At 36.4% G+C, this 125,886-nt stretch overlaps 1 protein-coding gene and 1 long non-coding RNA gene across 4 annotated transcripts; one reads left to right on the forward strand and one right to left on the reverse strand.

Moving 5' to 3' along the window:
• Positions 1 to 64,500: 64,500 nt before the first annotated feature.
• Positions 64,501 to 120,928, reverse strand: LOC124154474 (sortilin-related receptor-like). Of its 3 annotated transcripts, none has more exons than XM_046528228.1 (17): positions 120,576 to 120,928; positions 120,122 to 120,364; positions 119,674 to 119,835; positions 119,340 to 119,591; positions 118,973 to 119,232; positions 113,753 to 113,960; positions 112,735 to 112,920; positions 112,276 to 112,549; positions 108,273 to 108,465; positions 106,662 to 106,865; positions 104,275 to 104,446; positions 103,955 to 104,193; positions 101,357 to 101,582; positions 99,776 to 99,928; positions 83,052 to 83,241; positions 71,258 to 71,401; positions 64,501 to 64,627 (listed from the first exon to the last, which is right to left on the reverse strand). In XM_046528228.1, exons 1-15 carry the CDS (start codon positions 120,825 to 120,827, stop codon positions 83,080 to 83,082), a joined length of 3,186 nt encoding a protein of 1,061 aa, XP_046384184.1. In that variant the 5' UTR covers positions 120,828 to 120,928; the 3' UTR covers positions 64,501 to 64,627; positions 71,258 to 71,401; positions 83,052 to 83,079. The 3 variants fall into 3 exon arrangements, with proteins under 3 accessions (XP_046384184.1, XP_046384186.1, XP_046384185.1); XM_046528230.1 differs by having other exon boundaries at positions 104,404 to 104,446; positions 120,576 to 120,927; XM_046528229.1 differs by lacking the exon at positions 71,258 to 71,401.
• Positions 91,610 to 98,772, forward strand: LOC124154475. Its single transcript, XR_006863926.1, has 3 exons — positions 91,610 to 91,644; positions 91,732 to 91,831; positions 97,448 to 98,772. It is a non-coding gene; the product is annotated as an uncharacterized LOC124154475 (long non-coding RNA).
• Positions 120,929 to 125,886: the final 4,958 nt, after the last annotated feature.

The raw sequence follows: 125,886 nt of genomic DNA on the forward strand, positions 1-125,886 counted from the left end.
AAATGTTGTCGTTGTCGTTGTTGTTGTTGTTGTTTTACAAAAAGTTGTCGTTGTCGTTGTTGTTGCTGTAAATAAGTGGTCGTTGTTGTTATTGCTGTTGAAAAAGTTGTCGTTGTTGTTGCTGTTGTTGAAAAAGTTGTCTTTGTCGTTGTTGCTGTTGTTGAAAAAGTTTCGTTGTCGTTTTTGTTGTTGAAAAAGTTGTCGTTGTCGTTGTTGAAACATTTGTCGTTGTCGTTGTTGATAAAGTTGTTGTTGTCGTCGTTCGAAAAGTTGTCTTTTTCGTTGTTGAAAAAGTTGTCATTGTTGAAAAGTGTCAAACTCCTTGTTGTAAAAGTTGTCGTTGTCGTTGTTGAAAAAGTTGTTGTTTTTGTTGTTGTTGTTGTGGAAAAAGTTGTCGTTCTCGTTGTTGTTATTGAAAAAGTTTTCGCTGTCGTTGTCGTTGTTGTTGTTGTTGAAAAAGTTGTGGTTGTTGTTGTTGTTGTTGAAAAAGTTGTCGATATCGTTGCTGAAAAATTTGTCGTTGTCGTTGTTGAAAAAGTTGTCATTGTTGTTGTTGAGAAAGCTTTCGTTGTCGTTGTTGAAAAAGTTGTCGTTGTCGTTGTTGGAAATGTTGTCGTTGTCGTTGTTGAAAAAGTTGTCGTTGTTAATAAAGTTGTCATTGTCGTTCTTGAAAAAGTTGTCCTTGTCGTTGATGAAAAAGTTGTCGTTGACGTTGTTGAAAACGTTGTCGTTGTTGAAAAAATGTCTTTGTCGTTGTTGAAAAAATTGTCGTTGTCGTTGTTGAAAAACTTGCCGTAATCGTTGTTGAAAACGTTGTCGTTGTCGTTGACGTTGTAAAAAAAGTTTTTGTTGTCGTTATTGAAAACGTTGACGTTGACGTCGTTGAAATCTTCGTTGTTTAAAACGTTATCGTTGTATTTGATGAAAAAATTGTCGTTATCGTTGTCGTTGTTGAAAACGTTGTCGTTGCCGTTGTTGCAAAAGTTGTCGTTGTCGTTGTTAAAACAGTTGTCGTTGTCATTGTCGTTGTTGAAAAAGTTGTCGTGATCGTTGTTGTTGTTGAAAAAGTTATCGTTGTCGTTGTTGGAAAAGTTTTCGTTGTCGTTGTCGTCGTTGACAAATTTGTCGTTGTCGTTGTTTAAAAGTTGTCGTTGTAGTTGTTGTTGTTGTTGAAAAAGTTGTCCTTGTCATTGTTTTTTTGTTGAAAAAATATTCGTTGTCGTTGTTGTTGTTCTTGAAAAAGTGTTCGTTGTCGTTCTTGTTGTTAATGAAAAATTTGTCTTTGTCGTTGTTGTTGTGTTTGAAAATTTATCGTTTTTCTTGTTGTTTTTGTTGAAAAAGGTTGTTGGTGTCGTTGTTTTTGTTGTTGAAAATGTTGTCGTATTTTTGCTTGTTGAAAAAAATGTCGTTGTTGTTATTGTTGTTGTTGAAAAAGTAGTCGTTGGCATTGTTGTAGTTGTTGAAAAAGTTATCGATGTCGTTGTTGTTGTTGTTGAAAAAGTTGCCGTTGTCGTTTTTTTAGTTGTTGAATAAGTATTCTTTGTCTTTGTAGTTGTTGTTAAAACAGTGTCGTAGTGGTTGTTGTTGTTGTTGTTGAAAAAGTTGTCGTTGTCTTTGTTGTTGTAGTTGAAAAAGTTGTCGTTGTCGTTGTTGTTGTTAATGAAATGTTGTCGTTGTCATTGTTGTTGTTTTTGAAAAAGTTGTCTTTTTTGTTGTTGAAAAAGTTGTCGTTGTTGTTGTTGAAAAAGTTTTCGTAGACGTTGTTGTTGTTGAAAAGGTTGTCTTTGTCGATGTCATTGTGGTAGTTGTTGAAATAGGTGTCCATGTCGTTGTTGTTGTTGTTGTTGTTGTTGAAAAAGTTGTCGTTGTCGTCGTTGTCGTTGTTGAAAAAGTTGTTGTTTTTGTTGTTTTTGTTGTGGAAAAAATTGTCGTATTCGTTGTAGTTGTTGTTGAAAAAGTTGTCGTTCTCGTTGTTGTTGTTGAAAATGTTGTCGTTGTCGTTGTTGTTGTTGTTGTTTTACAAAAAGTTGTCGTTGTCGTTGTTGTTGCTGTAAATAAGTGGTCGTTGTTGTTATTGCTGTTGAAAAAGTTGTCGTTGTTGTTGCTGTTGTTGAAAAAGTTGTCTTTGTCGTTGTTGCTGTTGTTGAAAAAGTTTCGTTGTCGTTTTTGTTGTTGAAAAAGTTGTCGTTGTCGTTGTTGAAACATTTGTCGTTGTCGTTGTTGATAAAGTTGTTGTTGTCGTCGTTCGAAAAGTTGTCTTTTTCGTTGTTGAAAAAGTTGTCATTGTTGAAAAGTGTCAAACTCCTTGTTGTAAAAGTTGTCGTTGTCGTTGTTGAAAAAGTTGTTGTTTTTGTTGTTGTTGTTGTGGAAAAAGTTGTCGTTCTCGTTGTTGTTATTGAAAAAGTTTTCGCTGTCGTTGTCGTTGTTGTTGTTGTTGAAAAAGTTGTGGTTGTTGTTGTTGTTGTTGAAAAAGTTGTCGATATCGTTGCTGAAAAATTTGTCGTTGTCGTTGTTGAAAAAGTTGTCATTGTTGTTGTTGAGAAAGCTTTCGTTGTCGTTGTTGAAAAAGTTGTCGTTGTCGTTGTTGGAAATGTTGTCGTTGTCGTTGTTGAAAAAGTTGTCGTTGTTAATAAAGTTGTCATTGTCGTTCTTGAAAAAGTTGTCCTTGTCGTTGATGAAAAAGTTGTCGTTGACGTTGTTGAAAACGTTGTCGTTGTTGAAAAAATGTCTTTGTCGTTGTTGAAAAAATTGTCGTTGTCGTTGTTGAAAAACTTGCCGTAATCGTTGTTGAAAACGTTGTCGTTGTCGTTGACGTTGTAAAAAAAGTTTTTGTTGTCGTTATTGAAAACGTTGACGTTGACGTCGTTGAAATCTTCGTTGTTTAAAACGTTATCGTTGTATTTGATGAAAAAATTGTCGTTATCGTTGTCGTTGTTGAAAACGTTGTCGTTGCCGTTGTTGCAAAAGTTGTCGTTGTCGTTGTTAAAACAGTTGTCGTTGTCATTGTCGTTGTTGAAAAAGTTGTCGTGATCGTTGTTGTTGTTGAAAAAGTTATCGTTGTCGTTGTTGGAAAAGTTTTCGTTGTCGTTGTCGTCGTTGAAAAATTTGTCGTTGTCGTTGTTTAAAAGTTGTCGTTGTAGTTGTTGTTGTTGTTGAAAAAGTTGTCCTTGTCATTGTTTTTTTGTTGAAAAAATATTCGTTGTCGTTGTTGTTGTTCTTGAAAAAGTGTTCGTTGTCGTTCTTGTTGTTAATGAAAAATTTGTCTTTGTCGTTGTTGTTGTGTTTGAAAATTTATCGTTTTTCTTGTTGTTTTTGTTGAAAAAGGTTGTTGGTGTCGTTGTTTTTGTTGTTGAAAATGTTGTCGTATTTTTGCTTGTTGAAAAAGTTGTCGTTGTTGTTATTGTTGTTGTTGAAAAAGTAGTCGTTGGCATTGTTGTAGTTGTTGAAAAAGTTATCGATGTCGTTGTTGTTGTTGTTGAAAAAGTTGCCGTTGTCGTTTTTTTAGTTGTTGAATAAGTATTCTTTGTCTTTGTAGTTGTTGTTAAAAAAGTGTCGTTGTGGTTGTTGTTGTTGAAAAAGTTGTCGTTGTCTTTGTTGTTGTAGTTGAAAAAGTTGTCGTTGTCGTTATTGTTGTAAATGAAATGTTGTCGTTGTCATTGTTGTTGTTTTTGAAAAAGTTGTCGTTTTTGTTGTTGAAAAAGTTGTCGTTGTTGTTGTTGAAAAAGTTTTCGTAGACGTTGTTGTTGTTGAAAAGGTTGTCTTTGTCGATGTCATTGTGGTAGTTGTTGAAATAGGTGTCCATATCGTTGTTGTTGTTGTTGTTGTTGTTGAAAAAGTTGTCGTTGTCGTTGTTGTTGTTGTTGAAAAAGTTGTCGTATTCGTTTTTGTAGTTGTTGAAAAAGTTTTCTTTGTCGTTGAAGTTGTTGTCGAAAAAGTTGTCGTTTTTGTTGTTGTTGAAAAAGTTATCGTTGTCTTTGTTGTTGTAGTTGAAAAAGTTGTCGTTGTTGTTGTTGTTGTTGAAAAAGTTGTCGTTTTTGTTGTTGAAAATGTTGTCGTTGTTGTTGTTGAAAAAGTTGTCACAGACGTTGTTGTTGTTGAAAAGGTTGTCGTTGTTTTTGTTGAAAAGGTTGTCGTTGTCGTTGTTGAAAAAGTTGTCGTTTTTGTTGTTGAAAAAGTTGTCGTTGTTGTTGTTGAAAAAGTGGTCATAGACGTTGTTGTTGTTGAAAAGGTTGTCGTTGTCGTTGTTGTTGTTGAGGAAGTTGTCGTTGTTGATAAAGTTGTCGTTTTTTTTTTGAAAAAGTTGTCGTTGTCTTTGTTGTTGTAGTTGAAAAAGTTGTCGTTGTCGTTGCTGTTGTTAATGAAAAAGTTGTCGTTGTCGTTGTTGTTGTTGTTGAAAAAGTTGTCGTTGTCGTTTTTGTAGTTGTTGAAAAAGTTTTCTTTGTCGTTGTAGTTGTTCTTGAAAAATTGTTCGCTGTTGTTGTTGTTGAAAAAGTTGTCGTTGTCTTTGTTGTTGTAGTTGAAAAAGTTGTCGTTGTCGTTGTTGTTGTTAATGAAAAAGTTTTCGTTGTCTTTGGGTTTGTTGTTGTTGAAAAAGTTGTCGTTTTTGTTGTTGAAAAAGTTGTCGTTGTCGTTGTTGTTGTTATTGAAAAAGTTTTCGCTGTCGTTGTCGTTGTTGTTGTTGAAAAAGTTGTGGTTGTTGTTGTTGTTGTTGAAAAAGTTGTCGATATCGTTGCTGAAAAATTTGTCGTTGTCGTTGTTGAAAAAGTTGTCATTGTCGTTGTTGAGAAAGCTCTCGTTGTCGTTGTTGAAAAAGTTGTCGTTGTCGTTGTTGGAAATGTTGTCGTGGTCGTTGTTGAAAAAGTTGTCGTTGTTAAAAAAGTTGTCATGGTCGTTCTTGAAAAAGTTGTCCTTGTCGTTGATGAAAAAGTTGTCGTTGACGTTGTTGAAAACGTTGTCGTTGTTGAAAAAATGTCTTTGTCGTTGTTGAAAAAATTGTCGTTGTCGTTGTTGAAAAACTTGCCGTAATCGTTGTTGAAAACGTTGTCGTTGTCGTTGTCGTTGACGTTGTAAAAAAACGTTTATGTTGTCGTTATTGAAAACGTTGACGTTGACGTCGTTGAAATCTTCGTTGTTTAAAACGTTATCGTTGTATTTGATGAAAAAATTGTCGTTATCGTATCGTTGTTGAAAACGTTGTCGTTGCCGTTGTTGCAAAAGTTGTCGTTGTCGTTGTTAAAACAGTTGTCGTTGTCATTGTCGTTGTTGAAAAAGTTGTCGTGATCGTTGTCGTTGTTTAAAAAGTTGTCGTTGTAGTTGTTGTTGTTGTTGAAAAAGTTATCCTTGTCATTGTTTTTTTGTTGGAAAAATATTCGTTGTCGTTGTTGTTGTTCTTGAAAAAGTGTTCGTTGTCGTTCTTGTTGTTAATGAAAAATTTGTCTTTGTCGTTGTTGTTGTGTTTGAAAATTTATCGTTTTCCTTGTTGTTTTTGTTGAAAAAGGTTGTTGGTGTCGTTGTTTTTGTTGTTGAAAATTTTGTCGTATTTTTGCTTGTTGAAAAAGTTGTCGTTGTTGTTATTGTTGTTGTTGAAAAAGTAGTCGTTGTCATTGTTGTAGTTGTTGAAAAAGTTGTCGATGTCGTTGTTGTTGTTGTTGAAAAAGTTGCCGTTGTCGTTTTTTTAGTTGTTGAATAAGTATTCTTTGTCTTTGTAGTTGTTGTTAAAAAAGTTGGCGTTGTTGTTGTTGTTGTTGTTGTTGTTGTTGAAAAAGTTGTCGTTGTCTTTGTTGTTGTAGTTGAAAAAGAGTTCGTTGTCGTTGTTGTTGTTAATGAAATGTTGTCGTTGTCATTGTTGTTGTTTTTGAAAAAGTTGTCGTTTTTGTTGTTGAAAAAGTTGTCGTTGTTGTTGTTGAAAAAGCTTTCGTAGACGTTGTTGTTGTTATAAAGGTTGTCTTTGTCGATGTCATTGTGGTAGTTGTTGAAAAAGGTGTCCATGTCGTTGTTGTTGTTGTTGTTGTTGTTGTTGTTGTTGTTGAAAAAGTTGTCGTTGTCGTTGTTGTTGTTGTTGAAAAAGTTGTCGTTGTCGATTTTGTAGTTGTTGAAAAAGTTTTCTTTGTCGTTGTAGTTGTTGTTGAAAAAGTTGTCGTTGTTGTTGTTGTTGAAAAAGTTATCGTTGTCTTTGTTGTTTTAGTTGAAAAAGTAGTCGTTGTCGTTGTTGTTGTTCATGAAAAACATGTCGTTGTCGTTGTTGTTGTTGAAACAGTTGTCGTTTTTGTTGTTGAAAATTTTGTCGTTGTTGTTGTTGAAAAAGTTGTCATCGACGTTGTTTTTGTTGAAAAGGTTGTCGTTGTTGTTGTTGAAAAGGTTGTCGTTATCGTTGTTGAAAAAGTTGTCGTTTTTGTTGTTGAAAAAGTTGTCGTTGTTGTTGTTGAAAAAGTGGTCGTAGACGTTGTTGTTGTTGAAAAGGTTGTCGTTGTCGTTGTTGTTGTTGAAGAAGTTGTCGTTGTTGATAAAGTTGTCGTTTTTTTTTGTTGAAAAAGTTGTCGTTATCTTTGTTGTTGTAGTTGAAAAAGTTGTCGTTGTCGTTGCTGTTGTTAATGAAAAAGTTGTCGTTGTCGTTGTTGTTGTTGTTGAAAAAGTTGTCGTTGTCGTTTTTGTAGTTGTTGAAAAAGTTTTCTTTGTCGTTGTAGTTGTTCTTGAAAAAGTGTTCGTTGTTGTTGTTGTTGAAAAAGTTGTCGTTGTCTTTGTTGTTGTAGTTGAAAAAGTTGTCGTTGTCGTTGTTGTTAATGAAAAAGTTTTCGTTGTCTTTGGGTTTGTTGTTGTTGAAAAAGTTATCGTTTTTGTTGTTGAAAAAGTTGTCGTTGTTGTTGTTGAAAAAGTTGTCGTAGACGTTGTTGTTGTTGAAAAGGTTGTCGTTGTCGTTGTTGTTGTTGAAATGATTGTCGTTGTCGTTGTTGAAAAATTGTCGTTTTTGTTGTTGATAAAGTTGTCATTGTCGTTGTTGAAACATTTGTCGTTGTCGTTGTTGATAAAGTTGTTGTTGTCGTCGTTGGAAAAGTTGTTGTTTTCGTTGTTGAAAAAGTTGTCGTTGTTGAAAAGTTGTCATTGTCGTTGTTGAAAAAGTTGTCGTTGCCGTTGTTGAAAAAGTTGTTGTTTTTGTTGTTGTTGTTGTGGAAAAAGTTGTCGTATTCGTTGAAGTTGTTGTTGAAAAAGTTGTCGTTCTCGTTGTTTTTGTTGAAAATGTTGTCGTTGTCGTTGTTGTTGTTGTTTTACAAAAAGGTTTCGTTGTCGTTGTTGCTGCTGTAAATAAGTTGTCGTTGTTGTTATTGCTGTTGAAAAAGTTGTCGTTGTTGTTGCTGTTGTTGAAAAAGTTGTCTTTGTCGTTGTTGCTGTTGTTGAAAAAGTTTCGTTGTTGTTTTTGTTGTTGAAAAAGTTGTCGTTGTCGTTGTTGAAACATTTGTCGTTTTCGTTGTTGATAAAGTTGTTGTTGTCGTCGTTGGAAAAGTTGTTGTTTTCGTTGTTGAAAAAGTGGTCGTTTTTGAAAAGTTGTCATTGTCGTTGTTAAAAAAGTTGTCGTTGTCGTTGTTTTTGAAAAAGTTGTTGTTTTTGTTGTTGTTGTTGTGGAAAAAGTTGTTGTTGTCGTTTTAGTTGTTGTTGAAAAAGTTGTCGTTCTCGTTGTTGTTGTTGAAAATGTTGTCGTTGTTGTTGTTGTTTTACAAAAATTTTCGTTGTCGTTGTTGTTGCTGTAAATAAGTTGTCGTTGTTGTTGCTGTTGTTGAAAAAGTTGTCTTTGTCGTTGTTGCTGTTGTTGAAAATAATGTCGTTGTTGTTGTTGTTAAAAAAGTTGTCGTTGTTTTATTTGTTGTTGTTGTTCAAAACGTTGTCGTTGTTGTTGTTGTTTTGAAAAAGTTTTTGTTGTTGTTGTTGTTGTTGAAAAAGTTGTCGTTTTTGTTGTTTAAAAAGTTGTCGTTGTCGTTGCTGTTGTTACTGAAAAAGTTGTCATTGTTGTTGTTGTAAAAAAAGTTGTCGTTGTTGTCATTTCGTTTTTGAAAAAGTTTTCGTTGTTATTGTCGTTGTTGAAAAAGCTTCGTTGTCGTTGTCGTTAATGAAAAAGTTATCGTTGTCGTTGTTGGAAAAGTTTTCGTTGTAGTTGTCGTCGTTGAAAAAGTTGTCTTTTTTGTTGTTGTTGAAAAAGTTGTCGTTGTTGTTGTTGTTGTCGTTATTGAAAACGTTGTCGTTGTTGAAAACGTTGTCGTTGTCGTTGTTGAGAACGTTGTCGTTGTCGTTGTTGAAAACGTTGTCGTGTTCGTAGTCGTTGTTGAAAACATTACCGTTGTATTTGTTGAAAAAGTTGTCGTTGTCGTTGTTGAAAAAGTTGTCATTGTCGTTGTTGAAAAAGTTGTCGTTGTCATCGTCGTTGTGGAAAAAGTTGTCGTTGTCGTTGTTGAAAAAGTTATCGTTGTCGTTGTTGAAAAAGGTAGGTTGAGAAGCAATAGGTTTTACCAAATCCAAATCTGAAGAAATCGGGAAAGCGATATGTTAGAATACGGGAATTTGAAATGAAATGAAATATGAGAAACACAGAATAATGCTTCAACGAACGAATTGAACCACAAAATTTTCCGTGCGCCAATCATATTCTCGACTGTTGTTCTATAACTCCGTTGATATTAACGTTAGAATTTCGTTTGAAATTTCCATTTGGTCAGCAAAAAAAGAAGAATTCATTTCTAGCATTGAATTTCAAAAGTAAGCAACAAATATTTTTTTGGAAAATACACTCCAAATAGGAGTACTTGACCGCGAGGAGAGGATAGGAAAGGGTCAACCTCAGCGGCCGAAGAAGGGACTGGCCTCCGCTAAGAGGGCTCTCGAGGGGCGACCGCGTCCGAGGGTCTATTGTGTCCGCCACGGTCACTTTTTCTCGACCTGTGCCACACATGTGCGGCATTCGTTCATTATGGTAAGAAAGTTCCCGCCGCACAGGTGTGGCATTCGTTGTTCAGGCAAAAAAATCCGCACCACAAATATGCGGGATTCGGCGCGAAAGGGTTAAACTTTTTCCTTCAAACTTTTTTCTTTAAATTTCTTGCATTTCAAATTTTAATCGTCAATCTTGTTTTCTTCAATGTTTTGTTTATAATCTTTTGTATTTCAAACTTTTGCTTTAAAGCTTTTTTTTCAAACTTTTGTTATTTCAAACATTTATATCCCAAATTTTGTTCCACAAACTTTTGTTTCTCAAACGTTTGTGTTTTAAACTTTTGTCTTTCACACTTCTGTCTTTCAAAATTTCGTCTTTCAAACATTTGTCATTCAAACTTTTGTCTTTCAAGATTTTGTCGTCCAAACTTTTCTTTCGAACTTTTGTCTTTCAAACTTTTCTCTTTCATACTTTTTTCTTTCTAATTTTTTTCTTTCAAACTTTACTCTTTCAAACTTTTGCCTTTCAACCTTTGTCTTTCAACCATTTGACTTTTAAACTTTCTTCTTTCAAAATTTTTTCTTTTAACGTCTTGCTCTTCAAAGTTTTGGTCGTCAAAATTTTTTCTTTAATTTTTGTCATTTATCTTTTTTATTTCAAAGATTTGTTTTTAACCTTTTATTTTCAAACTTGTTTTTTCAAACTTATTTTCTCAAACTTTTGCTTCACAAATTTATGTTTATTACCTTTGGTGTCTCAAACTTCTTTTAATCAAACTTTTGTTTCTCAAACGTTTGTCTTTTAAACTTTTGTCTTTCAAACTTTTGTCTTTCAAACTTCCGTGTTTCAAACATTTGTCTTTCAAATTTTATCTTTTAAATTTTTCGTCCAAGCTTTTCTTTCAAACTTTTGTATTTCAAAAGTTTGTCTTCCAATTTTTTTTCTTTCATTCTTTTTTCTTTCTAATTTTTTTTTTCAAACTTTTGTCTTTCAAAATTTTGTCTTACAACCTTTGTCTTTCAAACTTATGACTCAGTTTTCTCTATCAAACTTTTATTTTAATTTCTTGTTTTTCAAATTTTGGTCTTCCAACTTGTTATCGTCAATTTTTTGCTTATAATTTTTGTATTTCAAACTTTTGCTTTTAAACTTTATTTTCAAACTTGTTTTTTCTAACTTTTATTTCTCAAACTTAACATCTCAAACTTTTGTTTCTCAAATGTTTATGTTTTAAACTTTTGTCTTTTACAATTCTGTCTTTCAAACTTTCGTCTTTCAAACATTTGTCTTTCAAACTATCGTCTGTCAAGATTTTATCGTCCAAACTTTTCTTTCAAACTTTTGTATTTCAAACGTTTGTCATTCAAACTTTTGTCTTTCATACTTTTTTCTTTCGAATGTTTTTCTTTCAAACTTTTGTCTTTCAGCCTTTGTCTTTCAAACTTTTGACTTTTAAACTTTTTTCTTTCAAACTTTTTTCTTTCAATTTCTTGCTTTTCAAACTTTTAGTCGACGAACTTTTTTCTTCCATTTTTAGTTTTAAATCTTTTGTATTTCTAACTTTTGTTTTTAAATTTTATTTTTAAACTTTTGTTTCTCAAACTTTTGTTTCTCAAACGTTTGTCATTTAAACTTTCGTCTTTCAAATTTTTTTATTGAAACTTTTGACTTTTAAATTTTTTCTTTGAAATATTTGTCTTTCATATTTTTTCTTTCGAACATTTGTCTTTCAAACTTTTGTTTTTCAAAATTTTCTTTCGAACATTTTTCTGTTTAACTTGTCTTTCAAACTTTTGTCTTTCAAACTTTCGTATTTTAAAACTTTGTCATTGAAACTTTTGTATTTCAAATTTTTGTCTTTAATACTTTCATAAAAAATTTTCTTTCACACTTTTGTATTTCAAACTTTTGTTTTTTAAACGAATTTTTTATAAAATTTTCTTTTTCAAACTTTTGTTTTCCAATTTTTTGTTTTTTTAACTATTGTTTCTCAAGCGCTTGTCTTTCAAACTTTTTTTTTCAAACTTTTGTGAAAAACTTTTTTTTCAAAATTTTGTTTTTCAAACTATTGTTTTTCAAACTTTTGTCTTTTAAACTATAGTTTTTCAATTTTTTGTTTCTCAAACTTTTGTTTCTCAATTTTTTTTCTCAAGCTTTTTTTCCGAAACTTTTGTTTCTCAATTTTTTGTTTTTCAAACTTTTGTCAATCTAATTTTTTCTTTCAAACTTTTGTTTTTCAAATTTTGTCGTTTAACATTTTCTTTCAAACTTTTGCCTTTCAAAGGTTTATGTTTCGAACATTTGCCTTTCAAACTTTTGTATTTCAAAAATTTGACGTCCAAAGTTTTCTTCAAACTTTTGTTTTTCAAACCTTAGTCTTTCAAGCTTTTGTCTTTCAAACTTTCGTCTTTTAAACAATATCATTCAAACTTTTGTCTATCAAACTATTGTCTCTAAAACTTTTGTCTTTCAAAATTTTTTCTTTCATACTTTTTTCATTCGAACTTTTGTATTTCGCAAATTTGTCTTTCAAATTTTTCTTTTAAACTTTTATTTTTCCATTTTTTTTTTTCGAACTTAAGTTTTTGAAAATTTTGTTTTACAAACATTTGTTTCTCAAACATTTGTTTCTCAAACTTTTGTGTTTCAAACTGTTTTTTTTTACATTTGATTCACAAACAGTTGTTATCAAACTTTGGTTTTTCAATTTTTTGTTTCTCAAACTTTTGTTTCTCAAACTTTGTTTTTCAAACTTTGTCTTCAATTTTTTGTTTATGATCTTTTGCATTTCAAACTCTTACTTTTCAACTTTTGTTTTCAAACTTATGTTTCTCAAATTTTTATTTCACAAATTTTTGTTTTAAACTTTTTTCTTTCATACTTCTGACTTTCACACTTTCTTCTTAAAAACATTTGTTTCAAACTTTAGCGTTGCAAGATTTTTTCATCCAAACTATTCTTTTAAACTTTTGCATTTCAAGAGTTTGTCTTTCAAACTTTTGTCTTTCTTACTTTCTTCTTTCTTTTTTTTTCTTTCATACTTTTGTCTTTCAAACTTTTGTCTTCATTCTTTGTCTTTCAAACTTTGGACTTTTAAACTTTTTTTTCCAACTTTTTTCTAATAATTTCTTGCTTTTCAAATTTTTGGTCGGCAAACTTTTTTCTTCAATTTTTTGTTTATAATCTATTGTATTTCAAACTTTTGTTTTTAAACTTTTATTTTCAAACTTTTGTTTCTTCAAACTTTAGTTTTTTAAACTTTTGTTTCTCAAACTTTTGTCTTTCTAACTTTCGTCTTTCTAACTTTTGTATTTCAAAATTTTGTCGTCCAAATTATTCTTTCAAACTTTTGTATTTCAAACTTTAGTCTTTCAAACTTTTGTCTTTCAAACTTTCGTCTTTTAAACAATATCATTCAAACTTTTGTCCATCAAACTATTGTCTTTAAAATTTGTCTTTCATAATTTTTTCTTTTAAACTTTTTTAATTCAAATTTTTGTATTTCGAATATTTGCCTTTCAATTTTTTGTCTTTCAAAATTGTCTTTCAAACTTTTGTCTTACAATTTTTTTTTCAAACTTATGTTTTTTAACATTTTGTATTACAAACATTGGTTTTTCAAACTTTTATTTCTCAAACTTTTGTTTTTTAAACTTTCCTTTTTTAAACATTTGTTTCTCAAACTTTTGTTATCAAACTTTTGTTTTCAACTTCTTGTTTTTCAAATTTTTTTTTCTCAAACTTTGTTTTTCAAACTTTTGCTACTCAAACTTTTGTTTCTCAAACTTTACTTCACAAATATAAATTCTTTAACTTATGTTTCTCATACTTTTTTTCTTAACATTTTGTTTCTCAAACATTTGTCTTTTAAACTTTTGTCATTTATCCTTTGTCTTTCAAGTTTTGGTCTTTCAAACATATGTTTTTAAAACTTTTCTCTTTCAAGATTTTGCCGTCCAAGCTTTTCTTTCAAAATTTTTTATTTCAAACGTTTCTTTATATTTTTTGTATATCATACTTTTTCCTTTCTAATTATTTTCTTTCTAACTTTTGTCTTTCAAACTTTTTTCTTTCAACCTTTGTCTTTCAAACTTTTGTCATTTAAACTTTTTTCATTCAAACTTTTTTCTTTTATTTTTCTTGCTTTTCAAACATTTGTCTTTCAAACTTTTGTCTTTCATACTTTTTTCTTTCTAATTTTTATCTTTCAAACTTTTGTCTTTCATACTTTTTTCTTTCTAATTTTTATCTTTCAAACTTTTGTCTTTCAAGCTTTTGTCATTAAACCTTTTTCTTTCAAACATTTGACTTTTAAACTTTTTTTCTTTCAAATTTTTTTCACTTAATTTCTTACTTTTCAAACTTTTGATCGTCAAACTTTTTTCTTTATTTTTTTCTTTATAACATTTTGTATTTCAAACTTTTGCTTTTAAACTTTATTTTCAAACTTGTTTTTTCTAACTTTTATTTCTCAAACTTAACATCTCAAACTTTTGTTTCTCAAATGTTTATGTTTTAAACTTTTGTCTTTTACAATTCTGTCTTTCAAACTTTCGTCTTTCAAACATTTGTCTTTCAAACTATCGTCTGTCAAGATTTTATCGTCCAAACTTTTCTTTCAAACTTTTGTATTTCAAACGTTTGTCATTCAAACTTTTGTCTTTCATACTTTTTTCTTTCGAATGTTTTTCTTTCAAACTTTTGTCTTTCAGCCTTTGTCTTTCAAACTTTTGACTTTTAAACTTTTTTCTTTCAAACTTTTTTCTTTCAAACTTTTTTCTTTCAATTTCTTGCTTTTCAAACTTTTAGTCGACGAACTTTTTTCTTCCATTTTTTGTTTTAAATCTTTTGTATTTCTAACTTTTGTTTTTAAATTTTATTTTTAAACTTTTGTTTCTCAAACTTTTGTTTCTCAAACGTTTGTCATTTAAACTTTCGTCTTTCAAATTTTTTTATTGAAACTTTTGACTTTTAAATTTTTTCTTTGAAATATTTGTCTTTCATATTTTTTCTTTCGAACATTTGTCTTTCAAACTTTTGTTTTTCAAAATTTTCTTTCGAACATTTTTCTGTTTAACTTGTCTTTCAAACTTTCGTATTTTAAAACTTTGTCATTGAAACTTTTGTATTTCAAATTTTTGTCTTTAATACTTTCATAAAAAATTTTCTTTCACACTTTTGTATTTCAAACTTTTGTTTTTTAAACGAATTTTTTATAAAATTTTCTTTTTCAAACTTTTGTTTTCCAATTTTTTGTTTTTTTAACTATTGTTTCTCAAGCGCTTGTCTTTCAAACTTTTTTTTTCAAACTTTTGTGAAAAACTTTTTTTTCAAAATTTTGTTTTTCAAACTATTGTTTTTCAAACTTTTGTCTTTTAAACTATAGTTTTTCAATTTTTTGTTTCTCAAACTTTTGTTTCTCAATTTTTTTTCTCAAGCTTTTTTTCCGAAACTTTTGTTTCTCAATTTTTTGTTTTTCAAACTTTTGTCATTCTAATTTTTTCTTTCAAACTTTTGTTTTTCAAATTTTGTCGTTTAACATTTTCTTTCAAACTTTTGCCTTTCAAAGGTTTATGTTTCGAACATTTGCCTTTCAAACTTTTGTATTTCAAAAATTTGACGTCCAAAGTTTTCTTCAAACTTTTGTTTTTCAAACCTTAGTCTTTCAAGCTTTTGTCTTTCAAACTTTCGTCTTTTAAACAATATCATTCAAACTTTTGTCTATCAAACTATTGTCTCTAAAACTTTTGTCTTTCAAAATTTTTTCTTTCATACTTTTTTCATTCGAACTTTTGTATTTCGCAAATTTGTCTTTCAAATTTTTCTTTTAAACTTTTATTTTTCCATTTTTTTTTCGAACTTAAGTTTTTGAAAATTTTGTTTTACAAACATTTGTTTCTCAAACATTTGTTTCTCAAACTTTTGTGTTTCAAACTGTTTTTTTTTTACATTTGATTCACAAACAGTTGTTATCAAACTTTGGTTTTTCAATTTTTTGTTTCTCAAACTTTTGTTTCTCAAACTTTGTTTTTCAAACTTTGTCTTCAATTTTTTGTTTATAATCTTTTGCATTTCAAACTCTTACTTTTCAACTTTTGTTTTCAAACTTATGTTTCTCAAATTTTTGTTTCACAAATTTTTGTTTTAAACTTTTTTCTTTCATACTTCTGACTTTCACACTTTCTTCTTAAAAACATTTGTTTCAAACTTTAGCGTTGCAAGATTTTTTCATCCAAACTATTCTTTTAAACTTTTGCATTTCAAGAGTTTGTCTTTCAAACTTTTGTCTTTCTTACTTTCTTCTTTCTTTTTTTTTCTTTCATACTTTTGTCTTTCAAACTTTTGTCTTCATTCTTTGTCTTTCAAACTTTGGACTTTTAAACTTTTTTTTCCAACTTTTTTCTAATAATTTCTTGCTTTTCAAATTTTTGGTCGGCAAACTTTTTTCTTCAATTTTTTGTTTATAATCTATTGTATTTCAAACTTTTGTTTTTAAACTTTTATTTTCAAACTTTTGTTTCTTCAAACTTTAGTTTTTTAAACTTTTGTTTCTCAAACGTTTGTCTTTTAAACTTTAGTCTTTCAAACTTTTGTCTTTCTAACTTTCGTCTTTCTAACTTTTGTATTTCAAAATTTTGTCGTCCAAATTATTCTTTCAAACTTTTGTATTTCAAACTTTAGTCTTTCAAACTTTTGTCTTTCAAACTTTCGTCTTTTAAACAATATCATTCAAACTTTTGTCCATCAAACTATTGTCTTTAAAATTTGTCTTTCATAATTTTTTCTTTTAAACTTTTTTAATTCAAATTTTTGTATTTCGAATATTTGCCTTTCAATTTTTTGTCTTTCAAAATTGTCTTTCAAACTTTTGTCTTACAATTTTTTTTTCAAACTTATGTTTTTTAACATTTTGTATTACAAACATTGGTTTTTCAAACTTTTATTTCTCAAACTTTTGTTTTTTAAACTTTCCTTTTTTAAACATTTGTTTCTCAAACTTTTGTTATCAAACTTTTGTTTTCAACTTCTTGTTTTTCAAATTTTTTTTTCTCAAACTTTGTTTTTCAAACTTTTGCTACTCAAACTTTTGTTTCTCAAATTTTACTTCACAAATATAAATTCTTTAACTTATGTTTCTCATACTTTTTTTCTTAACATTTTGTTTCTCAAACATTTGTCTTTTAAACTTTTGTCATTTATCCTTTGTCTTTCAAGTTTTGGTCTTTCAAACATATGTTTTTAAAACTTTTCTCTTTCAAGATTTTGCCGTCCAAGCTTTTCTTTCAAAATTTTTTATTTCAAACGTTTCTTTATATTTTTTGTATATCATACTTTTTCCTTTCTAATTATTTTCTTTCTAACTTTTGTCTTTCAAACTTTTTTCTTTCAACCTTTGTCTTTCAAACTTTTGTCATTTAAACTTTTTTCTTTCAAACTTTTTTCTTTTATTTTTCTTGCTTTTCAAACATTTGTCTTTCAAACTTTTGTCTTTCATACTTTTTTCTTTCTAATTTTTATCTTTCAAACTTTTGTCTTTCATACTTTTTTCTTTCTAATTTTTATCTTTCAAACTTTTGTCTTTCAAGCTTTTGTCATTCAACCTTTTTCTTTCAAACATTTGACTTTTAAACTTTTTTTCTTTCAAATTTTTTTCACTTTATTTCTTACTTTTCAAACTTTTGATCGTCAAACTTTTTTCTTTATTTTTTTCTTTATAACATTTTGTGTTTCAAACTTTTGTTTTTAAACTATTATTTTCAAACTTTTTCCTTTCAAACATTTTTCTTTAAATTTCTTAATTTTACAAATTTTGGTCGTCAAATTTGTTTTCTTCAATTTTTTGTATATAATCTTTTGTGTTTCAAACTTTTGCTTTTTAATATTTTTTTAAACTTTTGTTTTTTTAAACTTTTGTTTTTCAAACATTTGTTTTTCAAACTTTTGCTTCTCAAACTTTTGTTTCTCAAACTTTTGCTTCACAAAATTATGTGTTTACTTTTGTATCTCAAACTTTTTTTTCTCAAACTTTTGTTTCTCAAACGTTTGTCTTTTAAAGTTTTGTCTTTAAACCTTTTGTCATTTAAACTTTCGTATTTCCAACATTTGTCTTTCAAACTTTTGTCTTTTAAGATTTTGTCGTCCAAGCTTTTCTTTCAAACTTTTGTATTTCAAACGTTTTTCTTTCAATTTTTTCTCTTTCAAACGTTTGTTTTTCAGACTTTTATCTTTCAACCTTTGTCTTTCAATTTTTTGACTTTTAAACTTTTTTCTTTCAAACGTTTTCTTTTAATTTCATGCTTTTCAAATTTTGGTCGTAAAACATTTTTCTTCAATTTTTTGTTTATAATCTTTTGTATATCAAACTTTTGTTTTTAAAGTTTTATTTTCAAACTTTAATCTTTTAAACTTTCGTCTTTCAACCTTTGTTTGTCAAACTTTTGACTTTTAAGATTTTGTCGTCCAAGCTTTTCTTTCACACTTTTGTATTTCAAATGTTTGTCTTTCCAACTTTTGTCTTTCATAATTTTTTCTTTCGAATTTTTTTCTTTCAAACTTTTGTTTTTCAAACTATTGTCGTTCAAACTTTCGTCTTTGAAATTTTGTTATTCAAGCTTTTGTCTTTCAAATATTTGTCTTTAAAATTTTTTCTTTCAAAATTTTCTTACAAACTTTTGTCTTTCAAAATTTGTTTTTCAATTTTTTGTTTTTTAAACAATTGTTTCACAAACGTTTGTCATTCGAACTTCATTTATTCAAACTTTTGTACCAAACTTTTTTTTTAATTTTGTTTTCAAAATATTGATTTTCAAACTTGTCTTTTAAAATATTGTTTTTCAAACCTTTGTCTTTTAAAATATTGTTTTTCAAACTTTTGTTTCTCAAACTTTCGTTCTCAAACTTTTTTTCTCGATTTTTTGTTTCTGAAACTTATGTTTCTTAAACTTCTGTTTCTCAAACTTTTGTCTTTCAAACTTTTGACTTTCAAACTTTTGCTTCGCAAACTTTTGTTTTTAAACTATTGATTTTCAAATTTTGTCTTTCAAACATTTTCTTTCAAACTTTTCTCTTTCAAACATTTATCTTTCAAACATTTGCCTTTCAAAATTTTGTATTTCAAAATTTTATCGTCCAAAATATAATTCAAACTTGTATTTCAAACGTTAGTCTTTCAAACATTTGTCTTTCAAACTTTCGTGTTTTAGAGAATATCATTCAAACTTCTCTTTCAAACTCTTGTCTTTAAATATTTTGTCTTTCATAATTTTCTTTCAAACTTTTGTTTTTCAATTTTTTTTTCAAACTTATGTTTTTGAAAATTTTGTTTTTCAAATATTTGTATTTCAAACTTTTGTTTTTCAAACTTAAGTTTTTCAAACTTTTATTTCTTAAACTTTTGTTTCTCAAACTTTTGTTATCAATTTTTTGCTTTTTCAATTTTTTGTTTCTCAAACTTTTGTTCTCACACTTGTTTTTCAAACTTTTGCTTCTCAAATTTTTGTTGCTCAAACTTTTGCTTCACAAATTTATGTTTATTAACTTTTATTTCTCAAACTTTTGTTTCTCAGATTTTTTTTTCTCAAACGCTTGTCTTTTAAACTTTTTTTTCTCAAAATTTTGTTTCTCAAACGTTTGTCTTTTAAACTTTTTTTTCTCAAACTTTTGTTTCTCAAACGTTTGTCTTTCAAACATTTGTCCTTCAAACTTTTGTGTATCAAGATTTTGTCGTAAAAGCCTTTCTTTCAAACTTTTGTATTTCAAACGTTTGTCTATCAATTTTTTTCTTTCTAATTTTTTTCTTTAAAATATTGTCTTTCACCTATGTTTTTCAACGTTTATCTTTCAAACTTTTGACTTTAAAACTTTTTTCTTTTAATTTTTTTTCTTTTAATTGCTTGCTTATCAAATTCATGTCGTCAAACTTGATTTATTCAATTTTTTTTATAATCTTTTGTATTTCAAATCTTTGCTTTTAAACTTTTTTTTCAATATTGTTTTTTCAAACTTTTGTTTTCAAACTTTTGTTTCTCAAACTTTTGTTCCTCAAACGTTTATAGCTTTCGTCTTTCAAATTTTGTCATTGAAACTTTTGTCTTTTAAACTTTTATCTTTAAAACATTTGTCTTTCATACTGTTCTCTTTCGAACTTTTGTCTTTCAAACTTTTGTCTTTCAAAATTATCTTTCATACATTTGTCTTTTAAACTATAGTCTTTCAAACTCTTGGTTTTCAAACTTTCGTTTTTACACTTTGTCATTCAAACTTTTGTCTATCAAAATTTGGCTTTGAAACTTTTTTCTTTCAAAATAAATTTCAAACTTTTGTCTTTAAAATTTTTGTTTTTTAAACATGTTTTTTAAAATTTGGTTTTTTCAAACATTTGTTTTTCAATTTTTTGTTTCTCAAACTATTGTTTCGTAAACGTTTGTCTTTCAAACTTCAGTTTTTCAACCTTTTGTTTGAAACACCTGTTTTTCAAAATTTTGTTTTTCAAACTATTGTTATTCAAACTTTTGCATTTTAAAGTATTGTTTTTCAAACTTTTCTTCCTCAAACTTTCGTTTCTCAAACTTTTTTTTTCAAGCTTTTGTTTCTAAAACTTTTATTTCACAAACTTTGTTTTTGAAACGTTTGTCTTTTAAACTATTTTCTTTCAAAGTTTTGTTTTTCAAACATTTGTTTTCAAATTTTGTCTTTAAAACATTTTCTTTCAATTTTTTGTCTTTCACACATTTATCTTTCGAACTTTTGCCTTTCAAACTTTTGTATTTCAAAATTTTGTCTTCCAAACTTTTTTTTCAATCTTTTGTATTTCAAACCCTAGTCCTTCAAATATTTGTCTTTCAAACTTTCGTCTTTTAAACAATATTATTCAAACTTTGGTCTTTCAAACTCTTGTCTCTAATGCTTTTGTCTTTCAAAATTTTTTCTTTCAATCATTATTCATTCAAACATTTGTCTTTCAAAATTTTCTTTCAAACTTTTGTTTTTCAAATTTATTTCAAACTTATTTTTTTGAAAATTTTGTTTAACAGTATTTGTTTTTCAAACTTTTGTTTCTCAAACTTTTCTTTTTCAAACATTTCTTTCTTAAAATTTTTTTCTCGAACTTTTGTTAACAAACGTTTGTTCTTCAAACTTTCGCTTCTCAAAATTTTGTGTCTCAAACTTTTTCTTCACAAATTTATGTTTATTAACTTTTGTTTCTCATACTTTTGTTTCTCAAACATTCTTTTCTAAAACTGTTGTTTCTCAAACGTTTGTCTTTTAAAATGTTTTCTTAATCGTTTGTCTTTTAAAATTTGTTTCAAAAACTTTGTCTTTCAAACATTTGTCTTTCAAACTTTTGTCTATCAAGATTTTGTCGTCCAAGTCTTTCTTTCAAACTTTTGTATTTCAAACGTGTCTATCAATTTTTGTCTTTCATACTTTTTTCTTTCTAATTTTTTTCTTTCAAACTTTTGTCTTTCAAACTTTTGTCTTTCAGCGTTTGTCTTTCAAACTTTTGACTTTTAAACTTTTTTCTTTTAAACTTTATTCTTTAATTTTCTTGCTTATCAAATTTAGTTCGTCAAACTTGTTTTATTCAATTTTTTGTTTATAATCTTTTGTATTTCAAACTTTTCCTTTAACCTTTTTTTTTAAATCTTGTTTTTTCAAACTTTTGTTTTTCAAACTTTTGTTTCTCAAACTTTTGTTTCTCAAACGTTGGTTTTTTAAACTAGTCTTTCACACTTCTGTCTTTCAAACTTTCGTCTTTCAAGCATTTATCTTTCAAATTTTTGTCTTTTAAGATTTTGTCGTCCAAACTTTTCTTCCAAACTTTTTTATTTAAAATGTTTGTCTGTCAAACTTTTGTGTTTCATACTTTTTTCTTTCCGACTTTTTTCTTTCAAACATTTGTCTTTCAAACTTTTGTCTTTCAACCTTTGTCTTTTACACTTTTGACTTTATCTTTCAATTTTTTTTTCTTTAATTTCTTGCTTTTCAAACTTTTGGTCGTCAAATTTTTCTTTTGAACGAATTTTTTTAAGCTTACGTCTTCCAAATTTTGTCATTCAAACTTTTTTCTTTTAAATTTTTATCTTTAAAACATGTCTTTCATAATTTTTTCTTTTGAACTATTGTCTTTCAAACATTTGTCTTTCAAAATTTTCTCTCAAACATTTGTCTTTTTAACTTTTGTGTTTCAAACTTTCGTCTTTCACACTTTCGTCTTTCAAACTTTGTCATTGGAGCTTTTGTCTTTCAAATTTTTTCTTTTAAAATTTTCTTTCAAACTTTTCTTTTTAAAATATTTTTAAATTTTGTTTTTCAAACTTTTGTTTTTCAATTTTTTGATTCTCAAACTCACGTTTCTCAAACGTTTGTCTTTCAAACTTCATTTATTCAAACTTTTGTATCAACCTTTTGTTTCTCAAATATTCGTTTCTCAAACTTTTTTTCTCAAGCCTATGTGCCCGAAACTATTGTTTCTCAATATTCTTTTCTCAAACTTATGTCTTACAAACTTTCGTCGTTAAAAATATATCATTCCAACTTTTCTTTCAAACTCTTATCTTTAAAACTTTTGTCTTTCATAATATTTTCTTTAAAACCTTTTCATTCAAACTATTGAATTTCGAATATTTCTTCCAAACTTTTTTATTTAAAATGTTTGTCTGTCAAACTTTTGTGTTTCATACTTTTTTCTTTCCGACTTTTTTCTTTCAAACATTTGTCCTTCAAACTTTTGTCTTTCAAAATTTTCTTTCAAACTTTTGTTTTTCAATTTTTTTTAACTTGTTTTTGATAATTTAGTTTTTCAATTATATGTTTTTCAAATTTTGTTTCTCAAATTTTGTTATCAAACTTTTCTTTTTCAATTTTTTGTTTCTCAAACTTCTGTTCCTCAAACTTTTGTTTCTTAAACTTTTGCTTCACAAGTTTATGTTCATAAACTTCTGTTTCTCAAACCTTTGTTACTCAAACTTTTTTTCTCAAACTTTTGCTTCCCAAACGTTTGTCTTTTAAACTTTTTTTGCTCAAACTTTTGTTTCTCAAACGTTTGTCTTTCAAACTTTCGCCTTTCAAACATTTGTCATTCAAACTTATGTCTTTCAAAATTTTGTCGTCCAAGCTTTTCTTTCCAATTTTTGTATTTCATACTTTTTCTTTCTAATTTTTTTCTTTCAAACTTTTGTCTTTCAACCTTTTGTCTTTTAAACTTTTTTCTTTCAAGCATTTTTCTTTAAATTTCTTGCTTTTCAAATTTTGGTCGTAAAACTTGTTTTCTTGAATTGTTTGTTTATAATCTTTCGTATTTCAAACTTTTGCTTTAAACTTTTTTTTCAATCTTATTTTTTCTAACATTTATTTCCAAAACATTTGTTCCACAAACTTTTGTTTCTCAAACGTTTGTTTTAAACTTTTGTCATTCATACTTCTGTCCTTCAAACTTTCGTATTTCAAACATTTGTCTTTCAAACTTTTGTCTTTCAGGATTTTGTCGTCCAAACTTTTCTTTGAAACTTTTGAATTTCAAACGTTTGTCTTTCAAACTTTTGTCTTTCAACCTTTGTCTTTCAAACTTTTGACTTTAAAACTTTTTTCCTTCAAACTCTTTTCTTTTAATTCCTTGCTTTTCAAATTTCGGTTGTCAAACTTGTTTTCTTCAATTTTCTGTTTTTTTTTTCTTTCGTTTTCTTTAACTAAAAGTTTGAAAAGCAAGAAATTATAAGAAAAAAATTTGAATGAAAAAATTTAAAAGTCAAAAGTCTGAAAGATTAAGGTTGAAATACAAAAGGTTTAAATACAAATGTTTCAAAATAAAAGTTTGAAAACAAAAGTTTGAAGTACAAAGATTATGAACAAAAAATGAATAAATATGTTTCACTACCAAAATATGAAAAGCAAGAAATTAAAAGAAAAAAGTATGAAAGAAAAATGTTTAAAAGTCAAAAGTTTGTAAGACAAAGGTTTAAACACAAAAGTTTCAAAGATAGAAATTTGAAGAAAAAAAAATAGAAAGAAAAAACTATGAAAGACAAAAAATTGAAAGACAAACGTTTGAAATACAAAAGTTTGAAAAAAAAAGTCTTGGACGACAAAATCTTGATAGACAAAAGTTTGAAAGACAATTATTTGAAAAACAAAAGTTTGAAAAAAAGTTTAAATGCAAAAGTTTGAAATGCAAAAAATTATAAACAAAAAAATGAAGGAAACAAATTTGACGACCAAATTTTGAAAAACAAGAAAATGAAAGAAAAACGTTTGAAAGAAAAATACTTAAAAGTCAAAAGTTTGGAAGAAAAAGGTTGAAAGATAAGTTTTGAAAACAAAAGTTTAAAAACAAAAGTTCGAAATACAAAAGATTATAAACAAAAAATTGAAGAAAAAATTTGACGACCAAAAGTTTTAAATGCAAGAAATTAAAAGAAAAAATGTTGAAAGAAAAAGTTTAAAAGTCAAAAGTTTGGAAGACAAAGGTTGAAAGACAAAAGTTAGAAAGACAAAAGTTTGAAAGAAAAAAATTATAAAGAAAAAAGTATAAAAGACAAAAGTTAGAAAGACAAACGTTGGAAATACAAAAGTTTGAAAGAAAAGTTTGGACGACAAAATATTGAAGGACAAAAGTTTGAAAGACAAATGTTTGAAAGACAAAAGTTTGAAAGACAAAAAATTTAAAGACTTAAGTTTAATAGACAAACGTTTGAGAAACAAATGTATGAGTAAAAAAGTTTGAAAAACAAAAGTTTGAGAAACAAAAGGTAATAAACACAAATTTGTGAAGAAAAATTTTGAGAAGCAAAAGTTTGAGAAGCAAAAGTTTGAAAGACAAAAGTTTGAAAAAGCAAGTTAAAAAAAGTTTAAAAGCAAAAGTATGAAATTTGTTGTTTTTAAACTTTTATTTTCAAACTTTTGTCTTTCAACCTTTTTCTCCAATTTTTTTACTTTTAAACTTTTTTCTTTCAAACGTTTTTCTTTCAATTTCTGGTTTTTCAAATTTTGGTCATCAAACTTGTTTTTATCAATTTTCTGTTTTTTTTTCTTTCGTATTTCAAACTTTTGCTTTTAAATTTTTTTTCAAATTTTTGTTTTTTCAAACTTTTATTACCCAAACTTATGTTTCTCGAACGTTTGTGTTTTAAACTTTTGTATTTCACCGTTCTTTCTTTCTTTCAAACTTTCGGCTTTCAAACATTTGTCTTTCAAACTTTTTTCTTTCAGGATTTTTTCGTTCAAACTTTTCTTTCAAACTTTTGTATTTCAAGCGTTTGCCATTCAAACTTTTGTCTTTCATAATTTTTTCTTTCTATTTTTTTTTCTTTCAAACTTTTATCTTTGAAACTTATGTCTTTCAGCCTTGTCTTTCAAACTTTGACTTTTAAACTTTTTTCTTTAAAACCTTTTTCTTTTAATTTCTTGCTTTTCAAATTTTGGTCGTGAAACATTTTTCTTCATTTTTTGTTTATTATATTTGTACTTCAAACTTTTGTTTTTAAACTTTTATTTTAAAACATTTGTATTTCAATACTTTTGTTTCTAAAACGTTTGTCTTTTAAACTTTTGTCTTGCAAACGTTTGTCTTTCATACATTTGTCTTTCAAACATTTGTCTTTCAAACTCTTGTCTATCAAGATTTTGTCGTCCTAGCCTTTCTTTCAAACCTTTGTATTTCAAAAGTTTGTCTTTTAATTTTTTGTCTTTCACACTTTTTTCTTTCTAATTTTTTTCTTTCAAACTTTTTTCTTTAAAACTTTTGTCTTTCAACGTTTGTCTTTCAAACTTTTGACTTTTAAACTTTTTTCTTTCAAACTTTCTTCTTTAAATTTCTTGCTTATCAAATTAAGGTCGTCAAACTTGTTTTCTTCAAATTTTAGTTTATAATCTTTTATATTTCAATCTTTTGCTATTAAACTTTTTTTTCGATCTTTTATTTTTTCAAACATTTATTTCCTAAACATTTGTTCCACAAACTTTGTTTCTCAAACGTTTGTGTTTTAAACTTTTATCATTCATACTTCTGTCCTTCAAACTTTCGTATTTCAAACATTTGTCTTTCAAACTTTTGTATTTCAGGATTTTTCGTCCAAATTTTCTTTCAAACTTTTGAATTTCAAACGTTTGTCTTTCAAACTTTTGTCTTTCATATATTTTTCTTTCTAATTTTTTTCTTTCAAACTTTTGTCTTTTAAACTTTTGTCTTTCAACCTGTCTTTCAAACTTTTGACTTTTAAACATTTTTCTTTCAAACATTTTTCTTTAAATTTCTTGATTTTCAAATTTTGGTCGTGAAACATTTTTCTTCACTTTTTGTTCATAATCTTTTGTACTTGAAACTTTTGTTTTTAAACTTTTGTTTAAAACTTTTTTATTTCAACCTTCTGTCTTTCAACCTTTGTCTTTCAAACTTTTGACTTTTAAACTTTTTTCTTTCAAATTTTTTCTTTTTATTTCTTCCTTTTCAAACTTTTGGTCGTCAAACTTGTTTTCTTCAATTTTTTTTATAATCTTTCGTATTTCAAACTTTTGCTTTTTTTTCAAACTTATATTTCCCAAACTTTTGTTTTTCAAACGTTTGTGTTTTAAACTTTTGTCTTTCTCACTTCTTTCTTTCAAACCTTTGTCTTTCAAACATTTGTCTTTCAAACTTTTGTCTTTCAGAATTTTTCGTCCAAACTTTTTTTTCAAACTTTTGTATTTCAAACGTTTGTCAATTAAACTTTTGTCTTTCATAATTTTTTCTTTCTATTTTTTTCTTTCAAACTTTTATCTTTAAAACTTTTGTCTTTCAACCTTTGTCTTTCAATCTTTTGACTTTTAAACTTTTTTTTTCAAACTTTTTTCTTTTAATTTCCTGCTTTTCAAATTTTGGTCAATGTTTCTTCAACTACATTTATCAATCTCCCTCCAAGCCTTTTTAATTCCTTCCACCTTCCTCCTCTCCAACTTAACCCTTTACTCCTCCAACTCCATCTTTCTCCTTTTTATTGCCACTTTCTCTTCTTACAAGCCCTTCTCTACTGCCAACATCCTTCTCTCCTCGAGCACCATCTTTTCTCTCTCCACCTCTTCAGACTGTCCGCTGCCATCTTCGTTGCTGCTTGCGTTCTTGACTATGGGTTGTAAACAAATAGCAATTACTTCCATAGAATTGATAATTAACAACAGATAACATGGTGCTTAGTATATCAGTTTCTTGTAATGTGAATGTTAATTGCTATTAGTATTTTTCACAGATATTTTGAGTGGGAACACAAGTAAATTAAATCACCACAAAATATATATTATGTATTTCGACCAAAAGTCACATTTGGGGAAGGCAAATTAATGCATCATGGTTTTTAATGATAAATGAAATTGGATACTGCTTAATGCACACTTATTTACAAGCAAGATTTCAAGTTACACAATTGATCTGGAAGGATGATTAAACCAAAATGAATTTCAATTACAATAATTTTAAGGGATCATCCAAATTTTGCTGTTGACTTACATGTTAGAAAGTAGGTAAATATAGTTGAAGAAGAAGAAATAAGAAATTGAAGAAATAAAGACAAAAGGAAAAATAGGAAAAAATAATGTAAGGATAAAAGGAAGAATAAAATAAGGAAAAAGGACGATAAGGAAAAAAGAATATAAGGAAATAAGAAAAGAATAAATAAGGAAAAAAGGAAAAAAGAATTACAGAAAAAGGAAAATAAGGCAAAAAGGAAATATGGAAATAAGGAGAAGAGGAAAAGGGAAAAAAGGAAAAAGGAAAAAAAAATAAGGAAAAAAAGAAAATAGGAAAAAAGGAAGAAAGGAGGAAAGGAAAAATGAAAAATGGAAAAAGGGAATGAAAAAATAAACAAAAAAGGAAAATAAGGAAAAAACGAAGTAAGGGAAAAAGGAAATAATGATAAAGGGAAAAAGGAAAAAAGGAAATAAGGAAAAACGGAAAAATGGAAATAAGGAAAAAAGGAAATAAGGATATAAAGAAAAAGGAAAATAAGGAAAAGAAAAACAACGAAACAAGACAATAAGGAGTAAAGGAAAAAACAATAAAAAAGGAGAATAAGGAAAAAAGGAAAAAAGAAAAAAGGAAAAAAGAATGAGGAAAGAAATAAAAAAGGAAAATAAGGGAATAATGAAAAAAGGAAAAAAGGAAAGAGTTAAAAGAAAAATAGCAAATAAGAAAATAAGGAAAAAGGAAAAAAAAGAAGAAAAAACAGTTGTGAAGCAAGAAATTACGCATAAAAGTTTAAAAGAAAAAAGTTTAACAGTCAAAAGATTGAAAGACAAAGGTTGATAGACAAAAGTTTGAAAGGCAAAAGTTTAAAAAAAAAATTAGAAAGAAAAAGTATGAAAGACAAACGCTTGAACGACAAACATTTGAAATTCAAAAAGTTGAAAGAAAAGTTTAGACGACAAAATCTTGAAAGACCAAATTTTTAAAGGCAAATGCTTGAAAGACGAATGTTTGAAAAACAGAAGAGTGAAAAACAAAAGTTAAAAACACAAATGTTTGAGAAACAAAAGTTTGAGAAACAAAAGTTTGAGAAGCAAATGTTTGAAAAACAAATATTTGAAAAAACAAAAGAAAAAAGTTTAAAAGCACAAGTTTGAAACATAAAAGATAATGAACGAAAAATTGAAGAAAACAAGTTTGACGACCAAAATTTGAAAAGCAAGAAATTTAAAGAAAAAAGTTTGAAAAAAGAGTTTAAAAGCCAAGAGTTTGAATGACAAAGGTTGAAAGACAAATGTTTGAAAGACAAAATTTTGCAAGAAAAAAATTAGATAGGAAAAAGTATGAAAGACAAGTTTGAAATTAAAAGGTTTGAAAGAAAAGTTTAGACGACAAAATCTTGAAAGACAAAAGTTTGAGTGGCAAATGTTTGAAAGACGAAAGTATGGAAGACAGAAGTGTGAAAGACAAAAGTTTAAAACACAAACGTTTGAGAAACAAAAGTTTGAGGAACAAAAGTTTGGGAAATAAATGTTTGAAAAAACAAAAGTTTGAAAAAAAAGTATAAAAGGAAAAGTTTGAAATAAAAAAGATTATAAACAAAAAATTGAAGAAAACAAGTTTGACGACCAAAAAAAGAAAAGCAAGAAATTTAAAGAATAATGTTTGAAAGAAAAAAGTTTGAAAGACAGAAGTTAGAAAGAAAAAAATTAGAAAAAAAAGTATGAAAGACAAAAAATTGAAAGTCAAACGTTTGAAATAGGGAAGTTTTAATGAAAAGCTTTTGAAAGTTTGGGGTTTGGGGAAAAGAAAAAAGTTTTACGACCAAAAGTTTAAAATGCAATAAATTAAAAGAAAATTTTGAAAGAAAAAAGTTTAAAAGTCAAAAGTTTGAAAGACAAAGCTTTAAAGACAAAAGTTTGAAAGACAAAAGTTAGTAAGAAAAAAATTCGAAAGAAAAAAGTATGAAAGACACGTTTGAAAGACAAACGTTCGAAATACAAAAGTTTGAAAGAAAAGTATGGACGACAAAATCTTGAACGACAAAAGTTTGAAACAAATGTTTGAAAGACGAAAATTTGAAAGACAAAATTTTGAAAGACAACAGTATTAAAGAAAAAATTTAGAAAGAAAAAAGTATGAAAAACAAAAAATTGAAAGACACGTTTGAAATACAAAACTTTGAAAGAAAAACCTTGACGACAAAATATTGAAACAAAAGTTTGTAAGACAAATGTTTGAAAGACGAAAGTTTGAAAGACAAAAGTTATAACGACAAACGTTTGAGAAACAAAAGTTTGAGAAAATAAAGTTTAACAGCAAAAGTTAGAAATACAAATGATTATTAACAAAAAATTGAAGAAAACAGGTTTGATGTCCAGAATTTGAAAAGCAAGAAATTTAAAGAAAGACGTCTGAAAGAAAAAGTTTAAAAGTCAAAAGTTTGAGACAAAGGTTTAAAGAAAAAAGTTTGAAATAAAAAAGGTTTGAAATAAAAGTTTAAAAACAAAAGTTTGAAATACATAAGGATAAAAACAAAAAATTAAAGAAAAAAGTTTTACGACCAAAAGTTTGAAATTTGAAAGCTAGAAATTAAAAGAAAAAAATTTGAAAGAAAAAAGGTTAAAAGTCAAAAGTTTGAAAGACAAATGTTGAAAGACAAAAGGTTGAAAGACAAAAGTTTGAAAGAAATAAATTCGAAACAATAAAGTATGAAAGGCAAAAGTTTTAAAGACAAACGTTTGAAATACAAAAGTATTATTATATAAAGAAAATTTTGGAAGACAAAATCTGGAAAGACAAAATTTTGAAAGACAAATGTTTGAAAGACTAAGGTTTGAATGACAGAAGTGTGAAAGACAAAAGTTAAAAACACAAACGTTTGAGAAACAAAAGTTTGAGATACAAAATTTTGGGAAATAACAGTTTGAAAAAACAAAAATTTGAAAAAAAAGTAAAAAACATAAGTTTGAAAGACAAAAGTTGAAAGACAAAAGTTTGAAAGACAAAAGTTTGAAAGAAAAAAATTAGGAAGAAAAAAGTATGAAAGACAAAAAATTGAATGACAAAAGTTTGATATACAAAAGTTTGAAATAAAAGCTTGGACTACAAAATCTTAAAAGACAATGGTTTGAAAGACAAATGTTTGAAAGGCAAAAGTTTGAAAGAAAAAGTTTAAAAGACAAACGTTTGAAAAAAAAAGTTTGATAAAAAAACGTTTGAGAAACAAAAGTTTCATAAACAAATAATTGAAAGACAAAAGTTTGAAATACAAAAGTTTGATTTAAAAGCTTGGATGACAAAATCTTAAAAAACAAAAGTTTAAAAGACATGTTTGAAGACGAAAGTTTGAAAGACAAAATATTGAAAGACAAAAGTTAAAAAGACAAACGTTTAGGAAACAAAAGTTTGAGAAAAAAATGTTTTAGAAACAAAAATTTGAAAAACAAAAGTTTGAAATACAAAAGTTTAAAAAAAATATAATAGCAAATATTTGAAATACAAAAGATTATTAACAAAAAATTAAGGAAAACAAGTTTGACACCCAAAATTTCTAAAGCAATAAATTTAAAGAGAAAGGTTTGAATTAAAAAAATTTAAAAGTCAAAAGTTTGAAAGACAAGTTTGAAAAACAAAAGTTTGAAAGACAAAAGATTATAAACAAAAATTGAAGAAAATTTTGACGACCAAAAATTTGAAAAGCAAGACAGAAAGAGAAAAAAGTTTAAAAGAATAAAGTTTATAAGTCTAAAGTTTGAAAGAATGGTTGGAAGACAAAAGTGTGAAAAACAAAAGTTTTAAAGACAAACGTTGAAATACAAAAGTTTGAAAGAAAAAAATTAGAAAGAAAAAAATATGAAAGAAAAAAAATTGAAAGACAAACATTTGAAATACAAAAGTGAAAGAAAAGATTGGACGACAAAATCTTGAAAGACAAAAGTTTGAAAGATAAATGTTTGAAAGACGAAAGTTTGAAAGACAAAAGTTTAATGACAAAAGTTTGAAAGACAAACGTTTGATTAAAAAAATTAAGAAAAATAGTATGAGAAACAAAGTTTGACAAACAAAAGTTTGAGAAACGAAAATTTGAAAAACCAAAGTTTAATCACAAAAGTTTGAGAAAAAAAAGTTTAAGAAAAAAGGGTTTGAAAACCAAAAGTTAGGGAAAAAAGTTTAAAAAGCAAATGTTAATTTAACAAAATTTTCAAAATCATAAGTTTGAAAAAAATTGAAAAAGAAAATTTTAAAACACAAAAAATTGAAAGACAAATATTCGAATTACAAAAGTTTGAATGAAAAAAGTTTGAAAGAAAAAATTTTGAAACACAAAAGTTTTAAAGACAGGAGTTTGAAAGAAAAAAGTTTGAATGACAAAATTTGAAAGACGAAAGTTAGAAAGACAAAAGTTTGAAAGACAAACGTTTGAAATATAAAAGTCGGAAGAAAATTTGGACGAAAAAATCATAAAGACACAAGTTTGAAAGACAGATGCTTGAAAGACGAAAGTTTTTAAGAGAGAAATGTGAAAGACAAAAGTTTGAAAAAAAAAAAGGTTTGAAAAAAGTTAACAAGCAAAGGTTGAAATACAAAGAATTAAAACAAAAAATTAAAGGAAAAAGTTTTACGACCAAAAGTTTGAAAAGCTAGAAATTAAAAGAAAAAAATTTGAAAGAAAAAAGGTTTAAAGTCAAAAGTTTGAAAGACAAATGTTGAAAGACAAAAGGTTGAAAGACAAAAGTTTGAAAGAAAAAAATTCGAAAGAATAAACTATGAAAGAAAAAAGTTTGAAAGATAAACGTTTGAAATACAAAAGTTTGAAAGAAAAGTTTGGACGTCAAACTCTTGAAAAACAAAAGTTTGAAAGAAAAATGTTTGAAAGACATAAGTTTGAAAGACAGAAGTGTGAAAAACAAAAGTTTAATACACAAACGTTTGAGAAACAAAAGTTTGAGATACAAAAGTTTAGGAAATAAAAGTTTGAAAAAACAAAAGTTTGAAAAAAAAGTTTAAGAGCAAAATATTGAAATACAAAGGTTGAAAGAGAAAAGTTTGAAAGACAAAAGTTTGAAAGAAAAAAATTAGAAAGAAAAAAAGGTATGATACACAAAAATTGAGAGACAAACGTTTGAAATTCAAAAGTTAAAAAAATAGTTTGGATGACAAAATCATGAAAGACAAAAGTTTGGAAGACAAATGTTTGAAATACGCAATTTTGAAAGACAGAAGTGTAAAAGACAAAAGTTTAAAACACAAAAATTTGTGAAACAAAAGTTTGAGGAAAAAAAGATTGGGATATAAATGTTTGAAAAAACCAAAATTAAAAAAAAAAATTTAAAGGAAAAGTTACAAATACAAAAGATTATAAACAAAAAATTGAAGAAAACGAGTTTGACGACCAACATTTGAAAAGCAAGAAATTTAAAGAAAAAAGTTGACAGAAAAAAATTTAAAAGTCAAAAGTTTGAAAGACAAAGGTTGTAAGAAAAAAGTTTGAAAGAAACAAAATACAAACAAACTTATGAAAAACAAAAAATTGAAAGACAAACGTTTGAAATACAAAAGTTTGAAAGAAAAGCTTGGACCATAAAATCTGGAAAGACAATTTTGAAAGACAAATGTTTGAAAGACGAAAGTTTTGTAAGACAAAAGTTTGAAAGACAAAAGTTTAAAAGACACGTTTGAGAAACAAAATTTTGATAAAAAAAGTTTGAGAAACAAAAGTTCGAGAAATAAAAGTTAATAAACACAAATTTGTGATGCAAAAGTTTGAGAAACAAAAGTTTGATAAGCAAAAGTTTGAAAAACAAAAGTGTGAAAAAACAAAAGTGAAAAAAAAAGTTTAATAGCAAAAATTGAAATACAAAAGATTATAAACAAAAAAATGAAGAAAACAAGTTTGACGACTATAATTTATAAGCAAGAAATTTAAAGAAAAAAGTTTGAAAGAAAAAAGTTTAAAAGTCAAAAGTTTGAAAGACAAACGTTGAAAGACAAAAGTTTAAGAGTCAAAAGTTTGAAAGAAAAAAATTAGAAAGAAAAAAGTATGAAAGACAAAAGTTTAAAAGACAAACGTTTGAAATACAAAAGTTTGAAAGAAAAGTTTGGACGACAAAATCTTGAAAGACAAAAGTTTGAAAGACAAATGTTGGAAAGACAAAAGCTTGAAAGAAAGAAGTGTGAAAAACAAAAGTTTAAAACACAAACGTTTGAGAAACAAAAGTTTTAGAAACAAAAGGTTGGGAAATAAAAGTTTGAAAAAACATGTTAAAAAAAAAGTTTAAAAGCAAAAGTTTGAAATACAAAAGATTATAAACAAGAAATTGAAGAAAACAAGTTTGACGACCAAAATTTGAAAAGCAAGATATTTAAAGAAAAACGTTTGAAAGAAAAAAGTTTAAAAGTCAAAAGTTTCAACGACAAAGGTTGAAAGACAAACGTTTGAAATATAAGTTTGAAAAAAATGCTTGGACGACAAAATTTTGAAAGACAAAAGTTTGAAAGACATGTTAGGAAGACGAAAGTTTGAAAGACAGAAGACAGAATGACAAAAGTTTAAAACACAAACGTTTAAGAAACAAAAGTTTGAGAAGCAAAAGTTTGGGAAACAAAAGTTTGAAAAAACAAATTTTCAAAAAAAAGTTTTAAAAAAAAGTACTATTTGGTTTGGAATCCTACGGTACACTTTACAAATGGAGTGAAAAATATCTGCATTCAGGAAGTATTGGCAAGTAAGTAAAATGAAAAAATATTCAAATTTACCAAAAATGTCAAATGCCAAATAGTAACCAGTGGTTCTTTCTCTCCAATGGTCATTTGCTTGTTTTTGATGATTGTTTATCACCGTATGCAAGACGATGTCACACAAGCGACGCCTTTGACCACACACCGATGGAGTTCTAGCCTTTACCCCTTCATTTATCCTCGGCAATAGGAAGAAGGTTGGTCCTGGAGGGGATGGTGAAATATTCAACCAATCACGCTGCGCGAAGTGATTGGAGATAAAAACTCTATTCCTTATGATAAGGTCGTTTTACCCGATTAATGATCAATTCGATTAAATTCATGTGCATTACTCTTATGTATTATTAACGACACGTGTTATCCGTGGGCCTAACGACCTTGTTCGGATACACAGTAATAGATGGCGTTAGTTATCACCGAGAAATTCAAATCGTCGTCACTGTTAATTCCATTTATTGCAATGATAAAAATGGGATGTTTCTTAGGAGCTTTGGTTTATAATAACTCAAGTTACTACAAGTATATCAAATTGGTTAAAGTGAAAATTTCAAAATCAAGGCTCCGTGATAAAAACATACCCTGCAATTAAAAGGTGATGATTAACTATTTAAATATTCTTCATAATATACTTCAATACTGTTATATGCCTTGCAAAATACCTGCATCTAACCGTAATGGAAGTTTGCTTTCTAAGCAATGCTGATAATTTAATTGGAATAAAATACTGTCGCATCCCTACGGCGACCAGGACAGGACCCTGAAAATCAGAATCGCGGACCGTTCGAGCTACAACCGGGAGAGGGGGGGGGGAGCATGGGAGAAATCAGAGTCGAGACGTCAAAACACATAACGGATTTATAACCGTCTGAGATAGTCTCTCTCTCTAGTGCAGTGTGCTCGCCCTTTTATACTTGGAACGCATCAATTGTAATGTAATCTGGTTGGTTGTGGTAAACATGGTTTACCGGTACGGCGTTAACGCGTCTTCGGCGTGAAATATGATGTGAGTCCTGTTCTCTGACGAGCCGCCACGAGCGCGGCTGGACGTCTACGGACACAGCAATATTTACCAAAAAATTCTAATCACTGAGTATTGCAAAGAATTTTGGAGATAATTATTTAAACTGATTGAAGAAATGGAAATCAAACATTGCAAATGTCAACATATGGTTCATGATGATTAAAAATACATAAACTATTAAAAAAAATAAAGTTACCTGTTCATTGATAAGATGAATAAAGTCACTTATGTTTTCAACAGTCAGGATCCCTGATAATTACTCCAATATGTTGATTATTCCAACTCATATGTCTCTAGGGCATGAGCTTCGAACTTCATTGATATTTTTCCTCCAGTTCGGGCCATATTTTGCTGACTATTGGAGAGAAATAAGTGGTATCCATCTGTGACCCCATTACTGAAATAAAGACGACACGTTCTAAATTTTTTTTGTTAGAAGGACGTATTACGCATCCGGATCACATAAAGGTTACATCATGGTAAGCTAAGTAATAAAAGCTTTGGGGGGCCTTGGAGCCCCTCCTGTGGGTAAATTAATCGCTATTAACGAATGTGAAAGAGAATTCTTCCCGTAAATTGACGCCTAAAATACATTTGTATGGGTATGTAGGACCATAAGTCATGTTAGGACCCCTTGTTGACCTGAACTCTAAAATTTCGCATTTTAATGGTAGAAGAAATGAAGCGATTTTAGTAATATTTTCCAAGTTAGAGTGGCTAAACGATTGTAAAGGAAACTTACTCTAGTAGAAAGGGTGATAGGTCTCAAAATCTCACATAATGAACCTTTTAAATTCCTGAATAATCCCCTTGTTTCGCCAGAGTTTGTGAAGATTATTGCTTAATATCACAATTATTAATACTTATGAATTTGTTTGGTATTTTTAAAATATTACTAATGCATTACCTACTTATTTGACAGTAAACAACTTTAACAGCTAAATGTTTTCTAGATCATATACTGTCTTCCATTTGGTATTTTTAAATATTTCCTAAGTTTTCAAGCTCTGGAACCTTTCCACGTCAATGTAACCACTACCAGCTTGTATACTGAATTAAGTTGGAGACTCTTAACAAAATAGTGATAGAAAATTATCCGTACGAAATATAAAAAAATGAATAAAATCTCAGTAGGATGACGCACATTAAAATACGCTGATGACGGTAGAAGATTGTGCTTACTTTTGTAATGAAAAACCATTGACTTTTCCAATAAATATGTAACTACCAACATAGATGTATCCTAATGATGATGCAGAATATGTCTCAAATTTTTAACATAATTAGGAAATAAAAAAGAATTAGCGGTAACATGAGAGCTTAGAGATTGATAAGAAACGGCAGGAAATTGGTAACCCCTTTCTGCACCAACGGGTATGCTTCTTGACCAATGAGTTATTTGTAGTGATACGTAAAAATCGCTAATGTGATAAATATGATATTGATGTAATGTACGTGAATAAATGTGACATAGGCACGACGACTGGACTTTTATGATGTTTAATCAGCAAATTTACCTTTTTGATAGTAAAATTCGTAAATTTAGTGACGAGCGCTGTTGAAATGCTCTGCCGGCACTTACTGCTTATTGACTGGGACTAAAACTAGACCATACAAGCTACACCACCGACCCCGCCAGCCCATTTTCGCACGCTTCGAGTCAAAAGCCGCAAAATCGGCGAGTTCACAAATTTTGGAGTATAGAAGCGTTTCCCTCTCTTTACCTTTATTCCTGAGAATGGTTTTTTCAGACTATGACCTTGACTACGGTTATTAAAACGCTACCAAAGACCGTTAGCGATCTATATCTAACGATAGTGACATTTTGCGTTTTGCCTTATATATCAGTAGGTGCTTGGTTCAATAGAATAGATCCGAATGTGTAGGGTAGACAGGGGTACGTTTACACATGGGGTACATTTACGCGGTGCAATTTTCTTAACCGATTATAACTATAGCGCGCCACAAGTCATAACATATTAATGCTCTTCTTTAGGGGCTGTTCACGAGATTTTTTAGCGTCAGTCAAGCATCGGTTTAGCGTTGCGTAAGGTTGTCCCTAGAATGGGCAAGTTTAAGTCTCCCAACGTATATAGAATAAATAAAATGTCTTTCTAACAAGCCATTGTAATACTTATTTTTGTAGTTTTCTTGATTGTACATTTTTTACTTATTTTTTTTATAATAAGTCAAAAATTATTAAAATCAGTACAACCGCTCTTGATTTATAAATGGTGTTGTGAAACCATTCATTGATTATCAGGCGGTACGAAGTTGGTCGGGGTGAGCTAGTTTAGTATATATTTTATACCTTAATTTATTTTTTTTCCACCACATGATTATTAAAACTATTCCGTATTTTTTCAAATAACTGTGTTGCACCGCACTTTACCGTCACCTACTAATAATGCCTAATGAAAAAAGAAAAGAATGACGCTACAAAATGCTATAAACTGTATTTTAAAATGCTATTTACATGTATATCTAGTTATTAGTCATGCTTCTGCTTTATTTTGAGGCTTGGTCAATAGGTTTTTAACATCTTTTCCAACTTTTCGATGCATATTTGTCATCTTCATTGACTTCCCACGTCATAAGTATAAGCACCCGAGTTTGAAGCAATATTGTGAGGTACTGGTTCGTTTAAATTTATTTATTTTTCAATAATAATCCTCATCCAATATAAAAAACACTTCTATTTCCACAATTAAAGGCATAACTGGATATATAGTTACGGAGTCATGACGCCTGTGATACCAACTTCCCCTAAATCCGTCATTGGGAAAAGTTGCAGAAATAGTATGAAAGGAAAGGAAATAGAAAAATCTCATCTAGAATACCTCAAATAAAATATAAATGTACCTTTGTAAGTGTAATGTATTTGAATATGAGTGGAATAAAATTATATTATTATATTATATTAAATAGTAACCTTGACCCCTGGCAATGGACCTTCAAGGGTCTGAGGAAATTTAATTGTTTCATCCGAGAGATAATAAAATGCTAACAGCAATGACCTTTAAAGCATACATTATCTATTGAAATGTGGAAAATATTCATTTGCCTGTGCAAAATTTGAAAAGCAAGAAATTAAAAGAAAGATGTTTGAAAGAAAAAGTTTAAAAGTCAATAGTTTGAAAGACAAAGTTTTAAAGAAAACAGTTTGAAAGAAAAAGTTTGGAAATAAAGGTTTAATAACAAAAGTTTGAAATACAAAAGATTAAAAACAAAAAATTAAAGTAAAAAGTTTTACGACCATAAGTTAGAAAAGCTAGAAATTAAAAGAAAAAAATTTGAAAGAAACAAGGTTAAAAGTCAAAAGTTTGAAAGACAAAGTTGAAAGACAAAAGTTTGAAAGAGGTCTAATTTTCGTTGGCTGGCAATTTGTTGGCTCGCACTTCCTTTGGCTCCCACTTTCGTTGGCTCGCACTTAATTTGGCTCGCACTTTTGTTTGCTCGCAGCTTAGTAGGCTAGCACTTTAGTTGGCTCGCACCTTTGTTGGCTCGCACTTTCGTTGGCTCGCGTTTTCGTTGGTTGGTACTTTTGTTGGCACTCAAGTGCGAGCTAACTGTAGTGCGAGCCAGCGAAAGTGCGTGCCAACGAAAGTGCGAGCCAACGAAAGTGCGAGCTGTCGAATGTGCGAGCCAACTCAAGTGCGAGCCAACTAAAGTGCGAACCAACCAAAATGCCAGCCAACTAAAGTGATAGCCAACTAAAATGCGAGCCAATTAAAAGGCGAGCCACATAACGTGCTAGCCAACAAAAAGTGCTAGCCAACTAAATTTCGAGCCAACGAAAGAGCAAGCCATCGAAAGAGCGAGCAAACAAAAGTGCGAGCCTACGATAGTGCAAGCCAACGATAGTGCGAGCAAACGAAAGTGCGAGCCAACGAAAGTGCGACCCTACGAAAGTGCGATCCAACAAAGGAGCGAGCCAACGAAAGTGCCAGGCAACGAAAGTGCAAACCAACTAAAGTGCGAACCTACTAAAGAGCGAACCAACTAATGTGCGAACCAACTAATGTGCGAACAAACTAAAGTGTGAACGAACTGGAGTGTGAACCAACGAAAGTGCGCGCCAACGACAATGCGAGACAAAGAAAGTGCAGGCCAACGAAAGTGCGAGCAAACTAAAGTTCGAGCCAACTAAAGTGCGAGCCAATTAAAGTGCAAGCCTACTAAACTGCGATAACACTAAAGTGTGAGCCAACTTAAGTGCGAGCCAACGAAATTCCGGGCCAACGAAAGTGCGAGCCAACAAAAGTGCGGGCCAACGAACGAGCGAGTCAACGAAAATGCGAGCAAACGAAAGTGCGACCGAACGAAAGTGCGACCCAAAGACAGTGCGACCCATCGAATGTGCGGGCCATCTAAATTGCGAGAAAACTATAGTGCGAGGCATCTAAAGTGCTAACCAACTAAAGTGCGAGCCAACTAAATTGCGATACTACTGAAGTCCGAGCTAATTATAGTTCGAGCCAACTAAAGAGCGAGCCAACTAATGTGTGACCCAAGTATAGTGCGAGGCGACTAAAGTGCGAGCCACCTATAGTGCGAGCCAACTAAAGTGCGAGCCAAATAAAGTGCGAGCCAACTTAAGTGCTAGCCATCTAAAGACCGAGCTAACTAAAAAGCAAGCCAACAAATGTGCGAGACAACTAAAGTGCGACCTTACTTAAGTTGAGCCACCTAAAGTTTGAGCTAACTAAATAGATAGCCAACTTAAATGCGAGCCAACTAATGTGCGAGCCAACTAATGTGCGAGCCAAATAAATTGCTAGCAAACTAAAATGGCGAGCCAACTAAACTGCGAGCCAACGAAAGAGCAATCCAACGAAAGTGCGAGCCAACGATAGTGCAAGCCAATGAAAGTGCGAGCAAAATAAGTGCGAGCCAACTAAAGTGAGAGCCAACTTAAGTGCGAGCCAACTAAAGTGCGAGCCAACTAATGTGCTAACCAACTAAAAGGGCGAGCCAACTAAACTGCGAGCAAACAAATTGCGAGCCAAAGACTTGCGAGCAAACGAAAGTGCGAGCCAACGAAAGAGTGATCCAACGAAAGTGCGATCCAACTGAAGTGTGAGCCAACTAAAGTGCGAATCAAATATAGTGCGAGCCAAATAAAGTGCGAGCCAAATAAAGTGCGAGCCAACCTAAGTACGAGCCAGCTTAAGTGCCAGCCAACTAAATAGCGAGCCAACGCAATTGCGAGCCAACGCAATTGCGAGCCAACGAAGGTATGGGCCAACGAAACTGCGAGACAACGAATGTGCGAGCCAACTGAAGTGCGAGCCATCTAAAGTTCGAGCCTACTAAACTGCGAGCCAACTAAAGTGCGAGCCAACTACAGTGCGAGCCAACGATAGTGCGAGCCAACGAACGTGCGAGCCAACGAAAGTGCGAGCTAACGAAAGTGTGAGCCAACCAAAGTGCGAGGCAACTAAATTGCGAGCCAACTAAAGTTTTGATGCACTGATTAGACGGACTTGGATCCTGAGCGCATGTAGTGTAGGTGGCAGCTACACTACCCGCGAGTTACTCATCAAATATGCGCGTGCGCACTCACGTCGTGTTGAGTCTCCTCCCAACACCCATGTGAACATTGCATGCCCCCCCAGTTACCTCGTCCCGCCCGAGCACCGACAAGCGATCGCGTAGACCGAATATGCGTCCGGCGCCATGTCATCGGACAGTACATTGTTTGGAGCAGACGTTCTGACGCGCCGAAGGCGCAAGAAAAATTGTCCCGGTAGCTATTTGCCACCACTACCAATGTTGTCAAAAATAATTAAAATAAAAATGACGGAGGTTTGCGTGACTTGTGTAGTGTAATGTTTGTGAGAAGAGGAAACTTATAATCTAAAGTAACTGTTGATAGAACTGGAGAACTAAAACTAAAAATAATTAAAAACAAAGTTGATGAGAAAAGAAAGAAAAAAAAATGAACATAGCTTTCGCAACAATATTTTTGTATTTTCGGTACCTAAACGGTATATTTTTTATTATTTTTTTGGTTTTAGATTAGAGTCCTTTTCATTTTTGAATATTTTGTATTTTTTTTGTGGATTTTTCGAAGTATTTTTTAGATTTTCTATTAAGTTTTTTAACGTATCTTATAATTTTTTTTTATAACGATTTTATGTGAATTTTATTAAAAAAGAACGCAACGTAAGGAGAAAAGACATACGAAAGACTCATAGTCGAGTGATATGCTTAGGCAGTGTATGTGTGGTAGGCAGATTTTCGTTGTAATTCCAGATATTAATTAAAAGTGGATTTTGTGTAGCTGTAAGACGAGCGCCCATGCGATTTGCTTGTTGACTGATAAATTCCTGAACGGTGGTTAGGTTGTGAGCTCTGAGGACATGGGAAATTTTGGTTCTCTGCGGAAAATGCAAGATGAAACGGAGGGACTTATTCTGAAATGTATTTAATTTATTTTGAATTGGGAGGGAATTTGCAAAAATCTCTGCGCCGAAGAGCAGGATGGGACGAATTATTCCTTTGTACAGCCGTATTTTGTTGTCTTTAGTCAGTGGCGATTTTTTACATAAAAGTCCGTTTAATGCGTATTGTGCCTGCCGGGCTTTGGCTATTGCAGCGGTGGAATGGGCTTTGAAGGAGAGACGTTGATCAAGAATGACGCCAAGAAAGCGGTGGTTATCGACCCTTGGAACACGTGTGTTTTGTATGAGTATTGAATTTCTGGGTTCATGTTTTCGTGTTCTTTCAAAGTGTAAATGGCTACTTTTGGAGGCGTTTATCTGAATTTTCCATTTTTCGGTCCATTTTTGAATTTTAATGAGATGTCTATTAAGTTTTCTGATGTTGGTGTCGGTGTATTTGGATTGAGCTGAAATGGCTGTATCGTCTGCGTACATGTGGAGTGTGGTGTCATCGTCTGTGGGAATGTCATTTACGTAAATGTTGAAGAGTAACGGACTCAACAGCGAGCCCTGAGGAACACCAGCTCGCGCTGGTCTTTCCGACGACAAAATATTGAAGTCGGAGATTTTAAACGAGCGGCCTCGGAGGTAACTTCTGACGAGCGCGATCAGACACATCGGGAACCGATTGAGGTACAATTTGTAAATAAGCGCGTCATGCCAAACGCGATCAAAGGCTCTGGCAACGTCCAGAAAAACCGCATCTGTGGGACGCCGAAGGTTAAATCCGCGTGTAATTTGTTCAACGAGGCGAAGGATTTGGTGAGTGCAAGAATGGCGTTTCCTGAAACCAAATTGTTCAGGGCGTAATGTATTATTCTGTTGAATGTGTAATTCTAATTTCGAGAGTATGATGCTTTCAAAAATTTTGGAAATGTTGGAAAGTAGCGTGATTGGTCGTGAGTTTCCTGGAATGGTGGGATTTTTTCCGGGTTTAGGAATAAGAATTACTTTGCCTACTTTCCAGGCGGCCGGAAAATGGGAGGATTTGAAGCAATTATTAAATAGATCAGCAAGGAGAAGACTAAAGCGGGGAACTTTACAACTGTTTTTCAATAAAAGATTGGTGATGCCATCTAGACCGGGGGCTTTATGTTTGGGGAATTTATTGATAATAGATTCGATTTCAAAAGAAGAGGTAATATCAAAATTTGGCTTTGGGAGAGAAAAAGTACTTAGAACCAAGGCAATTTGTCTATCAAGGGGAGAATGAGAAGGATCTAGTGCCATGGTTTGTTGCAAATGGTCCGCCTGGATTTCGGTTTTGTGTTGCGGGTCGTAAATGTATTTGTTATCATGTTTAATTGGGGGAGAAATTACTTTAACTGTGCGTCTGAGGGACTTTGATGTTTTCCAAAGGGTGTTGTCTTCGAATGAGAGTGTAGATACATGTGTGTTCCAACGCTCGGAAGAATGTTTTGAGATTTCCCTTCTGACGCCTGCGCAGAGATGTTGATAGCGCAGCTTGTCATACGGATCTCTGGAGCGTTGCCATCGCCTACGCGCGGCATTACGACGCTTAATCAGTTCTACGATAGATTGATCGAAGTGACTGGGCGCGCTCGCGGAGACGGGAATGGATCGCGTGACGGAATCTTTAACCCGGGTTAAAGTGGAACTGATGAGTGAAGCTCTCTGATCAAGATCGTGCGTGGAGGGGGAATCAAGGAGAGGAATAGAATCGAGATTGATGGTAAGGGAATTAACGAAACGAGACCAATTAGTGAAAATTTTGGCAGGAGGAATTATTTTACGCGGCTGGATGGGAATGTGAAAAAGTATTGGAAAGTGGTCGGAAGTGAATGAATGAATTACATCAGGAGTTGAAGTAATGGGAAGGTTATTGCAAACGGCAAAATCAAGAATATCGGCAGAATATCTGTGGGAAGAGCAATAATGAGTAGGTGAAGTTGGAGCAAGAACGGAGAATGGTTTGCCGGTAATGAATTTAAGCAGAGTTTTGCCGTTTTTATTCGTAGCGTACGAATTAAATGAAGGGGATTTTGAATTCCAGTCGCCTATGAAAAGGCCGCTCGAATACATGGAAAAAAGTTCCTCAAGGTCGTCGCTGCTGAGCTTTTTGGTGGCAGGTTGATATATTGAAAAGATGTTAAGTTTACCGTGTTGGGTGTCAAGTGCGATTCCAAGGGCCTCAAGGGAATTTAGGACGGGGACGTTGAGAATGGAATAATTAAGCGATTTATGAACTAAGACAGCTACCCCCCCTCCCCGCGTGTCCCTGTCAAGGCGGTGTATGTTATAATGGGCGTTAGATAGTGTATTATGTGGTTTCAAGTGTGTTTCCTGCAATAAAATTACGTGTATCATGTTATCAAATGCATATTGCAGGAGTTCGTTTTTCTTGTTCGTGATGCCTTGACAGTTCCACGAGAGTAACTTGAGTGTAGGTATGCAGTGTGTCGTATTGTTCATGGTGTAGCGGTGAGGGTAAGTAGCTGCTCAAGAATGAAAATCTTCTTTTCCTGCACGGAATTGCAGTGGCGGAGCTGTGAGAATATTCCCCGGCACCAACGGAGCAGTTCCGCGGTGTCGGGGTCGGCTGACGGGGAGGTGGCATTGTCGGGCATCGGCAGTTGGTTGGGTTTTTGATACATAAGCGGCGGAAAATGAGAATTTTGAGGGTATTCGGGGTATCGTACCATTTCGGAGTGACTTGGGTCTTCGGGGCTTGTGATTGGCTGAGGTGAATTAGCGACTGCGGAGGCAAAGCTGCGGGAATTATGAATTGAGTTTGAACGTTGGGTAGGAAAATCGGGCCTAGAGGGGAATTTTGCAGCAATTAGTGCTTTCCTGGCGTCTTTATGAATGGGGCAGCCACGGTAGCTAGCGGTGTGGCCGCCTTGGCAGAGGTAACAAGTGGGATCGGCTCCTTGGGGCTTTGTACACTGTCCGGTAATGTGGTCAGCACCGCATCTGACACAGTTTGGAGGGAGCTGGCAGTGGTTTTTTGTGTGCCCAAGGCGTTGGCACCTATGGCATTGAACAGGTTGAAGGGGTTTACGGAAGGGAAAAATTCGGACGCTTAGTCCGGCAATTAGGTGAAGGGAAGTGAATTTTTGAAGGTCGGCATGAGGGGCCAATGAGACCCGGCAGGTTCTGGTCGGGTATTTTGGTACGGCATTATGTCCGAGCTGTCGCTCGTAGTTACTGGGTCGAGTAGAAAATATTCGTTCGACGTGAACGACAGGGAAGCCTAAATTTTCCAGTTCAGTCATAACGTCTTCTGTCGTGACTGATTGGAGTATGCCGGTGACGGCATATTCCTTTCGTTTTTCGTCTGATATTGCGTAGGTTACGTAAGGAATGTTTAATTCCTTCAGGATTCGGTCAGTTGCACGGAAGTCGTCAGGGGTGGAACACTTAATAATGGCTGAATTAGGTCCTGTTGAATGGGCGGCCGGGGGGAAGGTGCAAGCATTTTTTATGCGGCTATACAAAGTTGGCCAGTTTTCGGTGCTGGCGAGCCTGAAGGGCGGAAGACGAACTCGGCGGGAGGGCGCGGAAGTTTCCATGTCCTCGGGAGTTTGAGAAGGCTGATTGGCTACGGGGGCAGAAGCTGGAGTGGAAATTAAAGTATAACGATTACTGATCTTAATTGGTGGCGGGGAGGAAAGGTTACCGGTGGCCATATGGCGACGACGTTTATTCTGAACTACCTCAAATTCGTTATTTTGCATGGGCGCAACGTAGGTGGCGGTAGTGGCGGCGTGTGTGCACACGGAAGCAGAGCTTTGGGCCGCAGGAACGGGCTGAGCAGGCTTATTGACGGCTGATGGAGCAGGAGCGGTGTTGACAGACATCAGGGAAGGAATGGCGTTCTCTTGGTGTGGATTGGCGGCGACAGGAGCTGCAGGGGTAGCGTTGGATGATGGAGAGGTCCTTAAGGGGGCCGGAACTGGACTCTGGGAGCTAGTAGAGGGAGCTGGAGCAGGTGGAGAACTTCGGGCGGAGGTCGGTGATGGAACGGCCCTGAAGAGGGCTGAAGGAACTTCAAGTGGCGTCGCTGGAGAGGTCATTTTCACTGTTGGGGAGGAATTCTTGACGGGTTGTCTCTGCTTCCGAGTGTGCGTGTTCGGGTGTGGTGCGGGGGATCGGGAGGGCATGGGGACCTAGCGAGGGGACCCACCCAAGTCCCCCAGGCGTGCAATGGGCGTGCTTGCGCTACCCGTGCCTGAGGTATTGGGCGAGACTTCCCAGGGAAAGACGCAAACAGACACCACCCGAAGGGAGGGAACGAGCGTCCAGTATTGCTCGCCTCCCCCCGGGGCTCTGTCACGTCGCCGCTGAGGGACGTGTAATTGTTTGGAAGTGCAAGTAAAGTTATTCACGTAAGATTATTGTATAAAAATAATAAAAAATAAAGAGAGCTACCGGGACGGTAGTTTTGCTGATTTTTTCAGATTCTTCGGGTGAAGGATTAGGTCTTCGGGTGAAGAATGGAGGGAGTCTTCGGGTGAAGGCTTCAGGTGAAGGTAGAGAAAAAAAAAAAGGAAAATAAAGGGTTCTTTCTATGGGGTTTGATAGTAGTTATGCTGTCTTGTGTGTTTATTTCAATTCATCAATTCTTCAACATCCATTTCATTGCGGAGAGCGCAGAAGATCCAACTAACTCAACTAACTCAACTGAACTCAACTAACTCAACTCAACTCAACTCTACATTGTTTGGAGCTTCGTATCCTATTCATATATTCACCACCCAGCGAGGAGCAGGAGTGGGCAGCTGCCCCCCTTGAAGCAACAATCGCAAATGTCATTACGGAAATAAATATTTTTTTCAGTAAAATAATTTGAAAATTTAATTAAGAGCTGTTAGATTCCTTAAAATGTTGATTTCAGTCACCTTCTACATGCTCAAATCTTACCTACAACTTGAACAACCATGGCTTGCTCCGCCCCCTTAGTTTTGATCCTGGGTACGCCGCTGATGTTAACAGGATTTTTACTTTTCTCGTTGTAAAGGAATACATAGTTTTCTTTTAAAATTCATTTACCTTTTCTTGTGCACCCTCTAACGTGCGTATAATAACGCAACGCCACTGCTTCCTACCTCTCATCAATGCAATCTTAGCACTTTCAATGCTGACCATGTGAAAGTCAGTATTATCCCCTGTGGCGGCTTCCGTTTTTAGTGCAAAACGCATGCATCGATTCCTTAAGAGCTGGAAAAAATAATGAGAAAATTTCTGGGCCGTAATTTCATAGGTGTGCAATTTCTTATTTATGACGTGATATCACGTCAACCGCGCAGAAAGATAGACGATTGATGCGGGTTGCTTAAGGTCAGCTTCAACCCCGCCCCATCGTTTTCTTTCAATTTTTTCCGACGCGGAGAAACCAAAAAAGAACGAGGAAAATAGGTATAAATAGAAGGAATTGCCTTGGCCAGCTGTTTCATTGGGATGGTAATTCCACTCAATATATTACGGCATATTCTTTTATTACTATGCATCAGTATCTAGGTAGGGCTCTGGAATATTGAATAATTTTTATATTATTCATTCAATGTATAACAATTCTCACCACAAATTCCTATACTCATTTCTTGTTTCCAGCTCCAATACCTTTCCTCCTATACGACCACCCCCAAGCATCAGATATTTAACACAAATGGGTTTCACATACCCTTTACTGCAGCTGCTTGAGATGGGCGGCACTCCGCTTTCAAGATCATTTTACGACGGTGCATTAGAGTGTACCTAGGCGCGCACCACTTCTGTCGGCTGTTCGAGGGTTGGAGGGGGTGCGGAGAAGAAGCGAGGGGTGATAGTAAGATAGTCGGTCCACTTGTAAGAACTAGGAGAAATGCTTTCTTGGGACTGCCAGTGATACGTCAAAAAGATGGGGTGGTATCATGAAAGATTTTGCAGACACGTGTCCTTTTCGGGTCACTGGGATAGAGACCCTGGTGCCGAAGTAAACATGGATGTAGAAACAGAAAGAATCAACCCACATTTTCCTCATTGCTAACTTCTGAACTCAAGCCAATAACATATTTTCGCAATATGATGAACCCGTGTTAGAAATTAATTCGTAAAAACTGGAAATAATATTAATTGCAATTAGACGTCTAAGGAGAAACCTTCATTCAGGCCACGTATCGCGGATATAACGACGAATATTATTGTTTTATCTAGCTTGGAAATCTCTAGTTACTTCTTGTTTATGTAAGAGCAATAGTCTAATGGAAAATGGAATCACCTCTTATCAAAAATATTATATATACATAACAAATTCAATAAATTCGAATGATAACATTGAGTGTGCAATTCTGTAAGTAATCCGACAAAAATCTAATTTTTGTCCAAAATTTTCGCGATGCGGACGACTCTGCGATGTCGCTCTCACCCTTCTCACAATCGAGGTGCAGAATAGACCTTGAACGAGTGGTCTATCGCCTCTTGTTCACAACTCCGGGGCCACATATCTGCTCTTTGTGCCCTATTACGAACGGCGAAGTCCATTAAGTGAAACTCCGTATACGGTGTCGTACCGTCCGGAAGCGCGTTCGCCGCCTCCAAGCGATTACTAGTAGTGGCTGGTCGGAGCGACACCACGGCTAGGGGCTGGAGTGATACCACGGCCGGATACCCTACCTTTATGACTCCGATCCCTTCATTAAGGACGTTCATTTACCGTTTTCAGGTCGAACTGGCGTTTTTAAGGCAAAATATCCGACAAGAGAGAATCGGAAACCTTCACAGTTTGTAATATTTATTAATAATATCTAAGTGGGGGCATAAAATATAAAACAAGAGCATTGAAACAAAAATTTTATAAAATCTAAATAACATCATTGTTGTAGTCTGCCACGGCCGATGGAGGTGGATACGTTATTATCATTTTTTTTTGTTGTAAGCAATCGCTTTGATGATCCGGTTTTGTGTACTGTATAGTTTTATTTTATGTACCCTACTGGTTTTACCCCAAATAGTAACACCATATCTTAATATTGATTCAGCTGTTGCGAAATACAACATCTTTTTAACTTTAGTATGCAATAAATCTCTTATATGATACATTTGATAACTAACCTTTCGTAATTTACTACATATCTTCTCACAATGTTCCCTAAATTTGAATGTCTGATCTATTATGATACCGAGATAGGTATATTATGTTACTTGTACTATGTTTTTGCATTTGCACACAGAGTTGATTATTTCAGTATACAGGCATTTATAATCATGTATTGTTATGTGAATCTGTTGAACGTTGGCTGCATTATTGGCTATGGACATAACTTTGGACTTCTTCATGTTGATTGAGAGGTCATGGTCATGTGACCATTTTGTTAAGTTATTGACATCATTTTGCATGTAGGCAATGGCAGTATTTAAATCTCTATGAGCAGATATCAATACAACATCATCAGCATAAAGTGAAATATAACAATTTAAAATACATTTAAATATACTATTAATATACACAGTAAATAAGATTGGTCCTAAAACAGAACCTTGAGGTACACCATATTCTACATTTCCTTGGTTTCCAATGCAGTTTATAAATTTCACCCTGATACTCCTCTGCAGGAGATAGCTTCTAACCATTTCAGTACATACCCTCTAATTCCAGTATTCTAATTCTCATCCTGCAGTATATGCAGCAATGTGAGCAAATTGACAGAGTCAAAAGATTTTTTACAATCCACATAAGTGACTACTACTTTATTATTCTTATCAAGGTTGGTATTTATTATGTCGGCAAAATTTTCAAGTGCATCTTTAGCTCCTCTACCTTCCACGAATCCATATTGGTAGTCTGAGATTATTTTATGTTTTTTCAAGAAATTTGTTAGATACTGTGCCACATATTTCTCCATAATCTTATTGATAGTTGGTAGCAGGGAGATAGGTCTGTAATTTGCAAAACCACCGTATATGCATGAGATATTTAAGTACATTCTTCAGCATCAGAACATATTCGTTCATAATAAAAGAGGACATGATAATAAAATTAGGAGGAAAAAGTTGTACAACATACCTATTCACAAATTCGAAACTACTAAAAGACCTCCCTTTCACATGGGAGTGAAAATTCACAACTGCATGATAGGTAAATAAGTGCCATAAAAAGTGTATCGACTGCAGACCTTGAAGTCCGTGCTAAATGAAAAGTCTTACTATTTGATAAGTTTTTAATGGACAATTTCATAATTTAATGTCTGCACATTCGTCTAATCATGATGGTGGTATATTATTAAATGTTTTAGATACAGTAGAAGATCAATAATTCAGAATGCTTCGGACCAGACACATTCAGGATTAAAAATATGTACAAAGAATAGATCAGTTACCTAAAGACCTAGGAAAACCTGCATTACGGAAAACATTTTTTTCGAAACGTGCGCTGCCATCAGTGGAAATGATGCACTGTTGACTAATGGGTCAAGTAATGAGAAAACCCCAACCAAATTCATAAATTGTATGATTGAAAAAGATTCGAAACATTTTAAAAAGTTCTTAAACTGTTAATCACTAAGACAATCAAACAATCTTCAACGAATCACAAAGAAGTCATGAAAATATTCTTGATGAGATCACCTGTGAATGGAAGGTTTATGGCAAAACATTTTTACAATACGACAAGAATATCAATATTTATCCTCTCCATATTTTTTAATAAGTACCTTTATTAATAAGTAACAAATTCCATGTCATTTTCACGACTACTTACATAAAACTATCAGGAATTATAAAACCCACTAATCGAGTGAAATCCCTCATCGAATATCTTACGATAAATAATAGCCGAGTGTGAATTTCAACTCTTAAATTCCATATTAATGGTCGCAGCTTAGCTTATAAGTACGGAGAAAGTGAGTATTTCGGAAAAAAACTTATTGGCATTAATTTCATAGATATCTAACGAATAACCCGAGAACGTAATGCATGTTTGCTTTTCATGGACATCATACCTGTACTGATACCGTGAAAGGGAGGCTTTTGTTTGATTGGTGTGAAGACAGCTAGGTTATGAGACCGCAATTAAACCACTGAGATAGCCCTTTATTGACCATGCAAGCCTTTCCCCTACCACTCCTTTTGCTTTGCAAGTTTGAGAGATATAAGAGATACAATTGTGTATATTGGGCGGATATCGATGATGATGTTTTGGAGTACGTATTCATAGCGTTTGAATATTTGAGGATATGTTGATGTGATTTTTCTTTGTTTTAACTTCGCGTCTGAATTTTCAGAGGCAGCGTTTTTCAGATGGGAAGGAATTGCCTGAGACATTAGTGGGAAGTGATCTGGATTCCATTGAAGGCATGGCTCTAGACTGGGTTAACAACCTGCTCTTCTTTGTAGATGGAATGAAATCCACGATTGTGGTGATCCGAATTGATACAAATAGCCTCGGCAGAATGCGCAGGACAATCCTTAATTCCACCGTCATCAGGAAACCTTATGGGATTGCTGTCCATCCCATGCAAGGGTAACTACAATCCTCTGCACAATCAAATGTGCTTTTTTGCTTTCTCTCCGTCTCTTCGACTGCTAAATATGGGTGAATTGTCTCAGTAAAGTTTTGCTCGAGTTGGTGTTGCTTCGGTGTTGCTATTATATTTGTTACTCTTCTTGAGTTGGTATGGCTAATTTGGTCAAAACAGCAGAGGATCCCAGTTAAATAATTATTATAATTTTTCACACATAATATTTACAGCTCATAGTATCATTAATTGCTACATAAACTGACCCTGTCGTTACGGAAGTAAAAGTGCAATTGCAGTAGATGATCGATGATCCGGAAATCTAAATACCTAGCGTAGTGATAGAAACGACGGAAGGTTTTCCCGAGTTTTTCAAAAATTTCTATTTTTTTGAAGTTGCATGGTCAAAACAACGGCTATCTCAGTGATTTAATTGCTGTCTCATAATCTGTATTCTCACCAATCACACAAAAGCTTGTCTTTCACGGAATCAATGCAGGTATGATGTCCATTTCTCGAGCATTTTTCATTTGTCCATATTTTATCTTCATTCAATCATTTTGCAGCACTGAGATTCAGCATTTTGGTTCAAACAGGTTTCTTCAGATGTCGTTTTCACGAGAGAAAGCTCTCTTTTCCCGATCAGAAGTTCTTTTTTCGAAAATCCGCGAATGAAATAGCGAAGGAGTGAGTTTCTACGAGCGCGGTGCCTTGCGGCTGTTTTTCTATTAGATATATCAATCCCTTTTCACTAGTATTCTGCTATCTCAAAGCATTTTTAACACTTCCTAATGGACCAAGCTTGTAAAACCTGGGATTGTAAAAAACAGTTCCTTGAGAGGAGTGAAATGCCAAAGTGCATTACGTTCTCGGGTTATTCGTTAGAAGTGCGACCCCCGCCACGAAGCCTGCAGCATGAAGGGCCCCTCTCTGTATGAGTCATGTGGACTATTTGAAGATTGTTAATGAATTTAATGCCAATGAGTTTTTCCGAAATACTCGCTTTCTCCGCACTTATAAGTTGCGACTATTAATATGGAATTTAAGAGTTGAAATTCACACTCGGTTATTATTTATCGTAACATATTCAAAGTGGGATTTCATTCGATTGGTGGGCTTGATAATTACTGATAATTTTTGTAAGTAGTGGTAAAAATGACATGGAGTTTGCTTCAGGTAATTACTAAAAGATATGGATAGGATAATATCGATGTTCTAGTCGGATTTTAAAAATATTTTGCCGTAATCCTTCCTTTCACAGCATGATCTCATCAAGATTATTTTCATGACTTATCTGCCTTCGTGATTTACTGTTGAAGAATTTTTTAAAATGCTTCGAATCTTTTTTAACCATAAAATTTATGAATTTTGCTGGGCTTTTCTCATTACTAGACCCATTATTTAACAGTGCATCATTTCCACTGATAGCAGCGCAAAGAATGTGAGGGAAAAAACAAAGATGGAAAATGTAAGTTTAAGTTTTATTCTATTTATGTCTATCTATTAATGTTATATCTATATTTTATAAGATAAACATTATAAATTAAAATATTCCCCACATTTGTCAAATAGCATTGATATTTGTCAATTAACATTTAAATCCATAAAATTTAAACACTTTTAAAACGTCACTCTTTACATCGAAAAAATTATGAATTGCGGGCAATGTAACACTGAAAATCATTGCTTAATAATTTAAATGAAAACCAAAGGATGACGTTGGTGCGCATAAATAATAATATGAGCATAATAAATGTTTTTCTAGTGTTTTTGATAATTTAAATAAAGTCTACAGCACAAATGCCGAAAATATTTGCTATATACGGGAAAATATTACCTTGCGCCATAAGACAACAGATCCGCCCAATGTAACATTTATGTCACAGCCTGTATCTCGGAAACTACACAACCGATAAATGTAATATTTTCATAATGTAGTAAAAATGAGATCCTTGACATTTGCTGATTTGCTGCAAAATTTGGCTGAGCGGTGAACGAGTGTAAAAAGAAAACGTGCGCTTCTCGTACAAAAAGGTATTTTTTCACAATTTTTATTAGGATCAATTTTAAGCGGTGTAATCGGTCGCCTGCCGGGAAATTGAGATTGTAGAAAATGTTAGTGAGTCCTGAAGTCTTTGATCGAAGTCATAGAAAGCCTTGGTTGAGTGCATTGGACTATAAAATGAAATGTGTGTTGGCGAGGAAAGAAGTCAAGGATATAGACGATTGGCATTTATTTAAAAGAATACTCGATAAATATCTTGGCTCACTTTCCGACTTTAAATCCCCCGTACACGTTCCAATAGTAAAACCCTTGGGCTCATCACCAATACGACTCGTTTAGGCAGAGAATAGCAATGCATTGAGGAGAACGTTGGCCGAAATTAAGGGGGAAATGAGCAATTTGTTGAGCAAGTTGGTAGCATTGATTTATTTAACGCCGACGAGGCGCCTAATAAGGGACAAGTCGTCTCACTACGCTTCCTTTATTACCATCTACCATCTTCCAATTTATATTATCAAAGATATACGTCCTCCTAGCAGCATGCGCGGTATGAATTTTGCTGTATTGGAGGCGTGGGAGGGGGAGAAGCGAGCGGGGAGGGGAAGGGATCGGCCTGTGGCTCTAGTATCCGCGACGCTGCGTGGGCGTTGGAATATTTTCTTCGCAGACGCGGACTCAAATTAGGCATTTTGTGGCTAAACAGTGGTAGATACGTCAAAATGCACGCAGGCAGTAACTCGGCAAAATCTATAGGGAATGACCATAAATACTATATTTTTCGAATTTCAACCCTCCCCCCCTAAATTGCATCGAGGGTCAGGGGTTCACCTAGAGGTCTCAAATTTTTCAGGCCTTATTTTTGATCGGTCCCACAACTTTTTTTCATTGGGCCAGATGGATTTGAAAAAAATCGATTTTTCCGATACGCCCTAATGTGCATTGTATCGTGTTTGAAATAAATGTGGCTGTAAACATAAAGATTTAACAATGGCGACGAGTATTTTGACGAACTTACGTGTATGTGGGTGAGAACGTTTTTATTCCAAGAGGGACTGTGTTCAGCAATTTTCTTCGATATTTGCAGTAATTTTTCTTCCGAGAGGGACTGTTTTCAGTTATTTTTTGCTGCCAAGAGGGATCGTATGCTATTAATTTTTCTTTCGAGAGGTGCTCAAAAGTGATAATGTCTGGGGATGAAGGAAGTCGTAGAGGTGGTTCTGCCACTGAAGGAGATGGTCCGCCTCTAATCAGCATCAGCACGCCAACTTCCATCATCATGCCCGAGTTTACCCAGCAAGTGAAGAGGGACGTTTATATCTCTATCTTGAAAAATAAATTTAGACCGATGGGCGTTCCAAATGATAAACAAGTTCCCCGCTTGTTGAGTGTGGTTGGCTTTCAATATGCGGCCTTAATCACGAATTTAGCATACCCTACTAAACCAGAGGAAATGTCTTTAGATGATATTGTGAAACTTGTGAAATATGCAATTGAATCGAAGCCCTCAGTAATTGCTGAAAGTTTTAGATTTTAGGAGACGAAACAAGGTCCATCAGATACAATATCACAATTTGTGTCAAAGTGTTTAGAGGTTGCCCAGAGTATGGAGACTGCAGCTGAAGAGGCAGCTGCTATAGGAGATTGTGTCACATCAGTTAATAAGCTTTATGTCTCCGCAGATAGGAAGTGCTATTGTTGTGGTAGATATAACCATTTTAAATCAGATTGTCCCATGAAAAACGCAGTGTGTGTTATGTGTAAACTCCAAGGGCACATGCCAGCTATGTGCCTTAGCAAGAAATCCATAATTTCCGACCCACAAAGCAAGCAACATGGGAAGAAAAGACAGAGGAGGGAGGAGAAAGCACCTAAGAAGTTCTCAAAGAAGACAAAGAAGAGAACGTACAGGTTATTCGTATAAGATTCAGAAGATAGGAGTGAGAGTGAAGAAAATAGTGAGACTGATGAAAGCGTAATGGTGAAAAATGTCGACGTCATTATGGAAAACGATATAGGAAAAGTTTTCATTCGCAGTCTAAATTGTAAAAAGGATGGTGACATTGTTGATAAAGGGAACACCTTCATTGCTAAATTAATGGTAAATAGCAGAGTTATGACATTTGAGTTGGATACGGGAGCTCATAGCACATGTATATCGACATCTAAGTGGGTAAAGTATTTTTCCAGAAGTGAATTATGCAAAAGTAGAGCTACTTTATTACAGTATGGTAACAAGAAACTTGATACGCAGATATATTCCGTTCAAGTAAATGCTGAGATAACTGGTAAATTGTATGAATTACCACTGTATGTATTTGATACTAAATGTTCTAATGTTCTTGGTAGAAATTGGATGAGACAGTTGCCGCTTGATTGGGAAGCAGTTGCTAGTGATTGCAAAATTCACAAGATTACTATGCTTAAACCAGATATTGGTTCTATTGATAAGCTCAAAATAAGTTACCCAGAGGTATTTATACGTAAGGTTGGTCTTTTAAACGGTACTAAGGGTAGTCTTATTCTTAAGGAAGATGATGTACCTGTTTCTTTGAGAGCAAGGCCGATACCCCTAGCTTACCAACCCCTTGTTGAAAACAAGATATTGGAGATGGTCCGTGATGGTCATCTAATTAAGCTAAGTGATCAAGAATTGAGTCAACTGATAAAAAGATTAAGGTACGGATTTGTGGTGATTTTAAAGTAACTCTTACCCCTAGATTAGTTGTTCCACAGTATCCAAATATACAGTATGTAGTATACACAGTTGCCAAAAATAGATGAACATTGGCTAAACGTTATCGTTCTTGTTGAAAGGTATAAAGCTGCCGGACTGACTATTACTTAACTAAGAGCCAATTTTTTCAGAATTAAGTCGAGTATTGTGGTCACATAATAGACAAGTATAGATTGCGAACTACACCCCAAAAAGTAAAAGCAATTTTCAACGCCCCGGAGCCAAAGGACGAAAAACAAGTAAGATCTTTTTGTGGCATGGTTAATTATAATTCAAACTTTTTGCCAAATATATCGACAGTAATGAGCCCTCTCTGTAGTTGTTTAAACAAGTCCAAATTTGAATGGAGTGCAAAGAGTAGTAAAGCATTTAAGAAGGCTAAAGAATTACTTGCTTCATCTAAGCTTCTAGCTCATTATGACCCAAATTTACCTATAACTTTAGCTTGTGATGCGTCAGAACAAGGAATCGGAGCCTGCTTATCCCATATTTTTCCAAACAATGAAGAAAGACCGTTGGATTTTGCAAGCTCAACATGTGCTAAACCAGAAAGGAACTACTGTGTCCTTGATAAAGAAGTTAGAGCATTTTATGGGCTACAAAGAAATTCGATTTATTTCTAAGAGGTCGTTTCTTTGTTTTATCACAGATCATAAACCATTAATCCATAATTTTAGCCCTCATTCCTCATTGTCAACCTTAAGTGACAAAAGGCGCCAAATGTGGGCCGAATTTTTGAGTGGCTGTAACTATGACATTCGGCAAATGAAATCGGAGGAGAATGCAAATGCTGATGCATTATCTAGATTACCTATTTCTGGAGGCAAGAAGGAGAAGGTGATATTGAATGTAAATTTTTTACTGCTTGATAGTGCCCCCGTGACAGCCACTGAAATAGCTAAAGAGACCCAGAAAGACATGGAACTTGCTCTAGTATATGAAAACGTGAAATATAATGAGTGGCCCATTGATAATAATAATGAACATTTGAATGAACTCACAAAGCAAAAGTCAGAGTTCTCTTTTGCAAACAATTGCGTAATCTTATCTGGAAAAGTCGTGATCCCAAGGTCATTAAGACCTCAGTTACTTAAATAATTGCAGTCTGTTCACTTGGGAATCACAAAAATGAAATCCCTATCTAGGAGTTTTATTTGGTGGCCAGGGTTAGACAAGGAAATAGAGTCTTTAACGTCTTCATGTGAAGGATGTTCTCTAATTAGAAAAGAACCTGTCAAAGCCCCATATCAACCGTGAGAATGGCCAACAGAGCCTTGGGTACGTATTCACCTTGATTTTGCTGGTCCATTTTTAGACTCAATGTTTCTGATCATTGTAGATTACCCTTGTAAATTGCCAGAGTTAATCAAAATTTCCTCAACCACCAGTAGTGCCTTCATTGAGGCCCTGATACCAATTTTTGCACAGTTTGGTCAACCAAAGGTTATTGTGAGTGATAATGGTCCTCAATTTGTGAGTGGTGAATTAAAAACGTTCTGTAAAAGTAATGGTATTGCAACCAGCCCGTTCAATGGGTCCTCCCTTCCCCTGATGCCTACGTCCCAAGGAAGTGGTTATTTGCAAGAAATTTAAAAAAAAATTGGAAAATTTTGAAATCCCAGATGGGTGTTGGGGTTCGCCCACAAGTAAAATACGCTGATGATTCGGATGGAAATGACGGTTAGCCACCTTACAATACAGAAATAACAATTTATTATAACATAAAAAAATTGTTGAACAATGAAAGGACCAAGTTATAACAACCAAAGAGAAATTTAAAAAAAGCCATGCTATCGAATCATCCGATTCGATAGCCCGCGAGTTCAAAACAAAGCATACAACATAAAATAAAATGGTTGGTGGCTAACCGTTACATGGCCCCCCAAAAATAAATATTTGCGAGTCGCTGAAACTCGCGAAGGATTTATTTTTCATAATTGAAATGAGATTATTTATTCTGCCGCCCTCCTATGGTACGGCCTTAGGTTGAAAAAATTGTATACCCCTATGGGCTATGGGTGTACCGCCCTCGCAGTTCATTAGCTGAGCCACATTGACTCCACAAACGCGGCGGACGATATAGGGTCCCGAAAATAGTAAAACAAATTGTGGAAGACTCCAGCGTTTGCGTCCGATACTCCAGGTGTTCGAAGCAGTACCCAGTCTCCTTCACCGAACTGGTGAGTCATTTGTTTCTGCGCACCTTTCCTTTTGTTCTGCATTTTCTCTAAGTTCGCTCTGACCAGCGCCCTTGTTTCTTCTAATGAGCCGGAAGCTCCTCCCAGCGACTCCAAAATTTCGCGGAAATCTCTATCGGGTTTCTTATGGAATTGTGCCTCGTACGGGGATACCAAGGTGCTGTCGTGTGGGATTTCATTGAACCACACGTTGATGTGGGGAATCAGCTCGATCCACGTCCTGTGTTTGTCGTTGCAATAGACGCGAAACACCCTGGACAGCTCCCTCATGATCCTTTCCGCCGGGTTGGATTGCGGGTAGCGGATTGATGAGTATATCGCCTGGACTCCCATCTGATCCAACTCCCGTACCCAGAGGGCTGATGTAAATTGTGTGCCGTGATCGCTCAGGATTTTCTCCGGGCGGCCGCATAAAGTAAAATATCTTTACCGTAATTGGCGGAGACAATTCTGCGTGGTTGGTTTGTTAATAGGGTAGATTTGTACGAATTTGGTGAAAACGTCCACTACTACATAGATGAATCGATTTTTCAGGCGCGCCCGCGGCAGCGGACCGTATAAGTCAATTGCTACTAACTCCCTTTCCTTCGTCGGCACTATGCTTTGCCATGGCCCGCCGTAGTGGCGGTTGGGATATTTCGATTTTTGACATATATCACACGCTTTTATTTCGGCTCTTATTTGTTTGCGCATCTTCTCCCAGTAGAAGGCTTCTGTTATGATTGCACATATTTTCCCCGCCCCGAAATGGGCATATTTTGTGTGGGTATGCCAAATAAGATCCGTTCTCAGTGCCGTTGGCACCCATACCCTGTAGGTCCCTTTCCGGCGGTCCGTTAGTCGGCATATGTAAGGCCCAATCAATCGACATTTCCTTGATAATGTGTCCCCTCGCTCTCCACCAAACTCCTCTCCTTTCAAGTATTTTATCACGGGCCCAATTCTTTCGTCTAGAGTTTGCGCTTCCGCGATTTTCTTCCAACCTCCCCGTGCAAAACTTTGTATTTCAATTTCTAAGGCTGCTATGAAAAATTCGTTCGCTGTCTCCTCTATTCGCCCCTCCAAAAGTTGCGCGCTCCGACTCAGCCAGTCGGGTGCGATGTTTTTCTTTCCCGGTCAGTATTCAATCCTAAAATCGAATTCCTGCAGAGTCAACGCCCATCTCAGCAATCTTTGATTTTGCAAATGTGCTTTCATGAGAAACGTGAGAGCTTTGTGGTCGGATCGGATCACGAATTTCCGCCATATGAGTATAGTGCGAAGTTTTGTCACCGCCCACACGATCGCCAGGGTTTCCTTTTCCGTCGCGCTATATGCCAACTCTGCTCCCTTCAAGGTCCGACTTGCAAACGTAATCACTCGCTCTTCTCCCTGGTCGTCTACTTGCGATAAGGTGAGCCCTAATCCGGAGTTGCAGGCGTCAGTTTGTAACACCATTAAGCGATTGAAATTGGGGTGCGCCAAGACGGTTATTTTTAGGAACGCTTCCTTCATCCTGAGGAACGCTTCTTCATGCTGCGCGGTCCATTCCCATTTTTTCCCTTTTTTAAGCAATCCCAGTAGGGGCACAATTAATTGGGAATAGTTTTTGCAAGACTTTGAATAATAGTTGCATAGCCCCAAAAACCCTCGTAACATTTTCACGTTGCGGGGGGGCCGGAAATCTTGCACCGGTTTGATCCTTTCTGGGTCCGGCTTCACCCCTCCTTCATTAATAATGTACCCTAAGAATGTTACCTCCTTTTGAAAGAAATGTGACTTGGCTAAGTTCACCGTTAGATTAGCGGCTTGGAACTTCTCAAAAATAATATTGACGTGCTTCAAATGTTCTTCAAATGAGGAAGAGTAGATTATTACATCGTCGACGTAAACTGTGGCAAACGCCGACACCTTGGGCCCCAGAATCTCGTCCAGATACCTAATTAGTGCGGGACCGCTATTTTTTAAACCAAAAGGAACCCTTTTAAACTGATATGTACAGGACCCCAGTCGAAAGGCCGTATATTTCCGGTCGTCCGGGTGCAGCGGGATCTGGAAATACGGTTTCGTAAAGTCCGTCGTCGTAAATATCTTCGCCCCCCAAAAAATTTGCAAGACATCATCCACTCGTGGCGGTACGTCTCTTTCTGGAATGGTAACTGAGTTGAGACGGCGGGCGTCCAAACAAATTCGCACCTTGCCATCTCTTTTCTTGACCACCACCAACGGATCGTTGAATGGGCTCGCCGCTTTCTCTATCACTCCTAACTCCATCAATTCGGCTATCTGCTTCTCCACCTCCTCCCTGTAGGCGAATGGGATGGGGTATGACTTCTGGTTAAAAGGAGTTTCATCATATAAGCGTATTCGGTGGACGTAACCTATTATCGGCCCCACCGTTCGCTCGAACACCTTCTCATGCCTCCGTAGGCACGCGGAAACTTTTCTCCTCTCCTCTTCTTCCAAGTCAGTCATGCTTTCTATTTCTGCTTTTATCTCTTCGGCGAGTACTGGGCACATGACGGCGGTTGAACACTTTAGCCTGACTGATCCCTCTTCGTCTGCCTCTCCCTCACTGAAGACTTCCACTAAATGCCCGTGCGAAGACGTAGCCAACTCCATTTCGTGGCTCGCAAAGTTCAGCACAGCATTATTTTCTTTGAGAAACCCGACGCCCAGTATTATAGGCCGTATAAGGCTCTCAATCACGAGGCACACAACCTCTAATTACGCTTCTCCTATTTTCATTGCTAGCATGACTTTTTTGGTGATGGGTTTGGATTTTCTTCCATCCGCGCTACGAATCTATGAACGCGTGATTGGTAGCATAGGCACTCTTACTCCGGCAGCCTGCATCCCCACAATTACGCCACCTGACACGGCATTTACATTGCTCCCCGTGCCAATCAACGCCTTAATCTTTCTTCCGTGTATTTACACTTCGATTTCTGGGCACTTGTCCCTCTTGACTCTCGCCTCACGTCTCTCCTTGGGCCTTTCGATCGGGTGGGAGTCGTTGGCCTCTTCCGTCTCCACCCTCCCTTGTTTCCCGAATCAGTCAGTGGCGAGGTGGACGTTTCCGCCGTCGCCTGGGCCATCTGCCATGCATTAGACTGTCTCCGAGTACTCCAATCTCCACCGCCTTCTCTTGGCCGCGCCCCGCTCCTATCCACCGCGGGTTCTCGTGCCGGGGGTGCGTTCGAAGTCGCGTTGGGTTGGAAAAAACCTTCAGTTCTACCGCCTCCTGTGTTCCTCCTTCCATCCTTTCCATCCTCTCTTCTCCTCCCCTCCGGTCCCCGCTGGGTTGGAATAGCTTGATTTACTTTTTCTCGCTCTGCCCTCTCTTCTGCGTCGGTCTGGTCATATCTTCCTAGTAATTCCAAGAATCCCTCGATGCACACGATTCTCACGCTTGTCAGTAAATTCCGTATTGCGGGAGGATACTGGCGGGTTAACAAGTGGATTATTTCCCCTTCGTCAACCGGCGGGTTACAGAGCCTTATTAGCGCGATCATTTCCGTCACGTAGTCACGCATACTAAGCCCCCGTTCCCTCCGGTAGGTTCCCGTCGTTACTCTCACTTTAAAATCGTACTGAGTCGCACTATTCCAGTAACGACTTAAAAAATTCTCTCTGAATTCCTGAATGTCGTCCGGGAGCCGCGCAAGGGAACAGCCCATGTCTTCGCGCTCCCATCAAACAGCTGGTATAATAGCAGCGATTGCTGGTTTTGAGGAATGTTATACAGATTGCAGTGCGCTTCGAATTGTTTGAGGAATGTGATGGGATGCTCGTTCGCCCGTCCCCGAAATGATATCCGACTAGGAGTTCCCACAATGTTCGGAGCGGGCATCGCCGTCACCGCCGCTCGCTTCACTTTTTCTAGCTCGGCCCTCAACGCCTGCACTGCTTCATCCCGGCTCCCTTGTTCTTCTCTTCCTTCCTGCTCCGCACGGGACGACGCCATAACCGCCACTTTTCCTTCTACTTCGCTTATCCTCTGGTCCATTTCTCTGATTCGACTTTGCGTCGCCTCCCTTATAGCGGCTGAGGTCTCGTCCCGCGACTTCTGTGCTTCTGCTCTTACCCGTTGAATTTCCCCTCTCATCTCCCGGCACTCCCGTTTAACTTCTGCCCTCTCCTTCTCGAACATCAGGTTTACTTTCTCATAAAATTCCTCCCGAATTCCCTGAATCTCAGTTTTAATTTCTTCTCCCATTTCCTCCGTTCTTCTCCCGTTGTCTTTCACTTCCCGCTTGCATTCCAGTATAATCGCCATTATACTCCTCAATGTTGGTTCCTCTGTCTCTGACGCGTCTCTCGACGCCTCTCCTATTTTTTCCTCCTGCTTTCCAGTGCCCAGTTCCCACCTGTCCATTATGGCCGAAAACCCCGTCACTAGGTTCTCCTCTTCGCTATCGAGCGAAGGCGGCTTATTCCGGTATCCGTGAAACGCGGTTCCTTGGTTATCTCCGCTCTCTTGACTCATACCCGGGTCATTCGCGTATTTCCCTACCTCGTCGGACCCCACGTTCAGGGCGCCAATGTAACCAGCCCGTTCAATGGGTCCTCCCTTCCCCTGATGCCTACGTCCCAAGGAAGTGGTTATTTGCAAGAAATTTTAAAAAAATTGGAAAATTTTGAAATCCCAGATGGGTGTTGGGGTTCGCCCACGAGTAAAATACGCTGATGATTCGGATGGAAATGACGGTTAGCCACCTTACAATACAGAAAAAACAATTTATTATAACATCAACAAAAATTGTTGAAGAATGAAAGGACCAAGTTATAACAACCAAAGAGAAATCAAAAAAAAATCGTTGGACAATGAAAGGACCAAGTTATAACAACCAAAGAGAAATATAAAAAAATCGTTGAACAATGAAAGGACCAAGTTATAACAACCAAAGAGAAATTAAAAAAACCCTTTTCCCACACACGAACAGTGTTCACTGTATATGAGGAGGGGGTTCTTCACTGGGGGGGGGGGGAATGGAGTGCAGATACTTTACGTTCTGCCCTTGACGTTACTGCGTCCGTATGGCTCCGCGGTGTCGAACTTCCTTTCCTTGGTTTCAATTATTTCACTCACCACTCACTACAACATCGTTGCACTCCTTTTTCTGTCCTCAGTCCTCACACGCCGCACCTTTTTATGCCGTCCCTAGGGACGGCGGCGTGCGAAAACCAGCCATGCTATCGAATCATCCGATTCGATAGCCCGCGAGTTCAAAACAAAGCATACAACATAAAATAAAATGGTTGGTGGCTAACCGTTATAGTATATTATATGTAACTAATGCACCACACCACCATAATGCAAATGGATTAGCAGAGAGAGATGTTCAAACATTTAAAGCCGCAATGTTGTCAAGCAAATTTGAATCTTCCAGTGATCTTAACAAGTTGTACTCCATGGTATTGTCATACAGAAATGCTGAACACTATTTTATATGACAGAGTCCTGCTATGCTAATGTTTGGAAGGTCACTCAGAACAAGACCGAGTTTAGTTAAATCTTACAGTGTGTGTCCTAGAGCTGTTACACCTACGTATGATAAAGCTAGATCGTTTCAAGTTGGTGATCAGGTAGTGATAAGAATTTCCACAGATATGAGAAAGTGGAAAAAGGGTGTGATATTTAAACCACTGGGGAATGCTATGTATTTTGTAAGGGATGAATTTGATGTTGTCAGCAAAAAAATATTGATCAGTTGATGCCAAATTTAGTTTCAACTGTCAGCTTAAAACCCTATTGTGAGCCAAATAGAATGGTAGAAATGGCAGCCCACTACTTTGAACACAAAACCACTACTAAATACCAAACACTGGTCCTATATATTTCTTATTTTAGATTAGGGTTGAAAATCCTGCACATGTCGTTTTGGGGAAATTCCGTACACCTTGCATGGGGCAGTACCGTGCGAGGCGTAAGGTGTACGGTTTAAGCTTATAATTTTATAGCATCGAAAATTCGTAAAAAGTTTTTGTTACACATGTTAAAATATCCCTTATGCCCGGACCGTGACCTTTATTCGTTACAATGAATACTTCATAATAACACATTGTTCATATTTTGTGTGTCTACTGTATATAAATTGATAGGATACTTAAATTTATATATCCTCTATTGTGAAACATCAATTGTTTAAAGAGTCATATCATTATTGCCTTCGGATTATTATTCTAAATTTGTGTAGACAGGATAAAATAGTAAAAAAAACTACAAACCACATAATAGGGAGCTGGCTAATTGAGAGTTAACTGAATCAATACTATTTATTACTATTCCCTAAAGTTAATGAAAATCAAATATTTGTAACTTCTAAAGAACATACCTACTTGCCTTGACTTGGTAACCCAGCCAGCACATTATAAGTCATTGAGATAAGGTGAATGGAAGAGATAAGGATGGCGCTTATATGTAAGCTTGTAGACCTTTTCTTATGGGTTCCTTAAGCCCAGGCCGACAAACATCCAACAATGACAAAATGGAGGACAAAATTTCAGCACTTCCGCAGATGTTGTTAATATTGCATCGTTTTTTAGTATTAACTTAGGCATTTATATATAAGATTTATGTTTTATTCTTTACTCTATATTACAAGGAGAAATAACATCATACAGCCATAATTTGAAAATCATTCATATTTATGAAATGATGGCGTAACCATGGTCGGAAGAAAAACACGCAATTTCACACGAATAGCGACGTAGAATGTAAAAAGCCGGCTAGGAATATCCTATATGTATATTTTATTCATCGGTTTATAAAAAAATTAATTAAAATTCATGAATTTTAGATTGTATGGACCTTGAATAATTTCAGTTTATTTCAGCAAGCAACAGCTACCGTTTTCTATACATGTCATTGGTAAAAGGTATAACTACACCTCAGCTTTTTAACAGATGCCGCGGTGTAATGATTAGCATACAATAACGTTGATCTAGGGATCACACGTTCGATTATCCGGGATTTATTTTTTTCCTTCCGCTACAAAGAAAAAGTAATTGTATGTATGCTTTGCATCATCACCAGCCAGTCACTGGTAGTTGTAAATTTTTTTTCTATTTACGGGAAAATCTGTCATCAGTTGTTCAGCTGTTAAAAGACTCATTGTCAGTGAATTTCACCTGAAGGCTTTAAATGCATGTCGAGCCGAGCAGCGAAGAATGTTTAGTTAGCTGTTCTGCCGTCTTTTGCGCTCCAACAGAAGCGACTTATGTTAATCTGAGGACATGAGACGGCATTCCTAACCTATTCTTTCCTAAAATCTTATCTTTGCCTCATTTAAGTCCCGTGTCTTACGATAAGCTGCTTATCAATTTTTTTCCGAAAAAAATACTTAAGAAACGAAAAACTGTCTAACATTGTGCTATCTGGGAAATTGATTTTTTAACATCTTCTACTATTTAGTTTACACTCTACGGTAATAATCACTCCTCTGGGAACAATCAATACACTCCTGCGAATAATTTGGCAATACATTCAGCTTTCAGACACAAATGAGCATGCAACACTCAAGCTAACAACACAAAACAAACAACTCTATCTGCATTCTGTCTCACCTTGAACTGCCATGATTGGCAGGTGTAGTTCTCGCAGTCTGATTCATCGGAGATATCAATGCAGTCTATAACGCCATCACAGCGCAGCTTCATCGGTATGCATCGGTGTTTATCACAGCTAAACTCACCAGCTGCAAGACGGAGGGGAAAGGTTATCACACAGAGGCATAGACAAATACACCATGCTTGCAAGAGGTCAAAATCCACGTTCCCTTTTCATCGAATATTAAAAAATGCTAATTTTTAGGCAGATGATTACCATAATTATTAACCATTAAAGGTACGTTTTCATGAATGCGTCTGTCGCGTATTCGCGCACTATTCTTCGCGAGAACTGTTCTCATGAAAGCGAACCTATATACATAGGCGGACCTACGCGTATGAGGCTCCCGCCCGCTATCTGCAGCAGAGAAACGACAGTAAAACAAATGAAACATTACGACCGTGAATACTTCCACGGTAGCGGTGTTATGATAATATTTGTGGATCACCTAACCCAGATAAGTGAAATTCTTCAATTTTCTCTGGGAGTCCATTTCTCTCATCCACACGTCAATTTGCTGAACGTACAAGGTTTGAAATTTGTTACGTAGGGGCTATCATTCGGCCGACACATCTTTCGCTGCGAAACACGATTATGTTACCACTTCAACATTCGCAATCTTTGAGATTCATTGGAAATGAAAGTTCTCCTTGTCTTCCATTCCAACGGATACTTACATCTCACTCTAGGCTTTATATTTCCGTGCCTGTAGTCCCTAAAAATAGTATACGTAAGGTTATTTCTCCCAAACAGCGGATGCAATAAATTCATCAACAGAGACAAGGCTCACGCAAGCAACCATGTTGGCGAGTCTCATGAGTTTCGCGCGTCGAAAGTTGAGAAGATTTCAACTTCGGATGATGCCTCACGCGCCAATTCAAGCTTAGGATTTCAGGCTTCTGATTGTCTGAAGTTTTACTCCCGTTTTCGCGTCTCTTCGCGTGAAACGCGTCCATGAAAACGTACCTTCATCCTCATATGTACCTGAGGTAAAATTGATGTTGAAATTTTCTGTACATAATTGTTCATGTGATTTTCTTGGCTTTTTACTTTTTGGAGCACTGCCGCAAAGTCATAAAACTCCTTTCCAAGAAACATTTACTTTCACAAGTAAAAGTAGCTAATATCATTAATTCCTACGTGACATATCTAAGCATTGAATAATTATATTCCTTCGGAATGAATAATTAGTTTGGTTAGGAATGAATTTCTGTATTGTTGCCATGACAATATTAAACCAATGCTGAATACACTCATGACTTGCTTAGAGCAAAGGATGCTTTCCCCAGGGTCTTTGTGCCAATCGAATTTGCGTTATTGGTGACCATGTTAACATTTGGAAGATAGGGATGCGTTCCCGGTACCATAGGTTTTGGGAATCGAATTCCCTATAAACCACTTACTGTATTCCAATAATAGCCTTGGAAAACCTTATTTATATAATCTACTATTATAGTTTAAAATATCCTCAAAGACAGTACACTTCATTCAAACAGGTTTTTCCTCGTAAAAAACATTTGTACGTGCTTTAGAAATCCCAACCTTACGTGCGGGTGGGCTAACGTGTAGGAAAAAAATGCATGCTAGCTCAGGGGTTTTCAATGCATTGCTGGAAGTGGATGAATTTTCAAACTGGTCTACAAACATTTCTTGTGACAACCAGGCCTTTTTATTTCTGATCCAAATACAGTAGAAGCCCGGTTTAATGAGTTCTCATTGTCCGTCGGAAATCACTTACTCAACTGAGCGCTTGCTGTAACCGATGGTTTTGAATAAACCCACCGTAGTCTCTTAATCTTTCGTATTTATAGTTTCTCTTTTGTTTTCGTGGTATTTAACGAAGTTAAACTGGTGAAGAGTCATTATCAGGCGCAATCTATTTGAGTATCAACATATGTAAAGTGAGAAACAGGGTATTTTTGTTCTATAAATAATTAATTTCCCCAGTTTCAGTGCTTTTATTCCCGTTATTATAATTTTTGATCCCCTACGAAAGCTTTAATAACAGAATAACTAGTCGGAATCAATATATTTGGTATGCGATGGAAGACTTTTTTGGATTATTTTGTGAATGCATCATGCCGACCAATGGCGTACCCAGGATCAAAACTAGGGGGGGCAAGCCGTGGTTGTCCAAATTTTAGTTAAGATTTAAGCATGTAACATGTGAATGAAATAAACATTTTATGGAAAATGTACAGCTCTTTATTTTATTTTATTCCCAAACCGTCGGATACAGCTCTTATTGGCCATTTTACACCGGGGTGTTCAACAAATGTAACAAGTAAATGTACACAAACGACCATGCCCTGGACCGGGAAAACCTACCCAGGCGGGACTCGAACCCACAACCTCTTGTTTGGCAGGCGAGAACGTTACCCCGCCGCCAACGAGGCCGGCATATTAGTTTTTGAAAATTATTTGCTTGAAAAATTATTATTTTCGCTGTAGACAATTGCGATTTTGGCTTCTAGGGTGGCAACTTCCCCCTCCTGCCCCTCACTGGGTACGCCCATGATGCCGGCAATATCAGTTTTGTCGAATTTTCGAATGTTTAACCAGTGTGTCAGTCAGTTGGGAAAATTGGCCAAAAGGTTCACTGATATACGGCATAATTCGGTATTCGAAGATATTCCTCCCCATTGGCAATGTAGTCGGCTTTAATCTTAAGCATATAACAGTTTTTGGGCAGTCCTGCAGACCTTTGTTGACAAAACCACTTGAATAGTGCAGATTCCATTTGCGGTCCCGTTACGGCAGGGCCATTTGGGTAGGTTCAGTCACTGCAGAACAAATTTTACCTTTTTCTTTAATATTGTAAATAACTTATATGACAATCGTACCAAAACTCGTGATACTCGGGATACCATATCACTTCCTAATATCAATCTTTGAAGTCCTATTACTTTCGCACTCGTCTATAATTTTAATTTTATTTTTAAGATCCAAAGATTTGAGTTTCCTGGACAAGGTACACTGTTGCAAACCACCTAACCCTACTACTCCCCTGAGTTTGAGTAAAGTCCGCCCCTCCAAGCGAGTAAACTCCACCCCTTACCCACAACCCCACTCTCCGTTGGTGTTTGATTGAGCGCATCCATAGAGGTCCCTCTGCCTCGGATCGTGCCCAACGGATCGGATTTTTTTGTTCACCCCTCCCTAGTTTGAAGGCCGTTTTACACGGGGCTCTAAAAATACGAAATCTTGTGAAATTTCCCTTTCACTTCTCGCAGAATTTGTAAATGAAAAATCACAACTGGCTTTTATTTGAATTCCCCCGAGGAAATAACACAAATCGATAACGTGAAACTGTTTTAAAATGCCATGCAACCTGACCATGGGGTTTCTTCCCTGAAAATGAATGAACAAGATGGCATTCTATTTCAGAACAATCCCATCTCGTCAACATTAAAAACTAGTTGAAGGGGAAAGGAGCCACTTTCAATGTTTTACTTTGTATAAAATTCTGCAACAAACCAGAGCTTCCGTAAAATGTATGGGAGATATCATCACCATAATCTTCTTTTATAGATTAGATAAAGCCACAGCTTTAGCACAAGTGACTGCCTGTGATAGATAAGTATCATTTCACCGTTTATGATAAACCAAAGTAATTAGAGGTCTTTCCGTTTTTTCCAGCAATGAACTTTGCGCACGTGTTGGCCACTTGGCTGAGACACTGACGTTTTATCCTTGTCTTTATTAAAAATAATAGCGCACTGTCGGCGTCGTGAGCCTAAACGTAGCGCGGAATTGCTTTGACGGTCTCTATTTTCACAGAAATAGATCACTTTCGATTTCATTTCTAGGAGTTTGCTTTTCCTTGCTAAAATATTTATTTTTTATCCGCATTCATATTTTCAGCCAATGTTTCCTTAATTTTCACTCCGCATGGCCCTATCAAAATCACTCTCTACCAATGGCGCAGCGAGGGGGGAGTTTTGGGGAATAACCCCCCCCCTCTCCAGAGCTCGGGGAAGTTTATAAGTTATATCTATTTTACTTAATTAGATTAATATTACGTATAGAATAGTGTGAGGATTAATAAAAAAAATCTGTCAGAAGGCCGTAAAACTCACCGTTTTGAACCCTTTATCTTATATTTTCTGGCGGAGGGCCGCCGCACCTCCCGCTTACCCTGGCAGGAATGCTATACCCCCAGGCCCCTAAGTATTAGCTGCGCCTGGAACCCCCCCTAGCCTTAATTCCCAGCTGCGCCCCTGCATGCTTTCTACCTCTCACTGTATTTTTGAGACGCACAGGGCCCACAACTGCTTGAAGTGAATGAATTTAATGTGTTTGAGACTGTCTTTCGGACCATTGTACGTGTTGATCGTGTTGATGCTATTCATACGAAACTCGGCCACCGCTACCATATATATCAACAAAGCCATTGATGATATGAAAAGAATTGAATACTCATTAAATGGACAATAAATTGAGTCAAACCACGATACGAATTTGGTTTCCCGATATCTTGACAAAATATCTTCAGGCAGTGGCGGATACAGGATAGGGACAAGGGAGAGGGCTGAGTGGGGTTGAAGATTCCAGCAGTAGTGGGGGTTGGAAAAAAATTAAGGCCATTACCCCCTTGCCCCCCCCCCCCCCAATCCCAAAGATCCGCCACTGTCTTTAGGTAATTTGCGACTGGACAAACTTGGCGATTTTATTCTTGAACCCGAACACGAAAAATAACATCCCCTTCATTTGGAAATATTACTCTACCTGAAAACTCCTTATCACCCCTCCTGGGCACTTTCTTGTCAATGGGGATGCATGCAATTATGGCCCTAGGAAAGGGACAGGGCTTGGCAAGGAACAGAAATATTCTCATCCACCTGGATAATGCCAGCTGGCACTGAGACGGCAGCGTTTGCCAGCACTTTCTTTTGTATTTCAAGTCAAGGTTTCTTTCTCATTAAAAGAGGTATGAGTTTCCTCTCCCGTTTTTTTGTCGTGTATATTATTTGTTTCCTTTTTTAGATATAAGTGTCGAGTGTTGATACGTTTTTTTGAAAATGTGGTGTGATTCCAAAGTGCACGATAACCGCACTAAGGAATATTTAGGTGATATAGATGGCACGGAAATACAAGTTTAATATAGATGGCACTGAAATAAAAGTGTGATATAGGTGGCACTGAGAGGCAATAACGGTCCCCCCCCCCCCCTACCTTCGCCTGGGCAATAAGTATACCAGGATTTTGAGGAGAAGCCGCTGACTTGAGGAGGTCTTTAGTTGGATTCCAGAGCTAGAACAGAGAGACGGGTCAGATCACGACAGTAACCCAGCATATGGTCGATAGGAGGCCAGGTCTTTTGATCCCACAGGAGCTTCAAACTTGGGCTTCCATCAAGGATTACCGAAGAAGACAGGCCAAGTAATCGGCACACCAGTGGCGGATACAGACGGGGGACGCGGACTACCTATATTGCCAAACATTGCAGAACCACAATTATAACTTATTTATATCATAAGATGGCATTTTCTGGAATGTGTGTACATTCTCTTGCATTCAATTTTCTTAAACTCTGCATGTAACTTGATTATTTTCTGTTACGATAAGAGCAAAGGTAACTCAAGATATCTTTTCGCCCCCATTGATTTCTTTATGTATCAGCTACTGCGGTCGACTAACTTCACTTCTTTGCAGCCAAAGAGCCAACTCCTGGGAGCCTAACCTGGCCCACGAGTCCATCTTCGCATGCAGCACCAACCTTGTCTTCAGCGACGTAACACCGGAAGTTTTCCTTCCTTCCGACGATCCCCCCCACCTGTCCCCTTGTTTCAATCAGTGAATAAAGTTTGTAAAAATTAACAGAGAAAGACTGAAGATTCGTTTCACCACCATCAAAATGTTTCCTTTTGCAGTGTTTACGATATTTTAATACTTATATGAAAAAACTCACGCCTTGATCATAAAGTGCAATTCCTGCTGTTGCCTGCGAATTCTCATTTTTAAACCATAATTTGTTTTTTTATGGCTAAGCATTTATTTTTTGACAATTTGTCAGGAAATTTGTCACTCAATTAGTCCCCTACTAACAATACGTGAAAATAAATCTTGCTCTTTAGATTCTAACTTTTTTAAGTTGCATTAAGGTGGATTCGCAGGTTTCTTTATTCCCTACTACCGTTTCCGGTATCTCTTTCGTTAATCAACTGCAACCCGCTTGTTTTCCTACATCGCCCTGCCCTGAGATCTCATGTGTAAGCCGCCCGTCACAATACATTTGGAAAATCTGAAACGAGTGTTTTCTTTTACTTCCTCCTAATACAACAAGTAAAGCTCAATCACTGAATGAGGGAATGATCCAAATTTTTCAGATTCTATGTAGGACGAGACCTAATGCACTACTGTTTGTGGTGGATAAGTAAGTACACTTTTTTCACTGACAAGCCAATGTGGAATTTTCCTACTTTCAATGGCAAATTCACCACATCTTTCATAATAAAGATGTAGGACCTAGGCTCGCTTATTTGCTTGATGGTTATTTTGATTTGATCATCATGACACAAACTTTCCTGTTCAAAGTTCATGGAGGAAGTTCCGTTACTTTACCCTGAATTCTCTGATTTCCCCGAATTGTGACAACAATGTGAGGCTTTTGTATAATGGTCTGGAACACAGACTAGTCTTGTAGCGAGTAAACACATGAGATTTATACAATAACAAAAACAAAGTGGAGTGATTTCGAGGTTGGGGAGTTACTCACGCTCGCATGTTTTTGGGCTGGCAGAGGGACAGGCCGCTTCGTCTGACCCGTCACCGCAATCGTCCTCCTTGTCGCACACCAATTTTTTTGGGATGCACCTCCCGTTGTCACAAGTGAAATGCTTGTCATTGCATGTGACTTGCGCTGCAAAGGAGGAGGGAAGCAACAAGAATGTCATAAACTGCACTCAAAACTTGAATTGAGCATCACTCGAAAGAGAAGAGCAAATCCCAAAGATCGACTCTGTACTGAGTGAGGTGGGAATAATTTATGATAAAGAGTTAATTGCTCCATAAAATACAAAAAATTTTCTGCGTGCCACACGTCCACTCCCACACGTTCGGCATGCTAAGCAACTCCTTGTCAAACTATCTTGGGATACATATTTTCATACTGGCTTAAAAGTAATGTTCATTACTTTAAAGCCAGTAAGAAAAGATGTAAAATTTTAATAGTAAATTAATTATACATAAAAGAGTTTAATATCAACGACAATATTTTTTACTTGCACAAAAGTCTCAGATATCAAAAATGAATAAGATAAAGGGCACTTCAGAATGTAAACTACCTAAGTAAATATGCTACAACAGTACTTACGAAATATCTATACTAAGTATTGTTAATGGTATATATTGGTTTTCTTCAAAAGATAAATACCTGTTAATAAAGTCACTTTAGTTTCAATGACATTGTAATAAATACCTTTTGCAACAACATAGTGAGGCTACATGGAAGAAGAAATCGCTTCGACAAAGGATCAACTTCTTCAATTGATTTCCACTCCCACAACAATCAATTGCTTACTATCATTGAATTACATATACAGTAGATTCATGTTAATGGGTCCACCGGTTATTTGGGGCAGCCGCTTAATTGAGGCAGATCTTGAAGTACAGAAAGCAATAGAAGAATATCCTAGAGTTTTCTCTGCTTAATTGGGACAGCATGCCGCTATAACGGGCCATAAGGCGGCGACGTTGACTCGTGACGAAATGAAGAATTTTTAAAAACATTCCTCTCCTATAATTTGGTTTCATTTTTCACAAGGGTACCTATTCTTGCCTTATCTTCAAGCTCTTGATGTTTTATTGTTCGTAAGAGGAGTCGGATTCCGTTTCCCTACAATGAGACCTCATTGAACGTCATGTTGTTTTTAAGAGGAGAGGACTCCTATGGCGGTAGTTGGACTATAAATGATGAATGAACCCGGAGTAGTGAGAAAGAAGTGTTTGCCGACCGAGGTGAATGTTCGAGAGTTGGTACGGGCCATTTTAAGGGATTTTTTACATTAGGGATACATTCTTAGGGATAACTGGCCGATGTCGAGCAGAGGAGACTTGTCGAATGAATAATATTGCTTACCAAGAGCTTTTTGTTTGCGACACTTGCACAAAATTAAACTCACAGGTGTGGTCTATCCCTTCTGCTGCTCCTACAGAAAAATATTTAAAAAAGATTTCGATCAACATTTCCACCAACCACGAAAAGACAAATTTCTTAAATGATACTTATTAATCATTAAAATTAAAGCATCGAATGTTGATGAGGAAAAGAAAAAACTCACAGAAGAACACCATGTCCATTAAAGACTAGCACAATCAGCTAGGAATTCACAGAAACAACATCAGGCTCAAGTATCGCGTAATTCAGATTATGATTTCGCTTTCTCATTCGACTTGCAAAACGCATTGCCATATCCTCAGTTGACTACCTTAGTAGCATATTACAAACGCAATATTTATGCTTTAAATTTGGGTATTCATAATTTTCACAACGATAAAATACACATGTACCTTTGGGATGATACTTTTGCATTCAGAGGTGCTCAAGAAATTGTTTCATGCTACCTAAAACATGTTAAAAATTTAAGAAGTGAAAGACACATTATAGCTTACAGTGCCATGTGCGTCGGGCGAAATAGAAACATTAAAGTGGCTTTAATATGGTTGAACATTGTCCAAACTTGGGAAAGTAATGTGGAAATCATAGGTCACAAATTTATAATATCAGGACATTCATTTTTGGCAAATAATAGAGATTTTGGCGTGGTAGAAATGTCATTAAAGAAGAATAATTTACTGGTCTCGCGGCAGAGCTAAAAGCCACCGAGTGCGCCCACCGGGTTGCGGATGGTGGGTTGACCTTTAGATATAGAGGTTAGCTGTGAGATAATCGAGTTCTCTCGTCAAATAAGCAGTCGTGGACAAAAAGCGGCGGTGTCCTGAGGGGGTATTGGGCTACCCTTGGGTAAGGTAGACCATTTAAATGATACCGAAACCTGTAAAGATACCGTGACTTGGCGTCTGGGGGCCGCCAAGAATAATGCCTATCATCACCCGGGGGAGAGGGCGGCAGCTCTTCTTCACATGTGCGATGGTGGAGACCATACTGGTCGGTAGAGTGACACACATTTCACTACGGGCGTGGTAAAATTTACTTTAACGGCTGTAGTACTGCGATGTGGAAGGCAAGAGAAAACCACCATATTATCATCCCGAGGAGTAGTAGCTACTCCACTCAATTTAAATAATGACATGATGGAATTCTCTCGGGTAAAATATTCCGGAGGTAAAGTAGTCCCCCATTCGAATCTCCGGGCGGTGACTTATCGAGAGGGAACATCGGTCAAAGGTAATAGAAATTTAAGGATAGGAACATGGAACGTTAGATCACTTCGTACCTGCGGTAGGCTAGAGAACTTGAAGGTGGAGATGCGAAGAATGAACCTCGACGTATTAGGCATCAGCGATATGGAATGGCCTCAAGAAGGAGACTTTTGGAGTGGAAGCTACATAATTATACACACATGATCGCTAAATCGTAATGCTGGAGTAGGCATAATGCTTAGAAAGAGTGCCGGAATGCGTATTAAAAGCTACCTGCAGTTTAATGAAAGGATAGTAATATTTAAGATAGATACTAAAGCCGTAGCTACTGTAGACGTGCAGGTCTACATGCCTATGTTAGATTATGAAGATGAAGTAGTAGAAGATGTCTACCAAGATATAGCGGAAGTTATCAAGCAGGTAAGAGGGGAAGAAAATCTCATTATTTTAGGTGACTGGAACGCCGTCGTCGGCGAAGGTCAAGACGGAATAATAACTGGGAAATATGGGTTAGGTAACCCAAATGAAAGAGGAGAAAAGCTACTTGAATTCTGCACTGAGCACAGGCTAGTGGTTGCCAACACTTTATTCAAAAATTCCCTGCGGAGAAGATACACGTGGAAGATGCCAGGAGACCTTAGAATATACCACATGGACTACATTCTAGTGAAACAAAGATTCAGGAACCAGGTCAAGGACTGCAAAAGTTATCCAGGAGCAGATATCGATAGTGACCATAACTCAGTTATGATGAAATGCCACCTGAAATTGAAAAAAAATGAAGAAAGCCGTGAATAACATATGGCATGTTGAAAAACTGAAGGAGGTTCAGCATTAACTGGCTTTTAAAGAAGCTGTATAAAATAGAATAGGGGAGCATATGGCCAATAAACCTGTGGAATACAGTTGGAAAACCATTAGAAGTGGTCTGCAGGCAGCAGCGGAGGAGGTTCTTGGTAAAAGATGAGTCGTTATGAAAAAACCATGGATCGCTCAGTAAGTATTACATCTTATTGAAGAAAGAAGAAAATAAAAGACTGCAAAAACAGAGGAAGGACAGAATCGTTACAAGGGAATAAGGAACGAAATATGTCGTAAAGCGCGGAAGGCTAGAGAAACGTGGATGAAAAGTATTTGTGAAGATGTGCAAAACAAACTTAAGCATGGAAAAGTAGGGGCCGCTTATAGGTTAGTGAGGAACCACTTTAAGGAAAAGGGCGTAAGATGTGACACCCTTAGGGACAACAACGGAGAACTAATGATTGAAAACGAAGACAAAGGAAAGAGATGGAAGGAATATCTAGAAAATTTGTACAAAGGAAGCAGCCTAAGAACGAATGCTATCGAAAACGAGAGGGAAGTGGATGCCGATTACATGGGAGCCCCAATTTTAAGATCAGAATTTGATGCGGCTGTAGCAGATCTTAGGATAAATAAGTCGTCTGGCATTGATGATATTCCCGCAGAGCTAATTAAAAATTCAGGAGAGAAGACGTTGAACCAGCTATACAAAATCATAAGTGAAATGTATTCCACAGGTGAGAAACCAAAGGACTTCGGGAGGAAAATTATAATCCCTATTCCTAAGAAGAAAGAGAGATTCCTAAGAGCGGAGAAGTGCGAAGATTTTAGGACCATAAGCCTAACTACACATGCGTTGAAGATACTGACAAGGATCATCAATAGAAGAATAGAAGGAAGAGCAGAAGAGTTCTTCGATGAGGACCAATTTGGATTCAGAAGGAACAAAGGCACAAGGGAAGCACTATTGGCCCTTAGACTGCTCATAGAATGGAAAAGAACAAGCCAACGTTCGTTGCGGTCGTGGACTTAATGAAAGCATTCGACAACGTGGATTGGAGCAAAATGCTTGGAATCCTAAAGGAAATTGGGGTTCTTTACAATGACAGAAGAATCATTCTCAGTTTATACAAAAACCAAATAGCCGTGATAAAATCAGGGCCCAGCTGTGAAGAAGCAAGAATTAGGAAAGGAGCGCGACAAGGCTGTACAGTGTACATTGTCAACCGTAATTTTCAACGTTCACATCGAGAAAGCCATTAACGAAATCAAAGAAAAGGCATTGGGAGTGAATATCCATGGAGAAAAAATAAGCATGCTAAGATTTGCCGATGACATAGCTGTTATAGCAGAAACAGAGAAGGATTGAAAAATATTCTGGTTAATATGGGTAAGGTTATGAGTAAATATCAAATGAAAATAAGCACGAAGAAAACCAAGATATTAGTATGCAGCAGAAGAGAAGAAGTCAACATCAACATTAAAATAGGGAAGCAAAAACTGAGAGAGGTTGATGAATTCAGTTATTTGGGAAGCAAGATAACTAATGACGGGAGAAGTAAGAAAGAAATTATAAGCAGAACAGCTCAGGCAAAGAGAGCATTCCACGAAAAGAGAGACCTGCTCACAGCGGGAAACTTAAATATGGAAGTAAAAGAACAATTTATAAGAACCTACATTTGGAGTATGCTCCTATACGGAAGTGAGGCATGGACAATGACCGCAGCGGGGAAAGCAATGATATAGGCCTTCGAAATGTGGTGCTACAGAAGAATGTTGAAGATCAAATGGAGCGACCGAGTTAGTAACGAGGAAGTAATAAGAAGAGTAGGAGAGAATGAAGCCTCATGAAAACCTTAACAAGAAGAAAACCTTAACGGAACAACCTTATTGGCCACATCTTGAGACGTGATGGCCTGATGATGACAATCGTCGAGGGACAAGTGGAAGGCTAGAAGGACTGTTTGTGTTTTTCCCGGGTTGAGGGCTGTGCGCCAATTGGCGCACCAGTCACCTGCAGAATTGAGAAAGGATTGGAGTCGTTGTGCTGCACCTTTTTCGGAGGAGGATCTGCAAAGGTTGGCTGTGTCATCTACATATAGACTGACGACTGAGTTTCAGTCCGGGCTGCAAGAAAAGTCGGCGGTGCAAAGGGAGTACAGTCTTCTCGGTAGCTGGTGGTGGGTGTGGGTCGTTTGTTTCAAGTTCACCTAGGTCAGTGGTGTGTGGGATGGCTCGACTTGGGGTGAATGTCTCCTCCAAATAAGATGCCGTGCACTCCGCTTTTTCAGCGTCACTGCATGCATGGCCAGTCGGTGTCTTTAGTGGGGGGGTTCTCTAGGTCGTTACCCTTAGACAGCGAGCCATCTTCCAGATGCCATCCTCTTGCTGGAGGGAGGGCATTTTGGCGCTCCGTTGTTGTCTTTCTCTTCGGTTGCGAGTTTCCATTTTATGTTTTAGAAAAGCCGTTTTGTTGCAGGATTGTGGCTACGCTGGTATCTCCGGTGGGCTGCATGTTTCCGATGAATGAAGGAGTAGATGGAATTTAGCAGAGTTAGGCGGTCAGGTACTTGGTGGCGAGTGAGAGGGATAGATTAGGAAGCTGCTGAGGTGATGCATACTGTGAGGTGACGGTGACGGTGGATTTCAGCGGGCGTGTCAACAGGTGGTGGAGCGGTGGGCATAGAGTTGATCTGCTACGGTATGCGGACCAATCTGCTTTGTAGATGTTTCGGTGCATTGGCGGCAGGAGTCGGAGCGGTTTGAGGCCGATGTGAAGTAGGACAGGCAGGTAATCGCTCTCCAGAGCGGCAATGGAGGAGCATGATATCGAAATATAGATGCCCGAAAGGAGGAATATGTTCAGGACGTCTGCGGCTCCGTTATAGTGCTAGTGTGTGGGCTGTTGTGGTCCTAGGGCCTGTATGTTCCCCTTGTCTAGCCAGGCGCGTAGTTTCTCGTATCTATGGTTGTGGGTGGTGGAGTTCCACGAGGAACGCTTGGCGTTGAAGTCACCCCCCCCACTAGTGTTGGGTGATCGGTGGAGAATAAGGCTGCGTAGCTCGTCTCAGGATGATCTTTGCCTGGGCGATGATAGACGGCTGTGATCTAAAAGGGGCCGGAGGGCGTGTTTAGTGGAACAGCTGTGACCTCGAGAGAAAAGGAGCCATTGAGAGAGACTTCGTGTTCTTTTAGGGAAGACTTCATGAGGACGGCAGTTCCTCCGGCTGCGGGATGGTCTGGGGTATTGGGTACTCGATGGTTTCTTATAATCTCGTATCCGAGTATGCTCCATTCTTGTTAGGAAGCAGTTTGGTTTCGGTAGTTAGCACGATGTATACGGAGTGCCCGCGTAAGAATTCTAGTAGATCTGCGGTATTCAAGTTTAAGCCACCGTTGGCGTTCCACAGGGCTATGGTAAGGCGTGGTGGCAGGGGTACGTTCAGCGAACGGAAGGGTTTGCTAGTTTCTCTAGCATCTTGGTTAGTATTCCGGTCTGGAGGGGTAGCTGCTCCTGCGTATGAAGTGATATGGCAAGCAGCTCTCGGCGCATGTACGCAAGGTCGGGGTCAGCAGGGGAGGGGTCAGGAATGGAGGTGGTTGGCGTCGTGGCTGTGCCTGGCGTAGTGGCTGCGGCTGGCGTCGTGGCGGTGGCTGGCGTAGGTGGAGCGTTGCTGGTATATGGCCGCAGGGGTTTGCCTGGAAGACTAAGGAAGTCAACTTCCAGCCTGGTGCGAGGTATTTCACTTGGGTGGGTGTGAAGGAGGTTGGGACGAGCCCGTGCCCCACGGGCTGTGTCGGCCAAGGGTGGGAATGGCAGTTGTGGAGCTTGTTGCCGAAGGAATAGTCGTTGTTTCTTTTGGTGCTGCTCGCTGCTGTCTCTCAAGCTGCTTCTTGTAGACAGGACATTTATGAGAGTGGACCGGGTGGTCCCCTCGACAGTTGCTGTGAGTGGGCCAATTTTATTTAGCTTGAGGATCTTCTGAGCAGGCCATTCTGCCGTTGGTTGGACCGTGAGCTGGTGTAGATCTTTCTTCACGCCGTTTTTTGTTTTAAGAGTAAGTATGACATGAACTGGGATGCCTTCAGCATCGAAGAATTCTTTGAGGAATTCTATGTCAAAGTCCGACTCGATTCCACTTATGAGAAAAAACGCTAGCTTTTCTTCTTTGAGGTGCCAACTGCAAGCTTCTGCCTTTTCCTGTGCCAGGAGCTTAGCTACTGTGGCGTGGTCCTCTAGTGTATCAACCTGAAGACGGGTGCAGTTTTTCCTTGTGCTGACTGTGTATTCGCCTTTTACCACCGATTTTATGAGGCTGAGGGAGCGTCGGCAGTCAGATATGCTATCGGCAGATAGTCATTATCGTTGGAGGGTGGCGGCGGAGTTCCGGGCGCGGAGCGCGCGCAGGTTCTTCTTCTGGAAGAATTGCTGCCGAGATCTCGTCATCTTGGGGCTCGATGGGCCGAAATCCTTTGCTTTTTTTCCTGGAAGCTTCTCATGGACCGTTGGTGGTGAGTTTGCACCCCGCTTGCGTGTTTTCGGCAAAGTAAACACGCCGGAAGGGGTTGTTGAGGCCCTAGTGGGGCCAATGGGATCTTTAAGAGGGCCGATGGTGAGACGTCGATCATCTCCACGGCTTCCACAGAGTCGGTAGACGTGGATGTGCCGGTTGCTTGTGACGTTAGTTGGCCTTTGTGGCCATGCGGAGGCTTTGGAGCGTTTAGTGGCCGTCGTACTTGTCGCAGGGGGCTTTGCCGTCAGGCAGTCGTTGATTTTCGTTTGCTGCAGGAGATTCTTTGGAATCTATGGCCGCTAGGGGCAGATAGGGGCCTAGCGAGGGAACCCAATCGTGTCCCCCGGGTGTGCAATGAGCGATTTTAACGGCTCAGAATTCCGGGGTAGCGACCGAGGCAACCTGGGACAGTCACCGGGTGAAAGGCGCCACCCGAAGGTGAGAACCGCAGTGACCAAGCTCGAAAGTAGGTACGAGCCCAGCCAGCCGCGGCCCTTCGGCTGCCCTTTAAGCGACGGGATTGTGGTGCAGACGTAGCGGGTGTATACCCGCAGCTCTGTGTCCATGCAACGCCGGTTGGCTTCCGCGACGGCTGGTGGCGGTGTGCCGGAAACGCCGGGTGGCGCTCTTGACGCAGGTTGGCTCTGCTGCCGATGGCTGACGCGGAACATCGTGTCTGAGGGCTATGGAGCTATTGACCAAGTAGCTATACTCAAGCTCGTTAGAATTAAGCAGATGAGTCATTCCAGAGCGACTCGTGAGGAATTTCGTTCAGCCAACGATTTATATAGGGGATAATCTCAGGCCATTTACTGTGACGTCGTGAGCAAATAGACCCTGAGAAGGCGTGACAGATCGCGCATTAATCTTTCGCTTGAATTACATTGAGGGTGGCGTATGGATGAATAATTACATCTAATTCCTAAATCGAGGAGGGTCTTGCGTCACTTCTCACTAGTAAATCGAGTCCCATGGTCAATCTCTCTGAGGGCTCCACATTTTTTACATATTGGTTTAGAAAGTGGGACAAACAATTTTTAGTCATGGGTTTATTAATAGGATAAATTTGTACAAATTTTGAAAACACACCAACAGCGACGAAAACATATTTGTTCCCTACTCATGATTTCGGTATGGGACCGAACAAATCGAGCGCGCAAACCTCACGCGGTTGCGTCGGAATTATATTTTGCATCGCATCCCATGGGTAAGCGCGATTCGGGTGTTTTGTCTTTTGACAAATATCACAGGTGCGTACGAAATTTTGTATCTGTCAGACCATGCCCTTTCAGAAAAACCTTTCTTTGGTAATTAATTCAATTTTCGGCTGCCAAAATGAGCGTACGAGGTAAGCACGTATGGAATCAATTTCTCAACTTGCCTACGCGGCACCCATATTCTGAGCTTGGCCTCCCTGCCACCTCGTGCATGCACTATCCCTTGACTGATCTTAAATCTGTCGGCTCGTCTGACTATATTACGATATTGGGGGTGATCCCTAGGTAGCGTCCCTTCTATTAAACGGGCTAAGGGTGAAGTTCTAGGATCCTCTATTTGCGCTCTTTTTAAATCCTCCACTCCTCGCCACGGCGTGTAGGTAATGCCTAGATTAATTTCTGCAATAATAAAATCCATGCCACCCCTACCTATCACTTCATTCTCACCGCAAGGATGCCTACTTAGCCAGTCAGGGACGATATTCTGCCTACCCTCACAGTGTCGAATCTCAAATGGAAACTCTTGGATCGACATTGCCCACCTCGTTATCCTACTAGTTCTCAGATAGTATTTATTCAGAAAAATTGAGGATTTATGATCCGTAATTATTGTGAATTTTCGATATTAAAGAAAGGCCTGCATTTTTTCAAGCGCCCACACTAAAGCTAACATTTCCTTTTCCGTTGTGGAATACAGAAACTCCGGCCCATGAAGCGTGCGACTTATTAAAGAAATTACATTTTCATAGCCTGATTCGTCCTTTTTACTCAGTACAGCAACTAACCTCAAATACTACTATCTGTTTGAAGGAACATGCGTTTTGAAAAATCTGGGTGGGATATTATGACATTATTCACAAACATTAATTTGGTGGCTTTGTATGATTTTTCATGTTCCTCCGTCCACCGCCATTTATTTCCTTTCTTTAGCAGATTGAGCATAGGGCCTATTGCCTTGGAATAGCGTCGGCTAAAACCGTCGGGAAGGAAGTGGATTGTCAAGGAAGAAGTCAGGTTTTAAAACAGAAGATAAAAAATTAGAGCATTTGAATACAGTCATATTATTTATAATTTTGGTTTTATGTGCAACAGTGCATTTGGTGATTTCTAAAATTTTATAACCTATCCAGTTTAACAATTTTGTCTCGTACATGTAAAATATGGCATAGACGTCGAAAATAGTTGAAAACGAATAATAAAAAGTTTGTGGACCAGTACTGGGCTTCGTTTCACCGTAAACATTTCGTCGTTTCAAAAGGTCACGCGAGCATCAGTTGATTTTATTCGCAATGCTTAGCTTCTACGGCTTAATAAATACAGGTCGATAGTTTCCTAGATAGATCCATAACTTGCCTCCCAAAATATCTAAATATAATGAAAGATGGAATGATTGGTTAGTTGGTGAATGATATGATGTAACTAAAAATGAATATTACAAAATACTACAATTTGGCAACTTCAAAAATATACGGTGGCAATCATCAATTAGAAAATTACAAGCTCCTCGTTCAGGATAATGTGAAAAGTCTTTAGACGACAGAACAGGAGAATTGTGATACAGAATATAGGCAAATATGACTTTCTCGTCAAAAAATAGAAGAATTATACACGAAACGGAGACTCGTGCGTGTGTGCGTGAAGCACTCGGAAGGAATCGGTCAATGAGGAGGGGAAGGGAACACTGATCAGGACGATCTTCGGAAATGGGGAGACTCGTGAGTACTTAATTATGCTGTGATGCGGCTCCTTACTGGATCCTTGCTCCTGTTACAGTCCATAGTACTCGTTCACGTTGCACGGGAAGTGCTTTGTCTCCTTTCTGCATCCAGGAGTGTATTCCTCCCACTGTGGATGATTCAGCAGTCAACCTCGTAACGGCTGTGGCCGACTCGTATAGTAGCGGCTCCCCCTTCCACTCTCTCGTTCTTCCGTCCTTGTCTCTCTCCGTCGGCCTCTCTCCGAGTCACAAAACTCTTATGCATGTTCGTCTATTAACTCGTCTTCCATTCATCTGACCACATGCAAACATTTCAGCGCCTTTTTATATCCACCCAAAAAAACATATGAAGTGTCTACTCTAAGTGTCCGGTGGTTCGTAGATGACCACCAAAATAGCGCCAACTACCCGCTCGACTTGAACGCCGCGCGGATCGCGACTAGTGAAAAAAAACGCGTCAGGGAGGAATATGACGACCCTACCATTCATTAAAATAATTCGAAAGTGTAAGATAAATACACAATGACAAAAATAATCTATCCCATTCAGCTATTCATTGGAAGCTTAAAATAAGTAAATACAAAAGTTGCCCACCAGCATTCCAAAAATAAGAATTATCATTTGAGATTCAGATAATTTACTTGATAAGGGAGAACCTTTGAATAAGAGAAAGAATCACGGATAAGATTGTAATCCGAAACAAACGACACGAGACCAATGCACAAGGCTGAGGAGAAGCATAAAAGTAGAGACCAATGAAGCCATCAACTTAATCTACGAAATAGCCAAAGAAGTATGTGATGGATGGATTTAGGGAAATTGTGGGTCTCATTATATTCAAAAATCCATCAACAGTGACAATAATAAAAACATGACACCATTGCTGGGGGTGATTTTTTTATTATTGGATATAAACAGTTGGAGGTGGTGCACACTTACCAGGGCACGTTCCATTGTCATACGGCTTCTAACCACCAGGGCAGAGGCACCCACCATCAGGGCCCTCAACCATGCTGTCAGGGCAGAGGCATCTGTGACCACCCCGCGGCATGCCCACGCAAATGTACGGACATGGAGATGGCTTGCGGGAGCAGGGATTTTCTCCCTCCTGTATACCGTGAGCAAAAATCTGGGAGAGAAGACAAAACTCATGTTCAAACAATGGCATGTCAGGTGAATAACTGGTGAGCAATTAGTTCACAAATTGGCCAAAAAAAACTTCTATTTGAAGCAACACTGTGGCACATTGAAAACTATCAGTTGGACATGCTTTTATTGTAGCCCTAGAGGTGTAATTATATTTCAAATAAGAGATGCTTGATCGATAGTGAATGTGGATGAAATTATGAAGGAGATGGAATAACATATCCAAGGAAATATACAGCTCAAATACATATGCACCTCCGATGACAATCCAAAATGGGAAAAAATGCGGTATGCAACCAAGGTGCGTATATTAGGGGGTAGTCTCAGCTGAATCTGCCGTGCGGGCGTGACGTCACGGACTTCCAAACGTAGACGTATGCCAGGGAATAACAAGCAGGAACCGGATAGTGGTATCGCATTTCCGCATTAAATTCTTATGAGTTACAACATAAATATCGCTATTAGCCATCAGATTACGTTGCATACTCTTACGGAATGACCCTGTTTTCTTTTCCATCACTTCATAAGACAAGCGAAGTAAACAGTATTATAGTAATCTACATCCTTAGTTACATCCGTAAAATATCGTAACAATGTACCATACTATTTGAAATTCTTAACTCATAAGAAGAATGGGCTACCATAAAATATAGGTAAAACATTGACATTTAATGGATAAATCTATGATAACTATTATTTTGGCTAAAATAAATAGTATCTGTTAATTGAAAAATTTAATGTGAGTTTAATGCTTTTAGCCGATTATTGATTTGCTCTTGCCCAAAAAATTCCCACTTTTTTTTTAACTTCGGAAAGACTATTGTAGTGTAATGACCATTGGCCAAAGGAATCAGAAGAAACATTAAATTAACAATTAACATTAGACAAACACCATATAGGGGTATGCAGAAAATCTAGGTCCACATCAGCTGAGAAATAATGACTCGAAACATTAGTGTTTTAACAAATATTTATGGCATTTTTTTACATAGTCACCATCTTAATTTTTTTATGTATCCTTCTTCTAGCTTTTCCAAAAAGCAACAGCTTATATAGGTATTTCCCTGGAATATAAACTCTTTTTAAAATTAATGCCTTTAGTACTTCACTAGGAATTTCAAGATACTGACTTATTTTCTCGGAAAGTCTGCCGGTGACACTTCTCGTGATGATATTTTTCGTTTTTTATATTTCCTAAAAAGATCCTCAAAGATACATCTACATAGACTCCTATTGTGAGTTCCTTCTCCTCATCACAACACAAACATGGGTCACTTGTCAGTCTCTTAAGTTTTAGATCACAAAGTAACTTATCAATATGTTCATATCAGTTTGTTAGACCATACATACTCTTATTTAGTTTACAGACATAATTTTGACCCCCGCCCTCAAAGTACTTAGGTTGTTTCATGTATACTTCCTCAAGCAATGGACTGTTCTGATATGCTGAGAGGACGTCCATATGCTCTTGAACCCATCCATTCTCCACTACTAGAGCCATTATATTGTGATTATATATATATAGTGATATTTCATACCATGAGTTTCGGCACAAATTCTAAGCGAATTCAGGAACTTGGAAAGTTAAGCATGGTCACAGAGTGGTCTAGAAATTCAAGGCTCGATGGCTCGATTAACAAAGAGGTCTGTTTGAAAATTTTCTTAATGTTATTCATTGAAGTTAACTGTCATTTATGCTTCGCGGGATTTCTTAAAATGTTCATTGGGTATAGCAGCCTGTCCAGTGGGAGTAAGTGGCAGTTCAGGACAGTTAATTACAAACTTCCGGGCTAGTAGGATGCAACCCTGACTTACGACCGTTATTTTTTGTGTATTGTGAAATAGATATTAAATCCTGTCGCGTCCGACGCAGAATGTGTTATTTCAACCCACAGACATAACATTGGCGATAAGGATGGGATGTAGCGATATTTTCTTGTGAATTTGAGAGAGAGGAAGGTCCGACAGCATTGACATCGACGTAAGGCCATCCATTCAGCAGAAACCAGCCTGATAACAGAGGCGAGAGGAAAAACCTTTTCGGAGGAAACGGAAAGATACGAAGAAGTGGCGTATACGGAAATAAAATGATAAAAGCAAGTGAGGCTAAGTGTTTTGAATGCGGAAAATGGGGACACGTTGCCAGAAACTGTGACAATCCTAGGTTCTATGCTTGCGGCAACCGTGGTCATGTAGCCAGAGAGTGTAATCAAAAGAGGGTTTAAATCAACAGGAACCGAGGAGAAAATGAAAAGGAAGAGTGAAGTGGCCACAAACCGATTCAGAGCATGTATTCTAAAGACTCCTACTTCTAACTACAGCAAATCTTCGTGGGTCGTGGACTCGGGAGCTTCAGATTACATGACGCCACATCCTGAATTTTTCAGCAACTTCAAGAAACTACATGGGTCTGTAGCTTTCGGAAATGGGAGAGCGGACTTTGAAGGAGTTGGAACTGTTAACGTAAAATTGAATGAAGCGTGTGGACATTGGGATTGACCAGAATGCTTTATGTACCCGAACTATAGCGCAACCTGATCTCTGTGAAGCGCCTAGCTGATAATGGAATCAGAGTTACATTTCATAAAAACTGCGCTATCGGCTCCGACGACGGCGAACCTCTATTTACTGCTCGTGAGTCAGGTGGACTGTATTTGCTAGACTGCAAAGAAGAATCGAGAGGGGCAGTGGCGGTGAGAGCGAGACCACATCAGAAGATCCCGATGAATATGTGGAAGCCATTGCATTGAGGACCGGGAATATATGGCACCAACGTTTTGGGCACCTTCATGAGGCAGCAATTAATAAGATACCTGGTCTGAAGGAGGTAATGGAAGACGAAAAAGAGAAATTCACAGCATGCATAAGAGGAAAGATGACTAGAAACGGATTCCCAAAACAAAGTGATAGAAAGTTGGAACATCCATTAGGAACGTTTTTGTTCGTAGGGCTTGGCTAGCCGTAGAAAGTGAAGTAAAATTCGGATCTAGAGAAGATGAATATGTTTTCTTAGGTTATGACCAGCATGTGAAGGGATATATGCTTTGGCACTTGAAAAAGGAAAAGGTGGTAATTGGACATATTGTGGTATTTGAGGAAAACCAGTTTCCATTTAAGGAAAATGTAAGAGACCAGATGAGAGAGAAAGCGAAGGATTGAGTCAGAATACATGGTCTGTATGATGGGGACTTTGAGTGGGAAGATGTAGGTTTAGGAGAGAATGAGTCTGAGGAAGTGAATCTGGTGGGAATATAAAGGGAACATGGTGAGCTAAGAGAATGGGTAGATGATGAGGTTATAACAAGTGGACATACAGCAAACTGAAGTGACTCTCAAGCTTAGTAGCAGATTACCAAAACTAGTGCATTTTCCCTGTTGTAAAATGACAATATTCAGCAACACCCTGCCGTGCTTCAAGCCCAGCAGCATGGAGCCTAACAGCGTGGAAGACACATTGAGTGGAGTGGAAGCTGAACACTGGTGAGCTGCTGTGATGGAGGAACTGGTAAATCTCAAGAGAAAGGGTACCTTTGAAATTGTGAAGAAACCCGCAGGTAAGAATGCTCTAGGTTGTAAATGGTTTTGAAGGTTAAGCAAAATCCAGACGGTACAATTGAACGATATAAAGCTCAATTAGTAGCTCAACATGTCTCCCAAATACCTGGTGTAGATTTCAAAGAGACGTGTTCCCCTGTGATTAAGCGTAAAAGCATTACATTGTAAATGTAATGGCTTTAGTAGTGGAAAATGAATGGGTTCAAGAGCATATGGACGTCCTCTCAGCATATCAGAACAGTCCATTGCTTGAGGAAGTATACATGAAACAACCTAAGTACTTTGAGGACGGGGGTCAAAATTATGTCTGTAAACTAAATAAGAGTATGTATGGTCTAACAAACTGGTATGAACATATTGATAAGTTACTTTGTGATCTAAAACTTAAGAGACTGACAAGTGATCCATGTTTGTATTGTGATGAGGAGAAGGAGTCTATGTAGATAATTTGGCATTGTGGGGAAATAAATGTGAAGTTGACTGGGCCAAACAACAATTATCTAGTGTATTGGAAATCAGGGCATTTGATAATAGTATGTACCAGATGTTATCCTTGCTTATTGTGAGACCTAATGATGGAGAAATCATTATTGATCAACACCATTATGTAAAGAAAGTTCTGTGTGAATATAGCATGTCAGATTGCAAAAGTCGTGTGTCACCCCTCGAAGTAAATGTAGAGGGAGATTCAGAAGAAGAAAATGATAAATGTGACCAATATCTGTATCGCAAGGCAGTTGGTAATTTGTTGTACCTTTCTGGATCTAGCAGACCTGATTTGGTTTCTGCTGTGTGTAAAATCAGTCAAAAGTGTAATGACCCAATTAGGAAGGACTGGAACAATGTTAAACATATATTGAGATACCTTAAGCTTAACTGTGGCTTAAAGTTGAACTATGAAAGAAATAATACACCCATTGAGATTTATTGTGATTCTGATTGGGTAAATGATAAGAGTTGTAGAAAATCTATGAGTGGATATGTAATGTTGCTTGCTGGAGTTGTAATTTATCTTAATAAAAGTAACAGAAGCAGGCGTTATGTAGTGGAATGACATTCTAAGGCTGCTATTCTGGATAATCGTTGCAAAAAATAGCATATGCTATTCTGCGGGTCATTATTGCAACGACCCCGTATTCAGAATGAAGCGTAGTAATAATTTTGTTCGGAATAGCAGCATGCTATTTCTTGCGCGAGCTATTTGGAAGCTCCGCCCCTTCCCGTATGAAAAACTTTCTGAACAGTTTTCGCAACCAATGAGGGAGAAGATATTTTATATATTTTTCTGTATTTTACGGAATATTGACTTGCAATTACAAATAATTGCTTCATTTGCATTTAAAAATTATATTAAACCGTGGATTTATATAATACGCTTTGAAAATCTCGTTTAGGAAATCAGCTGATTGTTGTTGTTTTGATAATATCACAATGGCTTCAGACAGGTGGGTTAGGTCATAATTTTACTGTTATAATGATGATTTATCGGGCATAATTATTGAATCATTTACCTATATCCGATCGGTCCTTTATCGTGAGATATATGTTATGCGAAATAATCATTGAAAGCTAAATATGTTTGATTTCCTTCGTTATTGTCTTAGGCTTCGATGTCTGTCTGTTCGTTGCATGTCAAAATAAATATGTACCAACTTTTATTGCTTTGATCGTGACGATATAGCTTTACTGTATGAACTAGAAGCTTTCGTTTCTAATACTAGCTTTATATTATATGACTCCCTAATTTCAGTATTCATTCTCTGTTTAGGAAATGAAGTAGGTGGCAACGTCACCGCTGTGCTTTCATGTAATATGATGGAATAGTATCGATATTTCAGCTGCAGATTTGGAAAATGCAGAGGAAGGTGATGGTGAATTTGAGGATGGATGGAACATCTGTGAAAAAGTGAATCTAGCTATAGTGAATCGTGTGGAAAGTGCTGTTGTGTCAGTTACTATTGTTTTCATATCAGCTGATTTTAATGTGCTACTGAAATTTTTGATAGACCCTGAACTGTGCCGATATACTGAAACTTAATTGTGTGAATAACTTACTTGTCTATAGAGGAAACAATTTGTATTGAATTCCACATGATATATATTGCATTAACGATGTACATGGATATTCCATTAAACGTTTGTGGCGAATCATATTTGTTCGGAAACTTTATTGGTGTTCGGAGAAATCCTTTGTTTTCAAGCAAGTAATTCAAGTCGACTGCCCCTGTTATAATTTAGTAAATTTTAAGTTTTAATTCTAGAAGGTAGCGAATAGTGGGGAAAATAATTTCGACTCGTTGCATGTATTTGTATATATTGTCCAATTGAGGAAATGAACGGCTGATCAAAGTATATGGTATTATTATGGTAATATATGGTTTTCATTGAAAGCTATGACTATTATTATATTTGGCGAGTTAGTGTGTTAACACAAGCTTGAAAATTTTCAAGAATCGACTAGATAGCCTACATTGATGATATTTTTAGTAGCTAGTCAAGTGATGAAATAAAATTATGAATAAAACGCGTAAAATTTGGGCTAATCGTAGTAATTCTTTGCATTAAATGTTATTGTTTTCGTACTGTCGATGAAGCAAGCTTGTGCTTCATATAATAAGCGCGAATGTTAATTTCTACCCAATTCACTTAACTAGTTAAATATTCATCACTTATGCTACTATTCTTTAATTAAAATAAAGCAGATAACATTTTATTTTTGGCTATTATTTCATTTTTCAATGCTTGATTAGGTTACTTTAACCTCAGAAAAACAATTCGACATCGCAATGCGCACGTTTTCTGGGCTGCAATCGTTGCAATACCGAATAGCTCGGCCTCGAAGACCGCGTAATATTATTGCAAGCCTACCGGTTGCAATTCGCCGTTCAGAATAGTGAATTGCTACGGGCCTATGCTATTCTGAGAATTACGTCTTCCGGTGTAGTAAAAACACGAATTGCAACCGTTCTGAATACCAAATAGCATAGGCGTTGCAATACGCTATATTATAGCAACATCGGTTGCAATATCGGAGAATAGCATAATGCTATTCCATCCAGAATAGCAGCCTAAGTATTTAAAAAAATAAAAAATAACATCACAAAAATATTGCCATCTTCGTGTTATTTTTTAAAATACTTGTAATTTATCGGCAGACTTGTAAACAAAATGTGGTATGATTATCTTTGCCGAAGCGCAGTATATTGCAATTTGTGAGGCGACAAAGGAGGCATTGTGTTTAACATCAATCCTTGATGAGTTGGGACAACCCAGATTTGCTAAAACCCCTTGTAAAATATTTGCTGATAATCAGGGAGCTATTTTTTCAGTAAAAATAGAAATGCTTCAGAGAAATTAAAACATTTTGAGGTCAAGTACAACTTTGTAAGAGATTGTGTAGAAAATGGGAAGTTGTGTTTTGAGTATGTTCAATGTAACAATGACTCGGCCGACTTGTTTACTAATTCTGCAACTGGTGTTAAAACTAAGGACTTTGTGTCCACGTTGGGACTAAGATAGTTCTGTTTGTTAGAAGCACCTTCATTTTTTCTTAATTGATGTAGTTATGTTCATTTTGTGTCTAATATCCGGCAAGGGGAAGTGTTGGGGTTTCATTCTTGTGTCGGCTATCAGCCAGCAAAGTTGGCAGGCGTGAGAAGGCGCTGCTCATTTTTTATGTGTATTATACCCCGTTTACACTACGATCGTATCGACGTTGATCGGAACTACGGCGCGTTTACACGTCCAAAAGTTAACATCGTAACTCAGTGCTGCCCTCGTTGTGGAATTTTATCATATAACAACTGACGATGCGACTGCGTGAGGAAATTGAAATCCTGGAAATAAAGAAACAAATTAATATTAATGTTTTCATGTGCTAAAACTAAAGCTTGACCGAACTGTCGCTAAAACTTTAAAGAATGTAGGATGCATTATGGGAATCTTTCCAAAGTTTAACAATATTCCTGCGGTAAAGACAGTAGATATATCGCTTTGCTACGTTCCAAATTGGAATGGGTACTTTCCGTTCATCGACACACGTCGACACAAGTCAACTTGCGTCGCAGTTTTCGTGTTCCATTCTTTGTGACGCCGACTGTTGTGACACAAGTCAGCAAACGATAAGGCGCAGGAAGTGGAGAGTTATAAACATTTACCGCGAGTCGACACTAGTCGACGCGTGAGTCGCATGAATGGAAAATATTGTTAACTCATCACCTTGTTTTAATATCGACTCAATCCGGCTTGAACGTGTCAAAAATGAATTTCTCAAATTAAATACTTACGATTTAGGAATATCTCTGTCTGATTATAGCACTTCATATCTTCAATCCCTCGTCAATTTGAAAACCCTTGCACGACACACGATCCTCCTACATTGCCCTATACCTCTACAAAATTATTAATTCATATTTAGGTTGTTCCTATCTCCTTTATTAGTAAATTTTAATAGATCCCGTCATAACTATACAAATCATCACCTGCCTGTTTTTAATTACCATACACTCAAAAAAAGAATTGGATGAGGCGTCCAATTTTAATTGGATAAGTGAAAGTTGGGTGCAGTATCCACTTCAACTGACACGGGAGCCAACGCGATTGGGTGTACTATCCAATTAAATTGGACGCTCACAACTTGGTTGTAGTATCCAAGTGTCAGTCCCCACGCCAATCTCGAAGAGATCCCTCATCCAACAGTTGGATCCCTCAGCCAACTCGATGGATAAGGCGACTATTATGGCTTATAAGTCAGTCATCGCTATAGCGACGGACTCCCAAATAGTTCTTGTAATAAACAACTCATAAGTGCACATGTTTGGCGCGCTTGGTGGTAAATAAATGGCTTTTAATTTTGCTCTTGTAAGGGAGAGAATATTGCCATTCAATTCCAATTTTAATACTTTTTATATACTCTTAGAGCACTTGAAGACGAGAAGATAACCGATAACCGATATGAATAACTGAGCAAAGGATTTTCTTGATGCTTGGGGCCTGAACGGTCTCCTGGAAAAATACCGGTAAGTTTGCCTATTGTGTTTCGTTATTATGCGGAACTCTTATATTATTTCACCGTTCAAGATTTTATATTGTGGGTATGTTATCCTTAGTTTGGATATTGTATTTTTAAACCCTTACGTTTTCTCGAAAATAATTCCGGTCAATTTTCGATGATTACCATATGAATTATGCATTTCGTTGCTAATTAAACGAATGTATTTTAACTTAGTACATGTGTATTACAGTATCACTAATTCTGAATGAATGTTTATATTATCATTTAATCCATAGATGAAAACTTTCAAGTAGCTTTCCATTAGATTTCAATTGCAATTGGATTGGATTGCAATTTCATGCACACCGGATAACCTGAGTTCCACTATACAAATTGAAATGCAGACACTTAAGCACCAATTATACGAAGGGCTCTATCCTAAATGCGTATAATATCATAGTTTAATGTCAGACAATTGCTTCTTCCAGAGACCACTTTATTCATTCCATATCACAATTTATTTTTCTCCTCTTCCTCCTTCCAGCACCTATTTAAATGGCTTCCCTCTCAACAATTCCCTCTCTCCTTTCAACAACTCATTGGCAACAATCTATAAGTATTCATTGAGGATCCACATCCAATTAAACAAAAACATCAAATAAGTAATAGAAATCAAACCATAAACATAATATCAAACGTTTCAATACGTATGAACTGCAATACAGAGCTTTGTATCACGATATTTTGAACTCAAATGGTGGGACACAGCGGTTGGCCCATGGTATGATTTGGCCACCTCACCAACAATATCCCAACCAACGATTCCCCAACGATGGGCCAACAAGAGCATTACAGTCGGGCCTTCGTATTCCCAAACTTTAGTCAACCAGTTTCCAACAATTTATCGTTGGTCCTTTCAAATTCTGCTAACCGTTTCCCAACAGAAGTGTTCATTTTACCGGCATTGGTCACTTTGATAGAATGAAATTTTAAATAATTTAGCTTCTCACATGATAGGGAACTGGAAGATAAGGAGATAGACTCTTTACTTTTAACTCCATATAAATCAAATTGAAATTAAATACATTAATAATCAATGCTATTGAACAACACAAGGTTGGTGGTTAACAGTGGAAAATATAAACAATTAGTATATGCTCGGAAGGTCTACCACTTTTATTTTCCTGGGGCCTGAGTCTGTAACTTCGTTTTCTCCCGAGTTGGGAGAAAATAGACTCGTAAAGCACCCGTTTCATCCAACCCTAAGTCTCTAACTCGTTTCTCCCGATAACGGAGAAAACTTTCTCCCAGTAACGGAAAAAGAGTTTCTCCTGGAGAAAATCTTTCCCCTGACTGAAGTCTGTAACACGATTGGAGAAACTCGACGCACCCTAGACGGGTGCTTCGGAGTCACCCGCCAGGGACACGTCGACCCATTTTCTCTCTGGGAGAAAACGAGAAAAATAGAAATGGCGGACCGTTGTGGATGATCGAACTGCGGTTCTATTTGTATACTCTTTTATATTTTTATATATTTGTGCCATAACAGAACACAAAAATCCTTTCTTCAAGTTAGGCAGTCAACGTATGTAGTGTAATTGTTGACAGGAATTGAAAGTTTTGTATAGCTGCATTTGCTACGAAACTACGTGCAGTGAACTTTCATTGTGACTCTAGTGTAAGTGAACACAATTTGTGCCCTTAGTGTACCCCTAAGTGAATTGATTGCATAAAGACGATGAAGTAAAGAGTGAAGCGACAAGTGAAGTGAGATGTGAGTTCGACAAAATTATTTATATCTTCCATGCTGGTTTAATCAATCGTATACATTTCGATCAAAGGTATTTAACCATAGCGAAGACTATATGTTTCATATTTAAACTAGTTGTGCTTTAGGGATACATCGAACGCATACTAATATTCATTGGTTTGTTCGCTTCTAAGTTCTGTTTGATTTTATTACCTATTGCACCTATTTTATCATTTCATTGTGAGCTTTTGCCAGTGTTTACATTTCACGCATTTCGTTCCGCTGTTGTTTTTATTTTGGTCATATTGGTCATATTCTGGTTACAGTGAGAGTGATATTGAAATTCGAAGTATGTTGATGCTACAATAACTGGTTTATATATATTTTTTTTAGATCACGAGATGTGGGTCAATTGTAAATATTATTTATTTTTTCCAAACTTTGCCAACGTTTCGGACATTATATTTGTCCATCCTCAGGGCTATAAAAATGATAATTTATGATACAAAATTAGTTAAATACAGGCAATTTTACAGTTGTTATACATTAAAATACATGGAAATACATATTCAAAATTTACCTTTAAGTCTGATGTTGTTTTTATTTATTTATTTACAATTTGGTTGCTTGGATTTCTTTCTTTGTTGGTTATGTCATTTATTAAATTATGATAAATTTTGCTAAGGTAAGTAATGTCTGTTCTTTTATTGCAGCTTTTTTTAGTTCTGGATATGTGGTACATTTCTTTGAATAATCTTTTTGATAAAACTGGTTCTGTATCTAAAATTTTGGCCTCTTCGAAACGAAATGAGTGACTGTTTGTAATTGCATGATCTGCTAATGCACAAATTTGAATTTTGGTCTTAATTGATGTTTTATGTTGTGAGATCCTATTTTTTAAATATTGACATGTTTGGCCAATATAATTTTTATCACAGTCTTTACATGGAATTGAATAAATGATATTGCTTCTAAGCTGCATAGGGGTATTTGACTTAAGTTTAGAATATATGAGTTTATGTTGTGTTTTATAGTTTTTATGTGCTATTTTAAAATTTGTTTTTTGAATACTTTGGTAATTTGTTCTGATAATCCATTTATATAAATCATTCCTCGATATTGGTCTGTATTTGTGTTTGATATATTTGTTGTAGTTATTGTATTGTGAGTCTGTGAAGATGATTTTTTATTTGAATACGGTATGTTATTGATTAATGTTTTTGGAAAGTGGTTTTTTTCTAAAATATTACCAATTATTTTCAAATTTTTTTTATGGAAAATCTTATCACTTAAACTGAGTGCTCTAAATTTGAAGGCCATGGCCGTATTTATTTTGTGCTTTAGAGGGTGGTGGGAAAGAAAATTTAGATATCTATTGTCAATCAACATTGTGTATTTCTGCTTTTCGAGTATAAATGGATATAATACTGACGTTGCTAATTATGTTTTTCCATACTCATCACGCATTCACCAATGAAAGTAAGCATCCGAAGTGCAAAAAATATGCAATATATATATCATCAATGAATACAGCGGCTGTTTGTATACAAGAATAGCTGCATCTCAAACATTCAAATGCGTCGGTATCACGCATTAGTCTCTCCTTTCTCAATGGTATATGTACTCTTTTCTGTGTAATAATGAAAAAATATATCTGCGATGGATTTAAATCGATTTATCCATTACCAAGTATAAATTTCAATGCATGAATGTCATTTATTTGCAAGTTTTAATTTATTAATGAATGAATATCCCTTATTACGAGTGAGAATCGTTTGATTTCCCGCACGTTTTTTATTTTACACAAAGCATTTTTATTGGTTCTTCACGGTATCGCCGGCTTCGGATTCAATAATTCTCATAACTATCTGCTCTTCCTATCCGATACCGAGAATTATAGTTTTCTCCGGTAGCGGCCAGGAACTGATGTTTTCTCCGCCAAGTTACAGACTTCAGTCGGGAGAAAACTACGGTGGAAAACAGTTTCTCCGGAGAAAGGAGATTTCGAGTTACAGACTTAGGCCCCTGGACACAACAGCGCATCGGCATCTTTCTATATTACAATATGGTATACATAAAAACTGACCTTCTTTGCATGGCAACAAACACATTTGGACAATGTCTGAATGGACTGCAAGTTACATCCAAGTACTATTTTTTCATTAGAAGTATACCCATACTCTGAATAGTCTGAGGAATAACTCCAGGCACTCTCTCAGAATGATAAATCTAAGCTTTCACGGGAGGCATTATCACAAACAGGCACGGTCGAGCAAAGCAACAGATTTTTTTTCAACCTTGGTTGGAGAAGTTGCAATTGCTCGAGAACAACCACTTCTTTGCTCATGTTAGCTCCTATACTTCATTCAAGTTTTTACCTCCTGTTCTGTAGAAATGGAAGCCTCATTTGTGTTACATAGAATACGGTCCTCTTGCATAAATGGATTCGAATTATACATCTTCATCAGCCTCCTCGTTACCGTTTCCGGGGATAACATGCTTCATTTGCCGGCCTCGGTTGCGGAGGGGTAAAGTCCTAGCCTGCCAAACCAAAGGTCGCGGGTTCGAGTCCCGCCTGGGTAAGTTACCCTTTCCCAGGGCATGGATGTTTGTGATTGTTAATGTTATCAACCCCGATGTAAAGGCCGAATAGTGCTGTTTTCGGTGGTGTGTAAAATAAATAAATAAATATGCACCTCCTCGGGCTCTTCATGCTCCTTCAGGAGCTCAAGAGTTTTTCCCTTCTTAATTACGGGGCGATCTGGAGAGACTGGGATGTTCTGATCCTGAAATTCTAGTATATTTATTCTCAAAGGGCCTCGCACCATTTTTCAGCTCATGTAGTTTTCTTTCTCTACCAACTGTAAGGCATTTGTGAAAATTTATTAAGGCACAAATCAATAAAATGATAATGATCGGAGAGAGTTAAATGATGGCTATGTTTTGAACAGCTTATAAATTACAATAAATCTTTGCGTATTCCCAATGGTTATTCATTTTCAAGGAAAACTCTTCATATTCGAGTTAATTGAGATTGAGACTAATACTTAAATGGCATAAATAACTGCTAACAAAATGGATTCTACTGCGAGAACTCTGATATTTCAACTTAATCTGTCTGAATAGATTGTATTTTTACTATGCCCGCCAAAGCAAAGATCATGCTAAATTGTAATTTCACAGAGAACATAACATTAAATAACCTTAAATACTTATTGGATTTTTATTATTGCTTCATTAATCGTATTAGTACATACGAAAGGGTATACACACAAGCTCGGTTTACTGTCGAATAGAAAAGATGTTCCATTTACTTACATTTACACGGTCAGCGAAGCAGATATTGGTTGATGATGACAAAGACATCTTCTTTAATCTCTTCGTGCAGCTTAGAGCCACTTTTTCCGGGAATTCTGAATGCTGAAACTTAATCCGGCGTTGATTTAACTGTGGAAGAAACCGTATTCTTCCAATACCTTTTTGCCACCCTTCACTGCGAAACACGGATTATTGTTCTCTTCCATAGCGTACTTCAACGTAAATTTGCTTTCAAAACACGATTTTACAGCACACGTAAATTCGCAAAGTCACAAAATACAGTAACTACGAATGTAAACAAAGTTTCAGTAGCTAAACTAGCGATGATGTTTGGTCACATGGTATACAAGATGGCCGCAGGTAGTTTTGGTGCAAGTTTCAAAATATGATTTTTATTCCATAGTATTTACATAATTCCGTAATATTTGAATAATTTCGTAATATAATGGGAAAATATGTAATTTAGGTATTTTAAACGCCAAATATATAATTTCCGTAGTTAGCAAAAGCTGTGCAATTACTTTCTTGTCCCTGTTTGCACATTTTGTTGCCTAAATTAAATTTTTGCTCTAGGACGGAGCTGGACTGATTGAGAAGAAGTGTGTGAGGTACATAAAGAAAGTTATGTCCTCGGGTACAGTGATAAAGTGCTACGATCTCAAATTACCTCTGGTACTACAACGTTATACTTCACCCTATGCGGAGTTGGTGCTCTCATATCTCAGGTTGGAGATGATTACCTTGAGAATCACAATCCTTTTGCCTCCAGGGTACTCATGCGAAGTGAAAGAAACTATGCATAAATTGATAAGGAGGCTCTATAAATTATATTTGAAGAAAAAAGTTTAAGTTGCATATGGTGGAACGATGTTTTGAAACTGTTACTGATCACAAACTTCTCCTTCAAATATTCCAGCAGGGAAAGCAAATTTTAGATGTACGCAGTCCACGCATGCTGCATTGCGTGTTACCATCGAGTAATTACAATTACAAATTGACTCATCGCCCTGAAAGACAGCATGGCAATGCAAATATTTTCAGCCGGTTTCCCATTGAGTCAGCAGGTGATGCTGTGACCGCTGTACCTAAACCAGCTGGTATTTTTCTATTGTAGCCGACACTACTGTAGGATTTCCTCTCACAAGTGAGGGTAATGCCTCGGTAACATACAGTGATCCTATTTTGGCTGAAGTTGGGGATGCTATACTGCGAATATGGAATTCCGCAGTTATCAGAGGAAGATGGAGCTTAGGAGATTCTGCAATTTTCCTGGATAGTGATGACTGGTAGTACGACTTCCATGCAAGTGCTGCTTTCAAGGGTTCTCCAACGACTCGAGTTGGTGATGCCTCTTGTTCCGCTACAGGAGTAGCACCCCAAGAGCACTCAAACCAAACTTCTGCTATGTGGGACCCAGGCTAGGTGATGGTCCAAGGCCCACATAGACAATTACAGGGCAATGTGAGGGTTTCCTCTAGAATAAGGAAAGTGCCAAGTTACTTGGAGGAGTACGCATTGTAATAATGACTTTCTGATGGTTTAAGTCTGGAATTATAGACACTTGTAAAAGGGAGGAATGGAGTAAATGAATTGATTTGGTGTGATTAAGCGTTATCACATTGGATTTATTGTCAACTACAAGCGATAAGTCACGTATATTATACTTTATTTTTTCATCTTAGTTACTGCCTTAATTGGTTTAGTGAAATGATGTTTAATTTACTGCTCAATACAAGTGATAAGTCATGTATATTATGTTTTAATATTTTTTGTTTGAGCATAACTGAAAGGGGTAGGAGTTGCAATGTATGTTTCGTTGGATGCTTTTTTGATGTTCATTTATGCATAGCAGCCTGTCCAGCAGGAGGGAGTGACAGTTCAGGACAGTTGCTAACGAACATTCGGGATAGCAGGATGCAGCCCTGGCTCACGACGCTTATTTCTCGTGTATTGTAAAGTAAATAAATCCTGTGGCATCCAACGCAGAATGTGTTATTCCAACGCACAGACATAACAGTTAACCTGTGCGATGTTTGAGTCATGTATGATAAAATTTCTATTTTGTAACATTTTCATACATTCTTTATCCTCGATCGTAGGCAACCTCATTGAATGATTTATTGAAATAAACGTTTCATTGTAGTCACAAACTAAATACAACTAAGAGCCAATTACTTTTGAAGATGCCATTATTATCGAAAGCAAAAAGCATGAACACTATTAAAAAAGCTTTCTGGAAAAACAGTGGGACAGGATATTCACAGGATATACGTGTACAGAGGTGAGATACAAAAAAAACCATGAAACCTAAAGGAAGCTGGTTTTATATACTCTGCATTGGACACATTAGAGACAAAAACTTTGAAGCTTCCTGGCTTCTTTAAAAAACGTGAGAGATTTTTTACAACAAGTGGGACTATGTTCAAAATAATGAGATAACTGATAATTTTACACCATGTTAGACGCGAGACAGTGCGTATGATACCACATTTTGTAATATTTTAAGCCAGAACTAATTCGTAGAGCAGTACAAACAGGAATAGCTATGTAATTATAAATAATATGACAAGGAAACAAGTATAATCAAAGATAGAATGATAAAGATATAATGCCTTGACATCGTTGCCGGAAACAAAAAAAAGTAGAATATACTATGTAAAAATTCTTCTACTACAAAATTTGAAATCAAGAAATCAAAAATAATTAAACCAAATATATAATTATTGAAAGGATATTTTCTTAAATTGTGATAAAAGTCACGCAGTCGTCCAAGACTTATGAATATATATGACTTTTATCACAAGATAAGAGAGTTAATGTGAAAAATAGAGTCATTGGAATTCCTTATTAATTAAAAATTAATATTTACCTAGCAATCGAGGAATATGCTATGATACACACCTTTAGGTCCCTTAAATCAGGCAAATTCTCAGCAATGGCCGTGATGCCAATGCCCAAGTCCTTGTCGGCCATGTAGATGGCATCCTTATTCCGATTATCCCAATACAGGTTATCCTTGAACACAGCAACAGCAATAGGAGGGTGCACTCGACCCTGTGGAAACAAGGATGGAGGAAACAATAGGGCCTAAATTCGATAGACAGCAAGGGGGAAAAATCATATGCCATCTAAACGGAATGAGAGAGGGGCAGTTATATCTGACTCATCCTTGCAAATAAAATTATTCAAATAAACGAGAAAGTATTAATGAAAGACATGTCATACATTATTCACTGTACTTTTCACCAGGGAGGTGAAATATAAAATACAATGTTGCCTAGGTTTTTCACTTCAACCGCGGTTGAAAAGTATTAAGTATCCAAATTGAGCATAAGTCGATGCAAGGCAATTAATTCTCACAAGTATCCTATATTTCAAAAAAGTGCCTTTGCATAAGCGATAATCCCAAGAGTGCAATCATCGCAGTTGAGGATCTATTGGGAGGGCTATAGACCGCCCCATAGAGGGGGCTATAGCTACTCCTCCATTGGGTCGAAACACACACTAGATAAAATTGAATTTATTTAAGGTGCCACTTAGCACAATTTATTTAGTTATATTTTCCGATACATAAACCTACTGTAATGAATTGAAATACTAATTACCTCTAAATTTAAGGTCTATTTTACATGCTTATGGTATGTTACAATCCAATCGCATATCCAAAGAGGGGCTATAGGGCAATAGACCCCAATCCTGGGTAACTAATTTAGCCCCCCTGTGGTCCGTATCCTAGATCCGCCACTAAATCACCGTCAATCCCACAAGATGTCCGATTTTCAAATGCTAATACATATATCATCTCGTTTCCATGTCCCTTGTTCAGATTGAATGATAAAAGGAAGTGAATTCTAAATATATGCAAAAGAGATGAACAGTAAAAGCAACAGTTTAAACTTGGTGAGTCCTGCGATGCATATGAAGATAGAGTAGTTGATTCTACTCTATTCCATGGTCATGTGAAAAGTAGGAAAAATTGCCATTCTTAGACCACATATCTTACACAATTGGAAACTTTTTCCTAAAAAATGATACTAAGGTAATCTGTTTTAATCCAGTAACCTCCAGATGTTATTTTTATAAAGCATTCTCTGTAAATACGCTTGAGATAAGGTAGTACTTGACAAATTCTTTTCACCTCATTATAAGGAGGCTTCTTAACTGACTCGATTGCCCATCGATTTTGCCAAATTCTGTTCACGGAGCAATACCAAACCTATAGATTAACTTCTGCCACCAAATTCGGTGCAGAGCTAGTTCAGGTAATAATGGTTAGATCATGACCTGACACTAAATAATAAACAACTCCATTCCGCAGCCAAACTAGCATAGAAAAATATTGCTCAACTTTGGCAACTGATTGGCACAGTTACTGTGTATAACAGGGGTCTGCTTTCATCTCTGGTTTGGAGAGCATACACGATAAAGTTGCCATCATTGCCATAAAATTTAAGCACTACCAAACAAAAAAAACGCACTTACATCATGGGAAATCACTTTTCTGAACATTTTGCCATCTAAGTCAGAAGAACCGATGTACTGCTTAATATCATCGACCCAGTAAATGCGCTCTGCAATATGATCAATTGCTATGCCATATGGCCTCTCCACCAGGGGTCGTGTGAATAACTTGCGAACATCACTGCCGTCCAAGTTGGCTCTGCTCACGCTAGCGTCATCCGTAGACCAGTCAGTCCAGAAAACATAGCTGGAGAACAAAGACTTCACATGAGAAAGGAAAAGATTGAGGGTCTAAGGAGAATGGGGATGAAGGAACATAACATTGTGAAGAATAGGGTCACAAAATTTGATGAAGGAACAACACTACAGGATAGGGACCTACTTTTTCCCTAAGTGAGGAGGTCAAGGGGCGACACAAAATTGGCCGACGAAAAATACGACCAAAAAGAACAAGGTGCCTGGACACAGAATTGGGACAATCTTTCGCTAGTAAACTACACTTTTAATGAAAACAAAAACGAGCACTGTTGATCAATTCAAATTTGTCTTTTTGAATGTACACACAGCACTAAGAAACTTCTTAATCGGTAAGTACGCACAGTTAACTCCTCGAAAATGATGTCGGAACTCATTTTACTACGTTCTTTCCGAGAGCCTTGCCGTCATTACAAGTACGACTCAAGGGAGATAGAAGCCGTGGTTCACTAATGCTGATTCAGCTGAGGGACAAATTTACGGTAAGCAAAGGCATTCAAGCAAACAAAAGACGTCACCGACCATATCCTTGAGTCTAAGATTCATATGTGATGAGCACACGAAACGCCAACGGGTCGCACTTGGAATAACCATGTCTTCGAAATCATTGCCATGATAAAATAGAAAATAAATTCTAGATTGTAAAAGAAGACGACTCTGAGCCACAGTTGGGAGCTATAAGGATCTCCGTACTCATATGAACTCTTCGAAGCCACTTAAATCAGACCCAAGCGGACATTTTCCGTCAGACAGCTACCGCTCTGCCGCTGAGGAATTAGCTGAACATGAACTAATAGAACAAGTACGGCTACAAAAATGATGAACCTGCAAACAAAAAGGTGTATTGCACGCGGCACTTCTTGACATTCATTGAATGCCTCTATTTAAAGTCAAGTCTTACGGGTGAAATCATGTTCAATCCTACACCCTATCACGCACGCACGTATTTCCTAAATTATAAATCAGTGGGGAATGTTACATGATTTTTACCAATACTGCAAGTCTTTCGATACATTTTATAAGAATAGGTACCGCATTTTTAATCATCGGGAAGATAGGACTACATTGTAAAGGCCTACATATTATAACATTAGTTTCCCCAAGGATCTTGAAATTCCTAATCATAACAGAACTGTGGAAAATGCTCGAGAATAGTTTTCCTGCGTCAATACGGCCTTTAACTGGTTAAATTTTATGTTTTCCGGGATTCTTACATCCGAAAACGCAAGCATAATGGGATAATTTATTTTCTGTAGCAATACCTACCAGTAACTTAAAATTAAAATTGTATAACTACACGCAGAACAGTAACCATTCTGATTCCGTATGTCCCTATTCTGTGGAAAAACCAGGTAGATTCCAGATTATACGCCCACCGGCCGGCGCAGCGATGTCAACTCACTCGTCGCTCTGCGCATGCTCAGACGGCGTCCCAAGACTCCCATAAGGCACATGCTTAGACGCGTCATAGCACCAGCAGCCCCCACAACTACCACTCTCTATATACCTACATTGTGATGGATTGAGACGCTCTGGCCAGCGCCACACGGCTACAAATACGAACTTCTCGCGCTATTTTTTACGTGTTTTTCCTACACTTTCAATGTAAGCGATTGAAAAAACTGTTTAATTAATTAAATGTATAATTATAAATTAATGGATATTTAATTTTTTTTCCTTTTCCAAATCTTTGGGAGGGGCGGAGTCCATATGGGTAATCCGCCACTGATGTCAAGTTTATTCATAAAACTGCAGGCAACCTCGAATAAATTTCGAGTAATTTGGACCTGCGTCGTTCACATTATAAGTTTCAACCCATTTCCATTCCTCTCCAAATTAAGTCCGGAAAGTTCGAGAAATGGACATCATACCTGCACTGATACCGTCAAAGACAAGCTTTTTATATGATTGGTGTGAAATAAGATTATGAGACAGCAATTAAATCACTGCGATAGCCGTTTTTTGACCATGCAACTTTTTAAAAATAGAAATTTTGAAAAACTCGGGAACACCTTCCGTTGTTACCATCGTTACGTTATTTAAATTTCAGGATCATCGATCATCTGCTGCATTACACTTTTACTTCCGTAACGACAAGGATAATTTATTTAACAGTTGTGGATGGTAAGAGCAGTAAATATTGTGTGTGAAAAAATTATAATAATTATTTAACCAAGTTGCTCTGCTGTATTGACAAAATTAGCCATACCAACTCAAGAAGAGTAACAAATCTAACAGCAACACCAAAGCAGCACCAACTCGAGCAAAACTTCACCGAGACCATTCACTCATTTGTAGCAGTCGAAGAGACAGAGAGAGAGGAAACAATAATGCACATTTGATTGCGCACAGGATTGTAGTTACCCTTGCATGGGATGGACAGCAATCCCTCGAGGTTCCCTGAGGACAGTGGAATTGAGGATTGTCCTTCGCATCCAGCCGAGCCTATTTGTATCTGTTCGGATCACCTCAATCGTAGATCTCCATCCATCCACAAAGAAAAGCAGGTTGCTCACCCAGTCTAGAGCCATGTCTGCAATGTCGCCCACATCTGTTGCCACTAATGTCTCAGGCAATTCCTTCCCATCTGAAAAGCACTGCCTCTGAAAATTGAGACGAGAAGTGAAAACAAAGAAAAACATTATCAAAATATCCTCAAATATTCAAATGCTATGAATACGTACTCCAATAACTTCAAAGTAATCCGCCCAATATACACAATTGTTTCTTAGGTCATATTCAACGGCTGTCACATGTTTAAGGTTTTCAACAGGGAGGACCTGAAGTTTACAGTCTTCGAGTCTAATACGTACAATTTTCTCCTTTTGAACAGCAATGATGAATTCCTTTTTCTCCCTGAAAAATGCAAAGAAATTAAGTTTCAATATGTTCATCATCATCATCATTAGTCAACAATCCTAAGATTGGTTTGACGCAGCTCTCCATTTCTCTCTCTTATCCGCTAATCTTTTCATAGCTACATATTTCTTCTCTTTTACACCCTTTATAACCTGTCCTACATAACTCATTCGGGGCTGTCCCTTGCCCTTTTTCCCTTCCTCTTGTCCTTCCACGATAGTCTTCATCAGACCATCGCGCCTCAAATTGTGGTCAACTAAGTTGTCCCTTCTTCTGCATAAGGTTTTTAGGAGGTTTCTCTTTTCTCCCACTCTTCTTAGCACTTCCTCGTTACTCACACGGTCAATCCATTTTATCTTCATCATTCTTCGGTAGCACCACATTTCGAATGCTTCCACTCTAGACTCCTCTGCTGCTGTCAACGTCCAAGCCTCGCTTCCATAGAGAAACATACTCCATATGTAACATCTGATGAGTTGTTCCCTTATTTCTATGCTGGTATTTTCAGCTGTAAGAAGATTCTTCTTTTTGTAGAAAGCCCTCTTCGCCTGCGCTATTCTACTGTTTATTTCTTTCTTGCTCCGTCCATGGCTGGTAATTCGGCTTCCCAGGTAAGAAAACTCGTTCACCTCTTCAAGTTTATGCTTTCCTAGGTTGATGTTTGTTTTAGTCTCCTCTCTTTTGCTGCAAACTAATATCTTAGTCTCCTTTTTGTTGATTTTCAGCTGATATCTGGCCATTGTCCTTTCCATCTTTGTCAACGTCTTCTTTAAATTCTTCTCTGTCTCGGCTATGACTGCTATATCGTCAGTAAATCGCAGCATGCTAATTTTTTCTCCGTGGATATTGACACCTGAAGCTTTCTCCTTGATTTCATTGATGGCTTTCTCTATGTAAACATTAAAAATTAAGGGGGAAAGCGCACAACCTTGTCTCACCCCTTTTCTTATTCTTGCTTCTGCACCGTTTGGTCCACATTTGATCACAGCTACTTGGTTTTTATACAAACCATGAATAATTCTACGATCATTGTAGAGTACGCCGATTTCTTTCAGAATTCTAAGCATTGAATTCCATTCCACGTTATCAAATGGGTTCTCTAAATCGACAAATGCTATAAAAGTCGGTTTGTTTTTGTCCATTCTCTTCCCTATGAGCATCCTAAGTGCCAAAATTGCTCCCTTGTGCCCCTGCTTTTCCTAAATCCGAATTGGTCCTCATCCAGGAATTCTTCTGCTCTTCGTTCCATTCTCCTGTAAGTGATTCTTGTCAGAATCTTCGACGCATGTGTCGTCAGGCTTATGGTCCTAAATTCTTCGCACTTCTCAGCTCTCTTCTTTTTGGGTATGGGAATGATGATGTTCTTCTCGAAGTCACTAGGTAAATCTCCTGTTCAGTACATATTACAGATAGTTTTATACAATTGAGTTAAGACCTTTTCTCCTGCATTTTTTATCAGCTCTGCTGGAATGTCATCTATTCCTGGGGTCTTATTCTTTCGCAGGTCTCCTATTGCTGCGTCAAATTCCGATCTTAAGATGCTTGCTCCAATGTCATCCTTTTCAACTTCACTTTCCTCTTCGATAACTTTTGAGCTAAGCTTGCTTCCTTTGTATAATTCCTCCAGGTATTCCGTCCATCTCTCGGCTTTGTCTTCGTTTTCAATTAGAATGTTTCCATTCATGTCAGATAATTTAAAGTTGGAGTAGCTGCGACTCCTCGGGATAATAATGTCGTGGTTTCCCCTTGCCTTCCACATCGCAGTATTACAGCCATTAAAGTAAATTTTACCACGCCTTAAGTGTAATGAGTGTCCCTGTACTGAACATCGTGATCTCCACCTTCACTCATATGAAGAAGAGCTGCAGCCCTCTCCTCCGGGTGATGTGAGGCATATTTGTTGGCGGCCTTTCATCGCCAAGTCACGTTATCTTCACAGGTTTAATGTATCATTTATAAGGCCTATCTCACCCTGAGATAGACCCATACCACCTCGTATTACCGCCGCTTTTGTCCACGACTGCTTATTCGTCAAGTAAACTCGCTTATATCGCAGCTAACCTCTACATATAGAGGTTGACCAACCATCCGCAACCCGGTAGACGCACTTGGTGGCTTAAAGCTCAGCCGCGAGCAAAGCTTAACATGTTAATACTACAAAATGATAATCCAAGCTAAAATTAATTTATGCCTTACAGGCATTTTCGATTACTTGAATGGGCATGGAAGCAGATCTGGCAGGAAACGCGTTTCATAACCTCCTTCACAGCTATTCCCAGGAATTTTGACGTAGCCCTTTGTCCTGTTGTACATCTGCCCTGGGCGGCAGGAGGTCGGAACAGCGTATGGATCAAAGCTCAGGGACTTGATCCTAATGCACTGGTGAAACTCAAGATCACGCTCGAATCCATGATCACTGAAAGCAAAAATTCATACTTTACAAGAATGGGTCATAAAAAATGTGAATATGGCTTACATAAAAATGTAAATCAATCTATACTATATTATTTTTATAAATTTTGACTGTATATTAAAAGAAAATGCTGTTAAAAAGATGATGCTCAGATAATAAAGAAATGATGGTACGCTAGTTTTGATTGGTAGAGAGGAACCATAGTATATTACCAAAAACCACTTACTAGCCCAGACTACAAAATTATGAACTGTGCTGAAATTCATAAGATAACTTATTCCAGCCTTTGCCCTTATGTTGGGTGGTAAAAATTTACACGAAAACCGCTGGAAAACGTTCATCCTATGACCTGAGGAAATAAAGGAAATATAGAGGAAGGACAAAAATGTTTTGAGCCACCAAGGGACTTTTTCCGGAGATTATGGTTGATTGTATTTAATGGCCACTTAATCGCATTTTTACAATATTTTATACTCTCTCATGTACTGACAAAGGTAAATAAAGGATTTCGATCAGGTAAAGGTCATCAAAAATTTTTGTTGACATTTTGAAAATGTTATTTTTTTGAGATTTAAAGATTGTTTTAATTTTTTCCTCAGTAAACAAGGGTGACAAAGAAAAATGTAACCCGCACACACAGTGAACAACATTGATAACAACACGTGATAATCTTTTGAAAATAGTTCGGACGGCTTTTTCACTGCAAAACTTGTTAAAAAACTTTAATAAAATTACAAGAAGATGTGGCCACATTCTTTGGCTCTCTTAAAAAAATCATAACCATTTGCAATATCTCACACAAAGTTTGGGAGTATTAAAGTAAAATCCAAACGTCCCTCCAGAAAATGTGCGAAACGTTTGCTATTTCAATTTTTTCCGAGACGATCGATGCAATAAGAATGAAAAAGTTTACATCATGTTCCTGGAAAGTTAAAAGTATTTTGGTTATCCATAAGTGAACGAAATGATGTGTTAATCTTTAGAAAATCGAAATTTTCGGTAACATTTAGCAATTGTTTCATTTTTATCTCGGCCACCAAGAGTGAAGAAAAATAACTGTTACCTACATACTAATGTAGATGAATATATTAGCTGTCTGATAAATATATTATGTAACAACAACTAATTATTTCACATGCATACTATGGAAGTAGTTGAGCAAAATTCAAAATCCCATTCTGGAAAAGTAAAACATGTCTGCCATTTTGACGTCATAATATTGGCAGGTGAAGCTAAATTTCGGTTTTTGGAATCTGCCTTCACATCAGTTTTGGTCCACAACCTTTCCCAAATTTCATCCCTCAAGCTCTTCTGGAAGTGTTCGGGAATTCATATACGTGAGTGAGTCACACGTCTGGTTTTATATTTAACGGAGAATTCAGATGATAATATACCACAGCCTTAGCTTACCACTGGAAATCTTCGGCATCACATTCACAATTTTCAGTTTTGACAGGGCGGTCAAAATCCCGACCATTGTAACAGTTGGAATGAGATATCCTCCGCAGGAAGACCTCTTTCTTTCCGAGGAGGCAAGGCATCTTGGGCCCGTCTTCACTGCTCGGAGACCAGTACTTGTAGTCATCCTTGGTGCATGGGTAACCTAGGTCAAAAACATGCCTCATGTAATCAATGCAAACTATTCTATGTATCTCACCATTGAGAGAATCAATCACCAGCTGCCTACTGCATATGCCATATCAATGGTAAAGGGTTTAACTCTAAACGCCAGATAACATGATGTCCAACATTAGTACCATCACCTCATTAGCAGACACTTCCAAGCTCTCACTGCCTATCGACAAATATTGCCTTGGATATCAATTCTTCGTGCTTACATACAGTTGAATTCCAATGTATTGGAATAACTGGAGTTTGGCCTGTTCAAAATTGGTATTCAAACGTAGATGATTTTTTCGCAGAATTCCCTCCAGGTTAGCTGTTCTCAGTGGTGGTATATAAAGGGTCTAGCCGGTTAAGATGGTGAAAAGTGCCCCCCGAGATTTTGAAAAATAAAAAAAATATACACATAAAGTGCATCCAAAATAATATGTTTCCCGAAAGTTTCAGACCTCAACAGTGGAAAATAACTCCAAAAAATTGAAACACGATTTTTAGTTTTTTAACCATATCTGCAGTATTTATTTCTTTAAAATCGTTATCGTAATTTTAAAATGTAAATACAGTTACGTTTTACCAACCTGATTTTTTTCAAAATTTTTTGACCGAAAACTCAACTTTTACATAAGTTTTAAAATTTCAAAATTAAATTAAAAAATTTAGGAAACAACAGTCACGCCGAAAATATATATGTTGTCACCCCTACCCTGAAGTATAATCTTAATTTTTTTTAAGATTTTTAAAATTGGTGAAACACGGTCAAAAAGACGAATAACTGCTTCGCGCCATTTGCATCTATGTATTCCAAAAGGATATTTGATTGTTGAGAGCAACTATTGTTGATCTTTTTCTAATATTATTGAGTAAGAATAAAAATTAACATGAACAATGCCTATTACACTTAGATTGATCGTAATTATTGTTTGTAACCATACTGTTAAACTTTAATCTTCATTCGGGAACAATGGATCTGACAGACTTGGCGCTTTTCTTGCCAATAGGTGTCATAGACCTTTTATACTCATAGTATCTGTTTGCTTTCTAACGCTACAAGCAGCCTTTCGGTTTTCGCATTTATGCCAACATATCAGTTAAGAATTATTTAGCATAATTAAGCAAAATAATGGTAAAATAAAGCGAAATAAAAACTTTATCGGATATATAATATATCCTTGTATTATACATAACAAATAATAATTAATTTATGTGTTAGACTACGATAATCATGTCGCTTATGAGTTTATAGGTGAACTACTGAGCCGTGCTAAGAGTTATTTATGTTAATTTACATCATTTCCTGCTAGGCAAATTGCGCCTGAACCCAGCAGTTCCAATACTGCGCCTAACGAAAGGTTAAGTTAGCCCCCAAGCTTCTACAAATACATCTGCCGAAAATGATATTTAAAAATGATCTCCTGACTCTAATTAACTATGTATTTATCACCTACATTTAAGCCAACTTCCTAATAGTACGAGAACATGACTGAATATTCGGGGAAGGGTTTTCGACGAGGCGATGACACCTCATTTTTAATGCCAGCAAATGGCTTTCTCTGATGCTTAATTTCTTAATCAGTGAATGTGAAACAATACGTACGAGTCACGTGCAGCACTGAGAGAAAAAATTATTCGGACAAATTGCTAAGTGAGAGACAGGTTTCCATGAATGTTAATTATGAAAGTCTACATGCGTGTACATTGTAAGATTTAGTCCAATTCCGTAGAAAAAATAGGGCAGTCGAATAATCTCGTCCGTTGGCACCTGGTATTCACCGAGACGGAAGAGGAACCAGAGACGCCACATTCAGAAGGAGCAATGGCGGAATTTGAACTTGAGAAAAGTGCAATTACTGTATTCCAAAGGAACCAGGCAGCTGCCCTATGACATACGAAGTTGAGTCGTAGAAGGTTCCATTTCTCAGTTTAGGAACGCGAAGAGATACGATACGCTATATTAAATAACTGACAGGGTTAGAGATTGTGATGTTAACGATGGTATGACGAAACGTTTATTGTAACAAAATAAAAAGAGTGTTTTTCGCCCTTTTCTATGAATGGTATTATATAATGGAGATATTGTTTAAAATTATTTTTAAAATGTAATATAAAAAATCATTTTGCAATAAAGCATAGCTACTGCAACAATGACTTCATTTTTAAATTGTATACCCATTCTATTTCTTGGTTTTACAAACACACTGTTAATAACTTCATCGGTAGAGCATTACATTAAAGCCAATATATCTGTTCTAATGGACAGTCATGTCTACAAGGAAACAGAATATGGATAAAAATGTGTAAGGCGTGGAATTTACTGCAAGGAAATAATCGCACACAAAAAGTCGCTTAACACACCTTAGTTAATGAAGGAATTTCTTAGGAAATTAGTGACGTGGTCTGGTTCAAAGATATTTTGTGCCGTAAATGGTGTACTAGTATGACTTAGGCCGTTTTACTCCGGTCACATCACTGTGCAATCTTACGCATGTACGAAAGCAGAGTCAAAATTGTTTCGTGTAAAGCGATGAATTGCTACAACGCACGAGAGAATGTGCTGCTATCAGGGGGGAAAATAGGCCCTCCTCTAACTGCAGGCTCGGATTCTCACAATTTCAACAAATGTTTTAAATACTAACCTGCGCAATGATTTTTCCAGGGAAACGGCCATTATGCTTATTCGAAAAGGCGATATACAAATTATCACCGCTTCTGTCATATTCGCGCAGTAATTAGGAATTTAAAGTTTAACAGTACGGTTACAAACAATAATTACGATCAATCTAAAAGTGATAGGCATTGTTCATGTTTATGTTTATTCTTACTCAATAATATTAGAATAAGATCAACAATAGTTGCTCTCAACAATCAAATATCCTTTTGGAATACAAAGATGCAAATGGCGCGAAGCAGTTATTCGTCTTTTTGAACGTGTTTCACCTATTTTAAAAATCTGAAAAAATTAAGATTATACTTCAGGGTAGGGGTGACAACATATATTTTTTCGGCGTGACTGTTGTTTCCTAAATTTTTTAATTTCATTTTGAAAATTTAAAACTTATGTAAAAGTTGAGTTTTCGGTCAAAAAATTTTGAAAAAAATCAGGATGGTAAAACGTAACTTCCAGTAGAAAACAGCCTCCTTCATGTCCAAAAATTTTAATACGACAAGGTAAGAATATTGTGCTAAGCCAACATATACTAGGGCAGAGTCGTGAAGGAGGCAATCGAGAACAAACAGGAGAAGAAGAAGAGGAATACGAATACCGGATTCTACCTCAGCAAAGCGTGGTGATAGACTTTGAACAGGACTGCTCAAAAAGGTCCGATAAGGTTCAGCACAAGGAGGTGGCCTGAGTATTATAAAATGCAAGATATTCAAAGCTGTGAAATATAGCAACCAACGAAAAAAACGGAAAACCTAATATTGTGTCCAGAAATGGACCTACGCAAAGAGCAGCAGGTTAATCAAGAAAGGAAAGAATTAGGTATTTAAGGACCAGAAAAATAGTGAATGTAAGTGACAAAATAGAATATGATAGTCGAACACAGCAGTTGAAGCGCAAAAACTACGTCAAACGAAGGGGAAAAAGATTCCCGGAGCATATGAAGCAGCAGATTCCAGAGGGAAGGTGATGGAGATACAGGCAAAAGAAAACATGGGGTTCAGAAAGAAACGGCGGAAAGGGGATTAGCTGAGAGACTGAGGAAGGCATGGAGATTAGGAATTGGAAGACTCAGAATATCATAACCCGAAACATTATTTATATTAACAACTAAAGGAAATGATGACTCACTGAATGCATTGCGAAGGTCCACCTTGATAAGGTGCCACTGGTGATGTCTTTTGACTGAGCCAATTATTGTGAAGGTTGTCGTATTCTTCCCTGGCTCTGTTATCAGACCATAGATGCGAATGCCATCATTGTAAAATTCAAATGAATTCCATGTCTCCCCCTCATCGGTGGAGTACATCAGTTCCCTAGTCCGGCCAAGGAATTTGGAGTATTTGACAGCCACCAGGACTCCTCCGTGATCACCAAAGTTAAAGAAATGATGACCTTTCAAAACCTGAAAAGTGAAAATTACACATATGAATAAATTCCAGTTTCACTCTGCCCATGAGCAAAGGGTTAGGATGGATATGAGCACGTGAGAAGGTCAGAATAACTTTGGCATGAAAATGAAATAGATCAGGCTGTAGGTAATACATATTACACACATACATGGCATGTAGGCAGTGAGTAAAAGGGTACCTGATGCCATGTTAGTCCTGCATCTCTGCTTAGGAAAACACCGGGTTGGCCCTCGAGTGACTTGCCAATGATGCCCGTAGCCATGATGAGGCCAGGTGCTGATTTAGACGACCGGATTGGCACCGAGCGAGTCTTTGGGTACAGCTTGTTGAAGCGCTGAAACAGATGCAGCGAGCACCCATCCGCCTGCAGCATATGAAATGTCAGTAGGGTAGAAGTATTATTGTCTGACCATTCTGGTATTTAAACCTACAACCAATAGGATGCTTGCTTCCACAGGGTCTTTAGTTGTGACATACAAATCGTAGCCTCCATCCCAGGCTGGCGTTGGCAGTACTCATATTACTTTGATTTCTCATAATTTTTATGGTTTTTCAAACTATCCGCGAAAATATGCATTTAAACAAATCAAAGCAATTGCGTGAAGCTCTGCCATACCAATGGCGGTAAAACTCTAATTGTTTCTGTTCTGGCTTATTAGTAGCGTAAACAAATGGCATGCAAAACACAATTAATGGCACGGTTGATTGCACAATTAATGCAGAAAAATAACTTGTGAGATATTCTAAATATTATGCAATCATCTATATTATTCATAGATGTAAAATTATAATCACAGTGAAATAGGGCACATGTCAATGATTAAGACTGCGTCAGGATAAAATATTTACAATTCTTTACGTTCATCATTCCCCACATTGGAATGTAAAAAATTCAATAAGAAATCATGAAGCAGTGACTTTGTTCAGTAATTTATAAATAAATTGGTATTAGATTCAAAATAATATGCAAATAATTTATGATTTATTATTAATGATTTGAAAGTTCTAGATTGATTATAGCCCTTAACAAAGACTCAAATTATTATCATTTGAAATACAAATCACTCTGTGATAGATACAGTACAACTGAAAACAATTAAGTACCCAGTGAAATAAATAGTACTCTTCAGTTATTAGCAATGAATCAAAGCAATAGAGGTGGCGTGGAATCTGCTTCTGAGAGAGAGAACCCTCACCATTGAACAATTGATTGGCCGCCCTTCGTTATCAACTTTAGGGGCCTTGAGGGGCCACCACTTGCCACCCATGTCGAATGTGATGACGGTTTTGAGGTCCTCAGGTCTTACACCCGGCACAGATATGTTTGAGATTTGGGAAGCTATATAGATCCCCCTTAAACCTTCAACCTTGTGGAAATCAGCAAAAGGCTTGTCTGTCACACCGCTAGAAAGCAAATAAAAAAAGGCATCAGCATACTTCTTGTATGAAAATTTCTGAGAATATTTTACCCGATTCTAAGGTACATTATGTGTTACTAATAATTTTCATTTTAAATATAGAATTGAAGAAAATTTTAAATACACCTTAATGCATTTTGTACAACCATTCTACCATGATTGAAACATACTTTGCACATTCAGCCTCCTGAAAATTATACTACCAATTTTAAAATTACAAAATCATTTTCAAAAATAACTTTTGGCTTCATTGTCGAAACATTTATGCCAAATGTCTAAGTTATTTTGCCGTGCCACATTGTGACGCAAATATTTTACGAAAATAGAAACTGCCATTTATACTGCTTGCACCATGACGATTTCATTTTCAAAAAGTTAAATTTGACGCTTTACTTTAAACCCAAAAATCAGAAACTTGCTTCGTTCGAAGAACACATTTAACTTGCCAATTTTTTAGGGAAAAATAGAGTTAATGTAGATCGAGAAATCTTGCACAATGCAAGAAAACTCGAGGGTCACGTAATGTTTCGTTCCCAACATAAAAATTTTCAAAGTTGTCCAAATTCCAATGGCACAAAAAGCAGCATTTCATGGGGGTCAGGAAGCTCAGATGTCACAGCTGTATTTTCTAAGACTTCCATGCCATCCCGTTGCAGCACTTGATCGGCATGACAACGTCGATGCAAGTTTAAATACCTACTTAAGAGATTATCGTATGGGAGTGCCAGAGGAGGGGATGCAGACGGAAGGAAGGTTGACCAATTTTGTGATAACATTCAATGAATTTTCAGCTATCCAATAAACCAGGAAAGTTAGGTTTATTCGCTTCTGCTACCCAACTCTTCCTCTCACTGAGCGGTCGTCTCGTTCTGTTCCCGCAACTCGTCACAGGCACGCGGCGTTATAATGTTGTTCCAAACATTATTAATTGAGTTGCAGATTGCGCAGTTTCTATTTCATTTAATGATATACTGATAAAATGTATTTAGAGTGTGTGGAAACATTTTTATTGACTTAAAGAGAACAAATGAACACTGTGGCATGAAACCATCGCGAGGAAGTGAAAAATCCACCATGCAACAACTGAAGCATTTTCGTGTGAAACACAACCATGCGATAAGAATGGGACCAAATTCGGGGGAAACGTATTTGAGGGAATCTAAAATTCAATCAATGGTTACCCGAAAATTGAAGCCTATTTCCATTTCCAACCGTAAGTATAAGAGTTTAGATCCTGAGCGTGTACAAATATTAGTGCTTCTAAAAATAACTCGAAAGTTATAAAAATGATTTTTAATGAGCAAAAATATTTAAGGAGGAACCTGCGCTTCGGAATACTGCTTTCATTAGTTAGATAAACTCGACAACAACGAGTTATAATGGCTAAATTTGTCATTCATAAAAAGTAAAAGTAATGTTAAATCAATCAAAATAGTTGTAAAATGCATGAATTTTACTAAAAATGGAATAATCCTGAGATATGAAGAATGGCTGTTATATTGACTCTTAGGTATCGGAAGAATTTAAAAACTCTCTCTGGAAATACAGTAAAGTTTTATAGCTACATATATCATTTGTGATGAATAAAAATAACATAACTATTGAAAGTTTATGCTCTGTTTATTTCAACCTAATTCGGAAAAATGATTTATATATATAATTGCTGACCACCAACTCGACAACGCTGTCAACATATTGTTGTTTCACACCGGTTGAGCACCTTTGTTTGTTTACGCTACCTCGTTTAGTTACGTTGCATTGTTACAATATTACTCGTTTTATTATCCACTTTACTTAGCCTTAATTTATTAAATATACCTTTGGGCTGAAGTGATGGCTTCAATGTGCCGATTTAAAGGAAAATTTGTGTCTGAAGGTGAAGGTAAGACTTTGGATAATTTGAGGAAACGAAATGTGGCCGAAAGTGAATCCATCAATTCCATCGAAGTGATTCCAACGAGTGCATCTGTTGAAGGATACCGAATCGTCGACGAGCATTTTTTGGCAAAGCAGATGATTTGTACACATTTTTCTTCAATTTTATGATTAACACTTCAGATTCATTTAATTTTGATAATGTTATCTTATATTACTTTCTTAATCCCATATTAATCCAGGTTTATGAATATATTAGTTTTTGCCACATGATAAAATTTAAGACAAAAATGAAAATTCAAATCCTTTCGTCAAACTAACTTAAATTAGGTCACATAATCACTGGTGTTTGAAGATGAAAACACGTCAATAGCAATAAAATTTCAAATCTTAAAAGATACGATAAGCTACTGGTTTTTAATTTCTTAAGAATTTCTTGCAATATTTCCCAGCATAAGGTGTCCATAATTGTTTAAATAATCAATGATATAATCTTGATATATCTTGATTTAAGATGATTAAAGTCCCTGTCGAAGGACTGACACAAAGCTCTTTAATGATTATTTCTTCGTAGATTTTCCATTAAATAGCCTCATCCATACTATTAATAAGGAGTTGATTAGTGAAAATTAGAGACTAATGTTTCATTTATAACCCAAATTAAATTCAAATCATTAATATCAGGATAATTAAATAATCCTTGCTCCTAGTGCCGAAGTTTCAGTAAATTTGGAAGGCTGGCATTGCCACTTCTACGGACTCACTTACGTCAGCTGTCACCGATTGTTCAAGAATGCATCCTAATTTTTATCCTCCTGCAATGACTTCATGAATAGATGTATTTACTGCTGTTTTTTCAAATTATGCTAATTGGACCTTTGGAAAACGTATCAAAGTAAATTGGTTGGACAGTGAAAAAAAGAAGTACTCTTTTTTATTCTATTTTATACTTTCGAAGAATTGCATTGGTGAATATTCCATTAATTAGTACATTCTCGAATATTTATTTCCAAACACTGCAAAGTCGGTACCCAACAGCAATATGCTTGTCTCCTGGTACATTCATTTACCTTTAGACCTTATTCTAGACTTTTAATATCAATAAAATTGATTTTTAAATACATAATGCGCTAGATAATGAACTTATATTTAAGAAGTATTTTCTACAAGTTGAAAACGATGTATCTTTTTCGAAATAAACGTAAAACAATTTTAAGTAATATTCTGAAGAACCGATAAACTATCGCAAGTCTCAATAAATTCTATCATTATCGCTTTTGAAGCGATACGCCTACAATTTCAAGGGATGTATTATATTCCGGTCATGATTATTCGCATGTTTAATAAAATTTAGGCACTTATAGGAATTACTTTAACAACCAGCACTGATAAATTACATATTTCGGTGTATCGCACGTTTCGAGATGAACTGAATATTTGCTGAATCAATTCGTAGAAAAATGACTCCGAAAAATCCAATTCACTGGAAATACGCAGCAGTCGACAGGTGCAATATCGATCTTCATATTTAACCTCCGTATACTTTGCAACGTTGCCACTACCTGCGAAGCAAAATAGCTGCTCGCTCTGAAGAAAACCGGAAGCATGTTCTTTAAACTTATATACTGGCTCTAACATATCGGTAACCCCTTCTAAAAACTATATATATATTGGGCATCGATGTCTCTTCTATGCTGTGCTAATTTTTTAACGATATATTTCGGGCCAAATTTGAGATAAAAAATGTTTCACAAGGGATTCTCCCGTTAAGACAATGTATTTCAAGGTGGAAATCCGTCCTTTTCAAATCCATAAATCCTTTTTAAATGGCCGATGACATAGCAATATTTTTTCACTATTCGATAGAAAAAATAATGATCAACAACATGTGTCAAAATAAGGGTAGGTTTTCGGGCATGTTTGCAATGATGGTTCCTCCTTAAATGTGTATGAAAATGTGAATAACATTCCTTTGAATGTATTTACACATAAGAAATTCGAAATATTGCTTTTTTGTATAGCAGGCCATTGAAAATGCAATTGGATCCGGAAATATCCGAAGATCCGACACCTGATATCAAGTATCCGTTAAGGATCTGGTCAAAAAAAATCCTGGATCAGTCCATCCCTAGAGAGAATCTTTTAATTCACCACGCGGCCATTTCGCTATGGAGTTCTACTGAAAATTTCACCACTAATGTGCACTCATGTTGTGCCTAAAAGGGCATCACACATTTCTCAATGTAGACCCTAAAAATATTGTTTCATAATTTTGCTAATTTAATTCAACCATTGAGGTGTAACATCCAACATCAATAATTTAAGCAATATAACTATGTTTAAGATTTGGAGTTTCTTTGAAAGTATATTAAGAATGCAGTTTTAGCTGTATATTTTTATTAAAAAATTTATCTTTTCGTTATTTTGTTAACATGTAAACCAAAATGTGACTGTGACACCCAGACTAGGGGGAACTGTTAGAGTGGGGAAGTGTCACGCACGGCTTTAGAAAAAGAGAAGCGGTCGAACATCTCGCGAGGTGGGGTCCGTGATGATGCCTGGGACTTTTTCCCCGAACATGACTGTAATGCTGTTTAACATTGATTAAGCAATGTTCGCAGGCAAAGGGTTAAGGATGAGTCGGTACTAATTTTATTCGAATCCAACTCCACCTTTGTTCCTGGCATTGGTTCTCTGTTCCAATTTTCAGTCATGTGTTGCGTTTTCATTGTTTCGTTTTCAATAGCTATCAATGGTTTTCGTTGGAGTGACATGAAAACTACACAAAAAACACATGATTCCATTACTTATAATTATTAAAAGCATTTGATGTAAACTATGCTAAATAAAGGTTATCTAATTGATCTTTGAGCTAAAAATATTGGTAACGTTTTTTTGCATCCCCTCTCACAGATCAGTAAAAAAGAAAATTGAGAACTGAGCAGTCATCATCATAATTAGATTTTAGTTTTCCATTCTTTGGAATTTGTAAAACTTTGAGTTGCGGCTCACTCAGTTTCATGAGAAGCCCTAATGATCAGAAATAGCTACACAATAACGATCTCCCCTAAGTTCTATTATAGAAATAATTGCTCCACAATTCCAGCAGCTTAAGACACTTACTTGAGCCATGAGACATTCCAGGTGTTATCGGGGAAGAAGCATAATATCTTCGGTAGAGATAGGGTGAACAGCATACCATTCTCAGTGACTCTGTCAGACACATATAAATTGACTTGCCCATTGCCGTCATGGTCAACCGCCACAAACACTTGCCCATCTGACACTTCAGCTACGTGATAATTTAAGTTATTCGTTTCAGAATGAAATACAGCCTTCACAAAAGGTTTCCTCTTATGGGATATATAAAGGTCCAGATTTTTCTGAAAAGTAAAAATTTAATTATCACCATATATTCGCCAGTTTCAATTAGAAATAAACTCAAATGAATAAAAGGCCATATTTTAAAAATTAGAACAACAACTCTGACCTCTCCAGCCTTTTTAGTAGCAAACATAAAATCTTTCCGAACTTCAAAGTCCTCCAAATCCTTGAGGACGACCTTGGTAAGATCCTCATCTTGAAAATATGATGGTGAAGAAAGGACAGTTGAAGAGCCGGTGGGTTCCTCTCTTTCCACGTACAAATGCTGTTTCTCTCCAGGGAGGTTTGACCAAAAGTAAGCTTTCACATTTTCTTGAACGAGCGTCCAAGTGCTTCCAAAATCTTTTGTGACCCACAGCTGTAACATAAGATTTAATAGATGTGTTGCAACAGGCTCTCTTCCCAGCTTTTGTCAAGAAAATAATAAAGGATAGCAATACCTTTTTCTGAGGGTCAATTTTGTCGTAAGCCAGAAAAGTGAGAGGTTCCTCTTCATCAAAAGATATATCAGTTGGATGGAATTTCAACTTAACCATTTCAAAGTGCTTTCCATGGTCTGTGGTTGAATATATAACCTTTTGGGTGCTATCTATAAAAACATACTGCAGATAACAATTTTAAGAAGATTACTATTAGAGAATGAAAAGTATATTTATTCAAATTCACGGTGCATGAACCATAGGGAGTCCATAGGCGAATGGAAGTCCCAAACTTCATAATGTAGAGCAAGCTCGTATTCGAATACATAATTGGACAAAAGACAACCTTTATCCTAACTTACATCCATACGACAACACTGAAACGTTCACACACAGTATGAATTGAATTGGGTCATACCAGATAACATATTTTCATGGCAAAACCTATTTAGATATTATGTGCACTTACATGCGTATTATACTTGGGATGATTGTAGAATTTATCCAGAGTAGCGTAGCCACCTGACTGGTCTTGTAACGAAAAGAAATGGGTTTTATTTTCCAACGTAGTTCCGTAATCATAAGAAATAAAAACGGACGATGGTCTGCCGCGGCCAATAGTAGGGTCCCTGGCGAGACAAACGAAGACGTCAGATCCTTCACCAGCCCAATGCACCATTAGCTGCTGGTGACTGTCGTCCAGACTATTGACCTGAAAACGATACGGATAAGGGTGTTAATGGCAAATAATGACCAACCACTTCCCTTAAATTCATGATTATAAAAACACAATATGAAATGTTTGAGTAACATGTGATCACCACACAGTACGACGCCATTAGGAAATCCTAATCCTAGCAATATTCTAAGCATGAAGTTAGACATTATTATTGATCCTTCAGATACACTTTTAACGAGCATACCACTGATATTATCTCGCCGTCATGAGTAGACGCTCTTTTAAAGCGATGAAGCTGCGGCTCGATATTGCTCAGCTCTATGATGCCACCCTCCACAGAAGAGTCTCTATTAAATATAAAACTTCGACCATGAGCGACCTCCGTGTCTTTCACGTATAAATGTTTACACCTCGGTCCTTGTAAGTCTGCTACTACCGACAATAACTCAATTGCCAAGAGGATGAAAATACATATCAACCTCCCGGGGGAAGCCATTATTTTCGACTAAATACAACTAAATGACTAACGCAGCTCACAACTTCCGCAAGGGAAAACTTTTAACAGCAAGTCGTCACAACCACTTCTTATTCACAACGCATATTCATCATACCCACATGGCAGACGGACGAAGACTGATATGACGATCAAGCAGATGACTGAAGTGCAGCCTGAACTCCAGTGATCTCGTGCCATTGACATGTTATCATCAAGGTCAATTAGTTGTTTACTATGTTATGATCGCTGATGGTGGTACTGGTGAAAAATATTTCCCTATAGTGTCGTAATGTATAATTGAGGAATAACATTCTAGAGGGCTCACGGCAATGGCGGAGTTGGTACGGAGTGGGCACGGCAAAGGGACCTGCTACGAACGACACGGTGCACAGTGGTCCGAAATCGGAAAAAGGAGGACATAAGTCCCGAATTACTTTTTTTGAGGTAGAGACTTGAAACTTAGTGCATATGCTCACATATCATTGGAGATCATGAAACAATAAGTCATTTTTCATAGATCCCAGCCGTTGCTATGACAAAGAGGAACAAACATAACCAATTTTCCAAAATCCCGCGCGATCTGGTATTTCTTCGAAAAACTACAGAGATTAGATGGTGGCAGAGTTTTGGAAGGATTTTAATGGGATAAAAAACATTATATTCCAATAATACGGTACTTTATCCATATTTTACATCATTTTTAATATTTGGGTCGATATTGGTTTGGTATAATGTCGAATAATGGCGGACGCTTTTTTCCGGCAAAACCTGATATAAAGTGGACAATATCTTTAGTTAGAGAAAAAACAGTTCTCCTAATTCTCATCAGAGCATTTAATAGAGGTTATTTAAGAATATAAAACAAAACTCTTGGAAAAAAGTTTGCGGCAGCGAAAATGAACGCAATTTTTCGATCTCGGTTTCGCAACGTGGGACCTTATAAGCGGGGAAAATCAAACAATGTCACCGAGACTCTATAGACGATGTGGCACTGTTTGATATTTCACGTTTTTTGGAACTTAATTATTTCAAATTAAAATTGAATTCAATATCATTTTTATAATCATCACGTAAAACATACAATCAAGGGCGCAACCACGATCAAAATTCCTGAGTGGGGGGGGCAAGCCATAGTTGTTCGAGTTATAGGTAAGATGGAAAATGTGAATGAAACCAACATTTTATGGAAACTGTAACAGCTGTTTACTAGTTCGTAAAATTTATTTGCTTAAAAAAATATTATTTTCCTTGAATACATTTGCGATTTTTGCTCCTAGGGGGCGTGGGGGGGGGGGGGTTGCTGCCCCCTCCTGCCCTCGCTGGGTACGCCCATGCTTACAATCACAGAGGTCGCTATGATTAAAGCTCATATTTATTCACTGATTTTAAGCCTTAAATTGTCCAAAGCAAGTGGCACAGGTGATTTTTCTCACTATTATTCGTGATACGGTTAATATACTTGAATAAACAAACTTCAAGACTTACTAGATCAAACAAGCTTTATCATGAAATATAATCTTTAAAGTGAATAACGGAGGTGGATACGCAACTGACAATCTTTACATTACTGTCAGACATTAATGGATAGCGTTTGCATAGCTATTTGCATTACAACCACTGACTATGTGATTATCAGCAGTATATTAACGCGATTTGTCACGTTGAAAATAATACTATTTTGGCACATAGGATGTTTGCAGAAATCTCCAAGCAGCGAGAATAATTGTGTTCACCTTACAATAAAAGCAAACGTAGTCCTTTACGAAGAATTTTCCGATACCTATGAAAAAATAGATGAAGTCCTTGCAAAGGAAAGCATATTGAACATAAGAAAGCATCAAAAATTTTCAATTTAAATAAATGAATGAGGTGCTGTCAGTAAAAACAACTTACCCTAACGTATCCACCTCCAACGGCCGTGGTTCCGACTGCTAAAAGGATGTTGTTTAGGTTTTATAATTTTTTTTGTTTCAATGCTCCAGTTTTATACTTTATATTCCTACTCAGATATTAATAATAAATATTACAAGCTGTGAAGGCTTCCGATTCTCTCTCGTCGGATATTTTGCTTTAAAAACGCCAGCTCGACCTGAAAACGGTAAATGAACGTCCTCCATTAAGGGGTCGGAGTCATAAAGGCAGGGTATCCGGCCGTGGTATTACTCCGACCCCTAGCCGTCATGTCGCTTCGACCAGCGGCTACTTGTACTCGCTTGGAGGCGGTGCACGCGCTTCCGGACAGTTCGACACCGTATACGGAGTTTCACGGCATGCTATCAGCCGTTCGTAATAGGGCCCAAAGAGCAGATAGGTGGCCCCGGAGTTGCGAGCAATAGGCGATAGACCTCTCGTTCAAGGTTTATTCTGCACCTCGATTGTGGGAAGGGTGAGAGCGACGTCGCAGAGTCGTCCGGATCGCGAAAATTTTGGTAAAAAAATAGATTTTTGTCGGATTACTTAGAGAATTGCACACTCAATGTTTTCATTCGAATTTATTGAATTTGTTTTGTAAATATAATATTTTTTGATGGTAGGTGATTCCATTTTCAATTAGACTATTGCTCTCACATAAACAAGAAGTAACTAGAGATTACCAAACTAGATAAAACAATAATATTCGTCGTAATATCCGCGATACGTGGCCTGAATGAAGATTTCTCCTTAGACGTCTACTTGCAATTACTAATATTTCCAGTTTTTACGAATTAATTTCTAACACGGGTTCATCATATTGCAAAAATATGTTATTGGCTTGACTTCAAAAGATAGCAATGAGGAAAATGTGGGTTGATTCTTTCTGCTTCCACATCTATGTTTACTTCGGCACCAGAGTCTCTACCCCAATGACCCTAAAAGGACACGTGTCTGCAATATCTTTCCTCATACCACGCCCATCTTTTTGACGTGTCGTTGGCAGTCCCAAGGAAGCTGTCTTCCTAGTTCTTACAAGTGGACCGACTATCTTACTATCACCCCTCGCTTCTTCTCCGCACCCCCTCCTGCCTTCGAGCAGCCGACAGCAGTGGTGCAGGCCTAGATACACTCCAATGCACCGTCGTAAAATAATCTTGAAAGTGGAGTGCCGCCCATCTCAAGCAGCTTCAGTGAAGGGTATGTGAAACCCATTTGTGTTAAATATCTGATGCTTGGGGGTGGTCGTATGGGCGGAAAGGTATTGGAGCTAGAAACAAGAAATGAGTAAAGGAATTTGTGGTGAGAATGAATATACATTAAATGAAAAATATAGAAATAATTCAATATTCCAGAGCCCTCCCTAGATGCTAATGCATACTAATAAAAGAATATGCCGAAATATCTTGAACGGAATTACCATCCCAATGAAACAGCTGGCCGAGGCGATTTCTTGTATTTATACCTATTTTCCTCGTTGTTTTATGGTTTCTCCGCGTAGGAAAAAAATTGAAGGAAACGGTGGCGCGGGACTGAAGCTGACCTTAAGCAACCCGCATCAATCGTCTATCCCTCTGTGCGGTTGACGTGATATCATGTCTTTAAAAAAAATGGAACAACTATCAATGTACGGCCCAGAAATTTTCTGAATATATTTTTCCAGCTCTTTAGGAATCGATGCATGCGTTTTGCACGAAAAAACGGAAGCCGCCACAGGGGATAATACTGACTTTTACTTGGTCAGCATTGAAAGTGCTAAGATTGCATTGGTAAGCGGTAGGAAGCAATGGCGGCGCGAGTATATACGCATGTTAGCAAGTGCACACGAAATGGTGAATGAATTATAAAAGAAAACTATGTTTTCCTTTACAATGAGAAAGATAAAAATCCTGTGAACATCAGGGGCGTACCCAGGATCAAAACTAGGGGGGCGGGGCAAGCCATGGTGTTTCAAGTTGTAGGTAAGGTTTATGCATGGAAAAGGTGAATGAAATCAACATTTTAAGGAAACTGACAGCTCTTGATTATATTTTAAAATTATTTTCCTGAAAAAATATTTATTTCCATAAAGACATTTGCGATATTTGCTTCTAGTAAGGCAGCTGCCCCCTCCTGCTCCTCGCTGGGTGGTGAACATAAAAATAGGATATGAATCTCCAAACAGTGTGCGGTCCGATGACATGGCACCGGACGCATATTCGGTCTACGGGATCGCTTGTCGGTGCTCGGGCGGGACGAGGTAAGCGGGGGGGCATGCAATGTTCACATGGGTGCTGGGAGGAGACTCAACACAACGTGAGTGCGCACGCGCATATTTGATGAGTAACTCGCGGGTAGTGTAGCTGCCACCTACACTACCTGCGCTCAGGATCCAAGTCCGTCAATGCATTCAGTGCAATTTGGCAGTCATCATTTGAACTTTTTCATCATTGTATATCTTCTCCAATGCACACCCTGAATATATTACCACCAGCCGCCACTGGTAGGAAGTTCGCCGGGTCAGCTAGTGTATTCATAATCTGAACGAATAGGCTATCACTTAGATAGCGACAAGGAAGTATTCACTCGACAACCACGGATTATGATGAAATTGGGAGAGATAGTACTGCAGCCTTCTGTAATGCGGCACTGGATCATCGGCAAATTTGTGAGATTATATCACCGAAGGTATTTTGTCGGAATACATGCTACTGAGCCTTTTTGTGAAACTTAATGGACTCCATTAAATGAAATATAATCCATGAATTAGTTCCTCGGTGAAACTTTGAGGCGAAACTGGAGACATATTTATGATAATTGTAGTTTTTGGTTTGGAGTTTATTATTTCAGGAATAAAGAGCGTATAAATTGTAAAAGTTTGCGAACAACAACATGCGAAAAAGTTATACAAAAGAATTCACCATCTTCATCGTTTTGGTTACATCAAACATTCTCCTGCGTACTGGAGTTTTTTATAAACGCCGAAAATAAGGTATTCTCGGGCCACTCCTAAATTTAACGACCGCGTAGACATGCCTACAAATAAAAATATTTTTAGAAAATGTTTTACATATATATTTAGATAGGTGGAGATATTTAACCCTCTGAAAACAAATCACTAGTTTTTACTCTTCGGGAAATTAGTCCCCAACAATGAGGTGAAATGAGG

Source organism: Ischnura elegans, chromosome 2, assembly GCF_921293095.1.
Source record: "Ischnura elegans chromosome 2, ioIscEleg1.1, whole genome shotgun sequence".
NCBI lineage: Eukaryota > Metazoa > Arthropoda > Insecta > Odonata > Coenagrionidae > Ischnura > Ischnura elegans.

Bases quoted from the DNA above. Each gene is read 5' to 3' on its own strand.
- LOC124154474 (XM_046528229.1), bottom strand. From the start codon at position 120,827: ATGGCTTCCCCCGGGAGGTTGATATGTATTTTCATCCTCTTGGCAATT. The intron at 112,550-112,734 runs GTACCCTTTTAC...TTCACTTTTCAG, and splicing joins CAGGACTAACATGGCATCAG to GTTTTGAAAGGTCATCATTT. The intron at 104,194-104,274 runs GTACGTATTCAT...CTCAATTTTCAG, and splicing joins ATTACTTTGAAGTTATTGGA to AGGCAGTGCTTTTCAGATGG.